The 143,889-nt window shown below is 32.0% G+C and overlaps 14 protein-coding genes and 1 non-coding gene across 21 annotated transcripts; 8 read left to right on the forward strand and 7 right to left on the reverse strand.

The window, feature by feature from the left end:
* The first annotated feature begins 2,933 nt into the window (after positions 1-2,933).
* On the forward strand, positions 2,934-11,373 carry LOC107957989 (putative E3 ubiquitin-protein ligase LIN-1). Of its 2 annotated transcripts, none has more exons than XM_041115483.1 (14): positions 2,934-4,046; positions 4,130-4,193; positions 4,273-4,685; positions 4,763-6,185; positions 6,263-6,490; positions 6,703-7,012; positions 7,407-7,531; positions 7,619-7,738; positions 7,830-7,961; positions 8,048-8,170; positions 8,262-8,372; positions 9,754-9,897; positions 10,014-10,265; positions 11,165-11,373. In XM_041115483.1, the coding sequence occupies exons 1-14, from the start codon at positions 3,100-3,102 to the stop codon at positions 11,180-11,182; spliced, it is 4,410 nt and encodes a 1,469-aa protein (XP_040971417.1). In that variant the 5' UTR covers positions 2,934-3,099; the 3' UTR covers positions 11,183-11,373. The 2 variants fall into 2 exon arrangements, with proteins under 2 accessions (XP_040971417.1, XP_016749116.2); XM_016893627.2 differs by having other exon boundaries at positions 2,944-4,046; positions 4,127-4,193.
* A 2,163-nt stretch (positions 11,374-13,536) lies between these two features.
* LOC121230577 (ADP-ribosylation factor GTPase-activating protein AGD7) lies at positions 13,537-18,219 on the forward strand. 2 transcript variants are annotated; one of them, XM_041115503.1, is made up of 4 exons: positions 13,537-14,695; positions 14,807-14,884; positions 16,662-17,166; positions 17,915-18,219. In XM_041115503.1, exons 1-3 carry the CDS (start codon positions 13,868-13,870, stop codon positions 17,163-17,165), a joined length of 1,410 nt encoding a protein of 469 aa, XP_040971437.1. In that variant the 5' UTR covers positions 13,537-13,867; the 3' UTR covers position 17,166; positions 17,915-18,219. The 2 variants fall into 2 exon arrangements, with proteins under 2 accessions (XP_040971437.1, XP_040971430.1); XM_041115496.1 differs by having other exon boundaries at positions 13,611-14,695; positions 17,883-18,219.
* Positions 18,220-18,658: 439 nt separating this feature from the next.
* Positions 18,659-24,694, reverse strand: LOC107957990 (cation/H(+) antiporter 20-like). The gene is given in 5 exon segments (XM_016893628.2): positions 18,659-19,284; positions 19,892-20,782; positions 23,108-24,130; positions 24,430-24,572; positions 24,575-24,694. Coding segments are annotated over 5 exon segments (2,481 nt in total). The 5' UTR covers positions 24,609-24,694; the 3' UTR covers positions 18,659-18,894.
* Positions 24,695-37,676: 12,982 nt separating this feature from the next.
* Positions 37,677-39,320, forward strand: LOC107961275 (uncharacterized). Of its 2 annotated transcripts, XM_016897450.2 has the most exons (3): positions 37,677-38,116; positions 38,277-38,501; positions 38,852-39,320. In XM_016897450.2, exons 1-3 carry the CDS (start codon positions 38,076-38,078, stop codon positions 38,982-38,984), a joined length of 399 nt encoding a protein of 132 aa, XP_016752939.2. In that variant the 5' UTR covers positions 37,677-38,075; the 3' UTR covers positions 38,985-39,320. The 2 variants fall into 2 exon arrangements, with proteins under 2 accessions (XP_016752939.2, XP_040971443.1); XM_041115509.1 differs by lacking the exon at positions 38,277-38,501 and having other exon boundaries at positions 38,852-39,268.
* Positions 39,321-41,353: 2,033 nt separating this feature from the next.
* Positions 41,354-42,032, reverse strand: LOC107957992 (histone H4). Its single transcript, XM_016893631.2, has one exon. The coding sequence runs from the start codon at positions 41,818-41,820 to the stop codon at positions 41,509-41,511; it is 312 nt and encodes a 103-aa protein (XP_016749120.1). The 5' UTR covers positions 41,821-42,032; the 3' UTR covers positions 41,354-41,508.
* A 1,442-nt stretch (positions 42,033-43,474) lies between these two features.
* Positions 43,475-63,179, forward strand: LOC107957993 (organelle RRM domain-containing protein 2, mitochondrial). The gene is made up of 4 exons (XM_016893632.2): positions 43,475-43,698; positions 43,795-43,863; positions 62,275-62,387; positions 62,573-63,179. Exons 1-4 carry the CDS (start codon positions 43,566-43,568, stop codon positions 62,627-62,629), a joined length of 372 nt encoding a protein of 123 aa, XP_016749121.1. The 5' UTR covers positions 43,475-43,565; the 3' UTR covers positions 62,630-63,179.
* A 1,426-nt stretch (positions 63,180-64,605) lies between these two features.
* LOC107960698 (beta-glucosidase 44) lies at positions 64,606-67,334 on the forward strand. The gene is made up of 11 exons (XM_041115513.1): positions 64,606-64,854; positions 64,937-64,995; positions 65,096-65,171; positions 65,271-65,342; positions 65,486-65,573; positions 65,674-65,926; positions 66,030-66,136; positions 66,257-66,474; positions 66,567-66,598; positions 66,704-66,806; positions 66,915-67,334. Exons 1-11 carry the CDS (start codon positions 64,632-64,634, stop codon positions 67,190-67,192), a joined length of 1,509 nt encoding a protein of 502 aa, XP_040971447.1. The 5' UTR covers positions 64,606-64,631; the 3' UTR covers positions 67,193-67,334.
* A 7,409-nt stretch (positions 67,335-74,743) lies between these two features.
* On the reverse strand, positions 74,744-77,141 carry LOC107957994 (probable proteasome inhibitor). The gene is made up of 9 exons (XM_016893633.2): positions 76,788-77,141; positions 76,528-76,699; positions 76,274-76,423; positions 76,094-76,177; positions 75,504-75,581; positions 75,369-75,400; positions 75,227-75,290; positions 75,058-75,135; positions 74,744-74,955 (listed from the first exon to the last, which is right to left on the reverse strand). Exons 1-9 carry the CDS (start codon positions 76,960-76,962, stop codon positions 74,883-74,885), a joined length of 906 nt encoding a protein of 301 aa, XP_016749122.1. The 5' UTR covers positions 76,963-77,141; the 3' UTR covers positions 74,744-74,882.
* Positions 77,142-82,072: 4,931 nt separating this feature from the next.
* Positions 82,073-83,858, reverse strand: LOC107957995 (aldehyde oxidase GLOX). Its single transcript, XM_016893634.2, has one exon. The coding sequence runs from the start codon at positions 83,817-83,819 to the stop codon at positions 82,212-82,214; it is 1,608 nt and encodes a 535-aa protein (XP_016749123.1). The 5' UTR covers positions 83,820-83,858; the 3' UTR covers positions 82,073-82,211.
* Positions 83,859-98,640: 14,782 nt separating this feature from the next.
* On the forward strand, positions 98,641-102,400 carry LOC107957996 (BEL1-like homeodomain protein 9). Its single transcript, XM_016893635.2, has 4 exons — positions 98,641-99,944; positions 101,141-101,508; positions 101,591-101,651; positions 101,741-102,400. Exons 1-4 carry the CDS (start codon positions 99,165-99,167, stop codon positions 102,185-102,187), a joined length of 1,656 nt encoding a protein of 551 aa, XP_016749124.2. The 5' UTR covers positions 98,641-99,164; the 3' UTR covers positions 102,188-102,400.
* Positions 102,401-105,639: 3,239 nt separating this feature from the next.
* LOC107961277 (dynein light chain 1, cytoplasmic) lies at positions 105,640-106,864 on the reverse strand. Its single transcript, XM_016897453.2, has 2 exons — positions 106,449-106,864; positions 105,640-105,962 (listed from the first exon to the last, which is right to left on the reverse strand). The coding sequence occupies exons 1-2, from the start codon at positions 106,584-106,586 to the stop codon at positions 105,765-105,767; spliced, it is 336 nt and encodes a 111-aa protein (XP_016752942.1). The 5' UTR covers positions 106,587-106,864; the 3' UTR covers positions 105,640-105,764.
* Positions 106,865-113,143: 6,279 nt separating this feature from the next.
* LOC107961278 (protein NRT1/ PTR FAMILY 2.8) lies at positions 113,144-115,295 on the reverse strand. Of its 2 annotated transcripts, none has more exons than XM_041115544.1 (3): positions 115,091-115,295; positions 114,797-115,014; positions 113,144-114,709 (listed from the first exon to the last, which is right to left on the reverse strand). In XM_041115544.1, the coding sequence occupies exon 3, from the start codon at positions 114,062-114,064 to the stop codon at positions 113,315-113,317; it is 750 nt and encodes a 249-aa protein (XP_040971478.1). In that variant the 5' UTR covers positions 114,065-114,709; positions 114,797-115,014; positions 115,091-115,295; the 3' UTR covers positions 113,144-113,314. The 2 variants fall into 2 exon arrangements, with proteins under 2 accessions (XP_040971478.1, XP_040971480.1); XM_041115546.1 differs by having other exon boundaries at positions 115,091-115,293.
* A 356-nt stretch (positions 115,296-115,651) lies between these two features.
* LOC107957997 (protein RETICULATA, chloroplastic) lies at positions 115,652-118,351 on the reverse strand. Of its 2 annotated transcripts, none has more exons than XM_041115549.1 (8): positions 118,200-118,351; positions 117,533-118,116; positions 117,310-117,408; positions 117,003-117,223; positions 116,854-116,923; positions 116,690-116,769; positions 116,419-116,483; positions 115,652-116,062 (listed from the first exon to the last, which is right to left on the reverse strand). In XM_041115549.1, the coding sequence occupies exons 2-8, from the start codon at positions 118,076-118,078 to the stop codon at positions 115,869-115,871; spliced, it is 1,275 nt and encodes a 424-aa protein (XP_040971483.1). In that variant the 5' UTR covers positions 118,079-118,116; positions 118,200-118,351; the 3' UTR covers positions 115,652-115,868. The 2 variants fall into 2 exon arrangements, with proteins under 2 accessions (XP_040971483.1, XP_040971481.1); XM_041115547.1 differs by having other exon boundaries at positions 117,533-118,106; positions 118,200-118,341.
* Positions 118,352-120,602: 2,251 nt separating this feature from the next.
* TRNAV-CAC (transfer RNA valine (anticodon CAC)) lies at positions 120,603-120,676 on the forward strand. Its single transcript has one exon. It is a non-coding gene; the product is annotated as a tRNA-Val (tRNA).
* Positions 120,677-131,405: 10,729 nt separating this feature from the next.
* On the forward strand, positions 131,406-136,989 carry LOC107957998 (delta-1-pyrroline-5-carboxylate synthase). 2 transcript variants are annotated; one of them, XM_016893637.2, is made up of 18 exons: positions 131,406-131,583; positions 131,683-131,754; positions 132,793-132,896; positions 132,985-133,087; positions 133,391-133,552; positions 133,632-133,909; positions 133,992-134,307; positions 134,385-134,462; positions 134,544-134,633; positions 134,723-134,809; positions 134,934-135,020; positions 135,482-135,578; positions 135,668-135,771; positions 135,888-136,141; positions 136,218-136,286; positions 136,362-136,428; positions 136,499-136,569; positions 136,675-136,989. In XM_016893637.2, the coding sequence occupies exons 1-18, from the start codon at positions 131,533-131,535 to the stop codon at positions 136,766-136,768; spliced, it is 2,184 nt and encodes a 727-aa protein (XP_016749126.1). In that variant the 5' UTR covers positions 131,406-131,532; the 3' UTR covers positions 136,769-136,989. The 2 variants fall into 2 exon arrangements, with proteins under 2 accessions (XP_016749126.1, XP_016749127.1); XM_016893638.2 differs by having other exon boundaries at positions 135,915-136,141.
* The last annotated feature ends 6,900 nt before the right edge of the window (positions 136,990-143,889 follow it).

The following is a 143,889-nucleotide window of genomic DNA, read 5'->3' on the forward strand; positions in this document are numbered from 1 at the left end:
TTTGTTTTCTCTACGGCAAACTTGAATAAGTTTCGATGCTAATTTCTAAGTTTGGCCGTAGGCTTTCTATTAACATTAGTTATAAATTCATATGTACTTTCAAGTATATCGTATGTGTGATTTATTATCTGTGGAGCCTATGTGTTAAGAGTGCCTTTGTATCGTCTCTTATCTCTTCAAAGCTAACATATGTAGTTGTTTTGTGAGGTGTTATACGGCATATTTACAGCTACTTCAATTTAATGGAATGGAATACAGTTGTAATGAAATAACTAATTATTATGAATGGAAAAAAGTTGTAATAAAAAATTTTAATAAAAAATAATATACGTAGAAATTTTAAACATTAGTAATTAAAAAATTATTTCATAGATATATATTATTTAAATATAATTAAAAATATAATAGTATGATATATTAATTAAAAAAATATAATTTATTGTAAATATTATATTAATGGATAATATTTGAAATAAATAATCTAACTATTTATATTTTCCATGGTAAGAAAATTTCGTTTAAGCCCCTCAGTAAAATAAAAATATTTAATTTAAACCTCTTTAGCCAATTTTTTATTATTCTAAAAAAATAATAATTTAATTAAATAATTCAAAATTTAATAATTTATTTAATCAAATAGCAATCGATCAAATTGAGAATTGGTAGTCTAACTTGTATGAGAATCAATTTAGTTGTAAAATCATTGGTGCCTTTGGTTTGTGGGAAATTATTTTCAGCCCATTTAAAATTTCTTTGCTATCCTACTTGAGGTTTGTGCTTTTCGGGTTTGAGGTTGAAGTTTTTCATATCGAATTATTACGAGTTCAAATAAATTTTGGTTTTGATAAAGTCAGATTCATTTTGAGTTATTTGTTCCTGCCATTTTTTAATTTTAATTGATTTGAGTTCATTTCATTTCGATTTAAATAAGCATGGGTTCTATTTTTTTAATAATCAGTTAGATTAGATTAGAATTTCGGGTTGAAATTAAAAGATTTAACTTAAACTTTTGTTCCCAAAATAAATAGTTTTTTTTCTATATACAAGTCGAATTCGATATTCAAATTGGATTACCCTAAAATCTATATCACTGTTAAAATTAATTTGTTATAAAATTTATCATTAAATAAAAATAAAATTACAATTTTATTATATAAATAATTGCTTGAGTCCAAACTTTAATATATAGTGGTCCTATTTAGGCTTGACTCAGTCTCATTAAAAATGTGAAATGAAAAGAATTAAAGATTAATTAAAAAAATCAGAGACATCTCATATTTTTTTAACTTTTTCTCTCTCTATTTTTTTTTACAATGTCATATTTTTAATTCAATATTTATGTGTTAAAAATGAATTGTCTAATTTCAGTTTTAATCTTATTATTAGGCTTAATTACAAAATTGGACTTCAACTTATATTATTTTACATAAAAATGCACGAAATCCAATAAAAATGCATCACATGTATAAATTTTTTGGATAAAATGAGTCGAAATTAACAATTAATTCTCTCTACGACAATCCCATTTGTCTGCCAAAATTTTGCCAGTTATAAAAAGGTGGTTGTTATACACCTACTGTGATAGAGAGATAATTGTTGTAAAACTTACAATTAAACTCATATCGTGAATTTTCATTAGATAAAGAAACTGAGAAATACATTAAAAAAACCAATGGTGATGTTTATTGACATGACATATAAAATAAATAGTGCTATGTTAACATAAAACACATATGAATTATTACATAAGTTGTCACACCGATATCATTAAAGAAAATAAATGTTTTAATTAGTATTTTTGCTAAAAAAACCGATTTAATTATTTTTTAAAAAATAAACGGTTAAATTTAACTTATAAAACAAATAAGAACCAAATTGACAAAAAATTATCGAAATAATGTTGTATAAAAAAAATCATACTATTCCAAAAGCTAGTCAAAGGAAAAAAATATGAAAGTGACATGAAAGCTGCCCCTTGAAGAATTTAAAATATTTAATTTCTAATCATGTATATTAATTAGTATATGCTTATAATAAACATTGATTTATAAAAAAATAATTAAGTATATGCTTACACTAAACAATAATTTGTTAATAAATTAATCCTCAGTCTACAAAATGCTTTGATCAGCACTTAAAACCAAAAGGGTAAATTGTATTTGTAGTCATCCAACTATTAGTAAATTTCTTTTTTGGTCATCCAACTATAAAAAGTTACAAAATGGTTACTCAAATATTTAATTTTGTTTTTTAGTCACCCAACTACCTTAGATTTTTGAGTGTTTCTATTTTTACGTTAGCTAGCTGGTGGCAGAAAAAGTGATCGAATTATGAAAAGTTACAAAATAGTAACTCAACTGTTCATGTTTATCTATTTTAGTCACCCAACTATCTTGAATTTTTGGGTGTTTTACTGTTTTCATTTTTACGTTAGCCAACAAGACAAAATTGAATAGTCGTGGTTACCCAACTATAAAAAGTTACAAAATAGTTACTCAATTATACAATTGTCTTTTTTAGTCACCCAACTATCTTGGATTTTTGGGTGTTGCCATTTTTACATTAGCCAACTGGTGACAAAAAAAAGTTATCAAACAATGAAAAGTTACAAAATAGTAACGGAACTAATCAATTTTGTCTTTTTTAGTCACCCAATTCTCTTGGATTTTTGGGTGTTTTACTGGTTTCATTTTTACGTTAGCCAGCTGGTGATAAAAAAGACAAAATTGAATAGTCGGATGATCATTTTGTAACTTTTCATAATTAGGTGATCAAAAAAGAAATTTACTAATAGTTGGATGGGTAGTAGTGTAGTTTGGCCTTTTTTAAGCATATGCTTACACTAAACTTTGATTTGTTAATAAATTAATCCTTGGTCTACCAAATGCTTTGATCATCACATAAAAACAAAAATAAGAACACCCAAAGCCGGCACAGCTAACACAACACCTTGTAATAATTCAATGACCGGCCTTCATATCCTTTTGTAATAATCCCTGAAATTTCATGAAATAAATCTTCTTCTTCATAATTCCATTGAAGCTACCTTTTTATGATTACTTGTTCAACAAGGTAACTTGTTCTTCATTGTGTTCTTTCATGGCGGGAAACTATAGGTTTGCAATGGACCAAAAAGATCTTGTAAGAACATTGATTACGACAGTAGGAAGTTTCATTCAAGATCGATTGATCGATAAAGAGCAAAGGATTCAACACAAAGAACAGTGTGCCGAAAGATTAGCTGCCGAAGACGGAAGCTCGGGGAACGATGTTGAAGTCCGATATTCTGATCAAGCTGTGTTAGCGAATCTCGATTGGGGTATCGAAGCACTCGAAGAAGCTATTAATACGTCAAATATCGAAACCAAACATGCTAGATTAGATTATGCTGAAAAGATGCTACAAGTATGTGCTATGTTGGTTTCAAATCAAAAAACTGCTGGTGTGCCTAATTCTTATTTATCAGCATGGGCTTATTTGAATCTTTCGTATTTATGGAAACTTCGTAACGATGTTCGTAACTCAGTGATTTATGTTCTCGAGATGTTTATCGTCGAACCCTTTTTTTCTCGGATCGATTTTGCGCCCGAGCTTTGGAAAAATCTGTTCTTACCACATATGAGTTCAATTGCAGGGTGGTATGCTGAAGCTAGGCATAAACTTATAATGGAAGTAGTACCTGATTCAAATGATTTATCATTTACTGCTGATTTAGATCAATTTTTCAATGAATCGTTGGTTTTTTCGATGCGGCCGGATCAAATCGAGAAGATGAAGAAACTTGAACAACTTTATAGCGAATCATTAGACGAAAACACACGATTGTTTGCTAAATATTATAAAGATTGTATGAATTCTGATTCAGGTTCGGGTGTTAACAAGAAAGTTATGGCTCCTATGTTACCGATTGCCGAGCCACCAATGACTCCGCTTCATGAGGTGAGTCGGTCCATCCCGGATTATGTCAAATTCGGTCCTATATTGCCGAAAAGTGCTGGATTTTCGCCGGTTCTTAAATCGAAACATGGTGGAAGAGATGTAAACAGGTTAGCTTTAATTACTGTTGAAAATTATTAGTAAATTATAACATGTTTCTTATAATGTTGATGTGTACATTTGGTTATAGCAGAGTGAACTTAAATTCTTCGGTTTTTTCGCATAGTATTGATGATTCTGCAGCATGGGATCCTCAAGTAAGAACCCGAAACTTGAATCTATCCGAATATATTTCTATCGATAATGAACGTTTTTGGTCATCTTTTTGCTTTTTAGGATGGTGTACCTGAGGAGAATGAAGATGATTCTGATTATGAGGCGATCGGATCAATAGTTGAACAACCGATGAAACTTACAAACCAAACTCGTTCCCCGTCGGTTTTTTCTCCTGTTGATTCACCTAGAACATCTTCCTCGAAGAATTCATCTCCGAGATCAGATGTGAGTTCTAAAAGGGAATCGAAATCGCTGTTGCGCCTTTTATCGTGTCGTATTGCAGATATAAGTGATGCTATATCTTTGCCTATCTCACCGCGCAAGAGTACTGATCATAGCATAAGCTCGGCGGATTCGGATGGTGAAGCGATAGTAGCTCACAATTCAGAACGTACCAAAAGTTGTAGGAAGATTCGCAGTCGGCCTTCGAGTACGAGTAACGATCATGTGAACATTCGATCATTGGAACATAGGTAACAAACTTGTTGTACTAATGGGTTTTTATCAGTAATTTTCTCGTGATGTTTCGTATTTTGTTTCGGTTTTACAGTTATCAGAACGAAAGTGATGAAGGTAGTCATAGCTGCATTTCGCTTCCTTTATCTGAGAAGCTTACATCACAATCAAGACCGCCAAAAGATTTCGTTTGTCCCATTACAGGACAGATTTTCAATGACCCTGTTACACTCGAAACAGGACAAACATACGAACGAAAAGCGATCGAAGAATGGCTTAACCGGGGGAGCACAACGTGTCCGATAACTCGGCAACCACTTTCATCGAACACATTGCCTAAAACAAACTATGTTTTGAAGAGGCTAATAACATCATGGAAAGAACAGCATCCTGATCTTGCTCAAGAATTTTCATATTCCGAAACACCAAGGACTCGGTTCAACTCTCCCTTAGGGAAAGAAATTGTATTGGTGTCCCCGTCAAATCGAACATCCGAGTTATCGAACAAGGGCTTCGGCGATTACGTAAACCAAAGGGGTAAACGGTTTACACGAGCTGCAGTAGCCACGTCGCCGACCAGTGTTATATCTCAAGCTACGGTCGAGACGATCATCAACGGATTAAAACCGGTTGTATCTTGTCTATGTACTTCAGATAATTTACAAGAATGTGAATCAGCAATTCTTGAAATTGCTAAACTATGGAAGGATTCAAAAGGTGATGCTGCAATACACTCGTATTTATCGAAACCGACAATCGTTAATGGTTTTATGGAAATATTATCAGCTTCTTTTGACCGAGAAGTACTCCGGGCCTCGATTTATATTCTTTCGGAACTAATTTTTGGTGACGAAAACATCGGAGAGACTTTAACAAGTGTAGATTCTGATTTCGATTGTCTCGCCGCTTTGCTCAAAAACGGTCTAGCTGAAGCTGCAGTACTTATATACCAACTACAACCCACATTCGCTCAGCTTTCGTGTTACGACCTCATCCCTTCCATTATACAAATAATACTCCGTAAAACTGAAGAATCCGATGATCTTCCACTGATGATCGAGCCTAAGGACGCCGCTATAGCAATACTCGAACAAATATTGATGAATGGAGACGAAAATAGCCGATCACTCAACGCGTTGAGTATAGTTTCGGGTAATGCAATTCCTTCCCTAGTGAAATGCATGCATAGGGTGGATTCAAGGAGGTCTATTATATCCATACTACTATGTTGTATGAAGGTTGATAAAAGTTGCAAGTACTTGATAGAGACCGGAACCGAACTATCGTACGTTCTCGAGTTATTTCACGCCAGTAATGACACCATACGAGGCATATGCATCGAGTTTCTCTCGGAACTGGTTCAATTGAATAGAAGAACACTCTGCAATCAAATATTGGAAATGATTAAAACTGAAGGTGCTTTTAGTACCATGCATACATTCCTTGTGTATCTTCAAATGGCTCCTATGGAACATCAACCTGCCATTGCTACTCTTCTATTGCAGCTCGACTTACTGGTTCGTTATCAACATCGAAAAACCTTTGAAATTTAACTCGAAAAATTCGTTCACATACCATGTTTGAACTTTTTCAGGTCGAACCGCGAAAGATGAGTATTTATAGGGAAGAAGCAATAGAGGCATTGATTGAATCACTTCGAAAAAAGGAGTTCCCGAATCAACAAACGATAGTACTCGACGCGTTGTTATCACTTCCGGGTCGTATTACTTCTTCGGGCGAGTCGTATATTGAAGCTTGGTTACTCAAGATTGCAGGCTTCGATCAACCTTACAATGGTACTCAAAATTGGACTGAAACAATGGTTAGTACTTAACAATAATGGCGAAAATCGGTTCCTTTTTGGTAAAAAGACTTTAACCTTTAGCCTTCAATGTTTACATATTTTATCATTTTGATATTAATTCTAAAAAATTCAATAAATTTAACCTCAACAAATTAGGATTGAAGAGGTCTTTTTACCTTTCTTTTTCCCGCTTTCAAGTCGATTTCATGATAATAATATGTTAATTGCAGGAAAGTGAAGAGAAAGCTATATGTACATGGGAGAAAAGAGTAGCATTTGTGCTATGTAACCATGAAAAAGGTTGTATTTTCAAAGCATTAGAAGAATGTTTCAAAAGCAATTCATTAAAAATGGCTAAATCATGCCTTGTGATCACTACATGGTTGATTTACATGCTTTCGATATTACCGGATACCGGTGTCCGAGACGCCGCTCGTGAATCGTTGCTTGACGAATTCATAAATGTCCTTCAATCATCAAAGAACTTAGAAGAAAAGATATTAGCAGTCCTTGCTTTGAAAACCTTCATTAATGATCCAAGTAAGTAACATTTACAATTGCACTAGATATATCATATTTCATTGGCTTATTCGTAAAATAAGCCCTCAAACTTTTTTGAAAAAATAAATTAAGCTTTTCCGAACTTTTTGCATCCAAATGAGCGCCAGAACTAACAAAACAGGTCAAATAGGCCCTTTAACTGACATAAACTGTTTGAATCCAGACAAACAGTTGTCCAGTTCATTTGAATTTGGACATCCATTTGTCTAGATTCATTCTAGAAGTTTTGTTAGTTCAAGAGCTCAAGTATGTGCAAAAGGTTCGGAGGGGCATAATTGATTTTTTCGAAAAAGTTCGAGGGTTTATTTTACCAATAAGCCTATTTCATTTCCATATCAAATCATCATTAACTTTGAATCCATTATATTCATAGCTGCCATTGAAGAACTGGGAAAATATGCTAATTGCATATACAAAACTTTGAGAAAGCTCAAGAGGAATTCATTTATGGCAACTGATATACTAAAAGCTTTAATGAATTTATCATCTGTCAATGCAGTAAGTCCATAATTTCATACCCTTTACCATATATGCTATGAACATATCAAATAACCAACTGTTTCCGTAACATTTTTCGGTTTGTAGACCGAATTATGGAGCTATACCGATATCGGCCAAACAGACTCGAGCTCGAATGGCGAGGTTCTATGCATGTTATATCATAAAGGTTGTTTAATAAGCAGTCATTCAGATGGTACCATAAAGGTTTGAGCCTAACATGCTTACATTAACTTGATATTAACTCGATTTCGTCCGATAAGGTGATAACCGTAAGATAAATTCGGTTTTCCGATAGGTTTGGGAAGCTGGGAAAAGAGGGCTAAGGCTAGTACAAGAAGCACATGAACATATCAAAGGTGTTACATGTTTGTATGTACCATCTTCAGGTGACAAATTATATAGTGGTTCGTTGGACAAAACGATTCGGGTAAACGATCTCGTGCTTGGTTCGATATTCGATTTTTTTTTTTGTTCATATATAAAGTGTAGCTTAAATTTGGTTTCTATATGTAGGTATGGGCATTGAAACCAGAAGAAATACAGTGTATGCAAGTACATGATGTGAAAGAGGCAGTGTATGAATTGACAGCCAATGCAATATTTGCTTGTTTTGTTTCACAAGGAAATGGAGTTAAGGTCGGAATTAGATTTATATCGTAAAATTGATAAAGACACCTGTAATTATAAAAAAAAAATCACAAAAGGATGGTGTTTTCTTTTTTTGCAGGTTTATAATTGGGCTGGGATTCCAAAGCATATAAATTTCAATAAAAATGTAAAGTGCTTAGCCATGTCAGGAGATAAGATATACTGTGGTTGCTCTGGGTACAACATACAGGTTAGTACACTTTTCCAATATACAATTAAATTCTAAATAAAATATTTCCTTTATAAAATTATAAAAACTTTAAATTTTTTTTATACCATAAATGTTAACTCTATTTTAATTTCACCTTGATTTTTTTTAAATATAGAAAATTGATCTATTTAAAAATAGAAGGACTAACTTGATTAAGTCTCTATAAAATAGGGGCTTCGCAAGTACATTCACCGTTGAGTTTAAGTACATTTGAATAGTTTAGAATAGAGTTGTTCATGGGCCAGACTGAGCCCTAACAAAATTTTAAACTTGATTGATAGATTTGGGCTCGAAAAATAGACTTAAAAATTTGCTCAAGCTTGGCTCATTCGTATTAATTTTTTTAAAAATATATAATACATCAAATAAATTAAAAATATTAAAATAAATATTTCTCAACAAATTGAAAATAAATTAAAAAAGTCTTTATACTTAAATAACACTACACACAAATAACTATAAAATAGTAGCAAAATTAATAATAAAACAAGTGTTATACAATATCCAAATATTAACAACAAAATAGTAGTAACATAATAATGAAATAATAGCAAAACAGTGAGAAAAAGTGGGAAAACAACAGCAAAACATGAAAAAAAAATGAGCAAATCAACAAGTTTTTTTATAGCAAATTCAGGTCGGGCCAGACCTGGGCCAAAAGACTTTACTCGAGACTCGACCCATTTTCAAAACGAACCTATATTTTTGTCTAAACTCTCCCAATTTTCGGACGGGCGGGCTCGGCTCGACCCATGGACAACTCTAATTTAAAACCCAATCAAGTTTCATCTTGGTTTTCTTATTATAGAGAATAATTAGTTTTTTCAAAAATTAATAATTCAATTTAAATGGTTTTAGCTATATATATTTTTGGCGTCTACCAAAAATTAATAATTTAATTTAAGCCCTTTTAAAACAAAGTTTTAGATTTAGCTTCTAAAATTTTACAATTTTATCTTGATCTCATGACAAAATGTTTGGATTCACCCCAACTAATTTACTTTTAATATATATGCATTAAAACTCAAATCCTATACTTTATTATTTAAATAATTTGTACATGAAACAAGTTCGAGTTTGAGCTTAAATTCAAGCTCGGGTGTGTAAACCGTGTAAACAAGATTAATTAAGTCAAGCTCGAATAGTTTAATTTTATTTTGAGTCGAGCTCGAATTTTTATCATAATTTTCAATGTTGCTCAAGCCGACTTTGGAGCAGTGAATTTTCAATCATTCTTGAACTCGAGCTTCTCAGTCCGAGGTTAGCTCGATGATGGTCATATTTGTATCTGATACTTACATCCGAGTTTGTATAATATAATCCGTTAAATCTTCCTAATGTTTATATATATGTATATCAGGAGCTGGACCTGTCCAGTTCTACATTGAGCACATTCCATTTAGGAACAAGAAAATTGCTGGGGAAACAAACTGTAAATTCTCTCAACATACATGATGATCTTCTCTATGCTGGTGGTTCTACTGTTGATGGAGTTTCAGGAAAGGTAATATTTTATATTATTTACATTACACACACATGGGTTAATTCCATCGTATGTCCCGAAACTATAATATATAATTTAAATTGATCTCTAAATTTTAAAATATTGTCGTTATGAAGGTGTTTTGTCGATCAAGTAAGAAAGTGATGGGAACATTTCCGACCGGATTCGACATACAAAGAATTGCTGTGAACAATGACTTCATATTTACAGCCACAAAACTTGGGACGATTGAAGTTTGGTTAAAAGAAAGGATCAGTAGAGTTGGTGCCATTAAAATGAACAGCAAAGGACATGCAAAGGTTACATCTCTGGTTTCAGACATGGATGGTGGAATGCTTTTTGCTGCTTCCTCTGATGGCAAAATCCAGGTCAGTCACTAGTTATTGTTAGAAGTGTCCATCGGACGAGTCAGATCTGGGTTCAGGCCTAGCTTAAATATAATTGTTGAGGGGATACAACTTATTTGGGAGAAGTCTTCAAAGTGCTATCTTTTGGGGCAAAATCAGGCACAAGGATAGTACCTTTATGGGGTATGGGTCAGCTGCCTGGAGAGTGACACTTCGAAGACTTGTCCTGAAGGAGCCGACCCGTTCAACAATGACATTAACCCACTTTATGCTTGTCTAAGCTTTGACTCAGCCCAAATATAAATTTAAAATTTTCCTGTCCATATTTATAAATGATTAACAAAAACTTATTTTAGGTCTACTCACGTTATTCTTTAAAATTATATTTATATATTAATTAATCTCACTACTATACTATTAAAAGAATAAAATAAGACTAAACTGTAAAGTTTAAAAAATGACTAAATTTTTTTTTTCATTTATAGTTTAAATAGTAAATGATATTTTTTATGGCGGACAATAGTCGTCGCTAAGAGAAGTTTGGAAATTTTCAATATTCCTTTGAATTCTTTTTGAAAATTTTAATTAAATTCTCCAAAAAATTTTGGTGATTCTCATTAATATCACAAAATTTTTAAAAAAATTTAATTAGAACCTTCAAAATTTTTTTAAATAATTCTCATCAAACTTTTAAAAGTTTTGAAAATTTTAGTTAAGCCTTTCAAAACTTAGTCTCGAGATCCATCATTATTTTTTAAACAATAATTGTTAACTCTGTTGAATTTTTTTTCTTCTTTTTAATAGTACAAATACTAATTGATTCATTCAAAAATAGAAAAACTAATTTGATTCAATCCTTATAATAGAGGGACCTACTATGTAAATTTTCCTTTTTCTGGTGCTCATTTTTTTTATTACAGGCTTGGGCTCTGGACTAAACTGGGTTTCCTTTTGTAAAGAAGAATGTTTAGCAATCAATCAACAAAAAAAAATCTTAATGTTTGGCATTTGTTATGTTAGTTTTTTATTCTTGTAAATTTACCAGAGGCAGCAAAAGCCAACATTTTTGTAAATTTTTGTTACGAGCATCTACCTCTTAATAGGTCTATAGAATGCAAATGATTAGTCACTAAGCTCGCTTCGATAGGTGCTTTGAGAAATAAAAAAAATATTACTACCCTCACCCCAATATAAAACAAAATGAATGTTTTGTATGACCATTTGGATAAAATTTTAGCGGGTTAGAGTTAAATCATTATTTGGTGTATGATCTTAGTAACTACTCTCGTATTGGGTATAAACAATTTATTTATCCAATGTAGTTTTTGAATTTAACAATTGTTTTCATATTGGGGTATAAATTTTAGGGTTTTATAAGAAGTTACGAGGACTAACTTGGATAAAAAAAATTCAAATCCCAGTATAAAACAATTATTAAGTTTAAGTCCTAGAGAATGTATTTAACCCTTTAAGGAACAAATTTAAAGCTTAATCTCGACACCAATAAATTTTTAAAATAATTATAATGTTACTTTATTATATTCAATTTCTTTGAGTATCCCACAAAAAGAAAATGTAATCATAATTATTAAAATTGAAATGAAAATTAAATTAATAAAATTTTCGATTTTTAATTCAACTAATTCAACCCGTAATTAAATATTCTCCTTTACTCAAGCCAAAATTTACGGCTTTTCTTTCTTTAATTTTCTTTTTTTATCTCTCTCTATTTATTTATTTATTTTTAAATTAATTTGAATGATTCAACTTTCAAATTATTCTTCTCTTTCAGACCTTTTCTTCTTAAATCCACTTTTTAATTTTTCATATTTTCATCTTTTCCAATCTCGATATTTTTCTTCAAACATGCTATTACTTCATTTTCTTTTATCATAATTTGATTTCCATTTTTTAAAAATATAATCTATTTTGATAAATAAATAAATAAAAATATATTATCGATTTGCTAATCGGGCAAGGTGGAGATGATAATGAGGAAATTCGGTTCACTTTATTTGCTACAAGACGGAGAGCTACCGTTCAAGGTGATTAAAAAAGGGGATAGGAAGATGAGAGGAAATGATCGGAAGAGAAAGGAGAGAAGAAGGGATAGAGCTTGCCTCTGGCTCCAAGCTTCGAGCCTTATGTACTCTTAGCCTTAGTCTCGAGGTGCCATGATCTCAGGGGAGAAGCCAGAGAATTTGTTTAGGAGGAGTCGAATTTAAATTGTAATTTCCACAATAGTAAAAAAATATAATTTCACCATTTTAATAGTTTACATTTATTATTTTTAAAGGATTAAATAAAGTTTTTATTATTTTTAGGGGGTCAAAGTACAATTTTATCTTTATTAAATCAAAAATTTTAAATTTTTAAAAGGCATAAATGAAATATTTTTCATTTTAAGGGAGCGAGGCTCTTGCCAGCCTCCTAGCTACACCCCTTCATGATATACTACTATAGATTTTTGTAAAGAGGTTTAAAGACAAGTGATTTGTTACCATAGACCTATGTAGGGTGACAACAAGACGTGCTTTTAGTTATATTGGATGGGACGTGATAATTGAAGTTTAAAATAATGGTTAAAGAGTTAACTCTCTTGAGCATTGAGTCAGAGTATTTACGAAAAGTGTTTTTGAGAAGTTTTTTCAAAAGGTTCATTTAAACTACTCGTGAGTTTATTGCTTAATTTTAACTGGTAGGATAAAATTAGACTTGCTCATGGGTCGGGCATTCGAAAAGTGAGAAGGTTTGGACAAAAATATAAGTTCAAAAAATGGACTTGGGCAAACAAATATAACCCACTTTCTAAACCGATTAGGCCTCAAGTAAGTTTTTTTTGCCTGAGTCCGACCAGACCCAGATTTTAAAAAAAGAAAAAAAAATATTGTTGTTTTTTACTTTTTTTCTTACTCTTATTTTAGTAAAATTGATGTATTATATTTTTTAAATTTATTTTTATATACAAATTTTAAATATAGGCAAGTTGGGTCAGACTCAAGTTTTAGCACTTAAAATTTTTACTTGGCTCGACTCGACCATAATTTGCTCTTTTTATCACAATGTTTAGAATTATTCATATTATTTCTCCAACTTACAAATAAGAAGATAATACGCTTCAACGCACTTGAACCTATGTTCTTTTGCAAGGGCAACCATGTCATGTCAAACGAGCTAAAACTCAATCAACAAATTATACTTATTTTTTTAAATTAATTATGTATTAGAGATATAAAGCAATTAAAACTCTAGTTGGTGCTATAAATAAAATATTAGCACCAGCATTAACTTTACATCACAAAGTGAGAAAACGAGTCACACACAACTCACAAAAACCGAGTCATATTTTTTTCACACGAACAACACGTGTTTGGTTAAAAAAAAAACACTGTAAATTTCACTTTCTCTGTAAAATAAATAAATAAAACTCCAAAATTTCAATCAGCCATCTCCACCATATATCTCCTCCTCTAAATATGTTTTGACGGTGTCGGTGATCTCCTCCTCCGCTCAGATTTTTTAGCCTTCGATTTTTTTTTGTTTCCTTTTGTTCTTTAAAGATCCGTTTCACTGTTTTTCGGATCTATTTTTTGCACCGAATCCGATTCAGATCGGATAAAAAAATGGCAGCATCGAGACGATTACGTGATCTCCAATCGCAGCCGGGTAACAAGACTTGCGTCGATTGCAATCAAAAGAATCCTCAATGGGCATCGGTTTCGTACGGGATCTTCATGTGTCTGGAGTGTTCCGGTAAACACCGTGGTTTAGGTGTTCACATCTCGTTCGTCCGATCTGTTACTATGGATTCGTGGTCTGAGATCCAGATCAAGAAAATGGAATCGGGTGGCAACGAACGGCTTAACGCCTTTTTGGCTCAGTATGGGATCCCTAAAGAAACGGATATTGTTGCTAAGTATAATACTAATGCCGCGAGTGTTTATCGAGATCGGATTCAAGCTTTAGCTGAAGGTCGTCCGTGGCGGGATCCACCGGTTGTGAAAGAGAATCTCAACGGAGGTGGTAGTGGTGGTATTAGGAAGCCGCCGTTGAGTAGTGGCGGTGGTAGTGCTAGGGGAAGTAATTTTGCAGGGGATAATGGAGGGTGGGATAGTTGGGATAATGATGATTCGTTTAGGTCTAGTAGTGATATTAAGAGGAACCAATCGGCGAGTGATTTTAGAGGAGGGAGTTATCATAATGGTGGTAGAACGGGAGGTGCTCCGGTGAGGTCGAAGTCCACGGAGGATATGTACACGAGATCTCAATTGGAAGCCTCGGCGGCCAATAAGGAGAGCTTTTTTGCGAGGAAAATGGCGGAGAACGAATCCAGGCCTGAAGGTTTACCACCTTCTCAAGGAGGGAAATATGTTGGGTTTGGATCGACTCCCATGCCTACCCAAAGGATTAATAATAATTCTCAGGGTGACGTGTTCTCTGTTGTTTCTCAGGTTAAGAGATTTTTTCTTTCTTTTTGCTGTTCTCCTTAGTTGAGTTGTTCTCCCCCCCCCCCTTTAATTGGTGATAAAAATTACTTATTGGCTTATTTGTGTTTGGTGCAGGGGATTGGGAGGTTATCTCTGGTAGCTGCATCCGCTGCAAATGTTGTCCAAGCAGGGACGAAGGAGTTCACCTCCAAGGTATTTTTGTGAATTTTAATTGTGATTGTATTGCATGTCGATGTCTTACATTGACTAGTGATGATATTCTCTGTTGTTGAATCCTTTTTTATTGATATTTGGATGTTAAAGCTTCTTTTAGATGTGTTGACATGGTTTATCTTTATACGGTTATTTGATAAATTGTTTTAGACTATATGATTTTATACAAGATGCATGATGAACCATCAAATCCTTATTTGCTCCATCATTAGGCCCCGAATGGTATGTGAAAGTACTTGATGTATATAGGACCTAATGTTTATTATACTATATTGAATAGCCGATTGAGCCTTAGCTTAGTTGGCAACCTCTTTGTTAACAAGGAGAATGTGGGTTTGCACATCTGCTCATTTTATTTGTTGATTGACGGGTGAGGGAGTTTATGGGTAGTTTAGGTTTTGTATAAAAAATGTACCATATTGAATAAAATATATGTAAATATAATCAAAATCCTTAATTATTTATTTATTTTTGTTTCTATAACCAAACTAGGAGAGAAAGAAAAGAGAGAAAAAAAAAAAGAAAAAAAGAGGAAATTGTAGCTGCAAGTTTCTCTTCCAAGTTAAATTCTTTGACTTCAACTATGCCCCTCAATCATTGGGTTAAAGTTTGTCAACAACAGTTTAAATGTTTAATTTCACTTTATTGCTCTCGTAGTATCTTGTTTAATTTCCAAACTAAAGATAAGTTAACTTTCACTCTGTTTCACCTATTTTTCGTTTCTTATTAATTTACCCTTTTCTGCAAATTGAAGTTCCAAAGGCACTGTTAGGGTCAAAGATGCTCCTTTAACTTGCTGGACAGCTGGAATGCAATATTCTTTATTTATTAAACCAGTAGGCTGCTAGATTATGACAGTTCCATGGAAAAATATAAGAACTGATTAGAATTGTATAATTTTTTCTTTATATTTCTTCTGTTTTCATATTATTTATTATTCATATTTCTTATTGCTTTGCTATTATAGAATATAGCTGCTGCAAAATAACATGTTTTTTAGGTTTTTTGGTGACAATTTTATGGTATAAGATATAGAAAAAAATCAGTTGAACAAAAGGCATAATTGCATTTTAAAAAGTAACATAACTAGATTAAAAAGATAAAATAACATATAGAATTGTAAAATATTATTAATAAGAATGACATTGATTGAACTATGACGTTATTAGGCAGCTTGGATATAATTATGGGAGAAGTTAGTGTTTAAATGATAAGTTGTACCAAAGTGGTACAATATATCAATTTCTTTTACATATTGGAATCTTTGAAAGAGAGATCTATTGGGTTGTAATTTTATGATAGAAGGTGAAGTAATTGCATTTTAAAATGTAACATAAATAAGATTAAAAAGATAAAATAGCATATAGAAATATAAATATTTAATGATAAAAATTGTGAAGGAAGATTTGCTCGCTAGATTTATGAAATTGAGAATCCTTTCTTAATTAAAAGAATGAAATTGATTATGTCATTATTAGGTATCCTGGATATCATTGTGGAGAAGTTATTGTTGAAATCTTAATTTATACAGAGGTAGTACAAAATATCAATTCCTTTTACTGATTGGAATTTTTGACGGTCTATTGGGTCATATTGTGACTCTTGTTTTGGGATTACCTGGGTTAATTTTGGGCTAACTTATTGATGTTATGGTTATAGCTTGATGGTTTTGATCTTTTTGTTGCTATATATACACGGGCTTCGGTTTCTAGAAGTAGATACACAAGGCAGGAATATGATGCACCCTCATTTGCAGGTTAAGGAGGGTGGCTATGATGCCAGGGTTAATGAAACGGTTGGTGTTGTCACTGCAAAGACAAGTGAAATTGGCCAGAAGACTTGGGGCATCATGAAAGGAGTCATGGCAATAGCTTCACAGAAGGTTGAGGAATACACTAAAGATGGCATGAACTGGAAAAATGATGGTAACTGGCAACGAAATGATAGCAAGAAGAATGGATATTATCAGGAGTTTAAACAGGAGAATAAGGGATGGAATTCTACTTCTGGTGGACAAACCTCCTCTGGCGTAAATTATAATTCTTATAACTCAAATTCTTGGGATGATTGGGACACAAAAGACAATAGGAAGGAACATACTACAAAAGTGACTGCTTCTCATAGCAATGATGGTTGGGCTGGTTGGGATGACCCCAAGGATGATGGATATGATAGTTTCTATAATGGTGCTTCTGATAAAAATGCCGTTGGTCGCAATGGAAAATCAGATGCCGCATGGACTGGTGGAGGCTTTCTTTAAGGTTAGTTTCTTACATAATTCCCCTTCACATTTTATTGTTTTATTATAGTGAATGTACTTGAGAGGTCTCTCTATTATTGGGACCTGATTAAATTAGTCCTTTCACTATTGAATGGATCAATTTAGTCCCTAAAGAATCAAATTAGGCCAAGTTGGAATAGGGTTGACATTTATTGTTTAAAAAATACCATTTACTGTTTTTAAAGTTTTTATGTTTCTGTATATGAAATCTTTTATTTGGAATTGAAAAAAGAAATTTAAAGACATTGTTTTATACAGTAAGGCCGTGTTTGATAAGTCACTGAAAAAATTAAATCAATGAAAATATTTTCAATGATTTTAGTTTTTTAAGCATGTTTGATAATCCAAACTAAAAGACAATTGATAGAATTTTTCAATAAAAAAGAGTTGAAAAGAATAAATGGATAGAGAGCTACTTATCACTTGATGTGGAATTTTTTCAATTTTTTTAAGTCTTTTAACATTATCCTTTGAACATTTTACCTTTAAATATTTTTAAAATTATAATTTATCAAACAATCTAATTACATTTCGTATTTAATTTTAAGTAATATACTAAATAGATTTTATAACTTAAATTCAGTACTTAATTTTTACAGTTTGGACTTAAATTGAAATTTTTTAATAGTATAGGGACTGAATTGATTCATTTAATTTAGTCTTCACAATGTGATGGTGTTTTGTTTGAGTTCCAAGGCATAAATGCGACTACTTTGATGTGTGGCCAGGTTGGTGAACTTGAACTACATTTATCAGAATCGTACCCACAAAAAAGGTAATTTAGAATGATATTAAATTTCATGAAGTTCATATACCTTTTAGCAATTCACCCCTTTTTTTTATGTATCTATCTTTGAAATTTTTACAAAGTAATATATCTGGAGCAACTTTCATGTTTGAGAGTAGTTTTATCATATTTGTAAAACTGTGGACAGAAAGGGCTAATTGTCCAATTGGAAAGCCAACTGGTTGTGACTTGTGAGTGTGAGAAAACATTATTTGTGACATGAAACTTAGTATCATTTGTTCTTAATCATTATTTTTTATCCTTTTTGTTGTGTGCTTTGTTTTATTTGGTCTCACTAACTATATTAAACTTTGTGATCTGATCTAATCCTTTCATTTTAGTAATTTGACAATGATGTGGATTGTTTAAAAAATTTATTAAATTTATTTTTAGTTGATTATGGTTGAATTTTTGTGAGATTTTTTTATATACAAATTCCCCCAATTAACATTTTAATTGAGGTCCTTTTGAAAGTTTTTGTATAAAGGGTTAGATTGTATTTTATTTATTTATTTATTAAAAATGAAATATAAATTGGTTTTATTTTATTAAAAAATTATTTATTAAATGTGGTATGTGATGTGTAAAAAAATTTTAACAAATAAATTAATTTTAGTAAGACAGGTAAAATGTAATTTATTACTAGCATGGCCTCTATTGGTATATTAATATCATAAAAATAATATTAAATTTTAACATAGATGGTTTTATTTCTGGGAATCTTATATAACTTCTATCAACAAGTTTTTAATGCATTTAAAATATTCCTTTGCACTAACCTAGGACATTTCCCCATGGGACAGGCTCTACTTGTTCATACCCATATCATTATACCATCAATACCTATCATAATTTAGCAACAAGGTTTTTGTTTATGCTTCTTATCAACTACCGACTTCAATTCCTAACTGCTTTGTATAATTATACAACCTTTGATATCTCCCCCATGCCTGCATCCCCATCCCCCTTAACCATATCATGTTCATTTTGTTCCACCTTTGCCACTGGCATTTCCTCCGCATGTGCCGTATCGTGTTGTTGGATTACCAACACCGATGACGAAACACGGTGACTTGACGATGCCAGCAAGTCCCCTATCGGCCCTAATTCAGCATGCTCAGCTTGACGGTCGGCTAATTTCGCTACCATTCGTGATGGGAACCGCCCTTTTCCGACAACTATAAGATCAAAATCCCCACTTTGTCCTAGTCCCAGCACTTCCTCAACAATGTTGCTACTTGTCTTCTCTTTATACTGCACCATTCCATCCCACTTGCTTCTAAATTCTTCCACTACAGCATCATCTAATTCCTGGTTACGGAAAAAAAAGGGTATATTTAGTAATTTTAAACATAAATTCAATCTTCACTTTTTTTTATGATTAAATTGGATGAAATCTATGATGAGGTAAAATATCGTGAAAGTAAATTACTAGTCCTTGTAATCCAATAAATTGTTAAAAACTGTTCAAAATGAGCAAATTTACCATAAAATTACTAGTTTTTAGCTGTTAAATTAGACAAGAAGAAATGGGCACTGGTTTTTAACTGTAAAATTTATCTATTTTTACTATTAAAAACTAATCAAATCATTTTGTTAAAAAATTCCATCAATTTCTTTTGATTTTACTCAAAAAAATGAGAAAATTAGTCTATGTTAGATCAAAAGAGCAAACTGGTTCTATTAAAAATTTCATCCATTTCTCTTGTTAAAAACTAGTCTCTGCAGGTCAGTATAAGGTGGTACATATGGCCCTTTACGTGTAACCATCCGGTTATTCCGTCAACTACGCTAGTTTAACAGTATAAATAGATGAAACCTTCAACAGAAAGGATTAACTTAAGAAATTAATTTATCTGTTTTTTTAATAAAAAAATAAAATGTAATTTGATTCCCGAGTAGAGGAACTCTATGGTACCTTTTCTTTTTCAGTGTTGATATGGGCAGTGGAGAAGGTATAATTCTTTTCAGCACACTTGCTCGCTGAAGGCTTCAAAACAACACCATCATTTTGTAACCCATCTTTTTCAATGAATCTCACAACACTCACTTTAACAGCAGGGTGTTCAGCTATTCTACCACTTAATTCCAAAGCTTCTCTATCATCAGGCCCCCCAAAGAACAGAATACAAACCCTTTGAGCACCATTATCAAGCCCACGGTCCACTAGTATAGCCACTGAACATGGTGCATTTTTTAACACCCTTTGGTTAACCAATCTCCACCCATGTCCAACATTATCAATTACTTGTAAGTCACCTTGTCCCCTCCATTGTTTATGAAAAGGTAAAATTATCATTGTAACCCTTTTAGTCTCAGCTACATGGCAAATATCTTCATGGATAGTGGACAAAGCCGAGATAGCCGTACTAGGTCGAACTGAGACTCTACCTAATTGACTATAAGCTTGAAAAGCTCCAGTAACTCGGTCTTGCCAATCTCCTCTTCTAAGCCTGTTAATGAAAGGAAGCCCATTTTTTCTAGCCCGATGGACCATTATGATTGAAGATGAACGTTCAGTGAGTTCAACTAAGTGCATGATGAAAAGCTTGAGTTGGGATTTCTTTGTGCTTCTGGTTGATTCAATGAGACTTATGATTGAAGGTACGTTGCTAATACCATGGAGACAAGCTAGGACTCGGAGTTGGTCTTTCAATTCGTCGGTGTTGGTTAAGTCGCGGAGTTTACGGTGAGTGAGGACGGATGAACCTCTCGCCGGTTTGTAAATGGCCATAACGGCTGGGGTTGTGATGAAGGTAGTGAAAAGTGCCATGAGAACTAATATAGCAAAGATTTCATCATTTAGTACCTGCAATTTCAATATTGAATGATTATCATTTTTCTAAATAAAAAATTGTATCTAACATATTATATTAATATATATATTTAGATATTTCTTATGATTTTTAAAATGTTGCCATTTAAGCATGAATTGAAGTATGAAAGATTAAGCTAACTATTGATAGATGCCAATACACCAACAGCTCACTAACCAAAAAGGTTGACAGATAGCTACTCTTTCATGTGAGTGAAACTACTTTTATGGATACCTACACAACACAATAGGTTAGAGACACCACTATCACCTAACTCATCCAACTTAATTTCGCGACGTGGATATGAGGTAAACACCCAAAACCCTGAATTTCTGTTTTAAGGTGATGGCTATATTTTCTATTTAAAGCCAGGTTATTTTCATCTTTTCCAAATGAATTGGTATATACCAACTCAGGGCTTTATAGTATCTAAGCATAGGTTGATGAGTATATATATATATATATAATTTTTATGGTAAACTACACTCAAGGTCACTAAATAATTAGTAAGTTTACATTTTGGTCATTCAATTTTAAAAAGTAACAAAATGGTTAGAAAACTATTCAAAAGTTTTCTTTTAAGCTACTGGGTTGTTAAGGTCTTTTTTTTAATTGAATGCTTGACTAGTGAGTTCCAAACAACGATTCGATGATCAGTATGGTGGATTAGTACCCATCAATGAATAAAAGAATATATCTAATATCCAAGTCGATCTGATTGTCAGTGTTGAAGATCAGAGGAAAAAAACTATTTGGATTTTGGTTCGCAGATTCATGAAGTTCAAAGTTATTTCATAAAAAAGTTGAATTGTAAAGAGAAGGGAAATGAGATCTTCTAATTGGTGCAAGTGGTGTAAATAGAGAATGTTATACAATAGTAATTTTAATAACATAATGACTAAAATAAAAACTTTTGAATAATTTAGTGACTATTTTGTAACTTTTTGAAATTCAATGATTAAAATGTAAACTTACTAATAATTTAATAATCTTGGATGTAATTTACCCAATTTTTAAGTATTAAATCCAATCAAAATCTATAACATATATGGACACCTAAGAAAATGGCATGACTCTCATATATTAGTTTTTTTTTTCTCAAGGAGTCTACCGGTGTGAGTTAAGTAACTAATCATCTGTATTTTGTAAGCCCATTAAGAAGTAGATGCTAGCCACTATTGAGGTGAATGGAAACTGCCCACGGAGATGGAAGGAAGAGAAAGAAAAGGATAACTTATGTTTTGGATCACTAGATTTAGCACAACTTCCATTTAGGCCATAAACTTTTAATTTTGTTAAATTACTTAGTTGAACTTCTATTATTAATAAAATAAGGATGATTGGATTTAGTACAACTTTCATTTAAGTCATAAACTTTTTAATTTTATTAAATTACATGGTTGAATTTCTGCTATTAAAAAAGTAAATCACTTATTCTACTTCTATTAAATAATTCTAAAAAGAATTAACTTAGCATATATATATGAATTAACTTTTAGATTTGATTGTTGACAAAATATTTTTTTTCCTTTTCAGCCTCTAAAATAGAAAATTTTCTATCTAAACCCTTTAAATTTTTTTAAAAAATTCTAAATTAGTAAAGGTAAAATTGTACTTTAACCCCCTTAAAAATGATAAAATTTTGATTTAATTCTTTATAAATTATAAAAATATAGACTATCAAAATAGTGAAATTACATTTTTACTATCGTAAAAATTATATTTTTACCCCTGAGCATAAAGTGCAAATATGAAAAAAAAATATTTATAAACTCGTAGAAGCGGGTGCTAAGTTAGTATTTATATTAGAATTACTTAACAGAGACTATTTAAATTATCTAATTTATTGACAATAACTTTTCGGTGATATAATTTGATCAATTGAAAATTGTGTAATTTACATGAAAGTTGATAATAAGTTTAGTGATTCAATTTGATGAAATTAACTGTTTATAACTTATATGAAAGTTGATGTTAAGTTTGATGACTTAGAATGTAAATTACCCCAAAAGAAAAAAATAGAGAAACGAAGGGAAAAAGAAAGGAAAAAAAGTAGACGAGGGAGGGAACATGGATAGTTCTAGATATTATGTCAAAAAGGGTATATATGATCCGAACCTATAATAAAATTATTCAAAAAAAACCTATTAATCCACACTATATATATGCAAAATTTCGTGAGACTTAACTCAATTGGCATGAGTTACTAATGTAAGAATAGGTGGATTTAAGTGCATGAAATGTATTATCTTTTTATTTATGGTGTGGAGAAAATAGTTTTCGAAAAAAATTGGATAAAGAAAAAGAAAGGAACTTACCTTCTTCTCTTTGCCAATGTTGAGAACAATGAGTTCAACTAATCCTTTAGTATTCATTAAAATCCCAAGCGCCAACGATTCTCTGATAGCCATTCCGAACATTAACGCCACCCCAAACGTTCCTATAATCTTACCGGCGCACGCCGTGGTTACAACCAGTGCCAATAATCCCCAAGCTTCCCCACCTCTGATTTTCGCCACATCGGTTTTCAACCCACTAGAAGCAAAATAAAGTGGAAGAAGCAATCCCGTTACGAAATCTTCAATCCTTTCTATCAATTTCTCAGCAAAATCACCTTCTTTAGGAATCGTTAATCCAAAGATAAAAGCACCAAAGATTGCATGGATTCCGATAAGGTCAGTGATGAAACCGGAGACCATTACACCACCTAGTGTTAAACAAATGTAAGCTTCGTCGATGATGTCTCGTTCCGGTGAACAACGGTGAGCGACCCATTTCATGGCTGGTCGGATTAGTACCATCATGAAAATGACGAAAGCCATGCCGGAGAGAAGGACCCAGATTGATATTAATGGGCTCTTTTGTTGACCCGACCCGTTTCCGGCTATAGCGACGGCAAGTGCTAGTAAAATCCATGCGGCTACGTCGTTGAAAGCGGCGGATGCCATGGCGATTTCACCGACTTGGGTGGTTAATAATTTGAGTTCGGCTAAGATACGTGCTAGGACTGGGAAAGCTGTGATGGAAAGTGCTACTCCCATGAAAACTATGAATTGACCGTACCCGACTTTATCGGCTCCGTCAACGGTTTTCCGGAGGATAAACGCTACGCCAAAGCCGCAGATGAAGGGTAATGATATGCCACAGAAGGCTATACCGAACGCTTTACGGCCACTACGACGGATTGATGTTAAATCGAGCTCCAGACCTACTAAGAAAAGGAAGAAAAGCAGTCCAATGCTCGCTACAGTTTCAAGCACCGGCATACTCCATGACGGAAATATCCGATGCATGTAATCTTCGTTTCGACCAAAAGCTGACGGTCCAAGAAGAATTCCCCCCTGAAAATATGCTCTACTGTTTATTCTCGTAAATAGATTTCGGCTTATACATAAAAATAATCATTGTATAAAAAAATCAAATTCCGTCGATTTAATTAAATGTATCGATTTAACAAATCTAATTATCGACTTAACATTGATAGATTCAATCAATTACATTAATTTTATATTCTTCTTTTGTTTCCTTCCGAATATTGATTAAATCTATTTTAATTATTTATAAAATTGAATAATTGATCATAACTGATTTAATCGAATCGAAATCGATAAAATTAAAGGTTAAAAGTAAATATACTTACAACAATTTCAGCAATGACTTTAGGTTGACGAAGGGGTTTAAGAAGGAAAGCTAGGAAACGACTAAAAACAAGGATCAAAGTAGTTTGAACTATTAACAAAGGGAAGGCAAAATTGAGTGGATTATCACCTTGCCAAGCTCCATTGATGAGGTTTTAATGGAGGTAATGTTAAAACCCATTTTGTTTTGAATGAAAACAAGTTCTAAATTGGGTCTAATTTGTTCATCAAATAGAAAAAAGGGAGGTGGTTTTTCTTTTTGAAGAGATTTGAGAAAATTAGTGGAACATGTGAAGTGGAGGGTGGGAATTTATAAGCACAAAGGGAGGTGGTGGCATGATAAGGTGGCATTGTTAATTGATTGTCAATTGTGTCCAAATTTCTAGGGGATGGATGTCATGGGCTTAAAAGATGCCGTCAATTGCACTTTTATCAACATGATTCAATTAGTAAGTTTATGTTTTGATCATTTAACTTTAAAAAATTATAAAATGGTCACTGAACTATTTAAAACCTTTCATTTAAGTCATTGGACTATTAAAATTGTCGTTGCACGGTCTTCTCTGCTCGCACCACTTACACCAATAAAAAGTTTTCATCCCACTTCTCTTAAAACAACTTTGAACATTACGAATTGTGAACCAAATACCAAACGCTCTAACACTAACTATCAAATCGACTTAGATCTAAGATATATCCTACTCGTCGACGGATACTAATTTACTGTATCGACCTTCAGATCATCGTTTGGAGCTCGCTAATCATATTTTTTTAAAAAAAATCTTTATAGCCCATTGACTTAAATGAAAACTTTTGAATAATTCATTGACCATTTTGTAATTTTTAGTAACCTTGGGTGTAGTTAAAAATATAGTATTTTTGAGATGAAGTAAAGTTAAAATTTTTTGAAAGTGTGGATATTCTTTTTCATTGAAATCAAAGTATTTTTTGTGTTCGTTTTAATGTCAATGAAAATTAATCCTTTCGAGCTTCATATTAACCCCTCACGATAACATTATCTCTGAAATTTGAATATAAATTTCCTTTCTAAAAATACAATATACCTTATTTATTTAAGTCAACATTTTGTAAGGTTGAAGATTAGTATCATTTTGTAATGTATCTCATGTTTCCTCTATATCTTCATCCAACTAAGTAATAAATAAATAAATTTAAAAAAACAAAAATAATAGATAAAGGTTACAATCATTGACTCTTATAAATATGGTAAGGATTAAAATATAAATAATGAAAAGTTAAAACATTCATTTTCATTGATGAAGATTAAATAATTATTTGCCACACTATAAAGCCATGTGGATCAATAGAAAAAAGGAAATATTGCAAAAGGGTTTGGCTTTTTTCTCATTAAATAATTAATTATTTGTATATTCATATTTGATACATGAACTTTAGTTTGATGTGCAATTTGATACATTAACTTCGATTTTCATATTTGATTAGTATAATTGTTTATATATGCAATATATCAACGTAAAATGATGTTAATTCGATAATATTGTGAGTGATTTGTAAAAATTGAATCAAATAAAAATTCATGTATAATTTTAATATTTATCGCAATTGTGAAATTAATAATAATTGAGACAACCCTAACCTAAATTATTCATAAATACATTATGTATATCTTTTATAATTAACTTATGTTTTAGGTTTGATTTATGATCCATAATTTTTTTTTAAAGTTCATAACTGCCCCTCCCAACAATATCATTGCTATAATAAACGTCGATAATGGCGGTAGAACGATCGCAAAGCAATAAGAAAAGAAAAATAAGAACACATAGATTTTACGTAGAGACCCTTTTGGGAAAAAATTACGGGCAGAGGAAAATAAATTTACTAATGTTGAAAAACTCTGTTCTAATCAAAGTCAAATAGAAGAAGAATAGTTATATACGGATCCCCTTATTTTGCCACTGTATTTATTTATTCAACAAGTGACGAGATTCGAGTTATACAATCTCTGACAATCATTATTAAATCGGTAAATATTAGCTCTATTCTAACTTAACATCTATCCATTGAAGAGTAAAAGGATTGATTAGAAAATAATGACATATTCATTTACTTTGCAAGCAAATTGAGTTTTAATCCAAGACGTCTCCCCTTCTTGTTGTCTTGGTGAAGTTAATCAGTAATTTAAATCTCTAGTAATGAAACCAAAACATGTTGCAATCACTAGGACTTTCCTCACTACTCCTCGCTTATTACCAATTGACTAACCATTAAATAATAAAATATTTTACCATAAAAAAATCACAATCTAAAAATTATAACAAGTTGCCGATTGAGTTTTACCTCGATTAGTATAGATATTATTGTTAATGCAGAAGGACGTGAATTCGAGTGTGCTGAAGCGTATTATCCTCTTATATATGGGTTAAAGAGAGGCTATGAATAGTTCTAAGCATTGTATCGAAAAGAACAAATATAATCAGAACCTATAATAAGATTGTTTAAAAACTAAACTTATATCATGTATAAATTACGTTTGAATTATATTTAGATTTATTTTAATTTAATTTAATAATACTATGAAATGATTAATTTAATTTATTATTTATTATTGTAAATTTTTTTATTACAAAAATGATGCACTAAATGCCAGCTTTTCTTGCTGTTTGCAGTTAATTTTTCCTTGGCGTGTGGAAAGGGGCTTTGTTTACACGTTTTCCCTTTTTATTCTATTATTTCAAATGCCACCTCTTGCTTTATCGAGAAACAATAAATTTATTTTAATGCTCCCCAAATATTTATAATTTACTTTTAGCTCCTTCTAATTTCTTTTTATCTACATTCAAGATTGATGATTATTTCTCCTGCTCATAAATAAGAGAATTATAGATATATAGATAATTTAATTTCGGCCCCCTGTCTCCAACCCATAAATAGGAGAATAATGCACTTTAACGCACTCGAATTCACGTCCTCTTACATTAACAACAATACTCATGTTAATTGAATTAATATTTAATCGGCAAAAAAATACCAAAAGTGGGCATTACCTTTTAAGTTTTAAGACAGTTTATTTATAGGAAATTAATTGACTTCTAGGAATTGACACACTTGATTCTTACATATAATGTCTTAAATGTGTGAATGTAACAAAAACAGAAATGCATATACCAAATCTCTCTTCTTCTTCTTCTTTTTTCCTTATTTTAAAATGTGAATGCTCTTTAAAAATAAATGCCCATTTCTAGAGTTTATTCTTTTTTTGGAAGTATTTGTTTATTTTAATAGTGGAGGGTTTGACAAACATATTACAAAACAAATAAAAAATATGGAGGGCTTAAAGGGTAGCGAGATAAAAATATCATGGAGGACCTTGTATTTTGCTTTCTCTATTAAAAAAAAGAAAAATTAGTCTCTATATATCAGATTAAAGAGTAAGTTGGTCTTTTTTTTTTAAAATTTGACTGACAGAATAACCAAACCTGTGAGTACTTCATATTCTCTTTGATCTAAGCCATTTATTGAGGGGGCAAAATGCTGCCTAACTCCCAGTATATAGGCCCCCATGGTACTTTTACCAGGGTAGAGATTTTCAAGGATCAAACTCAAGATTTAATGTCAACCGAAACTTAGTTTCAATAAAAGTCTTTTATCATTACACGATGAGCTTAGTTGGCAAATATAATATATATAATTAAGCTATAAGTTTTTTTTAAAGTTAAAACTTGTAAGTATATGAACGATTACAATCATAATCAATCATTATAATCTCCGAAGTGAATAACTAACTCAACAACTAATTAAATCTCAAACTAACTCACAAGAATAAATCTAGACTTAACCCATATAAAGAGGTATTTGGACCTCAGATCATAAAGTTCCCAAACCCTTCCTACCATTAAATTAAGATCTCATTGGTAACTAAGGCATTGTTTGATAAATCGTTGAAAAAATTAAATCAAACTCACGTTTGATAGTTCGGAATAAAAATCACGTGATAGGATTTTATTTATTTTTGTATAAAAAATGTATAGAAAATGATAAGTAGATTAAGAGCTATTTATTACATAAATGGAGAATATTTCCAATTAATTTAATTTTGTTTTGATTTTACGAAATTTTCATAATTTAAAATTTACATTTATCAAACAATTTAATTATATTCTATATTTAATTTTAAGTAATATACCAAACAGATTTAACTATTCATCCATTTTGAGTTTTTTTTAAAAAAACTTGTAGTTTAAGCTATTTGATTTTTTTTAAATACCCTTATAATAAATTTTTTTATTTTTATTTTTTAAATATTTTTAATTAAATTAATATTCAATTAATTAGTTGCACCAATTTAATTATCATAGTAGTATAAATTTAATATAAAACCTTATTCTTCTCAACAAAGTATACGAAGATTCAGCCAATTGAGTCTTAACTCGACTAATATGGGCATAGTTGTCATTATAGGAGGACATAAGTTCGAGTATGCTGAAGCGCATTATCTTCCTATTTATGGGTTGAGGACGGTTATAAGTAGTTCTAGGGAAAGATTAGATATTATCAGAATCTATAATGAGATTGTTAAAAAAAAAAAAAGAAGTATAGACATACATGAGTTGTAAAGTATAGTTTATGTTTTTATTTTCACTTTTTCCTTATCTTTTGTTATTGGTATTGAATTCAACTTTTTTATATTAAATAATAAAAAATATTTTATGTTTTTTTTTAAATAAAGCAAGCAACTTGGTTTGCTCCAACTTTTTCAAGCAAAAGAAAGCATCTTTCATTTACAAATGATATAATTACTTGTTTTTAAAGGTTTTTTTTTTATCAATATTTTAAAAAAATTCTGCTATTAGTCTCTATATTTTGTGAAAGTTGTGGATTTAGTATATGTACTGTAATTTGATCTTTTTAGTCCTTATACTTTTTAAATTTAAAATTTCAATCATCACCAAACGATAATTGTTAAATCCATTCAGTTGAATTTTGGTATTTTCAAAATCTGATGCGACAAACATATTATCATATGCGTAATGCCATGTCAGTTTATTATTTTCACATATTACTCACTAAAGATTCAGTTAATGGATTAACGAAAATCTTTTGCATCAAGACCGAAATTTCAAATTTTGAAACGTATAGAAACCTAGAATACTCTAATTAGAGAATAAAGACTAAATCTTTAACTGTCTACATAATATAAACTAATAATTAAATTTAACTTCTACTATTTAAATAAAAACCACAACAGATACAAAATACAGGAACTAATAACAAAATTTATCCACAAAACTATACTTTCATATGATTTTGAAAGGTATCTTAGGGCAAGAAGCCCGTGAGTCAAAATTATGCTTAGGCAAATGCAGCTCATGATTCGTTGACAATCAATTTACTTTATAGTGACTATGAACCCCCCCCCCCCAAAAAAAAAAAGAATGCTTCAACCACATGTTTTTTAAAGGGAAAAATTAATGTGATTATACTATAGGCATGCACCGACTGTGGATATATTTATAGAAAAAAAATTATAATAATTAAGATCTAAATAAATGTTTAAACTTTACTTGAAAACTAAAACAAACCTTTATATTAGTAATAATTTTTTGTTGATTGAGTCTTAACTCGATTGGCATATAAGCATTGTTGTCAATGTAGAAATACATGAGTTTGAGTTCATTATCCTCCTATTTATGGGTTAAGGAGAGGTTATGGATAGTTAATGAGATTTTAGAAAATAAATAAATTTGTTTCATTGTAATTATATCCATAATCAATTTGAAGATGAATGAACAAGATTCAATTACCTATGTTTAGTATATAAAATGTATCCATATTTAAACTAAACATATTTAATAATTTATATGAAAAGATGAAGGAAAACGTGAGGCAAGCTAGTGCTAAGTATCCTTTCATCCGTGAGTCTTTTGACTAGATCTTTAGTTCACGTAAATCTCTTGCTAACACACACTAACAAGCTTGCTTTTTGGCTTTCGTTTTTGTTTCTTTTTTTCAACTTGGGGAGGAGACGAGTAAAAAAAGTTGAACACATACTAGTGGTTGAGGATTCGATCCTCACCTTGAGTATGGAACAGTTTTAAAACTCGTGATCAGCATCTATCCTCTTTTAGGCCTATAAAATGTAAATGATTAATTATTGAGCTCGCTCCTGTAGATACCTTAAAAAATAAAAAAATGATAATCATAAGAAATGAGAAATTTCAAATCGCATGTCAGTTATAAAGATTGAAGACTCATCAGCATTCATGTCAAACATGAAGTTACAAATGTCATAGCAACAACGGGAAATTAGAATGAAGATAAGTTGATTCTCTATCACATTGGGGAGAGAGTTCTTCATTGTAATTGTATGCGAGTGAGGTTGTAGCATTTTTGAGTCTAGTTGCTCTAAAATCATCTCTTGTGTTGTGAAGATTATAGTGAATTTCCCCCTACAAAAGCTCTCTAGATGTAGAATTGAATACGATCTACGTAAACAATCACCTGTGTTTATTATTTGTTATTTCAATTTTAAATTGTTTCTTAAATCTTAACTAAACAAACAATTAACTCAGCACTTACAAAAACTATTTTTTAACATATCAAATCTAAGTTGTTCGTGCGGTAGGAGTAAATGTGTTTAAAATTAGTTCTACATGTTTTAAATATATTCTACGTCATATCAAAACTTGCATTTAGTGCCTAATTTGAATCATAAGAATTATTTGATGGAATTAACCGGTAAAAGTACCATAGAGGCCCTTGTACTAAGACTCAGATTTTATTTTGCCCCTCTACTAAAAAAATGGACAAATTAATCCTTGTACGTTAGATCAAAGAGCAAATCAGTCCTTCTGTAAAAAAATTTCATCAATTTTTACTGTTAAAAATTGGTCCCTATATGTTAGCATGAGGTACATGTGACACACCACATGTAATTGTTTGGTTATTTTGTCAGCCACGTCAATTTTTAATAGTAGAAATGGATGAATTTTTATAGTAGAAATGGATGAATTTTTTAACAAAAATGACTGATTTGCTCTTTAATCTAACATATAAAAATTAATTTACCCATTTTTTGAGTAAACAAAATAAAATACAATCTAACTCTTAATGTACGAGTCTCTAAAACTTTTTACCGAATTAACCCTAAATGAAAAGCCTAGAGGGAGGGGAATGCACTACTGCCCCTTGACTTAACCTCTAAGAGTCACATCTAGCTTCAATTCCACAAAAACTAAAGCCATGATTACACTTCAAATAATTGCTTATAATTTCTTCATATAGATTGACTAGAAAGGGCAGGAAGATACCTTTTCCTAACTAAAATGAACACCGTTCAAATTGGGAGGGGCATTTTCATTTTTCTACCCATAATTCTATGTGTCATTTTCTTGACCATTGTATTTGCATTTACATGTGCTTCCATGGCCTCGTTTAGACCACATTTTTTTTGAGAGGGGGGGCGGGGTCCTATTGCATTTTCTTTACATTTAGATCATGAAAGTTCTTTAAATTGTAAAGTTGACTTCATGAATCCAGGGATTAGATCAATAATTCATCTATCCATTTTAAGTGATGAACTTTTTAGTTGGGTTAGATTTCGGTTTCGAGTGTGATTTAAGACGAAAGGGAAAAGGAGTTGAATTTTATGGTATATAAAATATTTGAATTTTGGAGAAGAAATTATTGGAAAGGATAATCACGAGTCTCAAAAGAGTTTAGTTTGTATAAATCGTAATTCTCTAGACGTATTTAGGTGACAGAATATAATCACATCATAATTCCATATACCATATTGATAGTATGAATTGTACTTTTAAATTCTAAAAAATAATATTAATTATTATAAAAAAATAATCAATAATACTTGAGAAAGAAATCATTAAATATCAAAAAATCAAATCGTCATCATCATATATATATAACATGTTAAGCTATTTAATTTTATTTAATTACTCTAACATCCTATTTTTGTTAAATTAAATTTTTAAACTTAAAGCGTATGTTTGAAAAGTCATAAGGTATGTTAGATTTGTGTGACCTGAATCCCGATATTTGTTGAAGAAATAAAATAGAGAGGCAAAATAGGTATAGTCGAACTCTTCTTGTATCATTTGTTTTTCAATATAAGTGAATTTTTCATTCTCTACTCGTGATTTTTCCTGATAAGAGTTTTTCATATAAAATTTACTTATTCTTATTTTTCTTTCTTATTACTTTGTGATCATTTTTATTACCATTATCGACATTTAGAACAACAAAGTAATTGGATTTGAGAACAATTATTTGTAATTACCCCAATTCTCACACTTTGCTTAAAAATTGAAAAGCGTACTTCAGATGTTCTAATTACGCTCAATTCAATAGTATCTACTAATTATAATACTTACCCAAACATATCACATATATATAATTAGGAGTAATTACACTCAAATTCAATTATCCGAATATAGGTATAGAGTAAACAATTTGTTGGTCGTCTATGTAATTTTCATCTAATTTATCTAATTATGAATGATTGCATTGAAAATGTATGATAATTTCGCTGTAATTTCTTCTACATATGAACGGGGTCCTATGAAATAACATTAATTAATGTACTTTAAAACGTGTGCATGAATCATCCAATTAATTATAAGTTTAATGTTTCATCGTTCATAGTGCTTATTAATTAATTTTTCGAATTTGAGGCCGACAGAATATAAACGGTCAGAAATTGGACAAAAATTAATCCAACAATTTGTCCATAGTGTTAAAACAAAAGCTAATAACCTTGGATTAAAGCCATTGATTGAGGTCCATTTCATTACAACGTAGACTCTATGGTGTAAAAGCAATGGCTTAATGAAAATTAATCATACTTTTTATCTAATTATATATAAAAATCAAATGTATTATTCTTTGGCTTAAAATTATCGAAATTTATAACAAAGAATGTAATTGATGGGGAAATTTTCATGAACAGCCCTAATAGATACGATCTTTCCAATAGAATATTTTAAAAAATAGTCTGGCATATTTGAAAATGTCTATTGAACATTAAGGTTCAAATTTTATCGAAAGTTGTTATAATAAACGTCGATAATAGCAGTAGAACGATCACAAAACAATAAAAAAATAAAAAATAAGAACATATAGATTTTATATGAAAAACTCTTTTAAAAAAATTACGGGCAAAGTAGAGAAAATTCACTACTGTAAAACTAAATTAGTTTTATAGAGTTTGATAATATTATATAATTCAATATTTTAACAATTTAATTATTCGATTTAGTAATATAATTTTACTTATTATAAGTAATTTAAGAATTTTTTAATACAATTTTTAAACTACGCATAAACTCCAAATTCTTAAATTAGTGGAAAATACATACTTAAACGTACTCAAATTTGAGGGAAATGTTGAATATCAACATTAACTTGTTGGAAAATATGTCTTCTTAGTGTTTATTATTATTCTTTTGGTGAATTATAAGAGAAGGGCAACATTTTAACAGCAACACGACTAGCGCGACTGAAACTCAAGCCCAGGGGCGAAGCTAGAAAATTTTTTTAGGGAGGGCCGAAATGAAATTTTAATTTTTAATAGTCTAAGTCTTTATAATTTTTAAATAATTAAATTAAATTTTCATAATTTTAAAATTTTAAAATTTCCTAAAGGGTCAAAACAACAATTTTCTATTTTAGGGGAGCCGGGGCCCCTGCCAACCCCCCTAAATTCGCCTCTACCCAAGTTACACTTGAGGCAGTGAACACCCTGGCTATGAGGCCAGCACACTGGATTCACTTTTCGTAGTGTTTATGATTGTACAAAGTTTAGCTTTTGTCTTTAGTTTTTAGGTATTAAATTTAGTCTCAAATTTTATGTTATTTGGGGGAATGAATCTCACATCAGAATAAAAAGGTAAGAGATTATAAATTTATATAAATATTTATATCCTATATTGCTTAAATATAATAAAATATTGTGTCTATATAAAGATGTTTATTTGATTTCTTGTAAATATTGATTAAGGGGTGGAGTATAGTCAACCCTCTTCAATGTTTAAATAAAAATTACCTCATCACCAAATTTGATCTCATATGAAGAAAATAATAATAATAAAAGTAAATGATTTGTTACAAAATGACTTCATATTCTTATCCTAAAAAAACAGATGAATCTTCTAATTTGTTGTTGTAAACTACCAATGAAAAATTAATTATTAAATTGTATTCATCTATAAGATCAAATTAATTATCTATGTAGTGGCCATTAGAACAATAAAGAGATTCCCACGTCATTTACTTAAGTCTTTTAAGGATGAAACTCGAAAATAATATTTAATTATAAATTTGAATAAAATATTTTATTATTATATGATGATTCTGTGGACATTATCTGATGTTGTTAATGCCAATCAAATTTTATATTAAAAGCTTAATAATTAGTCAAATGAGTTTAAACTACATCAAACGCAGATATTGAAGAATTTTATTCGGGAATTGTATGAATATAAATTTGCCCAAAGATCTTGAGAATGTCATTTTTGTCAAACCATATGTTATCTTGTTGCCTTCTCTGAAAACATGTATTAAGCGAATTGTCCAATCATATTAGAGAAGTTCATTGATATTACGGATCACATATGAACCATGTTGCTCCTTTTCAATTTCTTGAATCGCTTGAATATCTTCCTTATGGTCTATTTATGGAGTATTAATATTTTATGTGAGCCTACCTTTTGACAGCATTTACTCTAGTTTCTATTACAATGTTTTCTTAATTTCAAAACGTTTTCAATGACTACTTACTAGAGATTAGCTTCTTTTCCTTTTTTTAATATTAACCACAAAGTCTTTGCTTTTGTTCTATATACGTATAATTGCTTAGCATTAAGTAGGTAAATGACATTATTAATAATCTTGTTTCCCACTTTTTTTTTCCCTCGTACATTGATCCCAACCCATTTCATAATTTCATCTTTCTTCATCAACTATGCGTTACGCCTAGAGATTTTAATTATAACTGGGTTTGTCAATTGAATCTTAATTCAGGAGGACGTGAATTCAAATGCACTGAAGCGCATTGAGTTGGGGAGGGGCTATGAATTGTTCTAGGTATTGAGTAAAAAAGAGCAGATATGATGATAATTTATAATGAGATTATTTTTAAAAAAAAATTAAGAAGATTTGAATAAAAATATTATGTTTGAAAAATGGGTTTCAGCAAAAAATCAATTTTGATCTATTTTTTTAAATTTTTAATATTTTATATTATGTAATTTATAACATATAAAAATTAAAGCTATAGTAGTATATATATTTTTTTAATAAATAAAAAATAAAAAATTAATATAAATTTATTTTTTTTAAATTAATATTGACGGGTTTAAAATGGGCTTGAATTAGTTATTTACAAATACATGTGAGTTTGGGCATGTTATGATACTTATTATTACTGACCCATAACCCGATTGGGTTCAAGTCGGATTCTACACGGTTCACACATCGAGCTCGCTTGACATCATGGGTTCGCAGATAAGGCACTCACACCTACACATGAAATTGCATGATGTGGGCTCACAGGCCATTGCATAGGCAAACCTCTGTTGACACCATTTTTTAGGATGAAAATGGGGTTGACTTGGGTTTTGAAAAAAAGAAACGGGAGTCGCCACCAATCCTCTTTTTTTTATGAGGTGCGATTGGATCACCTCGAAGAGGGGTTGTTTTTAATAAACGGTTTGATTTTATTAAAACAACAAGTTTGGCCCACGAAATTCAGAAAAACGGGTTCGGGAGTCGGTTACGCACGAGGAAGGATTAGCACCCTCGATACGTCCAAAATTGGTACCTAGTTGATTACTTAATGTCTTAATGTCAAAAATTGAGAACCTTGAAGAATTTTAAAAATACGATCCTTGTATTAAAACGTTGAAAATTTTCAGGAAAAAGGGGATATTTCACGTTATTCGAGAAAGAGAATCATATCCAGTAAGTTAGGACACAATGTCTCAAATTCCCGATACGCGGATGAAAAATGCTTATTTAAAAGATATTTTATTATCTTGGTTTTAGAAATAAATCAGGCCCAGTAAGTTAGGGCACGATCTTTTCTTAATTCCCGAGATCGTTTAAAAACTTGAGTTTGAAAAGATTCGTGTATTTAGATTTATTATGAAAATCGAAACCCAGTAAGTTAGAGTACGATCCTTTCGACTCTAAATACGAAATATTTTTAAAACAAATTTTGTTATATCGAGTAAAATAAAACACGAAAATCGTAGTAAAAAATGTGAAAGCAAATTACATTGTTGTTATACGTGGTAAAATCATAATACACATAAAAATAAAAAATAATACGAGCAATAGCAACAATATAAAATAAATAGAAGTCATACCTACAATCATATAAAATAACAATATATATAAACAAATAAATTAAAACATTCATTCAAAATAATAACGAAAATGAAATAAATAAGTAACAAATACAATTAAATATAAAAAGATATATATAGACATAAACTAAAATATGTATATATATAAATTAACAAAATGTATAAAGTATATTTTAATATATAAAAAGAAACGATAAATGTGTATATATAAAAATATGTACATATATATGGGTGTATAAAACTATGGAATATGAAAATAATAAAATACATATAAAAGTAAGTATATATATATGTTGAAAATAAAAGAAAGTATGTATGTACAAATTAAAGTTTAAAAATAATGAAAATATACGTATGTATACGAATAAATACGTTAATTTTGATACATGTTAAAAAATATATTGAAAATGTATATATATATTTATGTAAATTAAGATATACAAAAATATGTATGTACGTGCATATAAAAATATATATACTTATAAAATAAAAGGATATGTATGTATATAAATTAATAGTAATATGTGTGTATATACGGATTTATAAAAAAAGTATATTTTAAACTATAAAGATTATATATAAATATGTATATATTTAGGAAAACGAAAATATATATATAGATATATAGATATGTACATATGTAAAATATATAAACTATATAAGTATATATGTTATAAAAACAATGTATGTATATCACAAAAATATACGCATGTATATGTATATATATGTGCCGAAAATTTAAATAAAATAAATATAAACAAATAGGTAATAATAATAATAATAATAATAATAATAATAATAGAACTAAATCAAAACGGAAACGAAATCTCAGGGCTGAAATCAAAAATGAAATAGAGTAAAGGATTAAAATGTGAGGCGCGCGAAAAGGGAAGGACTGAAAAGGGAAATATTCCCTAGTCCTAGAGTGCAACGTTTCAGCGCAAAGGACCATACATGGTCAAAGGACCTGATTGAAACAGAAACAAAACTCGCGGCCCAAATCGAAAAAAAATAAAAGGTTTGATTGCATTTCAACGCAAGATGGAGGGACTAAATGCATAAATTACCCATTAAGGACAAGCATGTGCAAGATTCCCCACTAATGCGCCGTTCATGATTGAAAAAAAGACCAAAAATGTTTTATATTTTTATTCCTTCACTTTTTGAATTTGCTAGAGGAAAAAGGCTCTGCCTTCTTTCAAACCACCATTTTTTCAAACACCCAACACTTGGGTTTCTTAACACCTTGAGTGCCACCACGCCACCAAGACCGACGGCCGACGATGGAAGAGAAACCCCGGCGGCACGGTCACGGCCAACTCCGGTGAGTTTCTCCTCTCCTTATTTCTTTTGTTTTTATTTTCGTAAGTAGAAAGAAATAAAAAGAAATCAAACTAGATGTAAAAACACACAAAAATAAAGAAACGAAAATTACTTCTCCGATTCAAAGTTCATGTTTTTATTGTTCTTGTGTCCGTAAAAAGAGAGGAAGAGCCCCCTTTGCCGGCCATCGGCCATCGCACCGGTCGCCGGACGCCGGCGACGACGCCGCCGTTCGCGGTGGCCGGAAAACCAAAAAAAGCTCCCTTTTTCTCCTTTTTGCGAATAGAGTCCAGATCTGGGGTTAGAAAAGCCGAAATCCCGGCGAAAAGGGCCGAAATCGAAAGAGACCTTTCGGTTCTTCCTCTTTCCACCGCCGCCGGAAACAGGTAAACTCCTTTTTACTTTTATTTTTTTATCTTATATATATGTGTGTTGATTGAATGATAATAAAAAAGAGAAAGAAATACTATAGAAAAACCGAAATAGAACGAAAATAAAGAAAACGAAAAAAACAAGGTGAATCACCTTCTAAAGCCCCCTTTTTTATTTCTTTCAATTTTTTCAAAAGCCGAATCTTCTCTTTTTTTTGTTACAAAAGTCCCCCCCTCCTTTTTTTGTTTCTCTTTTTTTTTTCCCCTGGTCCGATTTTGTTTGTGGCTTTTTATAGCCAAAAATACAATATTCTGTTAATGTTTATTGCTCCATTTTTTTGTCCTTTTCCTTTGCTTGTTTGCAGGTGCGGCAAAAGGCATGGTGGTGGCAGACAGCATGGGAGAGTGGGAGTGGTGCTGGTGGCAGACAACATGGGAGAATGGGAAGAGGCAAGTGGGAGTCTAGGGTTTTGGGATTGGGCTTGGATGTTGGGCTAGGTTGATTTTAGGTTTTGGGTTTTATTATTTGGGTTATTTTGTTGGTATGGGCCCGGGCAAAAATGGACTTTTACAACCTCCATCGTATAAACACATGTTAAAACTAGGGTAGAGAACATGTTGGCATGAAACTTACCTAAGATATCACATCAATGAACATTAATCATATCACATAAATACACAACTTTACCATCTAAAAAAGGGAGAGAAAAATATTCAACGAGGCAAAATTTTAAATCTATATCTCGGATCAGGCTAGCCTGTAATTTTAACAATTGACATTGTAGTTTTTCAATTAAGATTATGGTTAAATTCAATTTAAATATTTTTATGGTATTTTCAGTTCGATTTATCATTTTAATTTTAAGAAAAATTATTTGATTCATATAATTATCGATGTTTATTTTGTGAATCAAAATTTGGACTAAATCAAAATGGAATGGAATTTGATAAAACTGTATATAAACCAAACCAAACACTAGCATTCGAATTTCTATTCAATTTCATATGGTGCAATGTTTGGTTGAACTATTTTACCATTTTGTTGACAAATGTTTTGATTTTGAAAATTCATTAAGCATGTGATGAAACTATTGGTATTGACAATTTTTCACATATGATGATCGTTTTTTCTTCGTTGCAACACTCAATTTCTTCAACAACTAAACTACAATTTCTTCAACAACTAAACTAGAAAAAGTCTCACCCACCTCCAATTCAATTTGTTCATGGGTCAGGTCGAGTCCACCTAAAAAGCGAAAAAAATTGAGCAAAAATATAGACCTGAAAATAGATTTTGGCAAAAAAAATAAGGCCAGTTTTTTAAATGAGTCAAGCCTCAAATAAGCTTTTTTTAACCCGAGCCTGGCCTGAATTTGCAGGAAAAAAAAAGCTACTGGTGGTTTTTACTGTTATTTCATTATTTTGCTATCATTTTGCTATTATGTTGTTATTGTTTGGATATTATATAACTCTTATTTTATTTACTATTACTTTAGATATATTTGCTTGCTAATTTGTACTATCTTAGTGTTATTTAGGTATTTTTATTTTAAATTTCTATTTATTGGAAAACATTTATTTTAATGTTGTTAGTGTACTCGATATATTATATTTTTAACTTTATTTCTATATAAAAAAATTTAATAAGGATGGGTCAAACTCAGATTTTAACCTTTTTATTCGAATTAGGTTTAGACAAAATTTTAAGCTCAAGTCCAGCCCTAAAATTTTTACTTAGCCCGACCCAACCCATAGACAACACTACCTCCAACTAAGTACATTATATCAACAAATGTATAATTTTTTTTAATATTCAATAAACTTCAACTCTTTCAAACCATCTGAAAATGACATTTCTTTATTTGTTAAGAAATCAAGAAACAAAAAGTTTGCAAATTCTTGTTGGAAAACAAAGGTTTAGTTTTTCCAAGTTGGAGAAGGCCCAACTCCAACAATGAAGGACACTAAAGTTAGCCCACTTCAACATTTTAATAAAAAAAAAAGAAAAAGTAAATTATATTTAATGTCACTAAATTATTTATAAATATATATTTTAATTATTTAATTTTAAAAAATTATAAAATAGTTATTGAGTTATTTAAAAAAAATTATTTAAATCATTGGGTTATTAAATTTTTATTTTCAACCTAAATCAATCTAATGATCACTATAAAAGATCAGACAAAAAAACTATTTAAGTTTTAGATTTAATATAACATCTAATATCTAAATTTTTTAGGTCCAATTTAGTACTTAAACTTAACAAATTTTCTTAATTTAGACTTAAAGTTGACACTTTTTCTTAAATTGATACTTAAAGTCTTAAACTTTTAAGAAATCTAATTTAATACCTGAACTAAACTCTTTTTCTTAAATTGGTACTTATTCTTTCTTTTTTCGATTTATACCTGTCAAACATTTTACAAATTATTCTACTACACTGAGATAACAAAAATAATCTAAGTATGATATACAAGTGACAAATGATATGTTAACTTTTTATATTTTAGATTTTCAATTACTTTTAATTTTATTTGTTTAATTAATTGTTTTATTAATTGAAAATAATGAATCTCTTTCAATTTAAGAGCATAACAAAAATTATAACACAATATTTTGCATAATTTATATAACAAGTAATAAATTTAGATACCAAATTGAATCTATAAAAAAGTTTTAAGTACCAAATTGAAAAAAAAAAGGTTGGGGAACTAAATTGCTTACGGTTCAAATCTACAAAGATTTTTAGTGGGAAAGGCTAATAAATTTATTTGCCACATTCATCATTAACGACAATAAGCAGATTGTTCGAAGAAATCGGAATGCAGATAATCGAGTATACCCATAATTTCGGACGAACACTAAAATTTCAAAATTTCAAATGTCAAATATTTATAAACCCAATTAGCTTTCGGAGCGAAATTTTCATCGAAACGAAAATACATTAATCCAAACAAAGAAAAACCTACAACAAGCAGTTGCAACGAAAGATTTACAACAAAAAAGACCCTAAAACCCAAAATCAACCACCGAAACCATAAAGAGTCCTTCCTTGTCTCTTGAGAGCATAAACAACATCCATAGCGGTAACAGTTTTACGCCTAGCGTGTTCCGTATAGGTAACAGCATCGCGTATAACGTTTTCCAGAAAGATCTTGAGAACTCCACGAGTTTCCTCGTAGATCAGGCCACTGATCCTCTTCACACCGCCTCTACGAGCTAACCTACGAATCGCCGGCTTAGTGATGCCTTGAATGTTATCTCGGAGAACTTTCCGATGCCTCTTAGCTCCTCCTTTTCCTAATCCCTTGCCTCCTTTTCCACGGCCTGACATTTTTGAAAAATCGAAGCTTTTTTTTTTAGAGGGAATTGAGATTTTTTCTTTTTGCTTGAATGCTTGAGAGGGAAGGATATGAAATGGGATTTAAATAGGGTGGTTTGTTTTCTTGGATTGTGTGTTTTTGGGTTATGAATGGCGGAAAGGATATTGACCGTTGGATTGGAATGTTATCCAACGGCAGTATCGGTGATCCGTGGCTTTTGGTTTTATTGGTTGGGAAATGTAAGAGGAGTGTTCTTTTATCTAATGGTTAGTGAATCGATTCACGTAGTGTGTTTTTTGAACCGTGGATTCACTTCTCATCTACGGCTCCCTTAATTTGAAATTAATATATCCCGTAGTATTTTCCTTTTGGTAAATTTTACCTAACGTCACTAAACTATTGGTAAGTTTACATTTTAGTCATTCAACTTCAAAGAGCTATAAAATAGTCATTGAATTATTTGAATATTTTTATTTAAATCACTAGGTTATTAAGTTTTTTTTTAAGTCCAACTAGTGAGCTCTAAGTTATTGATTCAGCGGTTGGTACGTTGGATCAATACTCATCGACAAATAGTACATACATTAGATCTAAGTTGATCTAATCGTTAGTGTCAAATATAAAAAATGAAAGTTATTTAAATTTTGGTTTATTGATTCATGACGTTTAAAGTTGTTTTATAAAAAAAAACAAACTAAACTGTAGAAGAGAAAGGGAAAGAGAGTTTTCAATTGGTACAGGCGATACAAAGAGAGAAGGTTATATATAGCAGCGATTTTAACAACATAGTGACTTAAATAAAAAACTTTTAAATAGTTTAATGACTTTTTTGTAACCTTTTAAAGTTGAGTGATTAAAGCATAAACTTACTAATAGTGTAATGACATCAAATGTAGCTTACCATTTATCTAATGGTTAATGAATGGTTAAAATATGTCATAGATACATGTGATTTACCCATCGAATTTTCATAAATTTACAACATAGCAAGAAAGGAATCAAGAACTAAAACGACATTGCTTCGATTTTGAGGTAAATTTTTAAATAAGAGTAAACTATCAAAATAGTCATTTTTGTTTGCCTCAGGTTACATTTTAGTTACTTATGTTTGAAATATTATGTTTTAGTCACTTACGTTATTGCGTTGTAACATTTTAGTCATTGACCTATTACTTTCCATTAACGGTGTAACAATAAGCTGACATAGTATGTTAAATCATCATTTCAAACAAAAAATTTAGGTTAATTTATACAATCGGTCCCTATATTTTTTCATTTTGAGCAATTTAAATTTTTTCTTTTATATTTTTTAACTTTTTTTTTCTTTATTTTCTATTCTCTTCTAGTTCTCCCTCTTTTTTCCTTCTCTATTTCTTTTAACATAGTTTTTCTATATTTTTCATTTACTAAAACTAGTCCCTATATTTTTATTTTTTTGAACAATTTAATTTTTTCAAGAGTGGAGAGCTTATGGACTAATTTTTCTTGAAATCAACGACTCGTTGACTAAAATATTATAATGCGATAATGTAAGTAACTAAAACGTAACATTTCAAACATAATTAAAATGTAACCTAAAACAAATAAAATTGACTATTTTAGTAGTTTACCCATTTAATAATTGAGGTGAAGTTTAATTTAGCTAATTAAAAACCTTTTAGGGTTTAGGGTTTTCATTTTAATTTCTACAAACTATCTTTTCTTTTGCATATCAAAGGTCAAATCATTTCGATCTGGGTTTTCGCAAAGTGAAAAAATGGATTTGAGAAGTGGAAATTTGCGTCGATTTTTGTCAACAACTTCTTCATTATTTGATCGGCCCTTATCTGCCGCTAAAGCAGCTCGGGTTACTGAACAAATTCCACCTTCAACGACCCTTTTTGTCTCTGGTAATCTTTTTTGCTATGTTAATTAATCAAAAAACTATCTTTGCATTCCAATCATTATTCTTAAGATGGGATTTTTTTTTCTTTTTTTTTTTGCAGGTCTTAGCGGAAGAACTACAAACCAGAAACTTCGTGAAGCTTTTGCTAATTTTGGTGATGTTATTCAAGGTAATCTTTGTTTCGAATAAATTTGAATATTTGGATTTGGGTTTGGATTTCATTTATTGTATGAGATTCAATATGATTATATATTTGAAAATTTTGAAGATATGTATTAAATCCATTTTTAAGTGTTTTATCATATAATTCACACTATTTTTTTTAATGTAAATCCATTTTTCCAATATCAGATTAGTACGAAGGGTAAAATTAGTACTAATTTTGCCTCCTCTACTCATAAAATGGTCAAAATTAATTCATGTACTTTAAATTTCATCCATCTCTACGGTTAAAAATTAGTCCCTGAATGTTAGCATGATATTCTTATAGCAAGCCAATGTCACTAATTTGCTGATTGTTCCGTCATACATGTCAGTTTTTTACTCTACAAATAGATGAAATTCTTGACAGAACAGCTCCTTGATCTAATGTATAGTGTTGACATCATTTTTTTGATGAAAACGGGGTCGACTTGGATTTAAAAAAAGAATGAAAACGGGAGTCACCACCAATCCTTTTTTGACGAGGTGTGATCGGGTCACCTCAAAAAGTGGTTGTTTTTAATAAATGATTTAATTTTATTAAAACAACGATTTTGGTCTACGAAATTCAGAAAAATGAGTTCGGGAGCCGGTTACGCACGAGGAAGGATTAGCACCCTCGATACGCCCAAAATTGGTACCTAGTTGATTAATTAGTGTCTTAGTGTCGAAAATTGAAAATTTGAAGAGTTTTAAAAAATACGATCCTTAAAAGAAAATCTGATATCGTGAATTGAAACATAAGATTCTCTTGTTCCGAAGGAATATCACATCCAGCACGTTAGGACACGATACTCTAAACCATCGAAACCAAGATCACCTTATAGTTTAATGAAACCATACTTTGAAGCTTTGAGAGGATATTTGGCTATTTAGTCAAACGAGAAATCGAAACCCAGCACGTTAGGGCACGTTTTCTCGAGTTTCCAAACGCGAAATATTGCCTTATTTAGAAAAATTTTCTTTTTGGTGTTGAGTGTCAATGCTTGACAAAACAATAACGAATACAACAAGGTGAGCAAAGTAAAGTGAGCAACAACAATACAATAGGCAAAATGAAATGACGAGGCGATTACATAAACAAAGCATACAAATAAATAAATAGAACTAACATTTTAGAAAAAGCACAAGTGTACATGAATAAATAAACAAACACCAAATAACAATGATGACAATAAATACAATTATGTATAAATGTATATGCATGTATAATTTTAAGCCATAAAATAAGAAATGCGTATAAATTATAGAATATGAAAACATAGATAAACATATACATATATAAAAAAAATCGGTAAGTATTATAAAAATAAAAATGTAAATATGTGTTTATATATATTTACAAATTGTGATAACATAAAGTATATGTATGTGAATCATAAAATATGTGAAATATACAAAAAGCATTTTTAAGAATATAAAGAATATATATAAGTATGTATATGATGTAAAATATGCATAAATATATGTAAGTATATAAGAATTATGAAATGTGAAAAATATATTTAAGTATGTATGAGTACGTATATATATACATAATAATTTAGAGTATAAAGATACATATAAAAATTTAAAATGAATATTACGTATGATGATTCAGAAGAAATAACATATATGCAAAATTTTTAAAATTGGTAATGATTTAGAATATGTGATATATTCAAAATAATGCCAATAATAATAGTAATAATAATGTAGATAAGAAACAAGAAAATAAAATAATATAATATGACAAATTTAATATAAAATTGATTGATTTGATGACATAGTGGTGATACTAATGATAACACAATAATAATGACATAGAAAACAATGATATCAATAAAATAATAAGGACAAAAATAGCTCCAATATTAACAATAATAACAATAATAGAATAACAACAATAACAAATAAAGAATAATAATGATTATAACTATTATGTAAAACAGTGATATAAATAGTAACAACAATAATGATAAAATATAAGAAATAATAGAATAATGGCAATAATAATAAGTAGCAATAATAGAATTAATAATAAAAATAAAGTTGATTAATTAAAAAAGGACTATATTGAATTTTGGAACACAAATTTGGGGCGAATTCGAAATAAAAGGAAGGGAGGACACATTGAAATGCGCCAAGAAAGTAGAGGGATCCCATGCGCAAATAGACCATTCGGTCAAAATGCGCGGATCCTCCGTGGGCGTAGGGCGGGTCGCGTGTGGGAGGTCCAAAACTGTGTCGTTTTGGCACCTGGACCCCCACTCCCAAACGGCGCCGTTTGCCTCTAGCCCTTAAGTTAGTTTCTTTTCTTCATTTCAGTTTCTCTTTAAAAGAAACTGAGGCCTTTTGCCTTCTCTCCCTCTCTCTTTGCTTCAGCCGATCGGGCTATCTCACCGTCCACCGTATCGCCGCTATTTTGGTGCCCGGCGACGCGCGACCGTGGGTATTTAAACCCCGCTTGGGAGCCCTTCGAAGGCCAAGCACCTCGACGTCCTTTGGGAGCCAAGAGAGAAACCCGTGGCCCTCTCCTTCGAACCCGATCGCCACGATGGAGAAGGTTCTCCGGCGACGCGTCCGTGGTTTCAGGTGAGGTTTACTTATTTCTTTTCTTTTACTTTTGTCTATTTTCGTATATAAAAAGAAAAACACAAAACAAAATAAATGAACTCAGATCTTAGAACGAAAGTGAAAATCAACCTTTTTTGATTTCTTGCTACCCTTTGTTTATGTTTGTTTCCGATCTCTAATATCTGTGTTACAAAATCTTTTTTATCAAAAAAGAAGAACCCCCTTTTTAAAACACGCCCCCTCCTTCAATCGGGTTCCTCCCAAGGCTTATAGCCGATTTCGCTATTGTTTCTGCTATCTCCTTTGCTGTTTGCACATGGTTTTGTCTTTTGTGTCCTTTTCTTGCTTGTTTGCAGGCTTTGAGGGGTGTCAGACGCATGGAGGAGAGGGGCATGCGTGGGGCGTGCGACGGTGGTAGTGCGCAAGGTGGCCAATGGTTGGCCTAGAGGTTCGGCAGCACACCTGGGGGCTGAGCTGCGGCTGAAGGTTGATTGCTGAAAAATTTTGAAATAGTTGGGCTAGGGTTTTGGTATTGGTTTGGGCTTGTTTTGTTTAATGGGCTTATGGTTAGGGGTTTTTGGATTAGGGTAGGTTAGTTATTGGGTTTTGGGGATGGCCCAAAATTGGCCTGTACAGCTGCCCCTCTTTGCTCATTGTCGTGTAACGAGAATGGAGCAAAGACATAATGAAAGGCCAATTTTGCCTGGTCTTGCTGGGTCTTGACTTCATTGGTGCTCTTCTAGTTCAGATAATCTTCTTCCAGTCCATTGCGTCTTGTAGCTTTAGATTCAATTCACGGCAACTTCAGATACGCCTTGTAGCTTCAATCTACTTTGTTACAACTCCATGGGGATGAGATTTGTGTTTTTAGTCTGCTCCACTACTGCTTAGGGAGATAAGACTGGATGTGATCTACTCCGCTACTGCTTAGGGGAATAAGATCTGTAATCTTTACTCTATTCCACTATTGAATGCAGGGAGATAGAGTCTGTTTTTCAATCTACTTCCTACCAATATAGGAAGGCAGGATCTGCTATCTTCGATCTATTTCACATCAATATATAAAATAAGATCTGCTTTCTTCGATTTAATTCGCCATCAATATGGGAAGACAAGATCTGCATCTTGGATCCACTTCCTATCAATGTAGGAAGATAGGACCTGCTATCTTCGATCTACTTCGCGCCAATACATGAAGACAAGATCTGCGTCGTCGATCCACTTCCTACCCATATAGGAAGATAGGACCTGCTATCTTCGATCTACTTCACGCCAATACATGAAGACAAGATCTGCTTTCTTCGATCTACTTCGCCATCAATATGGTAAGACAAGATCTGCATCTTCGATCCACTTCCTACCAATATAGGAAGATAGGACCTGCTATCTTCGATCTACTTCACACCAATACATGAAGACAAGATCTGCTTTCTGTGATCTACTTCGCCACCAATATGGGAAGACAAGATCTGCATCTTCGATCCACTTCCTACCAATATAGGAAGATAGGACCTGCTATCTTCGATCTACTTCACGCCAATACATGAAGATAAGATCTGCTTTCTGTGATCTACTTCGCCACCAATATGGGAAGACAAGATCTGCATCTTCGATCCACTTCCTACCAATATAGGAAGATAGGACCTGCTATCTTCGATCTACTTCACGCCAATACATGAAGACAAGATCTGTTTTCTGCGATCTACTTCGCCACCAATATGGGAAGACAAGATCTGCATCTTTGATCCACTTCCTACCAATATAGAAAGATAGGATCTGCTACCTTCGATCTACTTCACGCCAATACATGAAGACAAGATCTGCTTTCTGCGATCTACTTCGCCACCAATATGGGAAGACAAGATCTGCATCTTTGATCCACTTCCTACCAATATAGGAAGATATGATCTGTTCCTTTGACCTATAAAATCAATTTTATGGACCTATTTACGTCTAGTGTTTAGGATGACATGATCAGAGTGGATCAAATGCTCCTAACTAGATGTGTATGAATGATATTTGTAGAATGTCATGAGAATGATCCATTTTTAATGCTTAGGTTGTCATTCCTCATTGTTCATCAAGGTTCCATCACTGATGCCTTCTTGTTCAGCCAGTACCTTTGACAGAAAACCTAAAGAAATAGACGCTATTTAGACTATCATTTCTCAAATGTTTCCAACCCTTAGGTTTGGTTAGTTCTAAACAATAGTCCTGTTTCAGGTCCTCGTATTATTTAGAAACTTTCAGAGTAATATGCAGAACTCCTTCTGCATGTGTATTGTCAGTCCATTAATCGTTATTTCAATGAAAAATGCTTGAGAAAGATTATCAAAATGGACAAAATGAAATTTTGTTGAGAGCAAATCTCTAAACAAACAAATCAAGATAGCAAATTTTGCTGAGATATGAGATGAATAAGATGAAAAAGATTATCACAATGAATAAGATGGAATTTATTGAGAGCAGAGCTCTAAATGAACAAATAGCAAATTTTGCTAAGATGTAAATAAGATAAAAAAAAGGTGCCCCAGATATCGCAGCATGAGCTTCTCTGCACAAACTCTGTGTTTAGAAGTCCTAAAAGACTTTGTTGATGCCCCAAGATGTAGCATCTCTCCTTCTTGTTAATTCAGAGAAGACAAAACTACTCTATGCCTCATCTTTGATCGAAAATTTGAATTGCCCATTCCTGGGTTTTCAATCCAAAACCCCTTTGGTCTCAAGGTGCCCTTTGCAGGTTTTCGCCTTGGCCTCTCCTTTTTTTTTTTTAGGCAAAGTACCTCTTCACTGAATTCGAATTCACAGGATTGGGCAAGCTTTTGCCATCCATCCCAGTTAAAATTAATGCCCCTCCTGAAAAGGCCTTTTTTACTACATAAGGTCCCTCCCAGTTTGGCATCCACTTTCCTCTGAAGTCTTTTTGTATGGGAAGGATCTTCTTCAGTACCAAGTCCCCTTCATGGAAGTTTCTAGGACGAACTTTCTTATTGTAAGCTCGCATCATTCGTTTCTGGTACATTTGACCATGACGGATAGCTCTTAACCTCCTTTCTTCAATCAAGTTCAGCTTATCATATCGGGCTTGGACCCATTCTGCTTCGTCTAACTTTAGTTCTGAAAAAACTCGGAGAGAGGGAATTTCAACCTCAATTGGTAGCACTGCCTCTATTCCATAAACCAAAGAGAATGGTGTTGCCCCGGTAGAAGTCCTGACGGATGTTCGATAAGCATAGAGGGCGAATGGCAACTTCTCGTGCCAATCTCTATAGGTCTCAGTCATTTTCCCCACAATCTTCTTGATATTTTTATTGGCTGCCTCCACCGCACCATTCATCTTCGGACGATATGGCGATGAGTTGTGGTGCTTGATCTTGAATTGATTACAAACCTCTGCTATCGTGCTATTATTCAAATTTAATGCGTTGTCTGATATGATCCTTTTAGGTATTCCACACCGACATATGATTTCCTTCTTTAAAAACTTGCTGACAGCTGTCTTTGTGACGTTGGCGTAAGAAGTAGCCTCTACCCATTTAGTAAAGTAGTCAATCACTACAAAAATGAAACGATGTCCGTTTGAAGCCTTTGGCGATATCGGCCCAATGACGTCCATGCCCCACATGGAGAAAGGCCATGGGGAAGTCATGACGTGAAGAGGTGATGGAGGCACATGAATTTTGTCTCCGTAAATCTGGCATTTATGGCACTTCTTAGCATATTTGATGCAGTCTCCTTCCATGGTAGACTAATAATATCCAAATCTCATGATCTGTCTGGCCATTGTGAAACCATTAGCGTGTGTTCCACAAATACCATCATGGACTTCTTCCAAGATCTGCTTGGCTTCCACAGCGTCCACACATCTTAACAGCACCTGATCTTTTCCTCTTTTGTACAGGATCTCTCCATCTAAGACATAACCACTGGCCATCCTCCTCAACACTCTCTTGTCATTCTCAGTTGCTTGGTTTGGGTATTCACAATTTTTCACGTATCGCAATATGTCCTGATACCAAGGGTTGTCGTCCTTTTCTTCTTCCTCGTCAATGTTACAACAGTGGGCTGGAGCATCATAAATGCTCATTTGGATAGGCTTCACATCCTCTGGTCTATTTACTTTGATCATGGAAGCCAATGTAGCTAAAGCGTCGGCCATCTGATTCTCGTCTCGTGGGAGATAACAAAAAGTGATGTCGTCAAACTCCTCAATCAATTCTAGGACTATCCTTCGGTAACTAATCAACTTAGGGTCTCTTGTTTCCCATTCGCTTTTGAGCTGATAAATTACCAATGCCGAATCCCCATATACCTCAAGTACCTTGATTTTGCGTTCCATAGCCGCGCGGATTCCCATGATACATGCTTCATATTCCGCCATGTTATTTGTGCAATCAAAATCTAGTTTACTGGTGAAAGGATAATGATCACCGTTTGGAGATACCAAGACTGCCCCAATCCCGTTGCCCATGGCATTTGAGGCTCCGTCAAAATTTAATTTCCAAGTATTGCCTTCTTGTGTGCTCGCTTCAGTAGTTGCCACATTCATCAGATCCTCATTTGGGAAATCAAAGTTCAAAGGCTCATAATCGTCTAGGGCTCTACTTGCTAGAAAATCTGCTATCGCGCTCCCTTTTACAGCCTTTTGATTCACATAGGTTATGTCAAATTCAGATAGTAGAATTTGCCATCGGGCCATCTTTCCGTTTAGAGCAGTTGACTCCATCATGTATTTCAGAGAATCTAACTTTGAGATTAACCAAGTCGTATGGTACAACATGTATTGTCTCAATCTCCGAGTAGTCCAAACCAATGCGCAACATAAATTTTCAATTGGCGAATATCTCGTTTCGTATTCAGTGAACTTCTTACTGAGATAATAGATCGCTCTTTCTTTTCGTCCTGACTCATCATGTTGGCCGAGCACGCACCCCATGGAATTCTCAAATACTGCCAAGTATAGTATCAGTGGTTTGTCAGGGCAAGGTGGCATCAGTATTGGGGCGTTGGACAAGTAATGTTTAACTCTTTCGAAAGTTTTCTGGCACTCCTCATCCCATACACCTGGATTGTGTTTCCTAAGAAGACGGAATATGGGGTCACATTTCTCAGTTAATTGTGAAATGAATCGAGCGATGTAATTTAGTCTTCCTAGGAAACCCCGAACTTCTTTTTGAGTACTTGGCGGAGGTAATTCTTGTATGGCCTTAACTTTGTCTGGGTCAATTTCAATTCCCTTTTCACTGACTAAGAATCCTAGCAATTTTCCTGATGTAGCCCCGAAAGTACACTTGGCTGGGTTAAGTTTTAGCTGGAACTTCCTTAACCTCAGAAACAGTTTTCTCAGAACTTGCACGTGTTCCCTTTCTGTTCTGGATTTTGCGATCATGTCATCAACATAAACTTCTATCTCTTTATGCATCATATCATAGAATAATGCTACCATGGCTCTCTGATACGTTGCTCCCGCATTTTTTAATCTAAAAGGCATCACTTTATAACAAAACGTCCCCCACATCGTTATGAATGTGGTCTTCTCCCTGTCTTCAGAAAGCATCTTAATTTGGTTGTACCCGGAGAAACCATCCATGAAAGAGAACAGTGAGTATCCGGCCGTGTTGTCTACCAAGGTATCGATATGAGGCAGTAGGAAATTATCTTTTGGGCTGGCTTTGTTCAAGTCTCTGTAGTCCACACACATTCGCACCTTCCCATCTTTCTTAGGAACAGGGACTATATTGGCTACCCATTCTGAGTACTTGACCACCTGTAAGAAACCAGCATTAAATTGCTTCCTAACTTCTTCCTTTATTTTTAGCAAGACATCAGGCCTCATCCTTCGGAGCTTTTGTTGGACTGGTTTGCATTCTTCCTTTATAGGCAATCGGTGCACCACGATATCAGTACTTAAACCTGGCATATCTTGGTAGGACCATGCGAAGACATCTTTAAACTCTTGAAGCAACTCAACAAGGTCTCGCCTTGTTTCCTTGGCAATGCAAGCGCCAACTTTTACCTCTCTGCCCTCTTCTAAGATCACAACTTCTACTGATTCCTTATAGGGTAGAATTTGTTTTTCTTCTTCTTCCATCATTCTTAACAAATCCGGAGATAAAACGCTGTCTTGGTCACCCTCAAAATCTTGAGGATCATCTATACTCATGTCTTGCTCAAATAGAGACTCTGAATTAGTAACAGCGTCGCTCATCTCGTTGATATCTGAAGACCTGTTATTGGAACAAATGGAGGCCCAAATAAAAGAATCTAAGAATACTTGTATGCATAGTATGATTATAAAGGGGATGAAAAGAATGAAAGAATATTTGCTCAAGATGAAACTGAATGATAAGTTTTCACTGAAATTAGCTTTTGGACATGTGCCTTTTACAAAAGATTCTTATCACCCCCAGGATTAGGGCAACAAGTGTTCTGAATATTACTCTGAATTAGTTCTAAATGTTACAGGGATCTCTTCTGCAGTCCAGTTATTCAGAACACTTCCAGGTTCGTAAGGACGAATGCCCGATAAATTCCTTTCCACCCTTTCTTCCGCGGATATGGCATTGATGTCCAACATCTCAATCCTTCCTTCTGTAACCTCATCATTCTTTTCAGGGTGGACAATTCCCCCTGAAACAAAAGTCTTAGATATGAGAGGAAAGGTTATCAGTCCCCACTTGGCTTCTATCCCGCCCAAATGTGCTCTTCTCATTTCTTGCTTTTTCTCCATCTCCTTCCTCCTTTCCCTCGCATTAGGCTGATATCCCAAACCATAACGGTCCTGTTTGTTAACTAGGATCGGTACTCCGACCCTTCCCTGGAGGTATTTTCCCAATCCTCTTCCAGGCAATGCTCCCTTCCCCATCGTTAGTTGTAAGCTCATTGACGTAGCTTTGGATATCTTAGGCTCTGGGATTTTGCTCATCTCGATGACAAATGTGGCATTTACGAATTCCAATGATCGAAATAAACATTCTATCGCTTCACTATCAGCCTCTATGTATGGCATATCATCGGTGACTGATGCAATGATGTCTTCTTCTGCACCTATAGTCACCAATCGACCCTCTATCACCAATTTTAACTTTTGGTGAAGTGACGATGGTACAGCTCCTGCAGAATGGATCCAAGGCGTCCCCAATAGGCAATTGTAAGATGGTTTAATATCCATTACCAAAAAGTCCACATCGTATGTATTTGGACCAATCAATAGAGGTATCTCGATTCTCCCAATCACTTTTCTCTCAGTGCCATCAAATGCTCTCACTATATTTTGGCATGATTTCATGTGAGAACTATCCACAGGTAGCCTGTTTAATGTGGACAGGGGTAAAACATTCAGGGCCGATCCATTGTCCACGAGTACCGCCGGTAGTATACACCCCTTGCAACGGGCAGTGATGTGCAAGGCCTTGGTAGATCCCATACCACTTGGCGGGATCTCATCATCGTTGAAGAAGATGAAGTTATCAGTATTTATATTGTTAACCAGGCGATCCAATTTGTTCACTGAGATATCTTTAGCGACATAAGTCTCATTTAGCACTTTTACCAACGCATTACGATGTATCTCTGAACTTAGAAGTAACTCGAGCACTGAGATGCGAGCGGGTTGCTTATGCAATTGTTCCACCACGCTATACTCGCTATGCCTCAAGAATTTTAGGAATTCTCTAGCCTCATTTTCAGTCACCGGTGTGTTAATATGCGGTTCAATTCCGGTCGTCTTCGTTTTATCTTATTCAACCGCCAAGGCTTTTTCTTTTATAGGCTCCCTTTTTGTATTTCCCAGGTCGTAACGTTTTCCACTACGCGTATAGAAGCCTGCGTCATTACCCTCTTCTGAAGCATTTATCGGGTTCTCCTCTCCCGTGATCATCACATTGCAGTCGTAATTCCAAGGAACATTTTTTGCTATCCTTGTAAGGAAAGGCTACAGGTTTTTGGATTATGACCCTTGGTGCCAGTTGTATTCCAGATCCTGTACTCGTTGGCCTTGAAATAATCACCACTGGGTGATTTGGGGTCTTTCCCGTAGGCCCCTCCTCCGAGGCATAAACTTCTCCATTTTCAAGTCCTTTGATCTCTTCATAAAATTCTAGCTCTTTGTTGTCCATCAGATTTTGCACCATGGCCTTGAATTCAGTGCAGTTTTGAATGTCATGGTCTTCTTCAGCATGAAACTCGCAGTACGTCTTCGTTCCTTTGGGCCTTTCTTTTGAATCTTGTTTGATGAGACCTCTTTCTATCATTTGTCTCCAGACCCAACTCAATGGGGTTTTTATCTCTGCAATGTTGGTTTTGATTCTCTTTTTCTCACCTTCGATTATTGCGTTTACCCCTTTATCAGCATGGTTAGGTAACGGATTCGCTGCTACGTTGGGTCCTAATGGGTTGTCAAACTTCACAATCCCCATCTTAATGAACCTTTCCACCGCCTTTTTAAACCCAGTGCAGTTCTCAATTGAGTGTCCTGGTATCACTGCATGGTATTCACATTGGGCATTCGTGTCATACCATTTGGGATATGGAGGTTGCATGGGCTCGAGATAAAATGGAGATACTATGTGTGCATCAAATAACTTCTGATACAGTTCCCCGTATGTTATTGGAATGGGCGTGAATTGAAGTCTCTCTGTGTTAGTCCTTGTGTTGGGCCTTGTGTTGGGTTCCTGCCTCGAGGGGGCTTGGTGACTAGTGGTTATCATTTTTGGAGGGCCAACAGTAATCGGTTTTGAATGGCTCTTGCTATATGTGCTTACGTTGTTTACTTCGCCCTCTTTTTTCCTTGGGGCTGGTCTTTTGAAGTTTTCCCCCGTGTCAATCTTACCGCTCCTTACCGTGTTCTCAATCATTTCACCGGACATTACCATATCCGAGAAGCTCTTGGTAGCACTCCCCAACATGTGGTTGATGAACGGGGCTTTCAGAGTGTTGATAAACAACATGGTGACCTCTTTTAACAAAATGGGTGGCTGGACTTGTGTTGCCACTTCTCTCCATCGTTGGGCGTACTGCCTAAAATTCTCGCTAGGCTTTTTCTCCATGTTTTGTAACGTAATTTGATCGGGTGTTATATCCGTTACATGACTGTATTGCTTCATAAAAGCTTGCGCCAAGTCTCTCCATGAACTAACTTTAGCACGACTCAGTTGGTTGTACCATTTGGCTGCAGATCCGATCAAACTGTCCTGGAAGCAGTGGATTAACAGCTGATCGTTGTTGACGTATCCTGTCATTCTTCGACAGAACATAGTTATATGAGCTTCAGGACAACTTGTCCCATTATATTGTTCGAATTCCGGCATTTTGAACTTAGGTGGGAGTACTAAATCAGGGGCCAAACTCAGATCCTTGGCGTCAACCCCGCGATGATAGTCGATGTTCTCCATGACTCTAAATTTTTCCTCTAACCATCTACATCGGTCCTCTAGTTGTTTTGGCAGGTTCATTCTTGTTTTTTCTGTTTCTGCCACGTCATCGAGGTCCGGGACCACAGGATTAGTGGGATTATCCCAGGGATTAGAACCCGAGCCCATTTGAAAATGTAATGGTACCGAGGCACCAGCCAGATATTGAGGTCTAATGGTAACCGGTACCCTCTGTGGGTACACCTCTGGTTGTGCTTGGATGTTAGTTGGGGTGAAACCTGGAGGATAAACAGGGTCATCGTGATCTTCCCCAGCATCAACTACGGGGTCTTTTCCTTTGTTATTTCCTCTAGCCAATAACTGCTTTAATTGGTTCATCACAGTGTTCTGGGATTCTAACATGTCCTGCTGGATTTTTTCCAGTCGTTCATGCATCTGATCTTGCATCTCTCGTTGCAACTGTTCCAATCTTTCCAACCTTTGATCCATTGCTTTTGTTTGGCGACGAGTACCGTAGTGATATTTGATTAGATTTTTGTTGGTTTCCAGGGTAACTGTCATAATTTAATTTTATTAGGGTCATTTTATGAGATGTAATGCAAATGTATGAGATGAATGCAAAAAAGAGGCATTGATTCGAATTCAATTTCATTAGAAAACTCAACTAGAAAGCAAATTTCTTTACATAAAATAAATTACATATACGGCTTCGCCTTTATACCCAAAGCCTTAACCTTCCTAAGAAGCCAAGCTAAATCTCGACCTCGGCTTGATTCTGACTCATATTTTAAACTCAATACATCGGCCTGAACTGCTAATCTTTGTAGATGATCAGCCACTTCCCGCACTTGAGTCACAGCTTCGCCCATAACGTAATCTCTATCTCTAATCTGCCTTTGAGAATGATGGAATTGCTCTTGCCATTGATCATTACTCCTCTCAAGAAGCTCCATTCGTAGCTCAGAATTGTGTAATGCGTCCTCAAGCTCCTCTACCTTTCCTTTCAGTTCTTCGATCTTATTTAAGCTTGCTCTTAATTCGATCATGGAGTTGCGACTACGGTACGAGAGAAGTGACTTTTCTAGCTCTGCCACCTTGGCCTTTAATCCTGCCTTCTCATTTCGGCACTCTAACAAACTCCTTTCCAAAGCGTTTTCTCGAGCTCGAGCATCTTGAAATTTCTTTTCCCACTGATCGGCCATATTCTTTTCTTCATTGATCTCTTGTCGCCACTGCTCTGACGTTTTACCCAGACCGACAGTTCTCATCGACAATCGCAGCTTCTTGTAATCTGTTTTTAGACTATCCAAATCCTCTTCAGCTTTGTTCTTTCCCTTCCTTAATTTCTCGGCTTCTAGCTTGTGGATATCGATGTCTAATCCCAAATGCACTCTTTCTTCTTCTAACTGTTCTATCCTCTTTCCCAACTCAGAATTTCTTTTCTCAAAGTCTCGTTTGATGATCTCTAATTCTAACGGAACTACTTGTAGATGCTCCTCTATAGACTGAACGCAATCTTCCCTCGGCTTAGGGATGTTGTCATTGACTCTTTTACTCCACCACCCATAATATTCTGAAGTTGCCATCGCTCCTACGGTAAATCTTTTCATTCGGTGAACATGTTTCCAAGCGTTAGATATTTCTCGAGTTTTTCTCTTGTAGTTTTCATCCTTATAAGAAAACTCACATTGAGCCAGCCCTTGTGTTGCTGGTATGAACTGTCTCGATCTATATTGTCTTAATACGAGTAAAGGGGCATAACCGACAGCTCCCCAAATTCTGAGTAAAGGGACCCAGTCGAAATCCCCACATCGGTACAGGATCTCGTCGGGTACCATCCAAGGAGCTTTCCATTCAACGTCATCCTCCTGAAGATTTTGGAGCATCGTCATCCACTTTTCTTCCGTGATGTCGTCTCGTCTTGGTGTAGCAACTTGTTCCTTCAATAGAGAATAGTCTTCTGAGAAGACTCGATAGGAGACATTTTCCACCTTCCAAAAGTGACTATGGAACCACACCAATAGTAGCTGCGCGCATCCGATGAACCTTCCCTCCCCTGCTCTTCGACATGCACTTAGAGATATGAAGGTTTCTGCTAAGATTGCCGGGATGGGCGTGACTCCTTTACTAAGCCGATCGAACAAATCAGAGACGGCCTCATCTATGTGCCCTAAAGCTCTAGGGAAAATTACCAATCTATAGATACCTAGAGCGAAGACATCCACTCTTTTCTTCACATCAGGGTGTGCTAATACTAAATCTCGCAAGCTTTTCCAAGGAACGCATTTACTGTCTCCTTTCTGTTGGATCCGGGCAGCGACCCACTGTTCATTCATCCCTGTAATGCTCATCAATTTTTTTAATAATGTCGGGACACTAGCAGCTCTAGAATAGGCTTTGTCAATTTGAATCTTTGGACACCGAAGCAGGGTCGTATATTCTTCCATGGTGGGAACCAAGTCCACTTTTCCAAAAGTGAAACAACTGTAAGCAGGATTCCAAAACTGGGCTAGGGCTCGGAATAAATGCTTGTCCACTTTGATGCCAAGTAGGTAAGGCAAGTCCCCGTAGTCACAGTAAAACATCTGCTTGGTCCCGTCGTCCCATTGATCCCATATTTCCTTCATTTCTCGAAGATCATTTTGGATTACGCTGATACGGGTGAAGTCCCATAACTCTGATACATACCCTTCTGCAAGATTATCGCCTTTCTCTCTCCACATCGTCTCAGCCTATAATCGTATAGCTGCATTGTCTTCTACTTTATCAAGAAACCTCTTTTCCATGATAAGCTTTCTATCTATACTGAACGTGAATCGACACCTCTTTTGAAATGAAAATGCCATGTAATCACAAACAAAGCAAATTAGATCTAGGATTTAAAGTAAACAATAATAAATAAAGCATCTATTCGGTAAGCACTAGGGTCTGGAATAGCTCTATCTCGGTGGGTTCTTATGGCTCGCTATGTGTAGTTTGGTTCTAAAGTAAGGGTACCTGAACCAGCAGATTCCTCGATCCTCACCCATTATAGGCTCATATGGACCGAGTTCAGTTCAGGGGAATACATTTCCCTATGGCCATGCGGAGATGAAAATCTCACGAAGACATAGGTACGGATGTATCCCGGAAGCGATTCACTATCCCATGCGGAGGTGAAAACCTCACGAAGGCGTAGTTTCTCACTCCCACTTAAAAGGTGTGACCAACGGTCATGCAATGGAATGTGCAGAAATATACACCTAAACTCTAAACAAAGCAGTAATTATAAATAAATAATAAAAGCCAAAATAAAGGCAAAAAGCAAGTTTTCAATTTTGACACAAAGACAAAAAGCAATCAACTCGTGGCTTGACTCTCTTATTTAAAGTCCCCAGCGGAGTCGCCAAGCTGTTGACATCATTTTTTTGATGAAAACGGGGTCGACTTGGATTTAAAAAAAGAATGAAAACGGGAGTCGCCACCAATCCTTTTTTGACGAGGTGTGATCGGGTCACCTCAAAAAGTGGTTGTTTTTAATAAATGATTTAATTTTATTAAAACAACGATTTTAGTCTACGAAATTCAGAAAAATGAGTTCGGGAGCCGGTTACGCACGAGGAAGGATTAGCACCCTCGATACGCCCAAAATTGGTACCTAGTTGATTAATTAGTGTCTTAGTGTCGAAAATTGAAAATTTGAAGAGTTTTAAAAAATACGATCCTTAAAAGAAAATCTGATATCGTGAATTGAAACATAAGATTCTCTTGTTCCGAAGGAATATCACATCCAGCACGTTAGGACACGATACTCTAAACCATCGAAACCAAGATCACCTTATAGTTTAATGAAACCATACTTTGAAGCTTTGAGAGGATATTTGGCTATTTAGTCAAACGAGAAATCGAAACCCAGCACGTTAGGGCACGTTTTCTCGAGTTTCCAAACGCGAAATATTGCCTTATTTAGAAAAATTTTCTTTTTGGTGTTGAGTGTCAATGCTTGACAAAACAATAACGAATACAACAAGGTGAGCAAAGTAAAGTGAGCAACAACAATACAATAGGCAAAATGAAATGACGAGGCGATTACATAAACAAAGCATACAAATAAATAAATAGAACTAACATTTTAGAAAAAGCACAAGTGTACATGAATAAATAAACAAACACCAAATAACAATGATGACAATAAATACAATTATGTATAAATGTATATGCATGTATAATTTTAAGCCATAAAATAAGAAATGCGTATAAATTATAGAATATGAAAACATAGATAAACATATACATATATAAAAAAAATCGGTAAGTATTATAAAAATAAAAATGTAAATATGTGTTTATATATATTTACAAATTGTGATAACATAAAGTATATGTATGTGAATCATAAAATATGTGAAATATACAAAAAGCATTTTTAAGAATATAAAGAATATATATAAGTATGTATATGATGTAAAATATGCATAAATATATGTAAGTATATAAGAATTATGAAATGTGAAAAATATATTTAAGTATGTATGAGTACGTATATATATACATAATAATTTAGAGTATAAAGATACATATAAAAATTTAAAATGAATATTACGTATGATGATTCAGAAGAAATAACATATATGCAAAATTTTTAAAATTGGTAATGATTTAGAATATGTGATATATTCAAAATAATGCCAATAATAATAGTAATAATAATGTAGATAAGAAACAAGAAAATAAAATAATATAATATGACAAATTTAATATAAAATTGATTGATTTGATGACATAGTGGTGATACTAATGATAACACAATAATAATGACATAGAAAACAATGATATCAATAAAATAATAAGGACAAAAATAGCTCCAATATTAACAATAATAACAATAATAGAATAACAACAATAACAAATAAAGAATAATAATGATTATAACTATTATGTAAAACAGTGATATAAATAGTAACAACAATAATGATAAAATATAAGAAATAATAGAATAATGGCAATAATAATAAGTAGCAATAATAGAATTAATAATAAAAATAAAGTTGATTAATTAAAAAAGGACTATATTGAATTTTGGAACACAAATTTGGGGCGAATTCGAAATAAAAGGAAGGGAGGACACATTGAAATGCGCCAAGAAAGTAGAGGGATCCCATGCGCAAATAGACCATTCGGTCAAAATGCGCGGATCCTCCGTGGGCGTAGGGCGGGTCGCGTGTGGGAGGTCCAAAACTGTGTCGTTTTGGCACCTGGACCCCCCACTCCCAAACGGCGCCGTTTGCCTCTAGCCCTTAAGTTAGTTTCTTTTCTTCATTTCAGTTTCTCTTTAAAAGAAACTGAGGGCCTTTTGCCTTCTCTCCCTCTCTCTTTGCTTCAGCCGATCGGGCTATCTCACCGCCCACCGTATCGCCGCTATTTTCGGTGCTCGGCGACGCGCGACCGTGGGTATTTAAACCCCGCTTGGGAGCCCTTCGAAGGCCAAGCACCTCGACGTCCTTTGGGAGCCAAGAGAGAAACCCGTGGCACTCTCCTTCGAACCCGATCGCCACGATGGAGAAGGTTCTCCGGCGACGCGTCCGTGGTTTCAGGTGAGGTTTACTTATTTCTTTTCTTTTACTTTTTTCTATTTTCGTATATAAAAAAGAAAAAGAAAAAACAAAATAAATGAACTCAGATCTTAGAACGAAAGTGAAAATCAACCTTTTTTGATTTCTTGCTACCCTTTGTTTATGTTTGTTTCCGATCTCTAATATCTGTGTTACAAAATCTTTTTTTATCAAAAAAGAAGAACCCCCTTTTTTAAAACACCCCCTCCTTCAATCGGGTTCCTCCCCAAGGCTTTATAGCCGATTTCGCTATTGTTTCTGCTATCTCCTTTGCTGTTTGCACATGGTTTTTGTCTTTTTGTGTCCTCTTTTCTTGCTTGTTTGCAGGCTTTGAGGGGTGTCAGACGCATGGAGGAGAGGGGCATGCGTGGGGCGTGCGACGGTGGTAGTGCGCAAGGTGGCCAATGGTTGGCCTAGAGGTTCGACAGCACACCTGGGGGGCTGAACTGCGGCTGAAGGTTGATTGCTGAAAAATTTTGAAATAGTTGGGCTAGGGTTTTGGTATTGGTTTGGGCTTGTTTTGTTTAATGGGCTTATTGGGTTAGGGGTTTTTGGATTAGGGTAGGTTAGTTATTGGGTTTTGGGGATGGCCCAAAATTGGCCTGTACATATAGGAACTAATTTACCCATTTTTTTATTACAGGGCAAAATACAATTTAACTTCTAGTACAGGACGTCTAATGTATTTTTACCTAGTATTAAGACTAAAGCTCAATAAACTATAGTTGGTCTAAGATTTGAACCTTAATATAATCCGTTTCGAAGAGCAATAATATGATGTTTGTAGTGATTTAGTTCAACTGAGCTCTTACCTTAAAAGTTTTTCTCTGTTTCGGTTTTTGGTTTTGTTGTGTTTTATAGGTAAAGTGGTTACGGATCGCTCTTCTCTTTCAAATCACTCCAAAGGCTATGGATTTGTGAGGTATTCTAATTTAGAAGATGCAAAAAAGGGAATGGAAGGAATGGATGGGCAGGTATGTCTGTTTTTCTTCTGAGTGCTATCATCATCTTTAGAGACAACAACATCAGATTCTGTTTTGTTTATTGAAACTGTTGGTGGTCATGTTTTCGGTTTTTAGTTATCAACTTCATTTCTGTAGTAACTTCGATGTCAAATAACTTCCATGGACTATCTTTGTTATGTTTTTTGCCACTGCAGTTTCTCGATGGAAGGGTGATATTCACAGAATATGCAAAACCTAAAGATACCCTTTGACAGTCGACCAATCAGCTACCACCTCATGATGATAAATCAAACACATTAGCTAAAGATACCCTCTTAATGAATATGCTCTGATTCTACTCTTTGTAGTGTCAAGTTCAAATTATGTTGTAAATTTTGCATTACCCTGTTTCTTGTTAATGATTAGTATGATAAGGTGGAGGTACAGACATAAATTCAGGAGACTCATCTCTTTTAGAGTTGCACTTGCGAGCTCAAGTAGTGTGTGGAGAATTGGGTGATTCTTGTTTGCTGCATGATGGGCTCATTCTTTATAAAGGTTGTATGTGTTGCAAAATCTAAACCATGCAAGGTATGGTTCATAAGATATATTATCTGTACATTCGTCGGTTTTACCTTTCAGTTGCACATTCATTGTAATGGGATTAACTTACTATCGGTTATAAAGAGAGACACAATTGGGTCATTGTTAGTTCAAAAGCCTCCTACGGGTTTTTCTCAGATAATAATCTACTATAAATTAACTTGGGTAAACTCTGTTATTAGTAATTGTACTTTGTAAAAGTTGTGGATTTAGTTGTTATATTTTAATTTGGTTATTGTTAGCTCTGTTATTAGTCAAATCATAATTGTTAAATTTATTAAGTTATATTATTTCTAAAATCTGATACAATAAACATATTATCATATATGTGATGTCATATCAGTTTATTATTTTTACATTACTCACTAAAAAATTAGTTAACAGATTAGCGACTGGCATTTGTGTCAAAACTAAATTTTCAAATTTTGAAAAGTATAAGAACTTGGAATGATTCAATTGAAGAATATGAATTAGATCTACAATTTTTATTTTATTTTTTAATTAAAGAATTAGATCTACAATTATACATATAATATAAGGCTAATAATTGAATTTAACCAAATGGATTTAATTGTTATTGTTTGAGTTAGGATTAAATTTTCAAAATTCGAAAAGTATAGGAGTTAATATTGACCGATTTAAAAAGTATAGGGACCGAATTTGATCAAATTCAAGTATAGGGATTAAACTCACAACTTTTCTAAAGTACAAAGACTAATACCAAAATTGAACCAATTAACTTATACATGATGTGATTAAAGTCCACTCATTTACCAAATTGAAACCTCATTTTTATACACCATATATATACTACTATCCATTAAGACTTTCACCTTAAAGGTACAACCTCACTTCTATACACAAATTAAATCACTATTCACTAAGACTTTCCCTTGAAAGTATTTTTGGAAACTAAACAATAAGATAAGCGTTGTCTCAATCTCGTCTCAAAATCAATGACAAGACTTCTATTAGATTTAATCTTGTCTCAAAATCAATATGAAGCTTTAATTCTCTTGAACTCAGCTCAATAACATCTTTAATATTAAATAGGATAAACACGGATATCCTTGATATAGTCTTCTAAGAAAAATGAATATCTTTTAAAGAACCTCATAGTTACCAACAAATGGTTGAATGTAATGGTAAGGTATATTGCACTCTAAGTTCGAATTTTGAAAACGACATTGTTGGGAAGATCAGCCACAAACCCCGAATATGGATCGTAAAACAGACATAAAGATCCTACATTAATAGGCAACAACATTAATATTTATATTGACATTGTTAAAATTTTAAGTGATTTTTATGAAGTTTTTGTTGAATTTTCATTGGAATTTCTTGAAATATTTTGGAATGTTTGTAACAAATTAAAGAATATTATATTTTCCATGATTTTCTTCCATGAAAATAAAGTTAAGAACAAGTCAAATTATTAAATTGTCAATAAAATTTATTTTAACGTTTAAGAAAATCTTGGATTATTGGATTTTAGATTTGGTCAAATTCTGTTTTTATTTAATTTCATTTTTATAAGATTATGATCAATTATAATTTATTTTTATATTTGATTTAAATATATTTGATATTAAAATTTCAATCCCTCACCTATATAAATATGGATTGATACGGAGGTTTTCTATTCATTAAGAAGACTACACATTAACCAACATGAAGGCTTTAGTAATTTTACTATCTTCCATTTTTGTTAGCACATCTTTACATGCAAATGCCATTGCACAACAACAACATTTTGATACCGGAGGTTTGAGCAGAGATAGCTTTCCAGAGGGATTTTTATTTGGAACAGCAGCATCAGCATATCAAGTGGAAGGAATGGCTAGTGAAGATGGTAGAGGGCCTTGTATATGGGATGCGTTTGTTAAAAGTCCAGGTTAAATAAAATTGTTTCTATTTTTCCTTATTTTTGAACCATTTTATTCTAATTCTAAAAGATATGATCTGACTTGAAATAGGTCATATTGCAAATAACGATACTGGTGAAGTTTCTATTGATCAATATCATCACTATAAGGTATCTTTTTTTCAGAAAAGCAATTAGTCTCTTATTAAGGTTTAAAACTTCCCATGTTTCTAATTTTAACATTACTAATTGACATTCTTCTCGTTTGCAGGAAGATGTTGACTTGATGCAAATGTTGAATTTTGACGCCTATCGATTTTCGATCTCATGGTCGAGAATTTTTCCAAGTATATATACTATTTAACTTGATCATATCAACAATAAACTAAGTTAAAATAATTACCATATACATTTTGAAACTAATTATTGAAAAATTCATGATATAGATGGGACAGGAGAGGTAAACTGGAAAGGAGTTGCCTACTATAATAGATTAATTGACTATTTGCTTGAAAAAGGTGTGTGTCTACATCTTGAGCATATCAGAATCTATTATTTTCAATGGCTTGATAAAAGAAAATTTTTAGAGAAGACACATAATAGCATTATAACTATGCCTTTGTGAATCGAGTGAAATTTGTAATTTGTGGCATGAATGCAGGAATCACTCCGCATGCAAATTTGTATCACTACGATTTGCCACTAGCACTTCAAGAAAAATATCTAGGTTTGCTAGATAGACAAGTTATGTAAGTTCAAAGACAACTAATATTTTTCTTAGAGAAAGGCTAATGTTTGAGAAAATTTGATTAAATTATTGAAAAAATGACTGTGTTTTGGATTTTGTAGCCAAGATTTTGCTGATTATGCGGAGTTTTGTTTCAAGACATTTGGTGATAGAGTTAAGACTTGGATGACATTCAATGAACCAAGGGTGGTTGCTGCTCTTGGTTTCGATAACGGCATCAATCCTCCTAATAGATGTTCAAAGCAATTTGGAAATTGCACTGATGGAAACTCTGCCACCGAGCCTTATATTGCAGCACATCATTTGATTCTAAGTCACGCTGAAGCTGTTAAAAGATATCGTGAAAAATATCAAGTACTCATTTCAAGATTTTGGTTCTTAATCGATTTATGTTGATATATAATCTAATATACATATTTGAATGAAATTGACGAGCTTTTTTTTACAGGCTAAATAGAATGGAAGAATTGGTATTTTCTTGGATTTTGTTTGGTATGAACCTTTAACAAGATCTAAAGCTGACTACTACGCTGCACAAAGAGCAAGAGACTTTCATATTGGATGGTAAAACCTTTAACATGATGTCCTTGTTGCTATAGCTTCATTTTCTTGCAAAAATTCATATCCAAAACATATTGTTATTGACGTATAATCTTTAAAATTATTGTGATTTTGATTTTGTAGGTTTTTGCACCCTCTAGTTTATGGAAAATATCCAAGAACAATGCAAAAAATTGTGAGAGAAAGGCTTCCGAAATTCACCAAAAGTGAAGTGGAGAAAGTGAAAAATTCTTTCGATATCCTTTGTCTAAACCATTATACTTCTTGCTATATATATGACCCACGTCGACCTCCATCCAATGTTACTGGTTATCAACAAGATTGGAATGCTGGTTTTGCTTGTACTTCTTCATCCTTTATTTTTCCACCAACACACTTTTTTATTATTACCATAATATAAACTTACTAATTTATATATGTTTGCATTTAATAGATGAACGCAATGGAGTGCCAATTGGTCGTCGGGTAATTATTATGTCAATTTTTTTAAACTTGTAATGTTTTTTTACTATTTATATGAAGTTTCATGGGGCATGTACAAATGTTAATACTAATGCACAAGAAATGCAGGCTCACTCGGAATGGTTATACGAAGTTCCATGGGGTATGTATAAAGTTGTAACATATGTCAAAGAACGTTATGGTAATCCTAATATAATTATTTCCGAAAATGGTGAGATAATGCATCTTTTAGCTCCAATATAATCTATTTGTTTGTCCTTTTTTTATATATTTAAAGCAATTGTATTTAAACTTATTTTGTTTTGCTAATTAATGGCAGGAATGGATGATCCTGGCAATCTCACATTTCCAGAATCGTTATATGATAGCAATAGAGTGAACTTTTATAGAAGTTATTTGAAGGAATTGAAAAGAGCTATGGATGATGGAGCCAATGTTAGTGGCTACTTTGCTTGGTCAATTCTTGACAATTTTGAATGGTTATTGGGTTATACTTCAAGATTTGGTTTGGTTTACGTTGACCATAATGATCTCAAGAGATATTCTAAGTTATCAGCATGTTGGTTCAAGCAAATGCTTGAAAGAAAAGATTCTTAGGATTACATTAAGTTTATTTCTTAGGGTTTTAATGTCGTTTTTATGTTTTTCCATCATGCTTTTGGTTTAGCTCTTTTATTTAGAATAATTTGTAATCTAAAATAATTATTTTAGAAATCATAAATAAAAAATTTAATTACAAAAATTATGAAAAAAAGCCTGTTCAAAATTTAAAATAATGATTATTCGCAAGGGCACCAGTCGGGTTTTAAATAATTCAGCAAACTCCCATGGGCGAAGAGACTGGTTGCAGCACCATGGTATAGCCAACATCAGAGAAAGGATGGTGTGAAAGAGAGATATTATTCTTTTCAAGATAAAAATATTGATATGACCTAAAATTATTAAAAAATGGATACAGAACGTTGCCTCCTTATTTCATATAATTCTTTCTTGCGAACATCGAGTCTGACTCAACTATCAGATTCTTCTTAGACACCCAAGCATTTTTTATAGCTGCCAATACAGCAAAGTTACAGTCCACCTCATCCAAAGGTCACGAAAACAAAGAAAGGAGCTTTCCACTGTCGTCTCTAAGTACAGCCCCCCAACCTCCTCTTTTCGGGTTCCCTCTCGAAGCTCCGTCCACATTAAATTTGAGACTACCCGCATCAGGAGGAATTCAGGCAGCATTCAAACTGTTAGTCCTCGAAATAGATGGAGCAATGCAAGACCAAGAGCAGTCCCACCAACTTGCATCCATGGCTCCCGAAAATGCAACCAAAGAGCTTCGAAAGAAATAGTTTTCTTACGAAAGATTATATCATTTCAAGCCAACCAAAGAGACAGATAACAGCCATGCAACAAATATGTCGAATCAATCCTCGAAAGTGCACAGCCACACATTCAAATAAAAAATCATTTCTGGAAGGCAGCCTTCAATTCCCCACCATCCCCAAAATGGACGGATTAAAGAACAAGAAAAAAGAACATGGTTGGTAGACTCTACTTCGCAGCAACACCATGGACATAAGCAAAGAGAATAATCAAGAACCATACCTCAGCGGATCAGAAACTCTTTCGAAGGAATCCTGTACAACATAGCCATCCACAAACAAACATTGCATCTTTGGAGGTATCTTCAAATTCCATACGAATTTCACTCTATTATCACCACCCGAATCTGCAATATTCGATAACAACTGATACAATTTATGGACCGTGAACTACCCCCGACGTCTCATGATTCCATATCAAAGAGTCCATTTTACTGTCATTTTGGAAATTTTATCCTTCAATGCAACAAGTAGAGACTTTTCTCATTCCAGCAAACTCCTATGGAACATCCTGTCCCACTGATCATGCACCAAAGAAAAGTCAATGATATAATCCGCTACTCTTGCACATTTATCTTTTGCAAGTCAAAACAGACGGGGAAAGCAATTCCTTAACGGTTTATCTCCATACCAGCTTCCTGCACTGAAGTTTCCATAGACTTACTCCCATGCCTCAGCTTTGTTAGAGAATGGCCCTCCATGAAGCTCATGCAACTAAGGAGAAATTCATGCACATAAGTCTTGTGGATGAAATATGAAGAAGTAGTTGCTGCAACATTACCGGATGAAATACATACAACTGAGGATGTTAATGCTACTGTTTCATCTCAGTTTCATTTTGTTACTTTTAACAATGGTTTGTAATTTAGTTCATTTTGAACTATGTTTGGATGATAATTGATGTAACTTGATGGTAAAAGAGTTGATTACCAGCTTTGCTTAAGTGTGCAAGTTAAATTTATCTAGTTCCAAAGAATTAAGTGGAGCTAGGTAATGTTTAGGTGATGTATTTGTTGTTTTTGACCAGCCATTGTCTGGTATATGTAATAGCTTCATGCCAAAGTTCATTGTAATGAAAATTCATTAGAATTTCATCCAAAATACTCTCTCTTTCTTTGCTTTCATTCTGTTTTTCAAGCTCAAATTTCAAATTTAAATTTTCAAGTTTTCTTCATTCTATATCCAGATTCATTACATTGTTGCTTAAGTTCCAGACTGAAGCTCATACTTCCTCCGGATAAAGTGTCCCAAAACCCCAACAATTGGTATCTAGAGCCAAATTCTTAGTGGACCTGTAAAACCATGTCTTCATCAGGATTCTCACTAGTGCCACCACTAGTGTTCAACGGAGAAGGCTACCACATATGGGTAGTAAAAATGAAGACCTATCTGCAAGCATTTGGTTTGTGGAAGGTTGTCAATTCAGATGTTGAGCCAGCTCCACTCAGAGCCAATCCCACAGTGGCTCAAATCAGGCAGCACGCAGATGAGAGGACCAAAGGGCACAAAGCCATGTCCTGCATTCAGAACTATGTGTCTAATGTTATCTTCACCAAAATCATGGCTTGTGAGACTCCAAAGCAAGCTTGGGACAAGCTCAAGGAGGAGTTCCGAGGTACAAAAAGGACAAGGCAGCAGCAGTTGTTGAATCTGAGAAAAAATTTTGAAAATTTGAAGATGAAGGAGGAAGAAACAGTGAAGCAGGACTCAGATAGAATCATGGCTGTGGTAAACAGCATAAGATTGCTTGGAGAATAGTTTAGTGAGGCAAGGATAGTGGAGAAGGTGTTCTCAACATTGCCTAAAAGATATAAGGCAAAAATCTCATCCCTTGAGGATTCAAGAGACCTAGCAAGCATTTCCTTAACTGAGCTTATCAATGCTCTTTATGCTCAAGAGCAAAGGAGAGCTAGCAGGATGGAGGAGCACCAAGAAGGTGCTTTCCAAGCCAATGCCAAAGCTGCATCGAGCACCAATGGCTACAAAGGCAAAAAGACTTGAAAAATCGACCTAAGCCTGGTCATCCAGAAGATAGATGCTGGTTTAGACCAGATGCTCTATGTCAATATTGCAAGAAAAAAGGGGCATGTTGAAAGGGTTTGCAAAAACAAAGGCAGACCTAGGCAAAATCAAGCACAACAGAAAAATATTGAAGCTCAAGTGGCTGAAGATAGTAGTGACCATGAGGAGCGGATCTTTACTGTGTCATGCTCAGCTGGCCAGAAGAATGGCTCAAAAGGATGGCTTTTGGACAGTGGTTGCACTAACCACATGTCACCAGATGCAACAATTTTCAAAACCTTGGACAGAAGCTGCAAAATCAAGCACAACAGAAAAATATTGAAGCTCAAGTGGCTGAAGATAGTAGTGACAATGAGGAGCGGGTCTTTAGGCAGACCTAGGGAAAATCAAGCACAACAGAAAAATATTGAAGCTCAAGTGGCTGAAGATAGTAGTGACCATGAGGAGCGGGTCTTTACTGTGTCATGCTCAGCTGGCCAGAAGAAGGGCTCAAAAGGATGGCTTTTAGACAGTGGTTGCACTAACCACATGTCACCAGATGCAACAATTTTCAAAACCTTGGACAGAAGCTGCAAAACCAAGGTGAAAATTGGTAATGGGCAGTTTATCAAGGTTGAAGGAAACAGGGATGTGCAGATATGCACTCCCACAAGCAACAAAATCATCTCAAATGTATTGCTAGTACCTGAGATTGATAGGAACCTTCTCAGCATTGCTCAATTGCTGGAGAAAGGCTATTCAGTTGTGTTCAAGGGCAAGGAGTGCCAAATTGCTGATCCAAATGGATCAAACCTCATGTCAGTCACTATGACTTATAAATGCCTTGAAGTCAACTGGCAAAATGACTCAAACTCAGCCTTCACTGCCTCTATTGAAGATTCCAAGCTCTGGCACCAAAGGCTTGGTCATGCCAATTTTAGATCGATCGCTCAAATGGTCAGTGAAGAATTGGTTGAAAATTTCACTAACACAGTTGAAAAAAGAGGATATTTGTAAGGTCTGTCAGATAGGAAAACAAGCTAGACAGCCATTTCCTGTAAAATCAACCTGGAGAGCTTCAGATAAGCTGCAGCTAGTACACACTGATGTGTGTGGCCCCATGAACACTCAATCATTGAATGACAGCAAGTATTTCATTCTTTTCATTGATGATTTTACAAGATACTATTGGATTTACTTCTTGAAGAACAAGTCAGAGGTAACTTCTGTATTTTTGAAGTTTAAAGCTGCAGTAGAGACTAAAACAGGTTGTAAGTTGAAGATCTTGAGGTCAAACAATGGGACTGAGTATACTTCATCCGGGTTTAATACCTTTTGCAATGAAGCAGACATTAAACACCAGCTCACCAACACTTATACATCTCAATAAAATGGTGTAAGTGAAAGGAAAAATAGAAACTTGATGGATATGGCCAAATGTTTGCTATTTCAGAAGAATTTGCCCAAGACCATGTGGGCTGAAGCAGTTAATACTGCTGTTTATATTCAGAACAGGCTACCAACCAAGGCATTGGACCATAAAACTCCATTTGAAGCCTGGTTCAGGTTTAAGCCATCATTGGCTCATTTGAAGGTCTTTGGTTGCCTATGTTATAGCCATGTACCAGGTGTGAAAAGGGACAAGTTGTCAAAAAGGGCCAAACCTGGTATTCTGGTAGGCTACAACTCAATCAAGAAAGGATATAGGATCTTGGATCCTTCAACAAACAAAGTCCAAGTGTGCAAGGGTGTAGTGTTTGATGAGAAGGCATACTGGAGTTGGGAAAGAAATGAACCCCAGGATGTTTCTGAAGAACTCATAGCAGGTCAGATTGAACCTGATCAAGTTGGTCTAGAAATAAGCATAGATGATGTGCCAATTAGAAGGACCAGACCCTTAGCTGAAATTTATGAAAGAGCACAAGTTGCTATAGTGGAGCCAACAAGTTTTGAAGAAGCTGAAGCTAATGAAGGGTGGAAGCAAGCCATGATTGATGAAATTAAGATGATTCAGAAGAATCAGACATGGGAGCTGACTGAAAGACCTACCAATAGAAAGACCATTGGTGTCAAATAGGTCTATCGAGCAAAACAGAATGCTGATGGCAGTTTAAACAAGCTGAAAGTTGTCAAGGGGTTCAGTCAACGATATGGTCTGGACTACATGGAAACTTTTGCACCAGTAGCCAGACTTGATACAATCAGATTGTTAATTGCTTTGGCTGCACAAAAGCAATGGATCATACATCAACTGGATGTGAAGTCAGCCTTTCTCAATGGATTCCTTAAAGAAAAAATTTATGTAGAATTACAACCTGAAGGATTCAAAGTGCCTGGTGAAGAGCACAAAGTGTACAAACTGAAGAACGCCTTGTATGGCCTGAAACAAGCTCCTAGAACTTGGTATGCTAAGCTTGATAGCTACCTGATTAGCTTAGGATTCGAAAAAAACATCAGTGAACTAACACTATATGTCAAGAAGGAATAAGCTGAAACACAGCTCATTGTGTCCCTTTATATTGATAATCTCTTAGTAACAGGAGGAGACCAGATTATATTAGCTGATTTTAAGGCCAAAATGAAAGACATGTTTGAGATGTCTGATTTGGGGCAAATGACATATTTCCTTGGAATGGAGGTGTTGCAAACACAAAGTAGAATCTTCTTGGGACAGAAGACATTTGCTGCAAAAATCTTAAGTAAGTTCTCTATGGAGAATTGCAAGCCAACAAGCACACCTATGGCTATTGGAATGAAGCTGTCAAGCCAAGGGGACCATGAACAGGTCAGTGAATCTTCTTATAGGAGTCTAGGTGGTTGCTTATTGCACTTAACAGCTACTAGACCATATATCATGTTTGTTGTAAGTATGCTATCGAGATTCATGCATTGCTGCAACACACAGCATTTTCAAGCAGCAAAAAGAGTGTTTAGGTACATCAAGGGTACTTTGAGCCATGGGATATAGTTTAGAAAAACTGAAAATTTGAAACTGATAGGCTATACTGACAGTGACTGGGCTGGTTCAAAAGATGATATGAAAAGCACTTCTGGTTATGCATTCACAATAGGCTCAGCAATCTTCTGCTGGAGTTCAAAGAAGCAATCGATAGTGGCTCAATCAGCAGTAGAATCTTGTTGCAGCTGCAAATACTGTTAATCAAGCCATTTGGCTGAGAAAAATCCTAGCTGATTTGAACCTACATCAAAGGGAAGCAACAGAGATCTTTTGTGACAATAAATTTGCTGTTGCAATTGCAAAGAACCCTGTCTTCCATGGTAGAACTAAGCATTTTAGCATCAAGCTACATGTGGTAAGGGAGATGGAACAAGCTCAAGAGGTGGAGCTGATTCATTGCAATTCTGAAGAACAAATTGCTGACATCTTCACAAAGGCTCTTGGTGTGTCAAGGTTTATCAAATTAAGGAAACAGTTAGGAGTTAGCAGCATGGAGACCAAGGAGGAGTGTTAGAGAATGGCCCTCCATGCAGCTCATGCAACCAAGGAGAAATTCATGCACGTAAGAATTCATGCACATAAGTCTTACGAATGAAATATGAAGAAGTAGCTGCTGCAGCATTGCCAGATGAAATACATACAACTGAGGATGTTAATGCTACTGTTCCATCTCAGTTTCATTTTGTTACTTTTAACAATGTTTTGTAATCTAGTTTATTTTGAACTATGTTTGGATGACAATTGATGTAACTTGATGGTAAAAGAGCTGATTACCAGCTTTGCTTAAGTGTGCAAGTCAAATTTATCTAGTTCCAATGAATTAAGTGGAGTTAGGTAATGTTTAGGTGATGTATTTGTTGTTTTTGACTAGCCATTGTCTGGTATATGTAATGGTTTCATGCCAAAGTTCATTGTAATGAAAATTCATTAGAATTTCATCCAAAATACTCTCTCTTTCTTTGCTTTCATTCTGTTTTTCGAGCTCAAATCTCAAACTTGAATTTTCAAGTTTTCTTCATTCTATATCTAGATTCATTACATTGTTGCTTAAGTTCCTGACTAAAGTTCATACTTCCTCCAAATAAAATGTCCCAAAACCCCAACAAGCTTCTTGACTGGCAACGGTGCTGCAGATAATCCATCGCGAGCATGTTGCTTGGGTGCTCAAGCTATTGCTTACAAAGCACAGACCAAAGACAACCGATAGGCTACATGCGAGTGCCTTGTTAATGCATTAGCAAATATTGGCACATCTGACTCATTCACAGCGCGAGTACCTTTAATTGCTACCCAATGCGGTATCGACGTTTCTCTTTCCCCAATTACCGGTTACAGATTATTTAATTTAATTTAATTTATATTAAATTTTATTTATATTTCATATGGTAATTTTATTGTAAGTGTTTTGACTTAAATTCATCATGATTAAGTTATTACCATTAATATATATTAGTAACTCTAAACTTAATCATCAAGTACAAAAATTAATAAACGAGCTTAATTGAGCTTGAGCTCAAAAACAAATGTTCAATCAAGCTCAAGCCAATTATTGAAATCCAAATTTTAAGTTAAGCTTGACCGTATTTGAGCTTGATTCGGCTTGATTACACCTCAACCCATAACTTCTCTAAACACATTAATCAAAAGAAAAACACGCTTATAACACACATGAACTCACATCCTCCTAATTGTTGCAAGAGCAATGAGATACTTTTAAGTTTATAAGTACAAAGCTCAACATAGACAAAGGCAATGGAGGAACATAAAAAGGGAGAGTTACAAAAGCAATTAACATACTATTCAATTTGCTGTATATTTGTTATCAAAGAAAAAGCACTATTAACATGCTTAATATATTATTTTAAGTATAATCTTTAGATCCTTCACTTATATTTAACAGAATAGTAAAAGATATCAAATCCATGGACAAACCAAAAGGACCCTAAATTCTAATCTATATAAAATCCCCACCCCCAAAATGCTCTAGGTCCGGATGAGTACCACCACCAGGCCTCCGTGGCGGATTTCTGCAAGAAAAGGCAATTAGGTATCATGTTATTGCTTATATCATAATAAGTTAGAAATCAACTCGATGGATCGAAAACAGCGATTAGCAAGTTCCAATGTACCTGATAAATCGATTAGGCTCAAAACCAGGAACACCAGGTGGACCATATGGATCAAAACGAGCACCAGGAGGAACACCCCTGTTTCAAACAAATCCATCCAAAATAAAATCTTTATACTAAGTAAGCAGTGCCAACACAAACAGAGTAATGAAGATAGATAAGAGCTCACGGTTGTGCGCCAGGGAAACCGTGATCTCCACCAAGTCCACCGAACCAACGAGGATCATTTGGTCCTGTTTCCACATTATAACATCATGAATTCAAAGGGTTTTACGTGAATATGCACAATTACAAGTTGAAATGTTGCATACCTAGAAGCATGTCGCCGCCACCGAAATCACCCCTGAAAACCATTTAACAAATGAAAACACGCTCGAGTCAGAAACTAAAACCAACCGGCTAACCAATGGTGATTGCTAATATACTGATTTGCAATGAAAAAGTACCTGGTAGGATACATTCCAGCACCAGGCCCAGGAAACAAATATCTACCACCTACCGGATTAACGGGAGGAATAACTACCCTGTAAGCAAGTTTCACAATTTTGATGTTCATATGAGCTATCAGAAGGAAGATAATGGATATACGAGGACAATTAACCTGACTCATAACACGGGAAAAAAACCCTCTAAACATCTAAAACAAAATCTATTGCATACGCAATCAGAGGAATCATGGATTTGTTGTTCCACTATACTACTGCAAACAGCTTGTTCTCTTAAGGAATGTAAACCAAAATGACGGAAGTTACTACCAAGTATTGCTTAAATCCGGAAATCTTACACGTACCTAAACATTGTCAACAAACCTAATCTACAAGTTGGTCAATGAATATCATGCATAATCGAAACTTGGTTACCCATACAAACATGAAAGCTTAACCTTGCGAGCTCAGTAATGAAGTTCCATAAAGGCAAATAAGAAATCGAAAAACATAAACAAAGAACAAAAACAATTATCTACAAACCGGATTAAACCAAAATTGAAAAGTTAAATGAACAAAAAAGAAATTGAAAAAGAAAATGCAAAAGATACCCTGACGGATGAGGCTGAGGGCCTGTCGGTTCATTTATTCTAACACCATCACCGTTCACATTGCGCCTTGACCCTGTTTCTAAGCTACAAAACACGAAACGAACAAGGTACATAAAATGGAAAATAAAATCATTCATTCCTAGAGAATTCTAAAAGCCTAAAGTTAGATCAATTAATTACCTAGATGGATTGCTTGATGAACCCGAAGTCGAAACCGAACCATATAACTTGGATATAACTTCTTTATCCAAATTACTCACCAACTTATCTAAATTCTTATACTGAGCAGAGTAATTTCCATTTCCATTCTCTCCAACATAGTTACTAATACTGAAAATAACCATACAAATCCCAAAAAAAAAATTTAAACAAATTATGCACAAATTCAACTAAAATAGATACAAAAAAGAAAAAAAAGGGAAATGATAAATTACTCTATTTCAAGATGAACAGGCTGAGAACTGCCATGAGCTAAAGCATCAACAAGCAATTTCCCATTCATTAAAAGACATTTAACCAACACTTTATTCGATCCTTTATCAGGATTTGCATAAACAAACGCGTAATGATCCTCAAATTGGTTCCAATTATCAATTCCCACTTCATCTTCAAAAAAAGAAATAAAAAAACCATTTTCTCAGGAAAATAAAAGAATGATATAGCAACAATCAAGAGGGGAAAAGACGAGGAATACAAGTAGATGGCGAGGAGATAACGTTTTCGGCTAAAGCGTTAGGACCGACGGCGGTAAGGACAAAACCCGATGAAAGAAAAGCGGCGTGAACGGCAAAAGCGATCTTGTCGGTGTCGTTTCTAAAGGAAGGTCTCGCCGCTCTAATGACTGCCATTACTGATCTCTCGTTCGACATATTGAAGAAAAAAAATTGTTTTTTGATCGATTACAAAATTTGGGTGTCTGATAAGTGATCAAATGAGTTTGTAGAATAAGGAAAGGTTCGAGATTTTTGAGTGTCCGTAGAGGTTCTATAGTGAAGTTAACTTATGCTGCAAGCAGAGATATGACAGGTCAACTAAAGCTGTGGATTTGGGCTTGAATTTTAGTTATTTGGGGTTTAGGGTTATATAGGATTGAGGTTTGGGTTACCCTTTTAAACCACACTGTTTATTTCGTATAAATTTATTTAGAATTTTCCATAGCTCTCCTCTAACTCATAAATAGGATGATAATATCCTTCAACGTACTCGAACTCATGTTTCCTGTATTGTCAACAATGCTCATGCCAATCAAGCTAATACTCAGTCGACAAGCCTTTAAAGTTTTGAATATTTATATTTCAACATTTCAACCAAAGTCTAATTTATTATTTATATCATTTTTTTATAAATATATTTGTTGCGTAATTTTGTTTTCCCTACCTAATGAGTGTGCCATGACATAATAGAAATTTAACCGATTTGAACCTATTTATTTTTCAATCTTGCCTAATTTAACTTTAAAATTGGATAAATCAATCAATTATGACCTAAACTTGGAATCTAACACAATCAACCAGAACCCAAACCAATTTAACTTGATTGATCATAAAACCATTCCAACTCATATCCAAATTCACTCAAATTGAAAATTGACCTGGACCAAGTCACTCAAAATAATTCGAACCTCATATGATTAATCCGAAAAACTTAAGCCTCAAACTTAAATAATCCATATCCAAAACAACTCAAATCCTACACTAATCCAAATCAAAATAATTTTAAAATTTTAAAATCCAAAGAACCATTTGAAGGTTTAGGTTTTGAATTTTTGCCCTTCTATCAAATTTTTTTGCCTGTAATATCTCTGCAAATTGGCAAACTTGGGAGTAAATTACAAAACTTAGTAATATATGGCACTAATTTTAACAATGGGTCAAGGCCCTTCATCAATCAATAGTCAAAAACAATAATCATTCAGAAAATCAGCATTAATGTTAAATAATCAGTAATCCATTTCCTATTTGCTATATTTTTTTTTATATTTTTATATAATTAATATTTTTATAATTTAACGATCATATTTTATATTCCATTCATATAAATTTGATGTAAATTAAATTATTTGATTTATACAAAATACTTACAATCATTAAATATTAATATATACAATATTTTAAATTGATATGATAGAGATATTGGATCAGTTCGAAAATTTATATACATAATAGTAAATATAATTATATTGATAAATTCATGTGTTAAATCGGCACATATATAATTCACTTAGTGATTTCACTTTGATGAATCTCTGATTTGTGTCTTCGAGTGGCTCTTACATAGCAAAAAACGGCGACCAAGAAAGTGGTGGCAAGACCTCCGAGGATCACACCACCGCCGGCGATGGATTTGTCCATGGAATGATGTTGATGTTTTTGAAGGTGAACGGCGGCTTTTCCTTCAAAACCACCCATGTTTTCTCCATTGTTTGCTTCAATGGTGGTAGAGGGGCTTACTCCGCCACTATGGGGCAGCGCTTGTGATGGGCTAGAAACTGGTGGTTCATGCTTTCCAAGTGTCCTTATCGTGGGTGTCGATGCTTGTGGATGGAGCTTGGTTTCACCATTTTTTATAGTGGCCACTGCCATGGAAGCATTGAACAACAACACCAAGCAGAGAAGAAAACACCAAGCCATTTTTTAGGGTCTGGTTGTGGCCCTTTGATGGTAAGTTTGGGTGTATATATTTACACACACATACATATATAGATATACATATATAGATATATACACGCAAGTGAATAACAGCTTGAGTTAATTAAAATGCATCATCCATGGGATCTGATGAAGCTTCCTGTTGCAGGATTCCAAGCATTAATTATCACAGTTTCTTTAATCTCTGTTGAGAAAAATACACGTGACGTGCATGGATTCGGATATTTAAAAAAATGCAAGTAAGACTTCAATTAAGACCTTTAGATTTAATTTTTCTTTTAATTACATCCTCAAACTATTGATATTATATCAATCAGATCTTTTCGTTATTGAAATTATTAACTTAATCATTAAATGACACGTTTAATTGACATAATTTAAAATAAAAATTTGAAAGAAAAATAAAATGTCATCTCATAACTTTTAAAATTAAAAACTAAAAATAAAGTAAAATCGAAAGAGAGAGAATCAACAATAGTTTTTTTTTTTAACTTTGAAAACCTTAAAATCAAGAGTTTTACAACGTCCGTTTTTACAATACTAATTTTACTTTAGTACTTAAGTTAATGATTTTAATAACGGAAGAACCTTATTGATATAACATCAATAATTTGAATATATAATTAGAATATTTTAAAAGTGCGTTAAAAAATAACCAAATTTAAATATGATTTAGTGTAACCACGAGAGTTAGACGAGATGCTAAGGATTTCTCTTACATTAATCAGTGGTCGAGAATTTGATCCTTACTCTGGGTATAAAGTAGTTTTGAAGCTCATAATCAACGTATACACCTTTAGTGGGCTTACAAATCATGGAAAATTAATCATTGAAAAAGATAGTGTAGTGCAATTAACTTCAACAAAATTAATTTCAACTTGGAACTTGTAACCTAACTTAGCGGTAGGATGCTCCAAAAACTTGAGACAATGCATTAAATTAGCAGTAATAACGAAGTGCATAAAAAAAGATTAGATGCTGTTAGCATGGGGTTTCCACGAGAGAAAGATTTAGAAGTGGAGATATATTTGGAAAAGATTGGTAATGTCAGTTTATGAGCTTGCATTAGGTTGCTAATCCATAGTTAATCCAACATTATTTGCTGGAGATCCTGTGCCAGCTCTTTGCATGGTGTTGGTCAAGTCCCAATGCCCCAACAACTTCCTTATTTACACCTCAGTTGATATTAAAAAAATAAATTTAATCTTTAATATTTATGATTAAATTAATAAAATGGGTAAACATTAATGGCTAATTCTGTTATTATACCAAGTTATGTCAGCATTTTGTTTGGTGATCAAACCTATTTTAATGGTAGAGTGATTAAAATTGACAACTTATCTAACAAAAGTGATTAAAATAATAAATTTATGAAATGAGTGATCAAAATTTAAAAAAAAAACACGGGTAAACTCGAGTAACTAAATAGGTAATTTACCTTAAATTTAAACTCAAATTGCAATTCTTTTCTCCTAAAAGAAAATGAGTAAAGAAGTACTTTTCATAATTATCAAATATAGATTTAATGACTAATCTTGTCCTACAAAATGTCTAAGCTAAGTTAAGCTAAGTGCTCTTTTTGAAACATTATTAGTGGCTAACTAACAAGTTGGGAGGGTGGGGTCTTTTACAAAATGTAGGCACCATTTGCCAAATAAGGAAGGACTTAACAAAAAGGGTATTTTTAATTTTTTTTTTCGGGTGAATTATAAGAGAAGGGTAATGTCTTAATAGTAATGCGATTAGCGCGACTCAAACCCAAACTATATTTGAAACAGTGAAAACTTTAATCATCAAACCAACACGGTTCCTTTTTGAACCAAAAAAAATATAATCTTCAAGGGAAAAGTATAATCTAAAAGATTTTCAAAAGTGATTAATAAATCTAATCAACCTCATAATTCAAAATAACTTAAACTTTACTCTTTATTCTTCACTAATCCTACCCAATCCATTAAAAAACAATATAAAAATGAAAAAATAATGTAAAAAGATAATTAACTAATGATTATCTTTTATTTATAAAAACACCCATAATTATTTTTTAAAAAATAATAAATATAAATATAAATAATTTTAATAAAAAAAGTAGGTGACAAACTAAAAAAATATGTATAAATAATTAATAAAGTGAAAAGAAATTATTCAATTATGATGTTGGAAAAATTATGAAAAAATGCCAACAATCATAAAAAGCTCATACCACTAATAAATGTTAGATATAGTGGTAAGACACCTTGTATTCGAACGCAAATTCAAACTTTGGAGATAATATTGTTGAAAAGGGCAATCACAAACTTCGAATATATATATATTGTAAAACGAATATAAATGATACCCAAAAAATAAAAAGCTCAAGAAAAAATAGAAAAATGTTTTTTTAATTAAATTACTTATATAACCTTACCATTTTACTTTTTTTATTTTATTATAATAAATTGATTTGCTTAAATTAGTGTTTAAGTAACTCGTGACATTAGTACTAGCTTCTAATGGCACATACGTTATATGTGATTTTATCCGTTTAATATTTAGTAATTTTTTTAAATATTATATTTTTAATTACAATAATTAACAAAAAATAATATTTATTATTTAAATTACTAAATATAATTAAAATATTTCAATTTATCAATTCAAATAGTATAATAGAAAAATTTATAATCATAATTAAAGCATTTTTAATATATTCAATATGCAATATAATTTTACATAATTAATGCAAAGTAATATTGTTCATAAAAATAATTAATTAACATAATTAACTCTAATATCAATTAAGTGCTAATTAATATACTTAATATTCTATTAAACTAATAACTCTATTTTATATTAATAAAATTAGCACAGTTTTTTTTAAAAAAATTACCGCTTCTTTTTTACAATAATTTTAATTTTAATTTTAATTGTAATAGTTTTTTCTTATATTTTATGCTTAGAGTTCGATTCAAGTAATAACTTTATTTTAAAATTATCACAATTTTTTAACTAATAATTGTAAATTAAATTATAATTATTTTTAAATGTGTAATGATCACAACTTATATTTTATTTCACTTTTTATTTTTTAAATGTGATTTTAATGATACGATGAAAAATAAAAAGTATTCTCGTCTGTTCAATTTCTACTATAAATAATATATTTGTTTATAAATTAATTGAATTTTGTCGATTGGGTCTTAGCTTGATTAACATGGACATTGTTGCCAATGTAGGAGAATGTGAGTTCGATTGTACTGAAATGTATTATTTTTCTATTTATGGGTTGGGGAGAGATTATGGGCAGTTCTAAGCATTTTGACAGATCGAAATTCAAAAAAAATTAATTGGATTTTTGTTGAATTTAAATTAATTGAAAATTTCAATATAGAGAAAAAGTTGATACAATTGGAAGATTTTTTGCAATATTGGTCATGATTTTTTTTTTAACCAGTAAAGCAAAAAAAGTGTTTTTTTAAAAATTAAACAAATTAAGGAACCAAATGAACCCAACGTGCGACACTTGGCACGCCCTGGTTAACTGCAAAAGCCATATAATAACCCGGCGGAGCAACCGCTCCATTAGGCGGCGCCGTACACTTAATCCTATACCGACCGTCAACCGGAACCGAAGGTGTAACGGTAAGTTTGACCAACCGTTGACCCTGCGAAAACGAATGTGTAGCGAATGGCGCATTCCCGAAATTAACCTCCACAACGCCGACAACCGGCAGCGGCACCGTCACGAAAACGTCAAACGCCTCACCGTAACGTACGGTTTCGGGTATCCCTTCAATTACGGGTCGGATATTAGCCCTATCCAAAGATAAATACTCCGGCGAAAATGCTTCAAGCCTTAACTCCGTTGGGAATTCGGCGGCAAAATTATACAAATAATGCGGGTTACTACCCGCTAATAAAACCCGACCATCGGGTAACAAATTAGCAGTTGAATGATACATTCGAGGAACCGTACCCGGGTTCAAAGTCATAAACCGTAAACCGATAGGTTGATCGGGTCGGTAAAGAACCGGATTCAAACACGGGTTTGAAGCCATTTCGAAACCTTGGGTACCCGATTGAGCTCCATTAATGATCAATACATCACCTGTAGGAAGCATTACCATATCTCCCATAACCCGCCCGAATGGCATATCTTCCATTTCCCAAACCGGGTTCGGATCCGTCGCAATAATACGACCACAACTACCGTGAGCCGGTGTGTCCGTACTCCTTTCTATAAAAGCTCCATATTCAGCTCCGCCGCAGATAACAATCACCGCTGTTTTAAAATCGCCGTCGAGTGCTAACATTACCGATGATCCTGCCGATGGGTAATTCCGGGGACCACCGAATAATTCTGGGTATTCATGAATTACTTTATTATCTTCATGATCGTACATTACAGCTTTGTTATTGGCGAAAATGAAAAGGTGACTATTGGGAAGAAGATGAACGTAAGGGTATAAATTATCCATTTGATTATCTTCTACTTCAGCTAAGAACCTCAGTTCGACGGCGCCGTTTTGGGTTTTTCTCGGTGGGTAATATTCCACCGTGTTTGTTCCTCTCCCGCCGACGATAATCACCGTTCCGTCAGGTAATATTTGGTTCGTTGCATACCACCTTCCGTTTATCAACTCCACGTCTTTAAGCTCAACCCAATCACAAAAACGGTCCGGTTCACACGGTTCGAATTTTCGTATCTTTTTAAACCCGTCTAAATCTCCTCCGGTTTGTAAAAGCGTCCCGTCGGGTAAGAACTGTCCCGACGAGCACCACGTGTCGGTGAGGATCATCAACGGTCGGATTTCATTTGTTTGTAAATCGAACACGACGGAGTGAGCGTAACAATCCTTTTTTAAAACGTCGTCGTGTCGGTCGTAACGACAGTGTCCCTTCGGTAGCATTTTTCTCGACGGACCGATGTTGGTTCTGTCTAAAAGAACAACAGTGTTGAAACGTGTCACCGCCGTATGCATGGAAGCTAAACCGGCGTTTGAGACGAGTAGTTCCCACAAGCCGGGAAGCTGAGCGTGGACTGTTGATAGAGTAATGAAAATCAGAAGCCATGGACGAGAAGAAAAAGAGGTCTCCATTACAAAGAAAAGAGAAAGACAATGGAGGATAATAGAGTAACAAAAAGAGACTACTTTTAAAGCAAAAAATCAAGATAAAAGAGTAAATATAGGCCGTTGATTAAAAAAGAATCAAAATGATCGTACGGTAATCTGAGAAAATCAGAAAACAAAGTCTAGAATTAGTATGAGAATTTCTAAAATAATTTGAATTTAAATTTTAATTACAAAATTATCTAATTATTTAATTTACTTATAATTATCTAATATTCGACTCACAAACACTTATTATTACCGTTCAAATCAAACTTATAATAGGTCCAATTTGATTAGCCGCATAATCAAAAGGGACCATAGATCACCACTTATCCACCTGGTTAACACCAATGGAATCGAACCACTCAAGACTCCCATAGTTAGGCTTGAAAGAGAGACAAAATGGCAGAGAGAATTTCTCTACCAATAGAAGATTCAAGGTTCGAGTCTTGATATTGTATTTTGAAGGAGTAAATAAGGCCTTACTTACACCTTTTAATCTGCTTTTGCTGATATGTAAATTTATTATTAATTGGATTTAAGTGTTTGGAGATAATAAAAAGTGAGTTTTTATTGGTATTCATATTTAGATGTGACTGATATCGTGTATAAATATGTATTAATACAAATATGATTAAATTTTTCATATATTTGGCGAATTTTTAGAAGCATAACGAGTCAAAAACTTTTTTTGAGAGGGCTAATATTGAATTATAAATTTCAAGGGTTAAAATGCAATTTAATTTCTTTAGGGATCAAACTATAATTTGATATTTTTTGAGAGGTTAGAGACGTTGCATACAAGCACAAATGGACTTGGTCCCCAAAAATGGTAGATTTCACAATTTGCTCCTTAAATTTTTATGAAATTATAAGTTAGCATAATGATAAAATTGTACTTTGACCCATTCAATATTTTATCATTCATCTCTGACTCTCTAAAGCAAATTTTTGAAATGACCCAATGTTGGAATTTGTGGAAGTATGCCTCGCATTTCGATCAAAACAGTGTATGACGCCGCAACAAAAAGAAGCTTTTCGTCCCGATGAGCAGCTGATGTCAGAATAAGAAAAAAGTCCTCGTCCCACCAACCAAACGCCACATCACGACATGGTAACATGTTCCTCGAGTTTCTCGGCTTTCTTCTCTCAGTTAAACTTTGTTTTATATTTCCCACTTAAACTTTGATTAACCTAGGGATATTCTAGTTATAAATGCTACAAATTTCAGCTTATAGATAGTCCTTAGTTACTCTGGGTTTTAAATACAACAACATAAATATTTAGGTTGAGAGAATTTTGTTCTTTTTTTTTTGAAGGATTTTTTTTCTAAGTTTCGAGTTTTATTTTGATTCTCTCATTCTTTTGTACTCTTCTATTATTATAGTGAAATATCCTTTTGCACATAGTTTTTTTTATCCTATTTTGAAGAGTTTTTCCACCTTAAATTTGTGTGTTGATATCTTCAATCTCTTAATTATTTTTCTTGATCGGTACACACGAGTTAATTCCCTACAAAATTCAATGAACAACAAAAATATGTCATCTTCAAGTAGACAAGGATGGTGACAATAGAGTTTTTGTTGTTTCCATTTTTTTCACATGGAATTTTTTACATAGAATGTTCCATGAATTTTATAATTGAAAGATTTATAAACATGCTGTATTAATTCTTGTTTGATTCTTTTGGTCATTTTAGAAGAAGACGACGCCCAAATGACAACCTGGCTATTTTCTAGCCAATTAAGACTACCTTATCTAATTCACATGGTATAATCACATATGGCTACTGTCGGTGACAACCCCTTGTGCCTAATTAGGTGTACTCATTGTTAGGGTTTATAATTGTCTCTATTCAATTTAAAATCTTTAACAGGTAGCTAATGGCCAGCTCTTCAAGTTTTAATAGTTTTTGTTGTTGTGAGAGTTATGATAGTTACTTGTATTATGTATAAATTGTAGATTTATTCAAGTCTAAAATTTTAAAATTTCAGTCATGATTAAACGGTAACTATTCAATTCATTGAGTTAATTTCTGCAATTTCCAAGATTTGATTCAGTAAATATATTATCACATGTGTAATGCCATGTCAGTTTGTTATTTTCTCATATTACTCATAGAAAAGTCGGTTAATGGATTAACTATTTTTATTTGCGTCAAAATTGAAATTTCGAAATTCGAAAACTATAGAAACTAAAAATGATCCAATTTGACAACATGGAGTAAATAATCTACAACTTTACACACATAATACAATACTAATAACGTAAGTTAACAAAACGGATTTAACTGCTATCGTTTGGATCAAAACTGAAATTTCAAAATCCCAATAACATAAATGCAAAAATTACCAATCCAGAAGGTATAAAGACTAAAATTGATCAAATAAAAAATTAAAGACTAAATCCACAATTTAGTAAGACATAGGTACTAATGGTAGAACAATTTGATATTTAGGGCTTCCTATAGATCATAAATTGTAAATGTTTAAACTCAAATATTGTATATTTTTTTAACACAAAGCTTAGAATTACCCATAGTCCCTCTTCAATCCATAAATAGAAGGATAATACATTTCAGCACACTTAAACTCAAATTCTCCTACATTGACAATAATCTCATGCCAATCAAGTTAAAACTTAATCGACAATCGAATATTACTTAAACTAAACCCGAAGTTGATAAGTCGATTCTAAATTATATTAAGAGAGGAATATTTTGGTACATCATGTTGATTTTTTTATTCTCCAGTTACACCCATAGTTTTATTTTTTTTAAAAAGAACACAAGACTTTTATTCCAATAGCTTTTTATTCAAAAACATTTTTTATACAATGGGGAAAAAGAAAAAGGTACGTAAAGACAATATGATATAGGTGAACTTTACTTTGAATCGTGAAAGTGAAGCAAAAATGAGTGAGAATGATTGGTAATATTACAATATACATATGTGTATATATATATATATTGTTAATTATGTAAAAGTAAGAGGTATAGGAATCATATCTATGGCAGGGATAGGGTTTGAGTGGACATGGTTTTGCTGGAAAAGGTGATAAAATTCAGGGATTCGACGTTCTTCGAAGAAGTTAGTGAAGCGTTGTTTGTTTAAGATTAATGATTTTTTTAATAAATTGGTATTGTCTTTAGGTTTAATTCGGATGTTTGTCTTGTTGGATAAAATCAAATTAAATTAAATCGAAATTTATCGGTTCATATCAAATTGTATTTCATTGATTCAAACTATTTTGGTTGACGGGTTTTTAATTAAAAATAATAATCCTTTTTTACTTTTGAATTTAAAATCGAATCAAGTTGAATATATCTAACTATTAATCAACCCGAATTTAATAAAATTGAACTATATACTATAGTTAAAATCAGAGGCGAAGGTAGAAAATTTTTTTAGGGGGGCCGGATGAAATTTTAATTTTTTATAGTTTATATTTTTATAATTTATAAAGGATTAAATTGAATTTTTATAATTTTAAGGGAGGCCAAAGTGTAATTTTACCTTTACTGATTTAAAATTTTTAAAAAATTTCAAGGGCCTAAAATGAAATTTTCTATTTTAGGGGGGGCCGGGGCCCATGCCGGCCCCCCCGGCTACGCCCCTGGTTAAAATATTTCTTTTTTGAGTTTTTTCGAGTTGGTTTTGTTTATAGTTTAGAGATTATCTATAGGCCTATTCAAAGGGGTTACTCACCCAAGCTTAAAGCTTGATCTAATAATTAAGAGGATTTTGATAAAAATATTAGGTTCAAAAATGAACTTAAACAAAAAAATTATACCCATTTAAAATACGAGTTGAACTTGGACTTTAACATTTAAAACTCAAATTTGACTTAACTCGACTCTTTTTTAATATTGTAAGAAATTATAAAATTTATTTTGAAAAGTGGATGCAAGAGGAAGCGGTGTGGATTCTTTTTTTCTGTTGGACAATGTTATGGAGTGGTTATAGTAATTATTTGCCCTGCACCCACATCGTTCCACTATATGAAATTATCATTTTATCATTGCATATATATAACTATTAAAATGGTAAATTGTAATAAAGTATTATAGAAATAAATTTAATATTTTTTATGTTTAAATATGACTTGAATTTTAAAAAAAATTGAAAAAAAAATAAAATTGAAGTGGAACGGAGTAGGGTGAGTATGGATGCATTCAACATCCATTACGGTGATAGTGGTTTCCACATTATACATTCATAGCAAAGCGGAACGGGTGGTAGAGAAAAGTATACTGACGGTAAAATAGTGATGAATTTAACAACATCCATCTTACCACCACTCTATTACCATCCGTAATCATCTGACCCTATCGATGAATACCTTAACCAACATATGGGCTCATAACTAACGTAGCCTAGCTGATCAAGGGTGACCGGTTCCAGTCTTTCATGGTCACATGGGTCAGTTGAAAAACCCAACCTAAAGAAGGCTAATAGTAGACAAGTCCAAACCTACTAGGCCCAACTAGCTAGATTGGGTTAGGTAGATGAAATTTTTTTATATAGAATAAAAATGGCTAATGTACTAAGACAATCATTAAATTGGTATACTTCTTAAATAAGTCCTTATATTTTTTATTTTTAATTAAAAAAGTTCTATTTTGTTTTTTTTATTCATAAAAACCCTTAATTTTAACTACAAGTAAAAATACTTTTGGAGAAACCTTAATTATTTAAAATAATTTTAATTTTAATTTAAAATTAATGATTTTTTAATAAAAAATAAAATAATATGATTTTTTTAAAAATGATTTAGCTGAACAAAGTGTACTAATTCAAGGACTTATTTAATATATTAGCATTATGAAATACATACAAATAGCCAATCTCGTTGGAACAAAATTTGACTCAGGAAATGCAACTACGGGGGAGTTGCTCGGGATGAGAATGGAGATTGGATCTTTGGTTAGTGCTTGGTTTTTTATGTTGAGTTTTGGGGCATTTTGGAGGGTGTCAAACTTATCCAACGAAGAGATCATGACATAGTAATAATCCAATCGGATAGTTTGGAGGTTGTTCAAGCTATTTAAGACAGCGTTTCCTCCACATCGATCTTAGCCTTGATCAGACGAATTTAGAGTATTCTACCACAAGAGAAACAATGGTCCTTGCGTTACATCCCTAGAGAACAAAATTAAATTGTTGATTGCTTAGTCAAATAAGCGTTACTCGAAAAAGAAGGTTTGCAGATTTTTGATCTCCCTCCCATTATGGTCCGAGTCTTTCTTGAAATGGACAAGACAAGAGGGTTTTTACCTTTTCAAAATATTATGCTGTAATTAGTTTGCTTATATTTTTATTTCACCAAAAAAAATGCACAGGTCGGTCCCCAGTGAGACCAACTAGTGTTCAAACAGGGGCATTGAACCTACTTTTGAGCAAACCGCTCAAAACCGTCATTAACTCGAGATTTGAAACCAGTTGAACCGATAAAAAAAACAAGTAAAAATGATTTGTTATATTTACTAGCCCAAACCCATAAATCTTGGCCCAAATAATAAACCCAAAAATAAGAATCTGGCCCAAATCCAACATAAAAAATGTGGCTTAAAATCCAAATAAAACCCTTAAATACTGTATCTTACAATAAGCAAAAAAAAAAAAAGAGAGTATAATTCCTAAATGGTAAAATTTAAGTTTAATCACTTTATTTTAAAGTTACTTTAAAATTTCATTTTTCCGAACCAACAAGTCGTTGCAAGAAGTGGAAATAATTATTTTTTTAGATATTTGGACCAAATTCGAATATTGAAATCAACATTATTGGGAGGGCTTTACTTGAATACCATCCGACCCGAATAGTACTAGATTTAAACCGACTTAAACCATACATATAAGGAATTTCTTTTTTAAGACAAAACATGTACATATATGGATGCGGATTAATCAATAATTATATACTTAATATTTTGGAAGGCTTAAAAATAAGGGTAAATTACCAAAATAGTCACTTTTGTTTAGTTCAAGTTACATTTTAGTCACTTATGTTTAAATGTTACATTTTAGTCATTTACGTTATCATGTTGTAATATTTTAGTCACTGAGTCGTTAATTTCCGTTAATGGTGTAACGGTAAGTTGACGTGGCACGTTAAATCATCATTTCAAACGAAAATTTTAGGTTAAATTCTACAATTAGTCCCTATATTTTTTTTTATTTTGACCAATTTTATAAATTAACCTTTTTTTTTTGAAATGATGATTTAACGTATCACGTCAACTTACCGTTACACTATTAACAGAAATTAATTGTTCAGTGACTAAAATATTACAACATGATAACGTAAATGACTAAAATATAACATTTAAACATAAGTGACTAAAATGTAACTTGAACTAAACAAAAATGATTATTTTAATAATTTACCGTAAAATTAATGTCTTAGTCGGTGAGGATAAAGGGTTGAAATCGTTGTTAGTGGCTTTAAGAAGTTTGATTTATAACCATAATTGAAGATTATTGCAACACTTTTCCCTTACACAAATTGACTGGAAACAGTCATAAATGTTTTTCAAACACACATTTGTTTGGTTTTGTTTTGCTTTTTGAGTTATATTTATATAGTGCTTACAGCTTGCACCACAATTATTTAATCTCTTTTATGGGTCCATCTTAGAAATTTTCTATTTGCCTCCACTCATATAGCATGCATTAATTTGACATTTACAACTTGTAATATGTTTTGTGTATGCCATCTTTCTATCATTCAATTTGTGACGAAGTCTGAAATAATTAATTTTTATACATCATAAAATTGATATAAAAGATATACGAATTATACCGATACCGATATATATAGAGATAATATAATTTTTTATCCCTTAATTTGATAATTAGGTTCATTTTGGTCTTTGAATTTGACAATTAGATCTATTTTAGTCCTTGACTCGAATTCTGTCAAGATCTGATGATGTGACAAATGTAAGTGGAACATGATCGGATCTGATTGATTGAGAATTGATTGATGAAACAGTCTGAATAAAGGGGTTGAATTGATTGACTCGAAAATTACTTGAAATTAGTAAAAATCGAAAACGGAGATAAAAATCAACAATTGAACAAGTTGTTATATGAATTTTTAATTATTGTTGGTCTAACGGTTGAATCGGGAACCAACAGTCTAACTTGTTTAGCCATCGATCTGGTTATGGACATATTTTGAAATTAACAATATTAACAGTTGAATTTGAATTTTAAAATTTAATAAGTAGATGACTAAATTCCTAGAAATACAAGTACAAGAACTAAATTCCTAATTGTTGAAAAGTACAAGGACTATAGGATATTTTAACCTTTTATTATTTTCACTATTTTCCTGATGACTTTCACTCTTAGCATAATTTTATAATTGTTAAAATATGATATAAGTCTCTATACTTCGTAAACTTGAAATATAGTCGCTACACTTTTATTTACAATAATGAATTTAACAAATGAATTTTAACGATATTAATAATTGAACTTAAGTTTTTAATCTTAAAAATAGATTTTAACCTTTCATATTTTTCATTAGTAAACTACATATTTTAAATCTAAAGTTACGATAGAGTCCCTAACATTATTAATTTATTATATTTTAGTCACTAAATCGTTACTTATTGTTAATAATGTAATGACGAATCGAAATGGCACGTTATGTCATTATGTCAAATGAAAAATATTTTAAGTAATTTCACAACTAGTTCCTATTTTTCTTTTTGAGCAATTTTACCCCTTTTCTTTAATTTTCTTTTAACTTTCCTTCCTCTTTCTTCTTCTCCTATTGTTTCGAGTACTTTGCTATTAAACCTATACCACAGGGACCTTCCAAAGAAAATAACCCATTATTTCACTGCTAATGTCAAAGCTAACTGAAGGAAAAACATACAGATTACGTCTTGTCTGAGTTCCCCTCGATCGCCAATGAGTTCAAATAAAATCAAACATGTCATGAAACAAAGAAGCTGTCTTTGAGAGACAAAAGATGACCCAATGAACAGTTTGAAGTGAAGTTTTGAAGAATGAAGTGGACTGCAAGATCAGTGAGCTGGATACCCAATTCATCTTACAGCAAAAAAGAAAAAAGAAGTTTGAAGGAGATACTGTATTTGGATCATAATCATGATCCCAAATGCCAAAGGTCACAAAGTTCAACAATGTTTTTTGTCTGAAACTTTTCGAAGTTTCATCTTTTGTGATTTAGGGTTTGGGACCTACTACTAATGCCACCGGCAAAATTCCAAAGCCAGATTCAATGTTTATTGTCGTCACATTAGTTATGTATTTTTCGAATTTCGAAATTTTAACATCAAATAATTGTTTCAAAGTTTGTTGATGGTTTCGTAAATTATGGATTCAGGTTTTATTATCTTTTATACTTTTCAAGTTTTGAAATTTTAGTATCGAACTCAATGATAGCAATTAAAGTTGTTAGGTCAAAGTCTGCTATTGGTTTTGTAAGTTGTGGATTTACTCCGTGTTTTATAATTTCATATTTTTAGTTCATTTGTTTTTTGAATTTTAAATTTTCAATCCTGACTCAAACGATAATTGTCAAGCTTATTAACTAAAATAATGTAACTTTTCATTGAGCCTTGCGTGAAAATAGTTGTCAAGTCCATTAACTAAAACGAATAGATTATAATGAATTATATTTGACAATAGCAACGCTCAAATCTATATATTTATCGTTGTTGCAATAATAACGATGACGGATAAGCATAGTATTTTAAAGATGTTTTTATAAATTTAAATACAAAATTTTATAATCTAAAATAAGTAGAAAAAAGTTTAATCAAATAAAAAATTAATTTAGATCATATCAAATAATTGAAGTGATGATTGGACTCAAATCAAATAAAATTTCTATCACTATTACTATTACTCTTACACGTTTTAATACGGGATTTACGTTTTAGTCATTCAATTTTAAAAAATTATTGAATTATTAGAAAATTTTATTTTAAGTTATTGGGCTGCTAAAATCATTACTGAATGGCATTCTCAATTCGAATTACCTACACTAATTGAAAGCTCTCTCCTCCTCTCTCTTCTACAATTTAGTTTTTTTTTTTTTGAAAAAACTTTGAATAACACCAATTTATAAGCCAAAATACAAACAACTCTCTTCTCCAATTTTTGATATTGATTGTCAGATCGATTTGGATCTAAGATATATTTTTCTACTCGTTGATGGGTATTAATTTACTACATCGATCGTCGAATTATTACTTGAAACTAACTAACCAAATTAAAAAAAATTAAATAATTCAATGATTATTTTATAAATTTTAGAAATTAAATAACTAAAATTAAAATTTACTTGAGTATAATTTACTCCAAAGTTAATTAAAGGTTGTATAACTTAAAACATCGTACTACTTCCTCAAAGGAGAGTCCAAAACGTGGTTTCTTACAAGCAAAAAAAAAAAAAACAGAGCAACTTTAAGTTGGGTTTTTCATCGGACAAAGCCAATGTCTGGATTTTCTAGAAAACGTAAGCAAGTAACCAATAGACCTTTTTTTATATTTTATTTTACAGTAATGGAGGCCGCCAAACAGTAGATACTGTGACAGTAACAGTAGATTTGAAACCCTAACTTCGAGGGAGAAAAGTTAGTGTCGTTTTGCAGTACTGTACTCAGAGTGTTCGTTTTTGTTATTTAATTTTTTGTTTGGAGTTTTGAACAAAGGATTTTCTTTGCTCAATGCGTATACACATACACTACTTTCAATGCTCAAACAAGGGATCCATCCTACTCTTCACGCAACTGCTGACGCCATTACAGTCAATTTTTGCTACTATTCGTTGACGGTTCTAACTTTTTCTTTTTCAAATTAATCTTTAAAAAAAGCTCGGGTTTAATATGATAATAATTATTAAATTTAAAATCTAACTTAAATTAAAAGAAACTTAATCTCGAAAGTGAGAATAGTTGTCAAGTTTAAATCTCTTATAGTAGTTTAACTTTTTTTTTTAAATTATGTCAATCTCTCTATCACAAAATGTAGTGTGTTAGTGTTCATCTTGTCTCTTGATCATATAACTAGAGGTTCGATCTTCATTTATATGAATGAAATAGGTAAAAGTACCTATACTATGAGTTAGATTCCATTTTGCCTCTTCTATTAAAAAATGAGTAAATTAATCCATGTACGTTAAATCAATGAACAAATCAATCCTTTTAATTAAAATTTTTATCCATTTATACGGTAAAAAACTAAAGTGGTTGACGGAATAACCAGAAGTGTGACATGTGGCGTGTCACGTGTATATTGTGCTAGTGCGCATGGATTAGTTTTTAACAATAAAAATTGATGCAATTTTTAATAGAAGAATCAATTTGCTCTTTGATCTAACATAGATGGATTAATTTGCTCATTTTTTTAGTAGAGGAAGCAAAATGTAATCCAACTCTTAATACATAAGCCTCCATAGTACTTTTATCAAATGAAATAAATTTCATGGCTAATCGTTTGCCTCCTCGAAAAACACACACAATAAAAAAATTAGTCATTGCTGCTAGTAATATTCAACCCAAAATAAAATTAGTCTCTCTTGATCTTAAAAAAATCATACATTTACTTGGGTTAATTTCATCAATATTCCCAAATTTAAATTTTGAATTAGATACTTCAAAATCTTTTAATACAATCATTAAAATATCATATTAGCAATTAGTTAAAAGTTAAATGCTAATTTGAATATAACTTGAAATATATTTAAAAGTTATAAATCAAATTTTAAGTATATTGTACTTACCGTATGGATTAGAGATGTGCATAGGCCGGGCCAAGTCGAATCAAGTATGATATTAAAAAATTTTATATTTGTCCAAGCTCGACCCGACTCGAAACATGGGCATAAAATTTTGCCAAAACCTGCTCATATTTGTAAAATACTAACCCAAACATATTTTAAGCTCACCCATATTATTTTTTTATTTTTTAAAAAATATTTATTTTATATTGTTTTAATATTTAATAATTTAATAATTTTTTATTTATTGAAAATTTTTATATAGTCACATTAACATTATTTTAATGTATACATCAGAATAGTATTATATATTTAGTATAAGTTTTTTTTAGTGTGTTATAAATTACATAATATAAAGTATTATAAACTTAATAATAGGCCGAGCTTGGGCCTTGAGTGTTCAAGCCCAAGCCCAACCCATATTTTAAACGAGATTAATTTTTTGTTCGAATTTATTTTTCGGGTCTAATATTTTTACCTAAACCCTCCTAAATTTCAGACGAACCTTTGGACTTGGACAGGTAACCTGATCCATGAACAGGTCTAGCATGGATAGCATGATTATGACTTATTTAAAAGAAATCAAATAATGTCATTTAATTTAAACTTAAAAAACACTGCTTTTCTATGGTAAAATGGTCTGTTTTTTTTTTTTTAGATGTTAGATTTAAGTTATTTATATAATAGGTATACATATATTTAAAATTTCGATACATGTGTTTTAAGATTTGCTCTACATCAAATTCAAGCTAACAATTTGTAATGTTGTGACCGAAGATCTATAGTAGAAGCATCTCGATTAGAGTTAGCTTGAAGATTTATAACTTCATGATCGAGTGCCCTTTGTATCACATGTACCCTGAATCAAAAGAACATCTCTTCATTAACCGTGAGTTTGCTAGAGCCATCTGGTTTGATGGTCTATTTTTTTTTTGATAGCCTAAGCTTTCTACCTTAATATCGTGTCGAAATGGATTTCTAAATGGCTTACGAGGGAGGATCTTTGCTCTAAAGAAGCTAGTGAATTTATATATCATTTACCTATACTTTGCGGCTAATGAAATAATAAAATAGTCACAAATAGAGTGTCATGTGTACTTTATGTTGACATATATAAATCAATTTTTAACAATAAAAATGAATGTAATTATTAATAGAAAGACTAATTTATTGTTTAACCTAACGTATGTTGATTAAATTGTCTATTTTTTTTAGTAGAAAGAGCTTTCATAATGCTTTTTCCCTATTTGAAAAATCTAGTGCAATTAACATTTTTATTTAAAATGGTTTGAAATTATAAAATTTCTAGATATATTTTCTGATTTCTGGGTTTGCTTCGTATTAATGATTTTTTTAATAATCTCATTATAGGTTTTAATTATATCTGTTTTTTTGACACAATACTTAGAAGTACCCATAGCCCCTCCCCAACTCATAAATAGAAGGATAATGCGCTTTAACTTACTTGAACCTACATCTTCTTATATTAACAATAATACTCATATCAATTAAATTAAAAATCAAACGAGTTTTGATCGATAATTTATCAGATTGAAATCATGGTTAAAAGCTCAAAAACCTCGTAAGACGAGAATGGAATTCCAGTCACAAGCATTGGGCAATGGATAAAAGCGATGAGTGTTGAGAACGCCAAATTCAGCCTTCCATTCTATCTGTAATTCAGAACAAAACATTATATAAAACAAGTAAAAGTGTTGATGGGTCCAATCAGATAAATGGGTAATATTAAATTTCTTTTTTCTTCACTTAAAATCAACTTAATTATTTAAATTTTTTTCTTTTTTATCATCTAATCATTCGAATTTCTCATCAGCAATAGTTAAATTATTAACAGGAAAATAACTTGACAGCTTTTAAAATTGATATAATAACAATTTTAATTTTCATAATTTATACGTTGTGTCAATTTACTGTTGATTCTAAAAAAATTAACTCTCGACATGTAAAAGTTATGTAATTTGAGTTTTTCTTTTTGCAGTTTTACTTTCATTTACGACGTTATAGTTAATTTTAAAAGAACGATAAAAGATGAAAATTATTATCTTAAATCTTTTGCTATTTTTGATCAAATTTGCTTGACAATTTGTTTTTATTTTTTTTAGCTTTTTAGATGAAAGGGTTACAAAGAAAAGAAATCAAGACTAAATTGATGTAATGTATAAATGTTAAGAGTTAAAGTAGTTATTATGCTAATTTTAAAAGTTGCCAAATCATTTTCCCATTAGCTATTTAATGATTGTGACCAAAAAGAAAAAATCGAATAGCTGAGTGACTATTTTGTAACTTTTTATAATTGAGTTATTAGAAAAGAAACTTATCAATAATTGAGTGACTACAAATGTAGCTCATTCTAACATAATTTATATTTATCCAATTTTAATATGAGTTTTAAATTTTGTGGAAATATATTTATGTTTATAAATGGTTAATTTAAACATATTTTAAAAATTTCCCAAAGTAGAAGTTCATGGGCCGGGTTAAGATCTAATTCCAAAAATTTCTTTAGCTTGAATACGTGCCAGACTCGTTTTATTATTTGAAAAATATTTTTATTTAAATTTAATTATAAAATATATAAATGTTAACATAAAGTTATCTTTATATATTTTTATTAATTTTGAACAATAAAACATGTTGCACCAAACTGATCCGAGGTTGAAAAATCTAAGCTTAAACTCAAACCCAAACCTAATATATAAATACCTCTCTCGACATAGGTTTTATATAAATATGGAGCATATATTATATTTCTATCTTAATTTCCTTTGTTAACTGTATTTTATTTACTAACTAAAAATTAATATATTTAGTAATTTATTTTTTAAAATTTATTTGATAAGAAAATTCGATTAAATAAAGTAAAAAATATTAGTCCATGAAATCAATCGAGCCCTTAAAAAAATGATTTACCTAATTGAGTCATCGATAACAAAAAAATCCATTAGGCCTTCTTTACTCTAACAAAAATCTTAAAAATGATTTTAAAGATCACTAAAATAATACGTTCAAAATGAATCTAGACAAATAGATGTCCATATACAAACACAATTGATTGCCTTTTTGTTTTAGTTCATTTTGGATATGCATTTTTAATATCATTTTAATAGTTTTAATATTAAAGATCTGCTCGAAATATGAGAGGGTTTGAATAAAAATATAAAATTAAAGAAATGCGCTCAAGAAAAAAAATATTTAAAAGATGAGCCGCGCTTGGGCTCTAAAAATCAAGACTTGAGTCTAGTCAACCCATTTTATACTTTTGTAATATATTATTTTATTTTTATATATTATATAATTTATATTACATAAAATTTTATTTTATTTAAATTACATTAGTAGTCATCTAATTATTAGTAAATTTCTTTTTTGATCACTCAATTATGAAAAGTTATAAAATCGTCACCAATCGGTTAATGGTGGTAAATTTTGAAATTGACATAATAACAACTTTAATCCTCTATATTTATAAATTATATTAATTTAGTCTTAATTTTAAAAAACATTAACACTCACCAGAGGCAAATTAAGAGAGTTGGCAAGGGCCCCGCCCCCTAAAATGAAAAATTATTGTTTTAGCCTTTTAGAAAATTTTAAAATTTAAATTAATAAAAGTAAAATTACACTTTGACTCTCTAAAATTATAAAAATTAAAATTTTATTTCAACCTCCTTAAAAAAATTTTCTGGCTTCGCCCCTGGCACTCAACATTTACACAGTGTATAATTTTTTTTTTACAGTTGTATTTTTCTTTGTAACATTGACTGTTAATATTAAAAAAATAAAAAAAAGATGAAAATTATTATATTAAATTTTTGTATGTTTCCATTTTTTGTATATTTTCAAATAAATTTATTTTTTTAATAATTTAGTGACTAATTTATTAATTTTTAAAGTTAAATTACTAAAATATAAATTTACCACTCATCTATTAATATTGTGTGTAATTTATCCTAATTAAAAAAATAATTCCACTGAATATTTTAATTTCTTTTTTGATTAAAAAGAGCACAATACCCTTTCAACAACAAAGAGTCAGAAAAATCTGCAACACAGTTTAGTTTCAATTATTACAGCAAAAACCAGTCATCTTCCCATTCTCCACCCCTATTATCACTACCACCACACTTCTCTCATAGTCATTCGCCATAAAAGAAACAGTAACAAAGATTTTGTTTTTTTGAGTTTGAGTGTTTGTTTTAGTTTGAAAGTGAGTGACAGACATTATTAGATTATTAGAATATGTTTATATATATATATATATAGTTTCTGTAATAAATAAATAAAAAAAAAGATTCGTCAAAGTGAAAAACGTGCATCGATACCCCAAAAATCTCAGTTCCTTGAACGTATCATACTCTGCTAACTTGCGCCACTTCTCTCTCTTTTCTCTGCCATTTTAATATTTTCCCAGTTTCAGAAGATTACAATCATTTCATCGTTTAAATTAATCAAATAAAGCTTTTTCACTTTCACTGTTATTTAGTTTTTAGCTTATAGAGAAGTTGTTTGTTGGTTTTTTTTTTCTTTTCTTTTGCTTCTTTTTTTAGGGCTATGGCGGAGGGTTTTGAGCCCTACCATGTCCCACAACAAAGCAGAAGAGATAAGCTAAGAATCATGGGTCAAAATGAACCAACAACGGGTGTTCCTCTTTCGGGTTGTTCGGGTTTACTCCCTTTTTATGACCCTTCTTTCCTTTCTTCCGATTTGCTAACTTGCGCCGCTGCCGCCGCCGGAAGCCATGAATATCACCACCCTCCTCCGTCGGGTACAAAAGATGGCGTGAACTTCACAGGCTTTGTTGGTGGGGTTTTCAACTCTTCTCCTTCTTTGGATCACTTGAACCCTAGCTCCATTCATGATGTGGACAACAACAACAACAACAACCAGTTTCTTTATACCCCACAAAACCTGTCTTATGATAATAATAACGGTGGTGGTGGGGGTGGTGAAGTGGTGGTTTATAAGCCTGAACCTTTATCTCTTTCATTATCTTCTCATTATACCCACCAAAACTCTAGTATCTATACTGATATGGTTCCAGCCATTTTTAGTGGTGCTAATGGTTCAACATCGAACTCAGTCCCACTCGGTCCTTTCACTGGCTATGCTTCCATTTTGAAAGGTTCAAGGTTTTTAAGGCCTGCACAACAGTTATTAGAAGAGCTTTGTGATGTTGGTAAGGGAATTTACACTGAAAAAGCATCTCTCATGGAGCTTCCTCCATTGCAAAATCCCCACACTAACCCTCTTGACGGCGGAGATAGCAGCGGAAGCGGCGGCGGAGGTGATGGTCAAAGGAAAAAATCAACACTAATTTCAATTCTCGACGAGGTTTGCTTCCCTTCTTTGATATACTTTTACTTGGATTTATGTCATTAAATCTTCATTGGGTTAGCCATAAGGGTCTTGAAAGCCATCATGCAACTCATGGTTTTTTTTGCATGCATAATTGGTACTAAATTATACCCCATGTTCACCAATTTTGTAAAAATGAAAGCTTTTGCCTTGATGATCACAAAAAATGGTTACTTTTTTGTTAAAAAGGGTGGTCAGAGCTATAGGTATAGGATGGAATATATTCACCAAGGTTAGTGTTATAAAGAATCTTAAATAAGTCACAATGTTGCCCAAATTTAAGGGCTTAATGTGCCTAACGAAGCTGTAACTTCACCGGTTTTCTCGATCGAATCGGACTCGGAATGATTATTTATCTCCTTTTCGGATGGTATAATTATGGGTTTCATTTAAGATGTACTGTTTTTCGTTCTGGGATTTTTCGTTGTCTATACCATAAAAGGGGATTAATCATGAATCCCCCTATGGGGTATACCATGTTGGGTTATAATGTCCTTTGAATTATTGTCCTTTAAAGCTCTAGTGTGCGTGTCTGCTTGTAACATTAGTTTCTGTAGATTTTCTTTTTAGAAATTTGTTTTCGGTAACAATAAAAGATCGAAAATAGCATGTGTGATGCTTTCGTATCCGATAACACGAACATAATAGGTTGTCCATTTGGTTCTTGTTTACTTTGTAGCTTATAGGACAATATTGATGAAACCCGACAGTGAGTAAGGTTGATTAACTCTCCTATGTATTGCTCTTCACTTGTATAAGTGGGGTAACTATATCTGTTGCATGGTTTAATTCGTAAACGATAACCAGAACGTATTAGGTTGCCCCTTCTGTTGTTGTTTACTATCAAGGTAGCTTAATAGGACAACATGATGATGAATAAGATTGATGTATTCCTTCGTTTTTCTGAAATATTTTGGTGTTTCATGGTGGAAATGCAAATAAAGATATCATAAGCGAGTAACTACGGTTTCTAGTAGCCTCCTACGTATTGCTCGAATCGTACTAAGTGGGGGTAACTATAGTTTCTAGTAGTCTCCAACATATTGCTCTTCACTTCATATAGGTCCAATTTGTGTTCCTTACTGTCAGCTAATGTCCGAGTTCGATGTATCGAAGTATATGGCATCATTGCATTGCTTTACGACTTGCTAACAGTGTTTATCGTTATTTAGGTTTACAAGAGGTACAAGCAATACTATCAGCAGATGCAATCCGTTGTCGCTTCGTTTGAATGTGTCGCCGGACTAGGGAATGCAGCTCCATTTGCAAACTTGGCTATGAAAGCTATGTCTAAACATTTCAGGTACTTGAAGAACGCAATCACCGAACAGCTTCAGTTTACTAATAAAGCTCATGCTCAGATAAGCCCCGGGAAAAACGAAGGTCCGAGGTTCGGAAATGGTGATGGAAGCTTTTATAACCGAGCTGTTCAAAACTCCGGGTTCCTTCAAAACCAACCAGTTTGGCGTCCTCAACGAGGCCTTCCCGAACGTGCAGTGACCGTACTTAGAGCATGGCTATTTGAACACTTTCTACACCCGTAAGTACTTTAAAATTTTCCGTGTAGATAAACCATTTAGTATGCATTAGTGTGTAGACGGTTAATGCCGTCTATGTTTCAGTTATCCGACCGACACGGACAAGCTAATGTTGGCGAAACAAACCGGTCTTTCACGTAACCAGGTGTGTGGTTTATTGTCATGTCTATTTCGTTTATAGTAATCAGGACCGGCTTTCAATTTAACACGGAAAAGCATACCTATATGGAATAGGTCTCGAATTGGTTTATCAATGCAAGAGTTCGGCTTTGGAAACCAATGGTGGAAGAAATACACATGCTCGAAACACGGCAAAAGGACGAGAGAAATGCCAACAAGTCAGGCGATGAAAACCCATCGACATCAGCCCAAAGGGTTGAAGACAAGACGCCATCAAAGCGTACTAGAAATGAACTTCCCAATGTACCTGTGGGAAATGAACAGCCAAACATGTCAACCTCCTACAACAGCTTTTCTACCCACCCGCATAGCAGCAGTGTTTCCTTAACACTCGGTCTTCATCAGAACAACAGTATCGGATTATCGGAGTCCTTTCCCATAAACGCGGCTCAATGTTTCGGTCTTGGCATCGAGGGAAACAGTGAGGGATACGTTATTGGTGGTCGGCATTTCGGAAGGGATGTTGTCGGAGGGCAGCTTTTGCATGATTTTGTGGGTTGAAAAAAAAAATGTTACAAGCAAAAAAAAGAAGAAAAAAGCTTTTTCTGATCATTATTATTCAATTGAATAGAGTTATTAATATAATTGCAAAGGGTTTCATGTAGATGAGCTATATATTTATTATAAGCAGAGTGGGAAGCTGAAAAGCATCATTAGGGTTATGTAAATTTATAATTTATATGATCAAAAAAATTAAATATTTTCATGCCATGATATCATGCTTGCCTTAGAATAAGCATAAATTTGCTTTAAGATTCGAAGCTAACCATTAAACAAATTGGTTTGAGCAGGGGATGATGATAATGGAGACATAGATTTAAATGCATTGAAGTACATCATTATCTTATTTATGGGTTATTAATGGATTGGGGAATCTTATTTATGTTATGGATTGAGAAAGGGTTTCGGGTAGTGTAAAAAAATTGTAGATATAATAAAAAGAAATCATGGTGATATTGGATGATTACATAGTAAATAGGTTAAATTGCTTTGGAGGTCCTTGTGTTATATTAAAGTTTAATTGATAATATTATTAAATGATTAATGTTAAATTAGATTATGTGATATTATTATTATTGGCTCATTGGGTAATGCTAGGTTAATAAGTAAATAAAAATGTTAAATATAGGGTTCGCAGGGTCTTAGTTTCCTAAAATTAAAATTTTTTAATTCTATCTTTTTAAATCAATCAAAATATAAATTAGTCTATGGAAAAATTGTAAATTGGTCTCTCAAATATGAAAAAAATTTCATTTAATTTATTTAAAAATAATGAAATATATTTTGAGTTGTCAAAAATTTTATAATTTAGTCTCGCCTCTAAAAGAATTTCTAGCTTCCTTTGATTCGAGTAAATAAATCTTAGATGTATAGAACAAATGGGAAAATAAAGAAAAAGGGCTAAAATTGGGTGAATGTATCAGAGAGGTCCCTTTGTCATAGGGACCTGATCAAATTAGTCTCTCTACAATATTAAATGGATCAACTTAATCCATGTACTATTAAAAAAAATCAAATAAGGCCAAAGTGGAATAGATTTAATATTTACTATTTAATAGGGTTAATATTTTCAAAGTTTTTATAGTTTTGTAAATGAAATCTTTTGTTTGGAATTTAACAACAATTGAAAAAAAAGAAGAAGAGATTTTTATACAATAAATATTAACTCTGTTACAAATTGGACTTATTTGATTCTTTTTAATAATATAAGAATTAAATTTATCCATTTAATTAAAGAGAATAATTCGATCTAGTCCTTATTATACATGGACCTCCTACATACTTTAACCCCTAAAAATGTATCTAACATTAGGGTGTTGAATAGAATTTTAGATTGAAGGGAAGACAATCATGTAGTTGCATGGATGGTAGTTGATGATCTACTAGTTGGTGAAAGTGCTTTTTTTTCCCTAAAGAGGTATAGGGAAAAAGAGGGTAATAGTGAAAGGGTTTTCACTTTGTGGTTCACACTTGAGAAATTGAGAGAGAAAAAAAAGATGAATGTAATCAAGAGGTGCCCTATAATATAGAGAAATGATCAACTTAATTTCTCAATTATTAAATAGATCAATTTAGTTTCTGTACTATTAAAAAGAATTAAATAATGTCAAATTAAGATAGAGTTACAATTTATTATTTGAAAAATATTATTTAATGTTTAACCGGGCTAATATTTTTAAATTTTTTATGGTTCTATAAATAAAATTTTTTGTTTTAAAATTGAACTGCAATTAAAAAAATAAATTTTAAAATTTTTTTATACAAAATATTTGATTGTTTTTAATAATATAGAATCTAAATCGACCTGTTTAATTAGAAGGATCTGATTCTTATAATACAAGTACAAAAGGGTGTTTTTTATTTTTTAGATGATTATAATGATGGTAGCATAGTTGTAAATCTAGCAGTTAGGTTAGGCATCTTATCAATGTTTATATATGCAATTAATCCAAAGCTTAGTAAAGTGAAAAAAGAGAGTAAATTCTCCTAATAAAAAGTGGGTTAGAAAAGCTGGCCAAAGATTTGTGTGTCAGTAAAAAGATTAGGCAATGATTGAATGGTGATTTCGGTTTGGGATAGTTCGATTTCTAAGTTGTTTCGATTTAGGGTTGTTTGAATATTAAATTTTTTGATTTGTGTTATTTTAAATTTTGATCATTTTAGATTTGAATTAATTGATATCAGTTTTATTGAATGGTTTATAAACGAGATGAATGAATTGCTCAAGTGAAATATAAGATAGAAAATCGATCAAAGGGTGTAAGAGAATATCATTGAGAGCGACTTCTAATGAGACTTCTAATGCAGTATTGCAGAAAAACTTAAATGATTTAATGTCTTGGTCAACACTAAGGCAATGAGCATTTATAAATATTGTAATACCTACTCAAAGGTGTTTGTTCTCGTGTCAAAAAATAATTGTTATACTTGAATTGACGAGTTTTATTTTATTTAACAAGTTTTCATAAACTTGCTTTTATGAAGGCAGGAGGAGGATGCTAGGTTAAGGAAAAGTTCCTACCATGGTCAAGCATCTCTTTTTTGATCTGCTAGTCATTACCTAGCGTACTTATTAATTGAACAATTTCATGTTTGTTGGGCTTGAGTTTGTGTTCAGTGATTTTGGGTTTAAGTTTATATATTTTGAGTATTAGAATTGTGTGATCCAAATTTTCGTAGTACTAATTATGTCGTACAAATTGATTAACCCTTATATGGATATAGCTGAAAATCTCTTGTATTATTATTTTTTTCTGCTCGAAATTTTTTTTATAAGGATTTTTAAGTTTATTATGTTTTAAATTTAAATCAATTTCAAAATAAAGTTAAATGAATTTGAATCCAACTGTAAAGTAAGCATGAATCTATTCTCAAGCCGAAGTGAAACAAAAGAAAAAGAAGAATGTTCAAAGATTCCATTGATTATGCTACTTAAAATAAAAAGAAAATAAAAAATGATAAAAATTCAGACACATGTTTCATTTTCTTGTCCACAAGCCTGACATTGATCTATCACATTAATGATAGATGTCTGCTTATGACATTCGAAATGACATTAAATTCTCTAAAGAGAATGAAATTCTAGTGGAAGGCAAGCATCCCTCGTGTACATTTGATGAATTTTAGTTTTTACATTTTGATTAGTTTTAATTTAATTAATATGAGTATTATTATCAATATAAGAATACATGAGTTTGAGTGCGTTGAAATGCATTATTTTTATATATGTGCGTTGGGGAGGGACTATTTTGAAATTTTAATTTTGACACAAATGATAGTCGTTAATTAATTAATTGAATTTTTAGTGAAAAGTCAATCAAAATAATAAGCTGAGTATGATAATATATTTGTCTTGTTTAGCGAGGACTAAAATTTTAAATTTTGAAAAATACAAAAATTAAAAACGATCAAATTAAAGTATAGAGACTAAATTCATAATTTTCACAAAATACAGGGAAAAATACCAAAATTTAACCTGTAATATAAACCATGGTTACACTATATTGAAAAATCTTCAGCATGCAAAATTTTTTAGCTAAAATAATGCCTTTTTTTTGTAACAATTATTCATGATGGTTTAATTTTCTGGGTTTTTCTGCATCACTCCAATGGCTTCTTCCTTGGTTTCATTTAAGTCCTTGCCATCTTTAAAGATGAGAAACTCCATTATTTCAACATGGAAGAAGATAAAGGTTCCACATAGATGTGAAATGCAACACCCAAAGTCTTTGCCTACCACACAATGCCATGATGTCCCATATGCTTCATCAAATTTCTGCATAAATTGTTGAACAAATTAAAGTAGTAAATGCTGAGATGATTCAATTAATCCTACACGAATCTAAACTCGAAGAATTGAACTCCAAATGACTACAACTTAAAACAATCAAAACTTAAATGAACAAAACATGAAATGACCCAAAACTTTTAAAACACAAATTGATCCGGTCTAAATTGGTTCAACTTGATTTAATCATAAAAAGTCAACAATTTAGATCTCAAAATAACCTAAACCCAAAACGATTGATGTCGAATGAACCCAACAAGTAACTTGAACTCCTATACCAAACTTGAAATGGAAACACTCGAAATAACCCATCAAAATAAATTCAATAAACAATCTCTAATGAGTTGAAAATTTTAAAACTTAAATTGATTCAGCGAGACTGATTGAGCTACATCCTAGTCCAACTCGAATATACTATTCATTTTAGAGATTTGTGCTACTTATTAATAGAAGGCTCCGAGACTAAAAGCAGACCTGTTTGATATAACGAGCTATGGATTGGCAATCCGAGACCTCATGGAGGTCAAGTGCCTGATATGCTAACTCCATTACTCGGTTCTGCATCTCCATTGGCATATCACTTTCACGCACTACGGCTTTTCCTTCAAGCATCCTTTTATGAACAATATGGCCCTTTTTTTGGTGAAAACTATGTATGTAGTTGATGAATAGAAGAAGGTTCTAAGCTAATTACCATTATATAGTGCAATTGTGAAATGAATGAGAGGTAGAAATTGGGTGTTACATGCTGATATTTTTGTTTTAAGTACTGAGATTTTTGTTTGCTTTCTGAAATGTTGTGATCAAAAACAGCTGGCCTGAAAGAAAGGCCGAAAAAAGAACCAGACGATATTAGACCTATCAATTTCGATCCGAACCCAAATCCGCCCATTTTCAATAAGATGCAACAAAAAATATATATTCTCAATGTAGGGACTACGTAAAGTATCAAAAGTTACAAGTCCCCACCATGCACAATTTGGGACTCTCCAACATATATGGCTGTAATGATTCAACCTTTTTCTTTCATTTTCTTTTGGTGGGTGGTCAGAAATTAGGGTGTCAATGTTTTGAAGAGTGTTAAAAAAAAGTCAAATTACATCTAAGATTACTAAACTATTAATAAGTTTATGCTTTGGTCACTCAACTTTAAAATGTTATGAAAGGAGTACTAAATTATTCGAAAGTTTTCATTTAAGTCACTTGGTTGTTAAAATCGTTGTTATATGATATTCTTTGTTCACATTGCTTGCACCATTCAAAAACTTTCATTCCCCTTCTTTTCTATAGTTCAGTTTTTTTTTCATCAACTAACTTTGAATGTCACGGATTTGCAAATCAAAATCTAAACAACTTTATTCTCGAATTTTTGACACTGGCCGTCAGATCAACTTTGATTTAAGGTATATTCTTCTACTTGTTAATGGGTATTGATCCACCATACCGATCGTCGAATTGTAGGTTAGAGCTCATTATCGGGACTTTAAAAAAAACTAGTAGGCCCGAAAATACCAAGAGGGGGTGAATTTGTATTTTAAAATTCTTTGCAAACTTTTCTAAATGATAAAGAAAGAGAAGAAAAGCTTGGACAGTTCGATTTATAGTGATTTGACCTAAATTCCCTACCTCCGGTACCTTGGTATACCTTTCAACCAAAGATTTCCCAGTTCACTATTCTTAAATTGTTACCTTTTAAGGAAAATGTATAACCTTTACAATCTCTATTTTTTTCACAAAACTTAGATAGAAACTTTTTCCCCTAGCTTTTACGGCTAAACTAGAACATTTCTTAGTTTTTATGTCTGAACTAAAACCTTTCCAATTTGCAATTGTTGATGTGAAAGAAAGTAAACAAAGAAACCTCTATAAGGTATGTATTTACAAAAATTAAGCTTTCCAAAAAAAAAATGAAATGGGAGTGGCTAAAGATTTAACAATAAGCTCCTATCGAATATTTACAAGAGAAATGAAAGAATAAAGATTTGAATACTTTTCTCTTGATCTTGATGCTTGCATATCTCTCTTTTTAAGTCTTGAAGTGTATTTATATTAAGGAACAAGTTTATCGATGATTATGACTGTTGGAGATGAATTCTAGTCATTGGAAGCATTAATTTCGGGTTTAAAAATTGTCCTTGCATGTCATGTCTCGAGACAAGGCTGAAAAATAGTCATTATATAGTCGTTGATAGGCCATGTCTCAAGTCATATAGGCTTCTGTCTCGAGAAAAATGGACTTTTGTCTCAAGACTTGCAACCTTTAGAGTAGAATTTTGTTTCAATGTTGTCTTGTCTCAAGACATAAAGTTGTATGTCTTGAGACTTGAATATCAAAGTCCCTTAAAAAATTTTAAACTTCTTTGAACACTCTGGTATTAACCCAAAAACATTTATATAAATTAAAACACATTTAAAACATATTTTTGAGTATTTTGCAAGTGTTTGAATTTGTTTTGAAAATGTTTGATAAAATTTTTAATCATATTTTTACCAAATGATTTAGGACATATAATACATATAAAATTTGTCTTAAATGTTGTTATATCAAAAGCTTGGGACATCAAAGATAACAAAAACTTAAAAACCTAGTGACTTAAATAAATTTTTTTGAATAGTTTGATGACTTAAATGAAAACTTTCCAATAATTCAATGACCATTTTGTAACTTTTTGGAATTGGGTGATTAAAATGTAAACTTACTAATAGTTTAGTAATATTATTGTAGTTTACCCTTATTTTAAAGGGATAACAAATTTTTTTGCCTAGAACTTGATAACTAGGTTCTCTTTGGTACTTGTACCTTTTTTGGTTCACTTTAGTCCTTAAACTTGAATTTAGTCAAGATTTGATAATGTTTCTAGTGTTACTAAAACAGGATCGAATCGGGCATGTGACACCTTATACTAGACCCAGTTGTTGGATCTGAATATAAAATGTCAAATTTCGTTGCTGAAGCAACTCACTTTTCTATTTTTTTTTGAAAAGGAAACGTAGTGGTAAAATTATTTTATAAAAATTCCGGCATCATTTCTGCCTATTTTACATAAAACCCCCTATAAAATTTAGATTTTTAAAAAATATTCACATTCAAATTATCTCCCAAATAAATTCCCAGCACTACGATTTCTCAAAACATATTAATAAACTAAATATCTATGCTTTACTATTTTATCAAAACATTAGTTATAGAATACTAGTGATAAACCATAAAAGTAACACATTTTAATCCCATGCTTGGCATGTTTCTAGATGATTTATTATTTAATATAGTGAATTTGATGCTTTTAATCCTTTAATTTCATGTTTTATACTTAGGAGAGCATAGGGGAACAAAAAGAGCAGAAAACGGGCCAAAAACGGACAAAATGGATGATTTAAAAATCCACACAGCCAAGACCATTTCAACACGGGCTGGCCACATGCCCATGTGGCAGCCTGTGTCGAGATCGCTCCCTTTTTTCAAAACACATAGAAAAAGCTAAATTTTAGGGATTCTAAGCATTCTAAAGTCTATAAATACATACTAGAAGAGGACCTAAGGGGACATGCAGAGTAGAACGCAGAAATTACTCGAAGAACGCCGATAGACTCAACTCAGAAGCAGGATCTCCTTCACGACTAAAGATCTCCATTCAATTTCTTCAGAAGTTTTTGGGTTTCTTTATGTTTTGTTGTTTTCCTATTTTTAAGATGTTTTCCTTTCTAAGTATCAATTAAATTCTCCAGATACCTAAGGAAGATGAAACTTATGACAGATATTATTATTTGATTTTTCTGAATTACATGGTAAATATTTGTTCTTGATCTCAATTATGTTTATTTACCTTCATGTTTAATGTTTTCAGGATATTAATTCATGATTGATGTGCTTATTCAATTGAGCAAAAGTCCCTGTTTAAAAGTAGATCTAGTATAATTGAGTGAAGTTGCATGCAATCCTAGAAATAGGGCGACATAAATCTACAGGATTAGAGTCAAATCTAATAGGGGAATCCATAGATTGAGTTAATGCGACGATAGGGGTTTTAATTAGAAAGAGATTTCAATTAATCAACCTATAATTAGTTATTTTTATTATCGAAAGAGATATTAATATAATTTAGGGATTTCTACGAATCAAGTCGAATGAATAAATCGTTTAATTCAGATTTAGAATAATAAGTGAAGTCTAGGTGGATTCTTTCCTGGGTATTGTCTCTCTTATAAGTTTTTCTTCGACTATTTTCCCAATTCGCTGTTTGTCACTTAGTAATTAGTTTAATTTTAGATTAAAAACAATCCTTCAAATTATAGGCTAGATAATAAAAAGATAGTAATTACTAGTACTTTTAGTCCTTATGGATATGATATTCCCGACTCACCGTAGCTATACTACCATTCGATAGGTGCGCTTGCCTTTATCATATTTTAGTTAGTTTGTGACGTTATCAACTAGCTAAGAAAACATAATGAAATTATTTAAATTCAATTTACGACATACTATTATATATTTATAAGCCTAGGTACATGCCATTTACATCAACTATAAAGTAAACTCTTCACCAACATTGTTTGAGCTGAACTTCGGTTCTTCAGATGCTGCTGGAATGATCTATCGAATCTAACTACCTACTCACGAAAAAATAAATAAACTGTACGCTGAGCAATTTTTATGCTCAATGGTGCTAATATCATATAAATCATTACATAAATATTAGAGACAAATTAATTGATAGAAATAAACTAAAACATGATTATAAATATCATTAATAACATCACAATAAGAGAAAAATCTAATATTAATAAACTTTAATATTTTGATATTGACAAATCGAATAAAGAAAATAAGCTTTTTAATTAAATTCAAAATCGGGAATTAATTTAATTTGCACAATATGGAAATTCAAATAAATTCAAGTTTTGCTTTTGCTTTCTTTCAATTTAGACCCCGTACTAAAGTTTAGACTCATAACCAGATACACGAATTTGCCGCCTCGAGTTGTTTGGGAACAATGACTATCAGAGTAGTCCACGACCCTTTGAGAATTGGGGCTAATAATAATAACAACTGATCAACTTGGCATTTTCTCCCTCAACCCTTTGGGAATTGGGGAGATCTAAATTCTCTGATATAAAGACTCTATGGCATGTCAATTATATCTAATTTAGTTTTTGGCATGTCAACTATATCTGATTTAGTTTAACTTAGTGAAACGGGGTAAAACCCAAATTTCTTGATCCATTTCAATTCCATTTTCATATAATTCTTATTTCAATTCCGTTTCATGTTCAAATCACATATCGCCTAATGTAAAATAGGCTTCCAATTTGAAACATATTAAATATTTTCTTGCTCAATCATCTCAAATCATAATACTCAAATCCAAATCATAACTATGAATTCACTAATTTAGTCTTATGAAAAACATGATATTCATCTCGAAACATAATTTTATAAATATTAACTAAATTATTCAAGCTCATCCAAAACTCACCAAAATAAAATAAAATAAAATATAACTAGTCATATTAAATTATATATTCTAAAGCTTTATGTAATGAAAATAAGATATTAGGACAAACCAAAGTTTTAATCGCTTTATTCCTGTTCTTCACTTTTCTCCAAAATATTCGCTTTGTTTTTAGCTACAATCGGAGCAATTCAATACGAAATAATATTATTTATCCATTCTAAAACTAAAACTAATAAAAACAAACTTAAATATGCATGATTATTCATATTGACAACTTAAATTTTCTAGTCCAAAATTCACATATTTTTCGACTCGATTATCCGTTTTCAATTCCATCTTCACCAGAGTATTCATTGCTTCACAAGTTATCATTTAGCACCAATATTACATAAAGTGGTCAATGTTCTCTACTTCTCCTTTAACATGGCCAAATATACCAAATAAACTTTTTATCCATTTTTGTTTTGTTTTCACACTTCTAACAAGCTAGAACTCATCTTCTAATAATTTTCTATCCAAAAATATATTTATTTCACTTAAGTTTTTTAAGCTTTCATCAATATCCTTTAATGGCAACTTTTAAAATACTTGATAAAATAAAAAAAACAAAAAAAAACTATTGGTATATATATGCAAAGCAAGATTCAAAGATTCAAAATCTAAAAAAATTGAAGAAAAACCATACCTTACACTTGAATTTGAAAGAAAATGATGAAAGAAATATTTTTTTTCTTTGCCCCCTTTGTTTGATGTGAAAAAGAAAGAAGATGAGAAAGATATCTTTCTCTTTTATTTTTCTCTTTTATATATATATAATATTAATTAATTAAATATTATTACTTAATAAAAAAAATCATTTAAAAGCGATCATGAAACCATTGATTTTTTTAAGTAATGGGAAATTTACCATTAAGTCCTTTCTATCAAAATAAAAATAAGATAATTACATTTTAGTCTCTATACTTGTCTAACTTATTCAATTTAATCCCTAAACTCGATATTGAATTTTTAACTTAACCATATACTCCTATTAATAATCCTCTGTGTTTTCATATCTGATGGTTTTCTCTAAAAACGATAACAATTTCTTATACTACTATTTATTTATAGATCATTTATTCAAGAACTTCTACCATAAATATTCTTCTTCTCTTCTTTTTTTTTTAAGTGGAGATGTTACAGGGCAAACTGAGAATTGATCTATATAATGGTCCTAACAAAGGGGTCGAACCAATTGACTTGAAAATTAGTTGAAATTTGCACAAAAAAATGAAAATCGGGACAAAAATAGATAGTTGAACCAATTTCATAATTTTTTTAAATTTTTATGAATTTTTTATTATTGTTGGTTCGATGGTCAAACCAATCAAATTGATTGAATCAGGAATCAATGGTCTGACTTGTCCAACCACCGGTTTGGTTATTAAAACACTGCATGTGACAGTTTGAGATTGTACCACATCACTTGGAAATTTGTATAATTTTTTTTAATTTTCAAATGATGATGCGACAAAATCTTAATATGCCATGTCATCAAATTTTTATATTTTTCAACTTCAAAGACAAAAATGGATGTAGTTATCAAGTTCAAGTATCAAAAGTGAAAAATATTAAAGTGAACTTAATTACCAAGTTCAGGGAGCAAAAATTATACTATACCTACTTTAAAATACGAATCTAATTATGAATTGAAGATGTAAGATCAAAAAGCTAATGAGAACTTTCATAAGATATTAATAAAATTTAGACAATTCCATATTTTATTTGCTACATGTGACTTATGAACCTACAGAAATCAACATGAATTTGCTAGAAATCGACTAACTATGAGATTGAAAAAAATCTGGAGTCTGGACTTGGATTTTTTCAAACTTTTTTATTATTATTTTATATTTGATCTTCATTGTTATGTTGGTCTTCTTTGGATTCTTCATTAATGGTGCAAGAAGTGGCGATGAATCGTCTCGCATATAGATTGAAGTAAAGGAAATTGAATGCTTCTATAGATGCCGCGAGATAATAGAAGTTTTCGAGCTTATCGTTGTTAAGATTATGACCGCCTAGCCATGATGTTTTCCCACCTTTCTTAGTCGTTTTGTGGACGATATTGACGAGCATCGAGTTCAAGTAGCTTGCCATCGATAAGCTGATGAAGAAAATAGCACCGGCAACGGTTCTCATGGACTCTGGCAATTGAGTTGTTAGGTACTCCATAATTGCCACGGCGGCAAATGCTTCGACTAATCCTGATAAAGCAAATTGTGGCAACAACATTAAGATACTCATCGGGGATTTGAATGAGCCGTGTTTCAATGCTGCGGTCCGACGTTTTTTCTCGATGAAGGATGCTACTATGGAACAAGCCATTGCGGATATAAGGCCAATGTTGATCCTTTTTGTCATTGTAAGTCGTTTAGCTTTCCCTGTCAGTTTCTTTGTTTGTAGTACCCAAAGTATCTCATAAGTGGATATCCATATCGAAAGGGCAATCATCGGCGACAATCCCATCCATCCCGGTGGAATCTTAAAGCCCGATCGAAGCACGTTGTTAGATTGAATTGCTTGAAGAATCCCAATTGTAGTTTGTTGATCCATTGTCATAAAACAACCAATTCCAGCTAAGCAAACAGGCATCATCCCAAGCAATAGTTTGAGATTTTCCACTTGTTGAATATTACATAATCTCCAACCATTTTTCGGTTTCCCATCCTCATCTAACTCATTTTGATCGGCAATCGCTGCGGCCTTTTCTAAACATCGAAGCTGTTTGGTACGCGGATGGAAATCCGGGTCATAAAACGAACACCTCGAACAATCTAAACGATGCTTCCTAGTAGCGGCCGTGATCACTTTAACCAAGTCCACGAAAACACTCCCTTGGGGCTTCACTATTATGTAGGAGTGGTGACCGATTACAAAAATCACAATGGATACCAAAAGACAAGCAGTTGGAATAGCGAAACCGATGACCCAACTAATATTAGTCTGAATATAAACAACAGCCGTTAATGCTATCACAAGAGCAAACGTAAACGAAAAGTACCACTAATTAAAAAAACTCTCAAGTTGCGATCTTCCTTCCTTTGTCGTCGTATTGAACTGATCTGCCCCGAACGCGATATTGCAAGGTCTAATACCGCCCGCACCGATGGCCATCAATGTTAAACCGGCATAAAGGATACTCAACTGCCATAAGCTTGGGTCTATACAATTGATTTGGCCAATACATGTTGGTGGCCTTAATTTAGGCACTATTACCGTAAGGGTCAAGATCATCATCCCCTAATTGAATCATACATAAATTTCATTACCATCCAAGATCCAACATTATCTATACATACATACATACATACATATATATTGTTTTACCAGTAAGGACGAGATCGAGCCGTAGAGGAGCATAAGGTATCGACCCAAGAACATATCAGAAATCAAAGCACCGCCAATCGACATGAAACTAGAGGTACCGGACCAAATGTTGATGACATTAACAAGAAGTACCCCCTCCATGTTGTATTTGGTTTTTAAATAAACAGTCATGTTCGCAATCAAGCTCATTGATGCAAGTTTCTCGAAGGTTTCGTTCGCTGTAAAAACGTAAACATAAATTGTAAGAGAAAAAAACACAGAAACAAAGGAAAAGACGTCAAAAATATGAATCACCAAGAATGTATTTGACAGCCCTCCATCCACCAGGTTGTTTTTTAGAAGATGGGGAAAGACGAGGATCATCAAAAGAAGAATTTGATCCTTCAGCCATATCTTTGTCTTTGGTTTAAATGTTTTTCCTTTTTTCTGGTTTACCCTACTTTACACGCTTTCTTACTGTGTGTCTATCTTTGCTGCAAAATCATAGGATCTATACTCCGAACTGAGTTCATGTCATAATTATGAAGGATTACTAGTTAAAAAATGGTTAAACTAAAATAATATTTTCACCCGATGTCCTCATACTATAATCCAAATTCTAAATTAGACTAAAACTTCATAATGTTATAATTTAATATTTAGAATAACATAACAACATCATATCATTCAAGTCTTTCAGTATGTCTAGTTATGTCGATTTGGACATTAAATCTAGTTTAGTGTAACATGAAATTTATTTAAAACTTAATAATCAAAACTTAAACATGCAAGTACTTATCGCATGAAGACTAGAATACATGTGTTTATAATTTGATCAAATGTTTTAAATATACCCCCAAGTTGATGGATGGTTAATAGAAGAACCCAATTGATACGATATGATACTTTGGGGACTCAATCAAAAGTGCATTACATTCTTTTGCTTTTCAGCCTTGCAACCAAACAATTCATCTTTTAATTCAAAAGATTTGTGCCTAAAACATTGATGTTTAACACCATAACTATACCCCCCCCCCAAATGGTTAAATAGGGGATATTTATAGCTAAAGTACATGAAAACCATGTTTGCAGTTTATTGCACGCCACTCAATCTAGCCCAATCTACGAATTGCATCCCGCCGTATATGTTATTGGCAAACCGCACGCCGACGGTGAACGCCATTGCAACGGGTGGAACTTGTTTGGCCAAAGGAGATGCCTCCACCAACCGTTCCAATCCGTTGATGATTTGGTATCGAGTATTAGATGAAACCGCAAGAAAAACACCTGCGAAATACAAGATGAATGATGAATCACAATTACAGAAACAACGTAAAGGAACTTTATACAAGGTCATTAGGTAAAACTATCATGCTTTTTGCTTTCTTTACTTAAAAAATAGCAAATTAGTCCCTATATGTTACATCAAAGAGCAAACTGGTTTTTGATCTAACATACAATGACTAATTTTACCTATTTTTTGAGTAGAGAGAGTAAAATGCAATCTGACTCCCTATTCCCTAATATAGAGGCCTTCATGGTACTTTTATCAAGGTCATTAACTCGATTTTTTTTCGATCATGTTATTGCAACAATTCCTTGAATTGTAAAGATTAGAATTCGAGAAGTGAATGCATCCATACCCCAGAGAGCTGCACTCTTTATAAGAGGTGGCACAGGTATGTCCTCTTCCGATTTTTTCATGCTCCTAAAAGACGGAAAAACATTCAGTGAGAAACGAGAACGATCAAGAAAATGACGTGTGCTTAAAAGCACATCAAAAGAACTACAATTTGTTTAATGAGAAACCATCATTTTCCCATACGGTCTTAGATCTCATACACGCACACACGCATGCACATATAACCGAATAAGTGGAAGTCAGCAAAGTGATAAAAATAAGGATGCATTTACCTCTTGGCAGTCATTATCAAATTCGCGATCCCTTGGCCAATAATACCACATGCAAATCCAACCGTTCCATACAATACTCCCTGAAATTTTTTTTTCATCATATTAACATCTATCCACCGAAGACAAAGCTATTAAGTTATTCAGCCTATACATAAACTTTTTACCTTATAAAAGTAAGTACCAATTCTCTGGTTTACCGTAAATCGACAACCTGGTCTTTCCGCTTCGAACACACTGTACAAGATCGCAAATATCAGTACATAATAAAATAAGCACATCATACTGAATCTATATCAAATAAATTTATGATAACCTGCTAGGGAGGGCGTTATAAGCATTTTGGATGCCTCCAAGGAATCCTTTCGATATAGATGGTTGTCCGATACGTGCATAAGGTGCTAACATACCAACTAAAGCAATGTTCACTACCACTCCGACTAAAAGATCAGCAACATACAACTCGAATTCTGCCCAAAAATCCTTTCCCCTCTTTTGAACTTCCGCGAGGGTAGCACAACACGAATCGATCACTATCTGTGTTACAATGAAGCAATGCAAAATCACCATCCAGTTTCGATCATTGAACAATGCAAAGATAAAGATGGATTCATTGAACAAACCTCAGTTCCGATTTTGAAAAGAAAAGACGGGTCGGCTAACATTCGGTTTCGAAGCATTCCCCATGACCTCATTGCAAATCCTAAAGGCCAGCTTGATCCCTGCAATAACAACAAGTTAACAACATCATCAAACACAATGGAATCAAAAAAAATTCAAACTTTAATGCAAAAAATTGAACTTTAATTGTAAATCAGCTAAATTTCATTACAATCAATCCATTACCTGCAAATCTAAATACCGAAGAAGAAGCAATTTACGAATCCCAACAGTCTTTGCAGCCTCCATCATGTCTGAAGGAAGAGTAGCTCCTCTAGCATTTGTCTCCCTCATTACATCCTCAAACTTCATTAATGGTCCAAATTCTTCTTCTTCAGGATCACCCTTTTCACCATCACCGCCATCACCACCGTCGTCTCCCCCACCACCGCCACCATTGCCACCATTCCCATAAAAAGAACCCCCACCATTTCCTGCATCAATTTTAGCTTCCCCAAAAATCCTAACTTCTTCTTTCCTAATACTACTCTCACTACTCTCACTACTTCCCTTTGTTACTATACTCGTCGCCGCCCCAGCTTGCGCCTCCGCCTCAGCCTCCGCCTCAGGCCGGTGAGCTAAACTTAAAATCACTACCCTTTGTCTCTTCTTCATTGGAAAAACAAATCTTTTACCACCATTTTTAATAAAGCTCAAATCTTGACTCCATAAATTCCTTAAAACAACATCGTTCTTAACATTCACCAAATGTGCCAATCCAAAACCCGACATTTTTTTTTGTGTCGACAAATTGTTGAAACTGCAAAAGGCTGCAACTTTATTACAACCCCAAAGATAGCTTAAGCTTAGAATAAGGAAAAAAAAAGTTAACAGCTTTTAAGAAGAAACAAACCCTTTGTTTAACCGGCAGTAAAAATGAAAGCTTTGGCGGAGACGCGGCGGCAAGTAGGTTTGAGTGGTGAGCTTTTTGTAAGAGAAGAGACGTATAAAATTCCTTTGGATTATTTGATTCCCACAGAGTTGAGTTAGTGAAGAGCTAGTGAGGCTGAGGATTTGTACGTACGGTGGGATGTTAACACACGTGTGTGTTTAGGGTTTTTTTGGTAACTTAACACGTGTGTTTAGGTTAATATATGATTTTTTTTAAGTCAAAGATTTGGTGCTTTGTTGTCAAATTTGCATTTTGCAAGTTCAGGTTCAGTCTTTGATTTTTTTATTTTTTTTTTGAAATATAATAGAAGGGACAAGTCTTAAAAGCAACACAATTAGTATGGTTTGAACTTAAGTTATATCTGAAACGATGAATATTTCAATCATCAGGTCAATACACAGGGTTCGGGAAAGAATTATTTTATTTCTTTATTCACATCACATTATTGTGGCTATTTTACCAATTTAATCTAAAAAATTTTGATATTTATAAAAATAACCTAAATTTAAAAATAATTACTAAAATGACTTGAAATGAACAGTAGAATGGGGTTTTGGGAACCCAATGATCAGTATTATCTAGTGATTTAGCTCTATGATTGCCTGATGATTGTGTTAGGCTTTAAAAAATTAATTTTTTTGACTTTGGGAACCCAATGGCCGGCACCAAGTTTTTTTTTAAATTGTATCATACTGATATACAAAAATATCAGTATTTAAAAAAAATTGACATGACTGGCACCTGAAATGTTAAAAAAAATTGGTGCTGGTCAGTAGATGGCCAGCACCATATACCTTTTTCGTGTCTCGTTGCAATCTTTTCTTATTTTGGTACACTGATGGCCGGCACCAAACATGTAAAAAAAAGAAGAATTTTTTGGGTGCTAGTCATGTAATGGCCGACACCAGATATGAAAAAAAAATTTTTTTTGGTGCTGGTCATTTAATGGCCGACACCAGCTATGTAAAAATAAAAATAAAAATTTTTAGGTGTGGGCCAGTAGATGGCCAACACCAGGTACTTTTTTCGTGTCCTGATACAATTTTTTTACTTTGGTATACTGATGGCCGGCACCAAACATGTAAAAAAAATTTATGCTGCCGACTATCTACTGGCCAGCTCTAAATTTTTTTTTACGTCTCTGGTGCTGGCCATGTAAAATAATTTTTTAAAATACTGATATTTTTATATACCAATATGATACGATTTAAAAAAAATACCCTGGTGCCGGTCATTGGGTTCTCAAAGTAAAAAAAATTAATTTTTTAAAGCCTGACACAATTATCAGGCAATCATAGGACCAAAACACTAGATAGTGCCGGCCATTGGGTTCCCAAAATCTCATTCTACTGTTAATTTCAGGTCATTTTGGTGATTATTTTTAAACCTGGGTCATTTTTATAAATATAAATTTTTTTTAGATTAGATTAGTAAAATAGCCCACTATTGTTGATGATGATAAAGATTGAAGGTGACAATTTTTTTTCCTTTCACTCTTATTACTATTCAAAACAATTACTTAGAGCTATTTCGATACTTATAAATATCGAAGTTGATAGACTTCTAGTTTTCTTGAACCAAATGTTTTCAATGTATGAAAATATATATGTTAGATATGACACTTGCGAAAGTTGCATAAAGATCATTACCAAGCAAGGTAGGGATGAATGTTCCTTTGTTGGCATGCTATGCTCCATCGTGAATGTTAAAATTTGAATATTATTACCTCCACCATAAATATTGGATATATCCATATTTATTACATAAACTCATCCGACTAGATAGTTAAATCGGTCCTAATTAGAGAACAAATTGAGTTTAAAAGACCAACACCATTGCCAAATTGACATAAGAAAGTGATTGGATAGTAGGTAGGTAAGGCAAATTTAGCCTATTTGATAAGTAGGTGCTTGACGAGTTTGGCAACAACAACACACACTTTCTACTATGCCCATCAATGGCTCATTAACATGGCTCGTTGCTTAATAGGAAGATATTGTCCTTCCACATATCGGTGAGTTTAAAGGATTAGCACCACCCCAAAATTGACATGAAGAAGTGCTTGGATAATAGGTAGGTAAGGCAAATTCTATTGATTCTAGTACGTCAGGCTTGGTAAATTTTTGAACTTCAACATGCACTCTATAACGTGTCAATCAATAGTTCATTGGTACATCTCGTTCCTCAATTGAAGGATACTATTCTTACACATATAGAACAAATAAGCTAAGTTTAGGTACCTAATTGAACTAAAAAAAAAATTAGGTACCAAGATATATATTTACCCTTTTTCTTTTAAGGTTTTATTTTGTTTTTAAGGTCTAAATAGAACCAATTCAAGAAGGCTATCAATAATCATAAGTTGTCTGGGTGGTGTAGTTGGTTATCACGCTAGTCTCACACACTAGAGGTCCCCGGTTCGAACCCGGGCTCAGACATTAGCCTATTTCCCTTTTTCTGTTGCAGTTGGATTTTTAGTAAATCAATCTTTTTATGGATCAATTTAAATTTTGGGCTTGGCATTTTGGTTTTATGGTGCTCCGAGTTTCTTTTTGGGTATGCAAATATTAGGGTAAAAATACCATGGAGGTCGTCCTACTAAGGGTTGGATTACATTTTGCCTCTACAAAAAAAAAAAAAACAAATTAGTCTGTACGTTAGATCAAAATACAAATTGTTCTGCCTGTTAAAAATTTTGCCCCAGTCCACCCGTATTTGTAAATAGATAACCCAAGTTCATTTTAGGTCAACCCATATTTTTCATTTTAAAAAATATATATATTTATATTATTTTTAATTTAATATTTAATAATATTATATATTTTATTTATTAAAATTTTTATATATAATCATCTTATCATTTTTTTAATGTTTACATATAGATTTAATTTTATGTATTATAAATTACATAATATAAAACATTACAAACTTAAAAAAAAAAAAGGTTGAGCTGGGCCGAGACTTGGGCTTGAGTGTTCAAGCCTGAGCCCAACTTATATTTTAAACGAGTCTATTTTTTTTTGTAGAAATCCATTTTTCAAGCTTAATATTTTTGCTTAAACTCTCTCAAAATTTGGGTAGGCCTTTGGGCTTTGACGGGTATATTGGACCATGAACAGATCTAGTCTCTATATGTCAGCATGAGGTACACCATGTGTTAATTTTTAACAATACAAATAGATGAATTTTTTAATAGAAAAGACTGAATTGCTTTTTGATCTAAGATATAGGAACTAATTTGCTATTTTTTTAGTAGAGGGAGCAAAATGTAATTTAACTCCTAAGACAATAGCTTCTATTGTATTCTTACTGAACATTACATATATGCATGTATATATACATTGTACATTTATATGTTATATATCTTTGTAAGAGGATATAAGATATACAGGTAACTTGGTAGTCAAGTTTATGAGATAAATGGCTAAAAGAAAAAGACAAGTATCAAAGTTGGAGTAAAGAAAAAGGAGAACCACCCTACAAAAATGGAGCATTACTTGAAATGGGCACAAGCTATAGCATCAGCATGGGTTTTCATGTTATTGGTCGGTCTCCTCTGCTGTTGTCTCAACACACAACGTCAACGCCGACACGGCGGTGAAAGCAGCAGCAACGGCAGCTGTTCTTGTGATGGTGGATACCTCGGTGTTTGATGGCAATGCTACTGCTGCTGGTTTCCCTATCTTAATGAACAATGTCTGGTTTATATACAACTTGTGTCAATTTTTGGTGATAAAATGTTTTCAAATGGTATGGTTTATAGAGTTTTCATGTAAATTATGAATTCAATCAATCTAGAATTTGTTGATATACGGTATCAATGGAGGTCAAGATGGAGGGGACGGTATTCTGGTACAAAAAATAGACAAGAAACACCCTCAAATGAAGTGTCAGATGTTACTTAAATTATAGGTATTAGGGTCGAAGCCCGGGTCAAATTCTTATATATATTTTTATACCTATATAACAGAATTCTTTTTTGTAAATTTCATTTTTCTGTTGTACTTCTCATGAATTTCTTTGTTATGAACTGTTTTCTGCCTTAGAACTTGAAGAATTTACTTTTGCTTCAACTTTTTTTTATGACTTGAAAATCAGTGTGAAAGCAGCTATTATTCCTTTCTTTACAGCATCATCTTAAAGTATACCTGATAATGGCGGTCTATTTTTCCAGGCCTAAAGACTCACCCAAAATTTGGAATGGTTTTGGTAAAAATATTAAGCTTGAAAAATAAGTTTATGCAAAAAAAATTAGGCCCATTTAAAATATGGGTCAAGATCGGGCTTCAACATTCAAAGCCCAGGCTCGAGCCGACCCTTTTTAAGTTTATATATAATACTTGATATTATGTAATTTAGAACATATTAAAAAAATAAACCTATACTAAATATAGAATACTACTCTAATGTAAACACTAAAAAAATATTAAGATGATTATATAAAAAATATATAAAATAAAATAAATATTTTAAAAAATAAAAAATAATATGGGCGGACTTAAAAAGAGCTTAGATTAATCTTTTGCAATTATGAGCGAGTTTAGACAAATTTTAGGTCCATATTTTAGCCTAGGCTGGACTTGAGCAAGTATAAAATATGTTAATATTATATTTAGGCTCGACCCATGAGCACTTCTAAGATAATGGTTTATAAAAAATATATATTTTTTGCTAATAATAACATTAATATCATTATAGGTCTTTATCATATCTGCTCTTTTTAATGCTTAGAACTATCCATAATCCCTCCCAAACTCTTAAATAGGAGGATAATGTGCTTCAGCGCACTCGAACTCACGTCCTCCTACACTAACAATAATACCGATACTAATCGAATTAAGACTCAATTGACATAATAGATATAAACTTAAATATTCAATATTTAATCTATTTTATTTTTATGGTTTTCAAATCTAAATTTATTATCTACTTTTACTTTTAAAATATTAATTTAAAATTATTTAAATCACTAAACTCGAAAATTTAATGGATTTGAATATACAAACATATTTATTTAATTCAAATTCCAATAATAATACTCATAATTCGAACATAAAGATGCAATTATCAAACATATTTATTTGAATCTTGAGTCTAGTCTAGCCGAATTTGTTTTCAAGTTTATAATATATTTAAATCAGAATGCTAATTTTTTTATATACTTTTATTTATAAAGTTATAAAACTTATAAATTTATAAATTCTTAAGGTGGAGTTGGATGGGCGGTAAAGTGCGTTTGTCTCACGCTACAGTATCACTATAATATTTAATCTTATCGTCACCATTATTTTTATACTAACAGCAAATAAACACATCGCTCATTTAAACTCAATTTTAATATATAGTACTTATAGATAATATATTTTAATTAAAAATATAAATTTAATCTTATAATTGTCTCTCTCAAATTTATGTACCAAGATTTTCCACCGTACATATTAATAGTTAAATAAATATAAACCAAGCATTGATGAAATTTGTGGTGAAATTGAGATGTGGGGCCAAGGTATCATCTATCCAATATTTTCTTAATCGAATTGATAATGGAATTAATTAAATTATCATTTTTTATTTAATTTATCAGTTTAATTTTAATTAAATAAATTATTTAAAAATTAATTTTAATTGTTGGTTTAAGAACAGATTGAATTTATTTATTCAAATCAATCATATCACTAGCCTTACGTGTCAGTATAGACCCATTTCCAACAGTTTCTCCACAACAATGACGCCAATTGGCACTGTTAACTGGTTAGAACAATCACAGTCGAATGATGCAATAATTAAGGTCAATAACTTGTCCTTACATGCTTCACTTTGTTCAAACACGATTCTTGAGCCTGACAGACAGATATAATGTCCTTGTCCAGCCACTGTGTTTCTTTCTTATAAGGTTATTTAAATCAAATTAGATTAATCAGTTAGATTAATTGAATCAAGAATTAATTTAAAAATAAATAATGAATCATTTAAATTGTAAATTGGCAAAAATTGATTAAATTAAATTAATATTTTGATTATTTTGATAATTGAACCAAATTTTTATTTTTAATTTTAACCGATCAATTATTGATTTGATCAGTTCAATTACTGATATGATTCTAATAATGCCATATGTGTTGCATGCATGACAATAGTGTGACATCAAATACATATTTGTTTAAAATAGATTTTTATATTAGAGTTTTTGATATTTTATTATTGGGATTATTTACATTTTGGGTCAATAAATTTAGCATTAAGTATCAATCAAACTTTTAATTATATGAAATTGTATCACTAAACTTATAGAATTAACAGATTATGTCACTTATGCTAGTTTTGTAAAGTGATTTTAACAAGAAAAAAGAATCAGTTCAATGTGCATGAGTGACTTAGCGCAAAATCTTTGAATGTTTGAATCGAATTAACTGGAATATCTGTCTAATTAGAGGTAAAAAACCGGTTAAACTGAGCTAAAAAAATTAATTGAATAAAATATTCCATTTTTAATAATTAATTGCTTTGAATCGATTGACCAATCAAACTAGGAACCGATAATTTGACCAGTTTAACCACTAATCTGATTCTAAAAACATTGATAAAGTCTTAATTAGCTTCGTTTTAAAAAATAAGTCAGACATGCATGTTGAGTGAGATTTTGTATTGAAATTATTTGTCGAGAATAGCAATAAATAACTCTGGAATTTGGAATAATAAAAATACAGTGATGTAATTTGATAAAATTAAAAGTTTATGACCTACATAAAATATTTATACTAAGTTCAATGACCCAAAATATAATTTACCCTTTAATATTACTATACTCCAAATTTGCTAGAAAAAATATGTATCGCTGTCAAAAGTTCTTGGTTTATTAATATAAAATTTTTGGTTTCGTGGCTAAAATTTAATATTGACTCGTCGATTAGACCAATTAAATTGGAAATTAATTGGTATCAAGTTGGAGTAAGGGAAAAACATATTGAGATAATAATTGAATCGAGTTTTTACAATTTTTAATATCTTTTATTTTAAATTTTTATGAATTTTGTATTAATTTATTTAATTGAAATTAAATTGATAATTTAGCGGATTGAACCTAATTAATTTAACTAATAATCCAGTTTCAAAATATAAATCATTTGCCTTGTTTTTTTTAAAAATAGAAATTAATTATTATGATTATGAAATTTGAGAAATATTGTCAATGAAATAATGATCCCTGTTGACATGACATAATCACAAGTATACTTAATAATTTTCTATCCCATCTTTGATCTTTTATACTGATCGTTAAGTCAACTTGAAATTAAAGTATCTACTCATTGATAGGTATTGATTTATCATACTGAAAGTCAAATCGTTATTTGGAGCACGCCAACTAAACTTAACACCCCAATGACTTAAATAAAAAGCTTTTAAATAATTCAATAACTTAAATAAAAATTTTTGAATATTTTACTGACTATTATATTTTTTTAAAATTAAATGACCAAAAATATAAATTTATTAATAATTTATAACAAATTATAAAATATATAGCATATACTAACAAGTAGATTGCTTGATAAATCTGCAACAACTGTGAATCAACAACGTAATGGAATCAAACACCTCGAAAAACATCTATATTAGAAAAGACGAGGCAAAATTGCCCTAAAATTGAATTATTGTTATACACATGCAAAACTTGTTCTAAATTACATCATGCTAAGTTGCTAACCATTCATATTATATCTTACATTTATTTAGAATTTTCTCTGTTTACTTTTTATCGAGATTGAGATTACTTTAATTATTAGTAGCGTGAATGATTTAAGAGAAACCGCATGCTTAAAGTATGGCATGGTTTTCACAAAGCTCTTAGTTTCACAAAACATTATCATTATTAGAAGAAATAGAATATATATAAAAATATAAAAAATATATATATCATTTGTCGCATGTTGGTCATACATTAATTTTTTTTGTTACTTCATAAAAAATAATAATATTAATATATTAGATTAATTTGTATAATATTTGAAATTTTTAGATACCAAACTAGACCAAAAAATTTTAAGTACCAAATTAAAAAATAGTGTCAAATTAAAATACTAAAACTTATATTAAGCCTTTTCAGAAGTATTAGAAAATTAGACTACTTCTTATCACCACTATGTGGATGAGAAAACATTTCTTTTTAAGAAAAAATAAATTAAAATTGTGAATGATAAAAATTAATGGTAGTAATTTATTATAGATAAATAAACAAGAAAATTAAATTAAAATTTAATAATGAAAAACGGGTAAATTAGACTTAAGGTCATTAAATTATTAGTAAGTTTATGCTTTGGTCGCTCAACTTTAAAAAATTACAAAATAATTATTGAACTGTTCAAAAGTTATCATTTAAACCACTTTGCTATTAAGCTAGCGAGCTCCAAGCGACAATACGACGATTTATATGGTGGATCAACATCCATCGACGAGTAGAAGAACATATCTTAAATCCAAGTTGATCTGATCGTCAGTATCAGAGATTGGAGAAAAAAATTGTTTCAATTTTGATTCATATATTCATAATGTTCAAAGTTGTTTCATAAAAAAAATTAAATTATAAAAAAAAAACTTTCGACTGCAATAATTTAATGACCATCTTTTAATTTTTTAAAATTAAATAATTAAAATATAAACTTATACCAGTTTATTCAAATAAAAAACAAGCTAGAGAACAAAATATAAAAAAAAATATGGAAGGCTGAGCAGATTCGTGAACAACTGAAACAAGATTAAGGGATCAAAGGAAAATCTGTCATTTCCATTGCAAACAACAAGATCTCATGTGAATCTTGAACTGCCACGACATCTCATTTTTCTGACAAAAGAAAATGCATGTTTTAGAATGATGTTTTATATCTCTGGGGAATTTTCAGGTGGGGAAAACTTCATTACAGTGTTGAAGCTTTTTTGATGTTTGGATCTGTAAGTGGAATCTTCGTGGTGTGTATTTATAACGTTGAAGTAGGTGAATAAAATTGAATGGTTTAGGTCAAATTTGATTTTGGTCCTTCTACTATACTCTAATTGAGATTTAGTCCTAATATATTTTTTTTATACAATATTTGTACTTTTTATTCAACAATGCTATCATGTTTTGCTCCTTAAAAGCACCCCTAACGAGTTAGATGGGCATTTAAAAAAAATCCAGATTGGTATTAAATCAAAATAATTAACAATGTTAAACCCTATATTGCAGTCGATTATTCACTCTTCTTAAATTTACCTGGGTTCGAATTGCAGTAGTGTTGCTTGCTGTGGTGTGTATGGGCAGTGATTTGTTTCTACCATTAATAGTTGTAGCTATTTAGTATAAGTAATGAAATTATAAAAATATTATCTAATTGTCGATTGTGTCTTACCTGAATTAGTATAGGTATTAATGTTAATGTAAAATAACGTGAGTTTAAGTGCGCTGAAGTATATTATATTCCTATTTATAAGTTAATTCTAAGTATTGTGTCAAAAAGAACAGATTATCGAACTTAAACTTGAATCAAGATTTTAGTAAATACATAAATTTAAATAACAGATTTATGCTATTTTCTTACATAAAAATTGTCGATTTTCATAAAACACAATAACCACCTTTTTTTTTTTGACAAATTAAAGTTTGAATTTTTGTAAAGTAAATAAACCAAAACCACAAATAATTTTACAATTGGTATCAATGACGATAATTTGTATTGTCATGTTGCACTACGTGTCGATTGGTTCATCGTCTTCATTCTATTTCTCTCACTTAATCATTGGGGATGATTTTGATTGATCACCAACGTTAGCGACTCGCCTCACCCACAAACTCAGGAGAAAAAAAAGCGATTAATATACTATTTAGTACATGAATTTAGTTTCAATTTTCACTTTTGGTACTTGAGTTTTTTATCACAATTAAGTACCTAAGTTTAACTTTGGTATCAAGTTTTTTTTTTGTCTCAATTAAGTACCTATGCTTTTTTTACAAGAACATATGTGTCAAACATTCATTAGGCAACAAGATGTTATTTAATTTGGGTACTAATTTAAACATTAAAATCAAACTCATATATCAAATCGAGACGAAAAAACTTAAATACTAAATTCAATACCAAACTCAAGTGCTTAATCCAAAAAAATCTTTCTGACATGCACAGCTTGAAAACCTCATATCTATGCAATCCATGATATCTTATTGAGTTTTCATAAAAAACTGTGAGGATCAAAAGATTAAATTTTATTATTTAAATTTTTTATATAATTGTTAATGTTAATATGTTGTGTCAAAATTTGCTTATTGTAACTTATGCTTATTAAATTCATAATGATTTGCTTTTGAAGGTGTGATTGCATATTGTTAGCCAATTTTGATCAAAATTAATTGTTGTGTGAATGATTGAATCGAAATTCTTTAATTCGAAAAAATAATTAATTTTTTTGATAGAAAAGAATCGCCCTTAAGGGATTACATCAGAAACACACTACTAAAAAAGTATAGAATTATTACGATCCATCACTGAAATTTAATATAATTATTAAATCTCCACTAAATTCTTTTATACAAAATTTACTTGTATCTATAAACTCTCCAAATCATTAAATTAGATGAAAATATATGTTTAAATGCGCTTAAACTTAAATTTTCTTATCTGATGCAATAATAATAATATCAACCGAGTTAAGGTTCAATAAATAAATATCATTGAATCCTTTATATTTACTTAAACATACTTAAATCTACAACCTTTTAATAGTTGGATAGTAATAATATTAACCAAGAAATCTTAATGATGCTGCACCTTTCATTCTATCATTTCAGTTGTCAGTCATTGCTTATAATGATCTTTTGTCATGTATCTTACATTTTTCTTGACTTATCTCCAAATTCTCATGTGTCCAATTTTGCCATGTTCCCTGGGCCATAGGTTAAATCGGTATAATAATATTTTTCAAAATATTTATTTAATTATTTTTAGCAGTGGAACCGACCAAATAATTTAAGTTAAGAACTAATAATCTGACCAGTTCAGCCATTAATCCGATTATTAAAACATTACACGTGACATTCTAAGATTCTATTATGTCGTTATTTGAACACTGAAACTAAATTTATGTATCAAATTGAGACAAAAAAAAACTTATATGCTAAATTCAATATTAAAGCTAAATTTAAGTGTTTAACCCAAAAAAATCTTGAAAACCCTATATCTGTGTAATCCATGATATCTTATTGAATTTTCATAAAAAAAAAGTGAGGATCAAAAGATGAAATTTTATTATTTATCATTTTAAATTTATTATATAGTTATTTTCTGTCAAAATTTGCTTATCGTATGTTATGCTTATTAAATTCATAGTGATTTGCTTTCGAATGTATGATTGTATATTGCTAGCAAATTTTGATCAAAATTACTTGTTTCGTCAATGATTGGATTGAAATTCTTTAAATTGAAAAAGTAATTTTTTTGGATAAAAAAGAATACATCAGAAGCACACCATTAAAGAAGCATAGAACTATTATGATCCATCATCAATAAATCCTGCACTGAAAATTAATATAGTTGAAATTTAATATAATTATTAAATCTCCAATAAATTCTTTTATACCAAAATCTACTTCTATCTATAAACTCTTCAAACCAATAAATTAGATAAAAATTAAAATTTTCCATTTGTTGCAATAACAATAATATATCGAGTTAAGATTCAATCAATAAATATTGATGAATCTTAATGATATTAATTGTTGCAATAACAACAATATTAACAAAAGAATATTAATGATGCTAAATCTTCCATTCTATCACTGCAGTTGTTAGCCATTGCTTTTAATGATGTTTTGTCATACATCTTACATTTTTCTTGATTTATCTCCAAATTCTCATGTGGCCATTTTTGCCATGTTCTCTAAAGTTGAATCGGTTTAATAATTTTTTTAAATTTTATAAAATTTTAAATTATTGTTAGCAATTGAACCAATTAAATAAATTAAATCAGGAACTAATAGTTTGACCAGTTTAATCACTAATTCGATTATTAGAATATTATAGGTGACACTCTAAGATTCTATTACGTCATCATTTAAAAATCTATATAAAAATTTTAATTTTCAAATGATGATGTAATACAATCTCAAAGTGTCACTTTATTAAACTTTTATATTTTTAAAATTTAGACACTAAAGTAGACGTAATTGCTAAGTTCATAGCAAAAACGTATATTATTTTTAGTTTGTATTGAGTCTTTAATATTTTATAATACAAAATAAATATTTTATATTCGAGTAGATGAAAATAATTAAAATATTATAATGATTTATTTTTATAAAATAAAAAATGAATCGGGGTCGGATTCTTTTATCTTTGATACTCAATTTGATTTCATTTCAATTTTTAAAACAATACGAGTCTTATTATATGTAATTATTATATGTGTTTCAACTTCAATATGTGTTAATATCGTGGGTGTACTTTGATCCGAATTATTTAAGTTATTAATTTGTTTATACTTAGTATCAGTTTGATTTGATTTGATTTTGTAATAGCTCGAATATTTATTTGTAGGCATAATAATAATTTGAGCCTAAAATTTTACATTTTCTGTCAATTTAGTCTTTATTATTATTTTAGCTAAATATAACTATTAACCTTTCAAAAAGAGCCCAATTGTTTTTTAAAACTGAAATACCAACTAAAACGTTAATTTTTTAATAATTTTGATTTGGTATCTTGTGTGACAATTCACGTATATTTCATGCTGACATGATACTATTTATCTTATATATTACGCCAACAAATAATTTAAAATTTCAAAAATTTTAAAAATATAAAAATTTCTTAAAATAAAACCATAAAGTACATGTGGATTGCAATATAGATTTCTATATTTAAAATTTTTACATTTTTGTTAGTAATTTCGTTAAAAAGCAACAAACTCTTTTTAAAAGTTTGATTATCAAATTTGACTCGTTTTAAAATGTTGAAGTCAAATTTAACTTTTAAAAAAAAGAGAAAAAAAACTAAATTAATAAAATATGTAAATACTAAGGGTTAGTTCATAAATTTTCCAAAAAAATTACATATAAATAATAATTTTTAATTTTTAATTGTATTTTCACTTTTTTTTCGCGAAAACAACACTATTTATAGAAGGTGGCAAAACGTTGCCTTCATTCATCTTCTTCTCCAAGACCTATCTCTCTTCCACTGTTATACACTGAAACTCCCAATCCCAGATAAAAGAACTGAAAGCTCTGAGTTGATAAACTCGACTCAGCTAGACTCAATCACTTGCCTCCATGGATCCTTCTCGTGCTTTTGTCACAAATGTCAAGCGGCTCATTGTTAAGGTTTCTGTCTCATTTTTTAAAATTAATTTCGAATGATATTTTTAATTAATAAAAACTAATTTTGATTTCTGGGTTTTTGATTAAAAAAAACCCAAAAAGGTAGGAACAGCTGTTGTGACTCGAGGTGATGGAAGATTAGCGGTGGGTAGACTCGGTGCTTTATGTGAACAGGTAAATAATTAAAGAAGACGAGGGCATAATGAGAAATATGGGATATTTTTTAGGGTGAACTACACTAGCAAAGACCCAATTATTAGTAATTTTTCTTAGTCACTTAATTATTCAATTTGATCCTTTTTAGCAAGTGGCGAAATCTGGGAGCTGGCAGGCGCTACCCCTAAAATGGAAAACATTTTATTTATGAATTTTAAAAATTTAAAAATTTTAAATTAATAAAAGTAAAATTATATCTTGGCCCCTAAAAATAATAAAAATTTGATTTAATTCTTTAAAAATTATAATAATATAGGCTATTAAAATAGTGAAATTGTATTTTTACTATCATAAAAATTACAATTTAATTTCGGCCTCCCTAAAAAAAACCCTTGTTTTTAGCACTTTAGTGACAACTTTTAAAAATGGTATAATATAATCTTAACTCTCAATATTTATGAATTATGTCAATTTAGTCTCTAATCTAAAAAAAAGAATTAACCCTCAACATTTAAACGTGTAATTTGATTTTTTTTTTGGATTTGTGATTTTGAGGGTTAATTTGAAAAAAATGAGAAAATATCAAAATTATTATATTAGATTTTTGGGTGTTTTTGTTTTTGTTTTTTATGTGTATTTTCAATCAAATTTAATGGATAAATTTACTTTTTTTTTAACTTTTTAAGTGAAAAGGTAACAAAAAAAAGCAAAAATGAAAAAAAAGGAACAAATTACAAAATGGATAAATGTTAGGGTTAGATTTTTTTAAAAAAATTAAGACTAAATTGACATAATGTATAAATATTGAGGATTAAAATTGCTATTACATCAATTTTAAAAGCTGACATTGTTTAGCCAACCGGTGACCAAAAAAGATAAAATTGAATAGTTGAGTGACTCTTTTGTAACTTTTCATAGTTATGTGACAAAAATATTTACTAATAATCGAGTAACTACTAAGGTAGTTTAGCTATTTTTTATTGAGACCAATAGCTTGTTGGTGAAGCATGGGAATTTTTTACGTCTTTTATTTTTTATTGAATTGGTTACTTGCAGCTCAAGGAACTAAATTCTCAAGGTTATGAGATAGTGCTGGTCACTTCAGGTGCTGTTGGTCTTGGTCTTCAAAGGCTTAGGTATAGAAAATTGGTCAACAGCAGGTAAGATTATCATCTATCAATCAATTTCTTGAATGCCTTTTTTTTTAATAAATTAAACAATTTAGTCCCTTTTTTATTTGTATATTAGCTTGGCTGATCTTCAAAATGCACAATTTGAACTTGATGGCAAAGCTTGTGCAGCTGTTGGGCAAAGCAGTTTAATGGCTCTATATGACACCTTGTTTAGCCAGGTTAGCTAGTCTTGCTTATAATCGAATTGGACTAATCGGTTAAATCGAAAATTGATTAGTTAGACAATGGTAAAAGTATCATAGCGGCACCCGTACTAGGAGTCGGATTGTGTTTTTCACCTCTATTCAAGAAATAGGCAAATTAATCTCTATACGTCAGATCAAAGAGTAAATTACTATTAAGAATTGATCCCTGTACGTCACTATGAGGTCATCGTGGCACACCACGTATCATTATACAATCTTACTCTTAATACATGTCCTTCATATTCAATTATGTAACTGTTTTACTTCTTTATGCAGCTTGATGTTACTTCTTCACAATATCTTGTAACCGACACTGAATTTAGGGACACTAGTTTCAGAAAACAGTTGTCTGAAACAGTGAAATCTTTGTTGTCTTTGAAAGTAATCCCTATTTTTAATGAGAATGATGCAGTCAGCACTCGAAGAGCGCCTTACGAGGTATCCCACGGATCAAATTTTAAATATGTTTCATGTTAGATTCGAGTTGAAATTAGTAACTTGTTTGTTTGTTTTTAAGGATTCGTCGGGTATATTTTGGGACAATGATAGTCTTGCCGGCCTTTTAGCTATGGAACTAAAAGCTGATCTCCTTGTTATGCTGAGCGACGTGGAGGGGCTTTATAGCGGTCCTCCAAGTGACCCGAACTCGAAACTGATTCATACGTATATAAAAGAGAAACATCAATGTGAAATTACGTTTGGAGATAAGTCTAGGCTTGGTAGGGGTGGTATGACTGCAAAGGTTAATGCAGCTGTCTGTGCAGCTTATGCCGGTATTCCTTCTGTTATTACGAGGTATGTTCCGGAACCGAACTCTGTAAATAGGTTATATCGGTGTCTCCTCTCTGTATTTTGATGTTACTTCTGTTTTTGAAAGTGGCTATGCCACTGATAACATTATAAAGGTACTTCAAGGGAAGTGTGTCGGGACTCTGTTTCATCGAGATGCACATTTATGGACTTTGGTTAAAGAACTCGGTGTACGCGAGATGGCAGTTACGGCACGGGAATGTTCGAGACGACTTCAGGCAATGAACTCTGAAGGTCGGAGGAAGATTTTGCTCGACATTGCCGATGCCCTCGAGGCTAATGAGAGTCTAATTAAGATTGAAAACGAAGCTGATGTTACCGCTGCTCAGGATGATGGATACGAGAAGTCATTGATATCTCGTTTGTCGTTGAAACCCGGAAAGGCAAGCATTTGTTGATTTTGGGGGTCACATTTTAGTCTTTTAGCACGAGTTTCATCCGACTTATTTCGTTTTTACAGATATCCGGTCTTGCGAAATCAATTCGTGTACTTGCCGACATGGAAGATCCTATCGGCCAAGTTTTAAAGAGAACAGAGGTTACAAAATCCTCGAAAAACGTTTAAGGAATGCGTCGATATATGTCCTTAATTTGACACTTTCGACTGCCTTTGTCCCAGCTTGCAGATGGACTCATCTTGGAGAAAACATCTTCTCCTCTCGGTGTACTGTTGGTCGTATTCGAGTCTCGACCCGATGCTCTTGTTCAGGTAATCGGAGAATTGACCTTAAGACGTATAAATCCGGTATTGTTTTAGCATATAAGGATTTGTTGAGATTACAATTTGATGTTCAACAGATTGCTTCATTAGCCGTTAAAAGTGGGAATGGCCTATTGCTCAAAGGTGGCAAAGAAGCTAAGAGGTCTAATGCAATCTTGCACAAGGTTCGATTCCCCCATGTTCTCGAGAAATCGATCCGATTAACTCAAATCCAAACTTGGGTTCGGGTTGCTTTTTCTATTTATATGAGATCATAACCCTTGTTGCCTTATCACTTTTGTTTCTCAGGTGATTACTTCGGCCATCCCAGAAAATATCGGAGAAAAACTCATTGGACTAGTGGCTTCAAGAGAGGATATTCCCAATTTACTTAAGGTGATTTGTACAATTTTGAGTTGATATAAGTTCTCTGTTATATATATATATATATAAAAGTACCATGGAGGCCCCAATATTAGTGATTGGATTACATTTTGTCCCTTTTACTAGAAAAAAGCAAATTAGTTCCTATACATTAGTTAAATAGCAAATTGATCTGTTTGTTAAAATTTCCATTCATTTCTACTATTAAAAACTGGTCTGTGTACTTTAACATTATCTATACATGGCATGCCATGTCTAGTTTTCATTAGCCATGCTAGTTTTTAACAGTACAATTGAAAGGTACTTTTAACAAAAATGACCAATTTACTCTTTGATCTAATATATAAAGACTAATTTACCTATTTTCTAAGTAGAGAAAGTAAAATGCAATCCGGCACTTAATACAATGAGGTCCATAATACTTTTACATATACATATATGATGGTTTTTTAAAAGTTTGTATTTTGGCACAGCTTGATGATGTGATAGATCTTGTCATCCCCAGAGGCAGCAATAAACTTGTTACTCAAATTAAGAATTCGACCAAAATCCCTGTTCTTGGTCATGCTGGTAAGAAAAAAACGTATGCATGTATGTATGTATATACATATGTATGTATGTATGTATGTATGTATTGATATTTGGACGTTTGTGTATAGATGGAATTTGCCATGTTTATGTGGACAAATCTGCTAAGGTGGATATGGCTAAACAGATTGTTCGTGATGCAAAGATAGATTATCCTGCAGCATGTAATGCTATGGTAAAATTTCATTTTAATCCAAATGATCCTACCCGAAACTGAAATGACCCGAAATTTTTTAACTCGAAACCCATATTGATCCAACCCAGAATCAACTTAACCCGTTCAATTGATAGGTTTATTCGGTTCCCATCGGTTCTCAGGAAACTCTTCTGCTACACAAGGATTTATCAAGTAACGGTTTGCTCAATGAACTCGTTTCGGATCTCCGACATGAAGGTGTTACACTTTATGGTGGACCAAGAGCAAGTTCGTTGTTAAACATACCGGAGACTTGTTCATTTCATCACGAATACAGCTCGATGGCTTGCACGATCGAGATCGTGGACGATGTCCAAGCTGCTATCAATCATATACATCAACATGGAAGGCATGCCACGAATATCTGAACTCGAATTCGTTTTTCTTCAGCTTGGTAGTATGATTAAACTTACTTCTGTTTGCAGTTCTCACACTGATTGCATTATCACTGAAAATCATGAAGTTGCTGAAACTTTCTTACATGGAGTCGACAGGTTCGGGTTTTAAGGTTTAGAGTTTTCGTTTTTATTGTTCGGAATACTAGTTAAACATCTGTTAATTGTTTACAGTGCTGCTGTATTTCATAATGCAAGCACTCGGTTTTGTGACGGAGCACGATTCGGACTCGGTGCCGAGGTATTTAATCTTTCCAAGTTCTTAATGTTACACAACATTGTTGATTGATGTTCTGTTTTTTGGATTACAGGTTGGAATAAGTACCAGTAGAATTCATGCTCGTGGTCCGGTCGGAGTCGAAGGATTGTTAACAACTCGATGGTATGCGAGTCCCGAACCGTAATTTTATTATTTTAATTTAGAATGATTTTTTAATGATGGAAATTGATCATCTTTCATATTTTCTTTCCTGGTTTTTTCTTATAGGATTTTGAGAGGCAGTGGGCAGGTAGTAGATGGTGACAAAGGGGTTATTTACACTCACAAGGATCTTCCCCTTCAAACTCCATTATACATTTAAAAGGAAATGTTCTTTTTAACCCTTTGATTATTGTAAGATTATGTACCTTAGGTAAGGGTTTGAGTCGAGCTGCTAGGAGAGTTTACTCCATTTAAAGATTCAACTCAAGGTTTTTAAAATTAGATCGGTGATCAATTCGGTCAAATCCTTGATTCTCAATCCAATCGATTTGATCGGTTCAATTGAATAAATTATTAAAAAAATAAAGAAAATTACTTCAACTGATTCACGAGTTAACCACTTTAACCTCTTATTCTGAATTGGTACCCTAATTAATTCCTGATCCAACCGATCCATTCCGATTCTGAAAACAAATATAGTGATTAGGGGTGTTTAAACGGTTAACCGATCGGTTAATTAAACAGAATCAGTATTAACCAAATTAATCGATCTTTTTAATCCTTTAACTATTAATTGAACCAAAATATTTCGGTTAATTTGGTTAACCGTTAACCGATCGAATTAACCGAATTTTATATGTTTTATTTTTTTGTTAAAATAAGTATAAAATATATAAAAAAATAAATTGATAATGTTCATTTGACCGAATTAAAACTACATATAGACCCAGCCCTGGGGTCGTCTGGAGGTGCAACCGCTTAAGGCTCAAGGCTGAAAGGGGTCCAAAATATTATTTTTCAATTTTTAAGGAGCCAAAAAAAATTTAGCTTTTAAGGGCCCAATTTTTTTTTACCAACTTTTAAGGGACTTAAAATTTTTTTTCTCCAACTTTTAAGAAATCTAATACCCCATTTTATTATTTTATCGAGGCCTCCAAAAATGTCAAGAACGGGCTTGACTACATATAATTTGTATTATTAATTATTAAGTTTGATTAATTATTTGATTTTGAAACGAATTAATCGATAATTGAACTTTTAAAAAATTATTAATCGATTTCCGACTGAATTAGGTCAATTAATTCAATTTTAACTGAAATTTAAACACCCAATTTTAACCAATATTTTCTTCCTTAATTAGTAGTAGAGAAAAAAGGTTGACTATTTCAATATTTCTAATAATTATTTATATTTAGATATTAAATAATTATCTCTTTAGAGTTGACAATAAAATTCTAACCAATTTTGTACATAACTTGATTCAAACAATGGTATTTTTCACGTTATTTCTTTCGAAGTTAAATGTCTTTCTAAGACACTATTTTTTAAATGTTTTTTTTAAAACTTATCCATGTTTAAGAAAATGACTGCCTAACTATCTCAATACCAAAAATTTCATTTTTTATAATTTTTTTTAATTCGGAGTTAATCCAAAAGGATTGAGCTTATTTAATTAAAAGCCTATTCTTGTTTTAGTTGGATATCTAAATTGGCATTTAAAACTTATTTAGACTGTCACATAGGCTTGTTGTTAGGGAGGTAATAGAGTTTAATAGCAAAGTGATCATTTCGTAACAAAACAATAACGTAAGTGGCTAAAACGTAATATTTCAAACATAAGTGATTAAAATGTAATTTGAATCAAACAGAAATTACTATTTTTATAGTTTATCCCTAATTTATTTTATATTTTTAGATTTTCAGTTGGGATGGACAATCAAAGTTGTTTTTAAATTTATGTGTTGAAATCTTGCATAATAAGAAAACATATTCAGATACACTGCAGCCGGCTGTTCTTATTTGACAAATTGAAAAAGGTCTAATTTTGATTTTCATCCTTTTACTTAATAAAAACTGATAAATTAGTCCTCCTACTTCAGTTTGTCAGAATTTTAACATCATATTTTACGAAAACCGAGAAGTTAATTTAGCTATGAATAAACGCATAAATTGCTTTTAGTTTATTTCTATGTCAACGATTTAATCGCAAGGTTTAATAAAATTATGTACTCTGTTGGATTAGCTTCTCAATTTTCATAAAATACGAACATAAACCTTTGACAATTTAAAACGGAGGGATTAACTTCTCAAATTTGTAAAATAGAGGGATGGAATTTGAAATTATACCAATTTAAAATATATATAATAATAATAAAGACCCTGAAATGATAACCCCACTCACCAACTCCAAAAACCACGCACCCACTTTCACAACAATTCAAAGGAACAAAAAACATCCCAAAACACAAATTATTCTTAATTACTACATTTAATTCAACAATTAACATGACATAACAAGAAGCACCTTCTTTGTCTTTACAAAGCATTTAATAAAAGAACATTTTTATCAAGCATCACAATTCTATTACATTTCTTTACACTATAACAAGAACAAAAAGTTCATAGGGATCAATCCCCTTTGGTTGTGTCCCTATACATCCTTAAAACCTTTTGTTCACAACACAAATGACTTATTAATAAGGTTGTCGAGGAAAAGTTGTCTTAAACCTTCAAACAGTGAAAGTATTGTGTTTTAAGTGTTTATGTTTGATTTTATCAGGTTCACGAAATTAAAGGAGCGTCTTACCATTAATGCCATACAAGATTAGACACTCTATGTGAACCCGATTGGATTCTCTTTGGAACCAGGAAATAAAATCAAGCATAGACACGCCAAACACAATATTTCTACTGTTTAAGGGGTCCGAGACTAATCTCCCTCAACCAATTTGATTAAAAAGAAAAAGAAAAAGAAAACACCGTATGTATGGTAAGTGGCACACCTTCAGCTTCCTTCAGACATGTCACTGCATTCAATGTAATGATTATGAAACGACACGGCGAGAGGTGATGAAACGACGATAGAGAGGTGAAGAGGAAGTGGTGGTGGTAGAAGAAGAAACAGGTGAAGAGGTTGAAAAATTGACACAATCTGATTGAAACAGTTGTTGTGTATCAGATGTTTGAAACCGACCAGAATCACCAGTTGGGAGTCTCATGTAAGAAGCTGAAGGTGAGTCATTGAACCATGTTGCTAAAACATGATGGCCCCGTCTTCCATTTTTGTATTGGATTATTGCTCTATAAACAAAAGGAATAAGACCCTCCATTGGAATTATCCGACAGACAAAGAGAGAGATTTGGGATTTGGTCTGAAATTTGATTATGATTTGAGGTTTGAAGGAAGGAATGTATGGGGGGAGATTGGTTTTTAATAAAGGAAGGTTGGTGACGTGGAGTAATGGGTTGGATTCTCTGTCTTTGAAAGGAATGGCTAAACTGTAATAAATACAAAACGGGAGGTCCTTCCTTTTAAGTCACCAATTAAGCAAATATTAAGGGTTGATTTCACCAAACATTGTCAAATAACTATCTAGATTTTAAATTAGTCCCTAAATCTTCAAATGTTTTAATTGAACCCTTAAAGTACCAGTGTTGTATCAATCAACACTGTTAAAACTAAACGTCGATAATGACAATATAGAACAATAATCGCAAAGTAATAAGAAAAGAAAAATAAACCACGAGCAAAGAAGAAAAAATTCATTAATGTTGAAAACTAAATAATACAAGAAGAGTTTAGACTACATCTGTTTAAAAGTTAAAAATATCGGCCCTCCGCCTTAAGCCCTAAACAACTCTAACAATAGCTTTTCATTAGCTTATTCATTAATTTAAGTTTAAAAAACATGGATCAAATTATAAACACAGATAACTTGAATCTAACATATTAAAAATCAGACATCATCAACAAAATTTAGAAAGGTTATTCTTTTAAAACATTATGTTCATATTGTCTATGTAGTAAATATCTACGCGTTTACAATTTAGTCCAAGTGTTTCATGTATAAGTATGAACAACAATTCAAGCCTCGTATGTATAATTGCACAAACTCAAAATTCATGTAACAAATCGACTATTAGACCAAAATTCATATATAAATTCGGGTTTAAATATTATAAAAATGGACAGATAATAAACTTTGGTCATCCCTATTTGGAACCAGTCATTATAACTCATAGTGTCCCTTTGTTATTTAACAATATATGTTTGTTTGAACATGGTTTTAGAGTAAGTTATTTAATTAAATTAAGTTGGTGGCACATCATTTGGTCAATTGTTTAATTGGTGTTGAGATCTTGGAAAAATTGTTGGTTTAGCATATAATATATATCCCAATCCCATAAGAAATCATATCATTATCATATGTTCTGGATTATTTTGAATAAATAAATATATTTTAAAAAATATGTGGTGGTTCCCCAAAATCTTTCATTCCATGATTTAAATCATCCTTTTTTATTTATTTTTTAAATATATTTTTTTCGTGTTATCGATCGAATATTAGCTCGATTGGTAGGATATTGTTGTCAATGCAGGAGCACGTGGGTTTGAGTACGCTGAAGTGTATTATCCTCCTGTTTATAGGTTGAGGAGGGTTTATTAGTAGTTCTAGGCATTGTGTTAAAAATAACAGATATAATTATTTTCCAGCTTGTATTATTTTGATTTTAAATGTATAAACGGTTTCAACTTTTGTCAGTTTAAAAAGAGTTAGATTTGACCATCAATATTTCAAAAATAATCGAATTGATTTTTTTAACTGATATACTAACTAAAATGTTAAAATTTTAAACATGACTACAATCCACGTTACTTTGTGCTATTTTTAAAAAAAAAAATATGAAATTTTTGTATATATTTTTTGAATATTTTTATGATTTTTAAATTATTTATTGACTGGGTATGTAAGACAAATAGTGTCATGCCAACATAAAGTACATATGGACTGCCACACAGGTTGCCACTCCAACGTCGTTAAACAAAAACTATCTGACTTTTTTTAAAAGGTTAATAGCCAAATCTAGCTAAAATAAAAAGAAAATTAAGGGCCAAATTGATAAAAAAGAATTGTAAACATTGGGGGACTAAATTTATCATTATACCTTTTTTAAATTAGTCTTTTTACTTTTAATTCAATGAATTCAATCCCTCTATTTCTTTAATTGACTTTAACTTATACCACATATTCAATTTATAATGGAAGTCAATTAACATGGTCCTTTAAATTAGATAATTAAAAGGACTAAATTCTTAAGATGAAAAACAGATGAACTAAATTTCAAAAGTTTGAAGAATGCTAGGACTAGGGATAATTAGACTTTTTTTAAGGATATCGAATACAAAGAAAATAATGGGTATTAGTGTAAATAAATAAAGATATTGAGAATTTGGGTATAACCATGTAAGGCAATTTCCTTGTCTACTATACAACTTGATAGTCCCTATTAAGACAATGTCTAATGTGGTCTTTTGCATTTTCTCCAAACAAATTTTGTCAGCATTGAACAATATTGTCTGTCTTTTTTTACCGACCACTTCTTTAAGGTGGTTTTTTTTCCCCCAAATATCACCGTTGATTGAAAAATATGTATTCCTATTGATCAAGTTTTAGGCATACTGATAAATTTAGATTTTAATGTTTATATTTTTTGTCAATTTAATTTTTATTTTTTGGGTTAAATTTGACAATCAAATTTTCAAAAAGAGTCAAATTAGTTTTTAACGAAAATGTTGATTCTAATATTAAATTTTTAACAATATTGGTATGACAACTCACGTGGCAGTTTCCATGTACTTCATGTTGACATAATACTATTTATTATATATATTATGTTAACAAATAAATTAAAAATGATAAAATATTCATTCATAAAAAGTCAAAAAAAATTCATGAAATACCCGTAGATTGCCATACATGTTATTATGTTTAAAATTTTAACACTAACACTTCAACACTTTCTAAAATGTTGATGGCCAAATTGATAAAAAGATCTAAATGTTCATGACTAAATTTATCATTATGCTCCTAAATTTGATAAAATTTAGTATAATGAGATAGCTATTTAAAAAAAATATTATATCAACATTTAAAATCAAAATAATTAGCGAACATAGTTCAACAATAATATTTTTTTAAATAATCTCATTATAGATTCTGATCACATCTATTCTTGTTGACATAATGTCTAGAACTATCCATAATCTCTCCCTAACCCATAAATAGGAGGATGATACGCTTCAGCATACTCGAACCCAATTCTCCTGCACTGACAATAATGCTTATATCAATCAAGTTAAAACACAACCCGCATAATTTGATAATAATTAAATCTAAATTCTAGAAGGAAATTAATGAAAGATATAGATAAGAGAAAAAACCCAAATAAGATCCTCTCATCCATATCTTCAAATTGTTGACTTCTATTAGCTGTATTTCAATATCATATGATTTAAATAATAATTAAGAATTTGCAAATCAATCCTTTGGGTTGGCACATAGGAATAAGATATGACCCAATTTTCTTACACCCTTACATGTAAATTTCTTTTAAATTGAAATATTTAAAATCTAAATTTATTAAATCTAATTATTAAAATTAAAAGTTGATACCCACTCCATTGTCTTTAGTGTAGATGAAGTCATTGTTTGCATCATCAGACGGTTGGAAATTAATCTTATCTAATAATAAAAGAGATAATCTGAACTTCGTAATTAGATTTATTATTGTCTTTAAATTTAGATTTTATCAAGATTTAATGATGTAAGTAGTGTTAAATCAATAACTGATTGATGTAAACCGTTTAAATAAAGCGGTTGAATCGGTTGGCTCGAAAGTTACTTAAAATTGGTAAAAATAAAAAAATTAATAGTTGAATAGGTTAAATCGGTTAAATAAATTTTTTTTGGATTTTTATTTATTTATTTAGTTATTATTAGTCCAATGGTCGGACTGATCAAATTGGTTAAATCAAGTTCTAGTGGTCTGACCTGTTCAACCATCAATCTAATTGTTAAAGCACTGAATATGACACTCTGAAATTGTACCATATCATTAGTTGAAAATTTATATAATTTTTTTTCAAATGATGATGTCGCACAATCTCAAAATGCCACATCAATAAATTTTTATATTTTTTAAATCAATTAAAAAAAGTACAAATATATAGTTACCAAATTCAAGATGAATAATGTTCCTTACTCCTAAATAGTCCTATTCATGGGCTGGGCTGCTTGTTTAGGCCTGAAGGCCTGTTTGAAATTTAGAATGATTTGAGTAAAAAAATTAAACCTGTTAAAAATATGGCCCGGCTTGGACTTGAATATTTAAGGCTTGAGCCCGAACTGTTTTAAGTTTATAATACTTTATATTATGTTATTTTATATATTATGTAATTTAGAATACATTAAAAAAACATATATTAAATATATAATACTA

Source organism: Gossypium hirsutum, chromosome A01 (assembly GCF_007990345.1).
Source record: "Gossypium hirsutum isolate 1008001.06 chromosome A01, Gossypium_hirsutum_v2.1, whole genome shotgun sequence".
Lineage (NCBI taxonomy): Eukaryota > Viridiplantae > Streptophyta > Magnoliopsida > Malvales > Malvaceae > Gossypium > Gossypium hirsutum.

Bases quoted from the DNA above. Each gene is read 5' to 3' on its own strand.
- LOC121230577 (XM_041115503.1), top strand. From the start codon at position 13,868: ATGGCAGCATCGAGACGATTACGTGATCTCCAATCGCAGCCGGGTAAC. The intron at 14,696-14,806 runs GTTAAGAGATTT...TGTTTGGTGCAG, and splicing joins TGTTCTCTGTTGTTTCTCAG to GGGATTGGGAGGTTATCTCT. The intron at 14,885-16,661 runs GTATTTTTGTGA...CCTCATTTGCAG, and splicing joins CGAAGGAGTTCACCTCCAAG to GTTAAGGAGGGTGGCTATGA.
- LOC107961277 (XM_016897453.2), bottom strand. From the start codon at position 106,586: ATGCTTGAAGGAAAAGCCGTAGTGCGTGAAAGTGATATGCCAATGGAG. The intron at 105,963-106,448 runs GTCTGCTTTTAG...CAATTTATGCAG, and splicing joins TAGCTCGTTATATCAAACAG to AAATTTGATGAAGCATATGG.
- LOC107957993 (XM_016893632.2), top strand. From the start codon at position 43,566: ATGGATTTGAGAAGTGGAAATTTGCGTCGATTTTTGTCAACAACTTCT. The intron at 43,699-43,794 runs GTAATCTTTTTT...TTTTTTTTGCAG, and splicing joins AACGACCCTTTTTGTCTCTG to GTCTTAGCGGAAGAACTACA. The intron at 62,388-62,572 runs GTATGTCTGTTT...TTGCCACTGCAG, and splicing joins TGGAAGGAATGGATGGGCAG to TTTCTCGATGGAAGGGTGAT.
- LOC107957989 (XM_016893627.2), top strand. From the start codon at position 3,100: ATGGCGGGAAACTATAGGTTTGCAATGGACCAAAAAGATCTTGTAAGA. The intron at 6,186-6,262 runs GTTCGTTATCAA...GAACTTTTTCAG, and splicing joins TATTGCAGCTCGACTTACTG to GTCGAACCGCGAAAGATGAG. The intron at 9,898-10,013 runs GTAATATTTTAT...GTCGTTATGAAG, and splicing joins TTGATGGAGTTTCAGGAAAG to GTGTTTTGTCGATCAAGTAA.
- LOC107960698 (XM_041115513.1), top strand. From the start codon at position 64,632: ATGAAGGCTTTAGTAATTTTACTATCTTCCATTTTTGTTAGCACATCT. The intron at 65,172-65,270 runs GTATATATACTA...TTCATGATATAG, and splicing joins ATGGTCGAGAATTTTTCCAA to ATGGGACAGGAGAGGTAAAC. The intron at 65,574-65,673 runs GTAAGTTCAAAG...TGGATTTTGTAG, and splicing joins TTGCTAGATAGACAAGTTAT to CCAAGATTTTGCTGATTATG.
- LOC107957995 (XM_016893634.2), bottom strand. From the start codon at position 83,819: ATGGAGACCTCTTTTTCTTCTCGTCCATGGCTTCTGATTTTCATTACT.
- LOC107957996 (XM_016893635.2), top strand. From the start codon at position 99,165: ATGGCGGAGGGTTTTGAGCCCTACCATGTCCCACAACAAAGCAGAAGA. The intron at 99,945-101,140 runs GTTTGCTTCCCT...ATCGTTATTTAG, and splicing joins TAATTTCAATTCTCGACGAG to GTTTACAAGAGGTACAAGCA. The intron at 101,652-101,740 runs GTGTGTGGTTTA...TATATGGAATAG, and splicing joins CCGGTCTTTCACGTAACCAG to GTCTCGAATTGGTTTATCAA.
- LOC107957992 (XM_016893631.2), bottom strand. From the start codon at position 41,820: ATGTCAGGCCGTGGAAAAGGAGGCAAGGGATTAGGAAAAGGAGGAGCT.
- LOC107957997 (XM_041115549.1), bottom strand. From the start codon at position 118,078: ATGTCGGGTTTTGGATTGGCACATTTGGTGAATGTTAAGAACGATGTT. The intron at 116,770-116,853 runs GTAAAAAGTTTA...AAAAAATTTCAG, and splicing joins TTGGTACTTACTTTTATAAG to GGAGTATTGTATGGAACGGT. The intron at 116,484-116,689 runs GTAAATGCATCC...TCCGTCTTTTAG, and splicing joins TTGATAATGACTGCCAAGAG to GAGCATGAAAAAATCGGAAG.
- LOC107957998 (XM_016893637.2), top strand. From the start codon at position 131,533: ATGGATCCTTCTCGTGCTTTTGTCACAAATGTCAAGCGGCTCATTGTT. The intron at 134,810-134,933 runs GTTCGATTCCCC...TTTGTTTCTCAG, and splicing joins CTAATGCAATCTTGCACAAG to GTGATTACTTCGGCCATCCC. The intron at 135,021-135,481 runs GTGATTTGTACA...ATTTTGGCACAG, and splicing joins ATATTCCCAATTTACTTAAG to CTTGATGATGTGATAGATCT.
- LOC107961278 (XM_041115544.1), bottom strand. From the start codon at position 114,064: ATGATGCCTGTTTGCTTAGCTGGAATTGGTTGTTTTATGACAATGGAT.
- LOC107957994 (XM_016893633.2), bottom strand. From the start codon at position 76,962: ATGTCGAACGAGAGATCAGTAATGGCAGTCATTAGAGCGGCGAGACCT. The intron at 76,424-76,527 runs GTAATTTATCAT...GGTTATTTTCAG, and splicing joins CCTGTTCATCTTGAAATAGA to TATTAGTAACTATGTTGGAG. The intron at 75,136-75,226 runs GTGAGCTCTTAT...TGTTTGAAACAG, and splicing joins GGTTTCCCTGGCGCACAACC to GGGTGTTCCTCCTGGTGCTC.
- LOC107961275 (XM_016897450.2), top strand. From the start codon at position 38,076: ATGGAAGAGAAACCCCGGCGGCACGGTCACGGCCAACTCCG. The intron at 38,117-38,276 runs GTGAGTTTCTCC...GTCCGTAAAAAG, and splicing joins CACGGTCACGGCCAACTCCG to AGAGGAAGAGCCCCCTTTGC. The intron at 38,502-38,851 runs GTAAACTCCTTT...GCTTGTTTGCAG, and splicing joins TCCACCGCCGCCGGAAACAG to GTGCGGCAAAAGGCATGGTG.